Source organism: Thalassophryne amazonica, chromosome 9 (assembly GCF_902500255.1).
Source record: "Thalassophryne amazonica chromosome 9, fThaAma1.1, whole genome shotgun sequence".
Classification (NCBI taxonomy): Eukaryota; Metazoa; Chordata; class Actinopteri; order Batrachoidiformes; family Batrachoididae; genus Thalassophryne; species Thalassophryne amazonica.
In genome coordinates, this window is record NC_047111.1 from 20,758,787 (window position 1) to 20,880,682 (window position 121,896).

A 121,896-nucleotide genomic window follows, 5' to 3' on the forward strand; every position below is an offset into this window, starting at 1 on the left:
TGCTGCCTGCCACTGCCTGTATCTTTGGTTGTGTTCTACACTATTCCTGTATTTGCTATTTGGACTCTTTCAGTTTGTTGGACTAGACTGCAACACTGGTAAATAAACACCTTTGTTTTGCCTTTATTTCCTGTGTGGTTACTGCCTGCATCTGTTGGTTTCATTCCAAAACTGCTCTCACAATAGAATGTAACACATATCCATGGTCTTTGGTGGCTTCCCTCACTAGTTTTCTCCTTGCATGGGGAGGTGATTGGCTTAAGGTTAAATCAGAGGGGTTCAGCTCATTGTCAGACAGGAAAAAGGATTAAGGTCCCTTTTTAAGACCCCTTACAAGGACCTTAAACCCCAACTTACTGAACACTGTGCACATGCATGAATGGGTGAATCTTTGGCATCATTGTAAAACACTTTGACCATCTGCAACATGGAAAAATACTATAGTAAATGGAGTTCATTTACCACTTTAGAAGAAAAACAGAACTCTGCACAGGAGTACAGTTCATACTCAGACCACAGGGGGCAACAGTTAGAAGGCATGTGTACTCTCCAGCCACACAACCAGCTGGCAGCAGGCAAACAGAGCGTCTTTTGGTTCATTGGACAAATATATGTGTATAGGAAGGTTCTTAGGAGTTAAGTTTCTTGATGCGTCCTACCTGGGTGGCTAGGATATTGATGAGTTTAATTCTAGATATCTTCTACCATCCGTGCTGATGAGGTGACTTGTATAATATTTGAGAGTATTTTTACAGTGTTATACAGAAGCCACCCGCCATCACTAAACAGCTCTGGAAGCGCTCACTAACAGTGCAAACCAATGCAAAGCAGTCACTGGAAGACGAGGCACAACATAATTTTATTTGAGAGAAATCATGGAAATAGATTCATTAATATTACAAATGCATTTGTTAAAATAATTTGTTACTTTGAATTGAGAAATTAGCTTTGAGGCTGAGTCACTAATTGACACGATCTGAAGGACAAGTTGAACAGCATTCAGTGAGAAAATAAGAAAATCAGTTCATTTATATTGAGATCTATGGCAAAACTTTGCAAAAAAGGTTATCTAAACTATGAAATAATATTTTTACTACATTTCTTACATTCGTATTCCAACCCCACTCCAGCGTTTAGCAATAGTCACAGTTTGTCTTGATTTTCTTTTTTATTTATTCATCTATTTATTTATTTATTTTGTTAAATTTAAAACTCTCACTTGTGGAAATACATTGAGACAAAAAGCACCCGTAACACTCACAGCTATAAGGCGTTTCCATGTAACACAGCAGTTTGGTTGCTACATGACTTTAATTGACTTATTGATTGTCATGTCTATTTGAATAATTTCTTCCAGTGTTTGGTCTTTTTTGGGGGGGGGGGGGGGGGGATCACAAAGAGTAAAATAGTCAATCAGTTGTTTTTACATTTTTAAAAATGTGAAAATGTTGAAGCCCAAAAATTTAAATGTTTGACATTTGACATATTTTGATTTTCAGTATCTGAATGAGATGGGGATAAGAAGAAAACGTTATTTTTTCTATCTACTTATAAGTAGTGACTTTTTTAATTTATGCAAGTCACGTGGCTGCATGTAGGCGGAGCCAGATGCCAAAATAATGCCAAATATATGAGCAATAATATGTTTTGCATTATTTACTTTGTGAATTTTAAATAGACTGAACATGACAACTTTGGAGGATTATGTTGTATTTTAAAAGAAAAACAAACAGTTCTAGTTGTGGTTTATTAAATTCAGGACAGGTTTCGATTTAATAAAGTGGAATTTTGTGAGCCAGAGCGCCTTATGTGCTGTCTGTTACTTCTGCAGCACACGAGCAGCATATGTTTACACACATATTGAACAAAAAAACTGCAAATCATAAAAACACGTATAAGTTGTGCGGTAGATAATTGTTGCTGTGTTTTCTCGTTAATTCACACTGCCAGCTTGTTCCTTACCACGATTACACCGTCTTCAAAAACACCAATTAATTCTGCAGCACTGATCAAAAGCAAAACTCAATGACCAGTCTGCCTGCAGGAGTCCAGAGCACGACTGCCATCTAGTGTTCAACAAGTGCAAAGCAACCACATCATTTTGCCTGCTTCCAGAATCCAGACAAAACTCCTTATGGAAAGAAAACAGATTTCAAGCTGGAATGTTGCAGTTGTGACAATGTTTTGTTTTGTTGTTTGTTTGTTTTTTTTTTATCAAATATATGTTTAAACATACTACAGTCAGGATCATAATTAATTGGACAGTGACACAATCACACAAATTAAACAATCAGGATTGTTGGCTTTAATTCAAGTCCAGTAATGAATTGGTTTAACTGGTGGTACAAGAGACAAAAGTTACCCTGTAAACAGTTTCTCCAGTCACAGCCGCAGGAGGCTGTTAACCTCGTCAAGGTTGCCAAAGATGTCTTGGTGGCTTCCCTCACTTGTCCCCTTTTTTGCACAGATTTTGTGAACTGCCTACTTCAGGCAGATTTAGAATGAGAACAGTGTTCTGGAACGATTCAAAACAATCCATGATTTTCAGAAACATGGAACAAATTTGATGTTTTTGTGCTTCCACCACTTGTAATGTGCTTTGTTTTGTCACCGTGTTGAGTATTTCCTCATGTCTCACGTGATTACAGCAGACAGATGGTTCATTTGGAGAGGTGGGGATGGGCCAGTTGTATACCTGGGTGTTGCCATCCAGGACCCAGGCCAGTTACATAAAGTGGTGCTGTTACCGAACTTACTTGGTTTATGTTTATGACACAATATGTCAAACTAACCTGATAGCCATATGTATTTTGGTTACACTTTACTTCCATTTTATCAAAGGTTAGCAGGAGCGAGCGAGCGAGCGTTTCCACATTCTTTCAGGCGCGATAACTCCAGATCTAAGAATGACACCATCTTGTTATTGACTGTATCACATGTTAGTATATCAGAAATGATGTGGTTAACTTTTAATCAATATTGGTTTTGTGTAGGGGTCCACTGCATACTGGTATTCCCATCTCCATGTTTTCAAAATCAGTGCTGGATGTAGCAACCAGTTAGCTGGGAGGGAAAAAAAAACAGTGTGTGCCTTCTCCTTATATTTCATAGCATGGTGGCGATGGTGAGTTTTAACAAATATATTTATGATTTCTTTCAGATATGCACATATAACCCATGATAACCAATCAGTACTAGTCACACCAGATTAACTGCCAACTCCATATGCCCAGTTAAAAGGATAAAAAATCATGTGTGATCTGTTTGGCCGATAGGCCTGTGTATATGACTTGTATTTTTAAAATACATTATTTAATTTTATTTCTATTTATGATATATTATTTTCATGTTACTTTATTTCTGTAATATTGAAACATCATATGGTTGGTTGGTTTGTTTGTTTACTTCTTCAAATCTGACTTAATTCCTGTGAAAGTAAAGAATTTTCCTGAAGCTTCAACTTCAGTCTGAAAATCTTATTTTTGTCAAGACAGCGGCTCTGGCACCATGTTGTATTGAACAACCTTCTCCAGAATAATTTTCTCAACAAAATGGCTTAAAAAAAACATACATTGTAAATCATATTGCATCAGGGGGGAATCAATGAAAATATACTTTTTCCAGCCTTTATGTTTTGTAACTGGAAAAAGATACACAGAGATATAATAAAATAGATTTGATAGAAATTGCTGTTTTCCAAGCTACACTGAGCAGACCAGCACCTTTCATTTTCTTTCCATTTCCTCCTGCAAAGTTACGAATATAAAACTGAGAGACAGAGCTCCTCTTTTCCTCTTCTTCTGGAGTTTTAGCTCCAGTAATGATGACCTGCCTGGCACATCTAAATTGGCACCATGGTGCCTTCAGGAACAGGCAACAACGGTCAATGATCTGAGTGAAAATGTCCTGAAGCAGATTATAGAAGCTCTGCTGGAGCCCCCCCACACACACACAAAGCCATTATGAAGCTGTGGGGTTCTTCATTATCCAAAAATGCGCCCCACTCACATTACAACAGCCTGCTTTAACAGATTCAGCCGTGCAGGGAGCCGGACTGTGGACATTGATTATCCATGCTGCCTGATTGAAGCATTAATTAGAAATCATTTCAAAAGCGTCACTTTGCATTTATTTGCATTACATTTGCGAGCGAGCAGATTGAAAACCACTTAGTAGGAATGAAGGCCAAGTGCAGACGCTGATCGTAGGCGTCTCACAGTGGGAGGCTGTTGAATTTGGGGTTTGGAGAATGTGTTTCTGGTCTATTATGTCTGTCTGTCTGTCTGTCTGTCTGTCTTTAATTTCAATTCAGTTTCAATTTATTTAATTTATATAGCACCAAATCACAGCTAAACTGCCTCAAGGCGCTTCACACAGTTAAGGTCTAACCTTACCAACCCCCAAAGCAAGCACACAGGCGACAGTGGTAAGGAAAAACTCTCTCTGATGATTTGAGGAAGAAACCTCAAGCAGACCAGACTCAGAGGAGATGACCCTCTGCTTGGGCCACGTTACCGACACACTTGACAATACAAGTGTAGAGGAAATTTTGTAAGTCCATGCTGGTGTCCAAGACAGGAGGCTTCAGACTTTTTGTCTTTTCTTTCTATTTGCACCTGCGCGAATGACTTATCAGTCCAATACGCGAGTGACAATCTGCTGCATTTGCTGCATGTGTACTGTGACGCCTGCTGACACAGCCGCTGACGCTCCTCCCTCCTAGCTTGTTGTTCAGCAAGGCCTTGGTTCTATAGATAGATAGATAGATATTAAAACCCAAGTGGCCTCTGTGTGTGTGTGTGTGTGTGTGTGTGTGTGTGTGTGTGTGTGTGTGTGTGTGTGTGTGTGTGTGTGTGTGTGTGTGTGTGTGTGTGTGTGTGTGTGTGTGTGTGTGTGTACTTTTGAATATGGACAAACTGGGGAGAGCTGAAATTTGCCGTTTGGTATATTGATGTATCTTGGGTTAAGGATGAACGCTGTCAGAATGGAACTTTGATAGGACTAATACTTGTGGGGAAACTACAGATATTATGTAACAACAGTGAACAGTCGACGTTGATAATTACATTCTGGACTCACACGCCATTCCAATACATTATAGAAACTTTGCATAATTTATTACTACCCTTGAAAAATGTCAGCTACCTATATTATAAACAATACCTAATCTAGAGCCCATGGATCCCCACAGGCAACTTGCTGGTGTATATACGAGGTCTGTTAGAAAAGTATCCGACCTTTTTATTTTTTTCAAAAACCATATGGATTTGAATCACCTGTGATTGCATCAGCCAAGCTTGAACCTTCGTGCGCATGCGTGGGTTTTTTCACGCCTGTCAGTTGCGTCATTCCCTGTGAGCAGGCTTTGAGTGAGGTGTGGTCCACCCCTCTTGGCGGATTTTTTTTGTGAATAAAATGTCTGAATTATTTGGAGCTTTGCTGCATCAATTTTTTTCCAGAAACTGTGAGAGACCTCCAGGTGGACACCATTCGGAAAATTAATATGGCTTTCAGGGACGATTTTATGGGGATTACACAGATTAAGGAGTGATCCAGACGGTTTAAAGACCGCCCACAACTGCTGAGAGCGCGCCGCACTCCCAGCCCCCATCGACAGGCTGACACCCCGCTGGAACAACCAGATCATTTCCAACGTGAAGGCTTTGTTGATCCGGGACCTCGTCTGACTTTCACAAAAAGGCTGAAGATGTGGACATCAGCACTTTTTCGGTACATTCCACCGTTACAGGAGTTTTTTTCATGGAAAGAAAAGCGGAGGGACGCGCCACGGAGCCGTTCATTATGCGGGACAAAACCACCTCGGTGTTGGTCTCACAGGACGGCTTAAAGGTGGATTTCAGACGGCTGTCGGTTGCTTTTCAGTCGTGTGATTATCCGATTGTGATTGTGCATGAGCTGGACATGCCCCAACATGTCCTGGAAGGCTTCATCATGGCGTTGTTTTGCGTCATGCAGCTCCACCGCGACACGCGGTGGAGCCGCTCCTCTTTCCATGACAAAAACTCCTGTAACAGTGGAATGTGCCGTTCATTTCTAAACTGGACGCTGTCTTGATCCGGTATGTCGTCTGACTAGCACAGGAATTGTGAAAAGACGTGGACATTTCGGCACATTGAGACAGACGTGCGGAGGAATTCCGCGCGTCGCGGTGGAGCTGCATGGCGCAAAGCAACGCCGTGATGAAGCCTTCCAGGACATGTTGGGGCATGTCCAGCTCATGCACAATCACAATCGGATAATCACACGACTGAAAAGCAACCGACGGCCATCTGAAATCCACGTTTAAGCCGTCCTGTGAGACCAACACCGAGGTGGTTTTGTCCCGTGTAATGAACGGCTCCGTGGCGCGTTCCTCCGCTTTTCTTTCCATGAAAAAAACTCCTGTAATGGTGGAATGTACCGAAAAAGTGCTGATGTCCACATCTTCAGCCTTTTTGTGAAAGTCAGACGAGGTCCCGGATCAACAAAGCCTTCACGTTGGAAATGATCTGGTTGTTCCAGCGGGGTGTCAGCCTGTCGATGGGGGCTGGGAGAGCAGCGCGCTCTCAGCAGTTGTGGGCGGTCTTTAAACCGTCTGGATCACTCCTTAATCTGTGTAATCCCCATAAAATCGTCCCTGAAAGCCATATTAATTTTCCGAACAGTGTCCACCTGGAGGTCTCTCACAGTTTCTGGAAAAAAATTGATGCAGCAAAGCTCCAAATCGTTAAGACATTTTATTCGCAATAAAAATCCGCCGAGAGGGTGGACCACACCTCACTCAAAGCCTGCTCACAGGGAATGACGCAACTGACAGGCGTGAAAAAACTCACGCATGCGCACGAAGGTTCAAGCTTGGCTGATGCAATCACACGTGATTCAAATCCATATGGTTTTTGAAAAAAATAAAAGGTCGGATACTTTTCTAACAGACCTCGTGTATATATATATATATATATATATATATATATATATATATATATATATATATATATATATATATATATATATATACGAGGTCTATTAGAAAAGTATCCGACCTTTTTATTTTCGTGCTTTTACCGAAACCAGCTGAATTTATCGAATGGTGTCCACTCAGTTGTGCCTTACAGTTTTGAAAAAATTTTGATCAAACAAAGCAGCAGTCTCTGAGCCATTCCTAAACAATGAAAAAATCGACGAGAGGGTGGACGACACCTCACTCAAAGACTGCCCACAGGCGAATGACGTAACCGACAGGCGTGAATAAACTCTCGCATGCCCACGAGGGTTCAAGCATGTCTGATGTAATCACACGTGATTCAAATCCATATGGTTTTTGAAAAAAATAATAAGGTTGGATACTTTTCTAATAGACCTCGTACAACTCATGGAGTTTTTTTTTATCTGTGAATTAAAAGCAGAATCGAACTTTGAAAGATCAGATTCGCTTGACAAGTCAACAAAATCTTGCCAGTGTGATGTAAAGACGACAAAAATCCGCATCAGTGTACTTCAAGACAGGACAGAAATGCACATGAGCTCGAATTCATTCATTTAACATCCAGGTGGCGACTCCTCATGCTAACTAATTAGCAAAGCTTGACTAGTTAGCACGCAGCTAGGTAAAAAATGTGATCCAGTAATGTTTGATAATGTGCATGCATCATGACTGCGATCCAGTTGGTGGTATTTTGAAACTCAACGTCACCAGATTTCCAGCTCCGCCCATTACGCTGACACACACAGATAAAATTTGCATTGCAGATTCTTTGTGCGGCTGCAGCATAATCTTAAAACAAAAACTAAAAAATTCTTATGTTTTCCAGCATTTCCCTTACCAAAAAGTAGTACATGCAAGTATGTTTCAAGTATACTTCCAGTTTACTTTTTATATACTTATCAGTACTATTTTTTGGTAAGGGTTGCGAAATTCAGAGAACTGATTTTCACTCCCTGTCCAATCCAGACCCTTCTTCGGTCAGATGGTGTCATTTATCATTGAATCCACATAGGCTTGACTTTTTCCACAGCCTTTGCTTTTTTTCCTGACTTTTTATTAATGCTGGGAGTTTGCCTGCTGTGCTCCATCTCCCTGCGACAGGCCCAGATGTGGCCCTCTCCACCTGACCTCCATATTAATTAAATGTCTGTCGCTGCATGGGATGTGTGGGTAATGAGCGCGATCGCGCTGGCTCCGCCTGTGTTTGTCAATCTTACCCTGCTCCGTGCCATCCTAATAAACATTTACCCTACAATTCACATGCACAAGGCCCAGAACATGAAATACTTTTTAAAATGTCAGAATGCCTGTTTCCAACCTCAACCAAAGTACGAGCCACAAAAGTGCTCAGAATTTACAGGTGAAGACTTTGGTTAAAAACGTCACGGCTGTCGAGACCTTCATGTTCGTCCTCAGCGGGATTACCAAACTCATGAATATTAAACTTAAATAATTTAGCCCTATGCTTAACCCTAGAGGTCACTTGCCACACCATGCAAGTTGGGGGTCAGAGCTACTTGCCACATGGCAAGTAAACCAATTTAACCAAATAATCCAAATATTCACAGTGCATCCGGAAAGTATTAACAGCGCTTCACTTTTTCCATATTTTATTTATTTATTTATTTATTTATTTATTTATTTTGTTACAGCCTTATTCCAAAATTGATGAATTTTTTTATGCAACATTCTGCACACAATACCCCATAATGATAATGTGAAAAAGGTTTGTGAGATTTTTGCAAATATATTAAAAATTTTAAAACCTAAGAAATCACATGTACATAAGTATTCACAGCCTTTGCCATGAAGCTCAAAATTGAGCTCAGGTGCATCCTGTTTCCACTGATCATCCTTGAAATGTTTCTACAGCTTAATTGGAGTCCACCTGGGGTAAATTCAGTTGATTGGACATGATTTGGAAAGACACACGCCTGTTTACATATAAGATCCCACAGTTGACAGTCAGAGCACAAACCAAGCATGAAGTCAAAGGAATTTTCTGTAGACCTCTGAGACAGGATTGTCTGGAGGCACAAATCTGGGGAAGGGAACAGAAACATTTCAGCTGCTTTGAAGGTCCCACTGAGCACAGTGGCCCCCATCATCTGTAAATAGAACAAGTTGGATCCACCAGGACTCTTCCTAGAGCTGGCCGCCCGTCTAAACTGAGTGATTGGGGGAGAAGGGCCTTAGTCAGGGAAACAGATGGACCCGATGGTCACTCTGTCAGAGCTCCAGCATTCCTCTGTGGAGAGAGAACCTTCCAGAAGGACAATCACCTCTGCAGCAATCCACCAATCAGGTCTGTTTGGTAGAGTGCCCAACCAGAAGCCACTCCTTAGTAAAAGGCACATGGCAGCCCACCAAAAGGCACCTGAAGGACTCTCAGACCAGGAGAAACAAAATTCTCTGGTCTGATGAGACAAAGATTGAACTTTTTGGCGTGAATGCCAGGCATCATGTTTGGAGGAAACCAGACACCATCCCTACAGTGAAGCATGGTGGTGACAGCATCATGCTGAAGGGCTGTTTTTCAGCAACAGGAACTGGGAGACTAGTCAGGATTGAGGGGGAAATTAATGCAGCAATGTACAGAGACATCCTGGATGAAAACCTGCTCCAGAGCGCTCTTGAACTCAGACTGGGGTGACGGTTCATCTTTTAGCAGGACAATGACTCTAAACACACAGCAAAGATATCAAAGTAGTGGCATCAGGACAACTCTGTAAATGTCCTTGAGTGGCCCAGCCAGAGCCCAGACCTGAATCTGATTGAACATCTCTGGACAGATCTGAAAATGTCTCTGCACCGACGCTCCCCATCCAACCTGATGGAGCTTGAGAGGTGCTGCAAAGAGGAATGGACAAAACTGCCCAAAGATAGGTTCACCAAGCTTTTGGCAATTTCTGCTAAAGGTGCATCAACAAAGTACTTATTGTAAAAAAAAAAAAGTTTTTGATTGATTGATTTCTATTTAATATTAACACTTTCTGTAATTCTGTATTTAGCTAACCGTTGTTTACTGTTTCTGAACTCTGGCAAAATAATTTCCTTCGGGATAAATAAAGTTGATCTTTATCTTTATTTAACAAAGGCTGCAAATACTTTTGTACATGTGATTTCTTTGGGTTTTTTTTTTATTTTTAATAAATTTGCAAAACTTTCAAAAGCTTTTTCATGTTGTCATTATGGTGTATTGTGAGCAGATTTTAGAAGGAAAAAGATGAATTTACTCCATTTTGGAATAAGGCTAACAAAATGTGGAAAAAGTGAAGCGCTTTCATATACCTTCCAGATGCACCGTATATCATATTAAATATCTGCAGATACAGAGTCCCAATTGGACACCTGTATTTTCCTACATATTGCACAGAAACATTTTACAAGCACATTAAAAATCAAACCACTGTGCACAGTTGACAACCTGCTCTGCCATGCATTAAGGGGAAACATTTATTTATTTATTTATTTAAATCACCTTTAATAAAAGCTACTCCTTTCCATTTTTTTTTTCAAAATTAAGTAAACCTAATTTTTATATTTTTCCTCAATTCCACTTAGCACAGAACTGTAGGAGTAAAACTTGGACACACAGCGTAAAAGAGATGGAATGTTTTAGTTGTAAAAAATATATTCATTATTATTGTTATTATTAGGCCCTGCGACAGACTGGCGTCCTGTCCTGGGTGTACCCCGCCTCATGCCCTATGACTGCTGGGATAGGTTCCAGCCCCCCGCGACCCATAACTGGATTAAGCGGTAGAAGATGAATGAATGAATGAATGAATGTTATTATTAGTAGTATGGAGTAACCGGGTATCGAACATGGATGTATTGTTATTCTTAATTTTTAGTCGTAGTAGTAGTGGTAGTAGTAGTAGTAGTAGTAGTAGTAGTAGTAGTATGTGGGGAAAATGTCTTCAAAAGTGGTTCTTCACTCTCTAAGGGGGTTGGGGGGCTGTTCCCACCCCTTACCCTGCTGTATACACCCATGTCACAGACAGTCAGTCTGTGAGCAGGATGAAAATCCATACACAGATTAGCGTGTTTACTTGCGTGTAAAGTGCTACAGTAAGAAATTTCCAGTTTCCATCATGTGCCATCCAAGAGAAACACATGATGAGTATTTGGGGAAAAAAGGAGAGCAAAATGTTTTTTTTTAAGTTTTCACCCCACTCTGCCTGTTATTTCTACATCAGCACTGCGCTCTGAAACAGCAAATGCACTGCTGATGATGTGCACGATTAAAATAGAGATGTGCTGCATATTTAATGTGAAGCAGTGTGATAATGGGTTTTTAAGACATTTGTGCTCTGCACTGACAAGTTGAACGGGAAATGTGCACAGATTTAGAGAATCAGGTTTCAATTTCAATTTTTCAATTTATTTCATTTTATATAGTACCAAACCACAACAAAGCTGCCTCAAGGTGCTTCACATGAGTAAAGTCTAACCATACCAACCCCTAGAGCAAGAACACAGGCAACAGTGAGGAAAAACTCCATCTGATGATACTGAGGAAGAAACCTCAAGCAGACCAGACTCAAAGGGGTGACCCTCTGCTTGGGCCATTTTAACAGTTACATGGTTTTTACAAATTTTTTACAAAGCAGAAGAAACAGAAAACCAGAATAACGTTTAAAAAATTTCATTTAATTTCAGGTTTCATTTTTCCTAAATCAGTCAAACAGAATAAGGGTTGTGTGGCCTCGGGAACGTCACAGAAATAATTATTCTATATGCACCTGAAAATTAACTTGCCACATCGGGCTTCAGAGGGTGTGGAGAACTTGTCTGAGAGCATCGTTCACTCGCTGGTGTTGAGCAGACAAGAGTTACTGTCGAGCCCTGTGTTTGCCTTCTTTGACTGGATTCCTCATAAGTCAATTCAGTGATTTTCATCAGCCTTGCTGGATGATGTCAAATATCCCAATAGAGGAAATTCTAGACATTAAAAAATATATATACATTTTTAACTGTGACTTGCATTTGCTCAGATTTTTGCAAATCACAGCCGTTTTTCTGAGAGAAACAGCGAAACTTTGTTTTGTAAGCCATTTTATCTTATAATGTTTCCTTGCATCTATGTGGAATCAGAAATGAGTGCGTGGCCACGTGTCAGTGGTTTGCAGCACACTGTACGAGTCTGCTTCAGATGGCATGACGCACCAGGGCGCCTTCATGTGGCCGGACAGCTGCACGGTGAACGCGCCTTTGTTGCAAACACTTCACTGCAGACGCTGCGCTCTTCATATACACAAAGGCGGGTTCACCATATCCCGTCCCACAGAGGGCTTTGCACATTCACGTGGTGAATCTGGGGAAAGTCCGAGTGTAGTTCCATTTGAATAACTTCACTTTTTTAGAACTTTTGATTTGCTTTCAGGTTTGTTTCTTCTTATATTGTTGGTTTGTCCGTTTGAAAAAGGTTAATGTTGACATCCAGTGTTTCTTATCCAAGAAGCACTGCTGCAAAAATACAAAACTGCCTCTGCAAAAATAAATAAATAAATAAAAATGTCTGCAAGATAAAGGTCATTTAGATGGAATATTTTCAACCCAGGGATTATTATTGTTGTATGCAGTGAAGAAAATAGGCAGAATTGTGATCAATACACTCACTGCACTTTACACTGATGCTTCACATTCACCATCAGCAAGCAGCCGTGCACAGGGATTCAAATGCACACCAGGAGCAAAGACCTTGCCCAAGGGATCTTCCAGTCTTGTTCGGAATTGAACCGAGGATACTTAGGTCTCAAGCTCACCCCTTTAATCTCCAGACTATCACCTCCCCATCACTCGGAGCAGCTGACTTATAACTGCCGTTATCTGAATTTGAAGTTATTTCTTCATAGCAGTTTAGGTTCTCAATGTGCTACTTGTTTTCTTGGTCCATTTCAGACTAGGTTTGTAAAGGATCTGCAGATAAACTTGAACCCTCTTTGCTGAATATTGTAAAGTTATAGTTCACCAATGGAAGTGTTCCTGCTCCCTTTAAAATGGCTGTGATTAATCTTCTTAAGAAACCAAGTTTAGATTGTCGGCTGCTGGCTAATTATAGAAAGATTTCTAATTGATCTTTTTGCTCAAAGGTATGAGAAAAAATTGTTGCTGAAGAACTAATGTATTTGTCAGATAATGATCTTCTTGACTGAACTGGTGAATGATGTGCTGCTGGATATAGATGTAGAATCATGTCTATCTTGCTGTCATTGGGATCAAGTGCAAACTTTGATGTAGGTGTTCACTGTATTTTAATGGCGTGAATGGAAATTTGCTTTTTTTTTTGGTTGTGCTTTGATGGCTGAGTTCCTACTTGCCAGGTATATTTGAGTTGTCTCTAGTGAAGCATGAGATACCGCAAGGTTCTGTTTAGGGCCAACTATTTTGTCTTTGTGTGCCAGCTTCCACTGTTATGCTGATGACATTCAGATGTACAGTGATACACCAGTGTATTTATAATTCAAGGTTTCAACGGAATTATAAATATACATTGAAAATCTAATACGCTTTGGTGTAACAAATTACAGTGATCTTTTAACCCTCTGGGGTCTAGGGACACGCCAGTGTATGTCTTGTCATATTTATTTTAATAGATCAGCGATGGAATGTCAGAGATTTCCTTCAACCACTTCTTGAAACTACAAATTCACAGTCATAATATCGATCTCTCCTCAAGACTGTCTATGGCTCACAGCCAATCCTGGAGGCTGGAAAGGGTCATAAACTCTGAAAGCCTGAAATCTGAAAACACTATTGTTCTTTTGTCTTGCAGACAAAGAAAATGGAAACACACATGGGGAGGAATTATTATTTTTAGCATCAGTCCAGCAATTTCTTATTTTATCAAAGAAATAATGGACATTTTTGACACCAGTTTTCATCACTAAGGGCCTCTTCACAAATCAGGGCGACTCACGGCGGAACAGCTCATATGAGCGAACCACGAAAACATCAAGCCGACAGGCAAGTGTGCACGATGCTGCTGCAGCGGTTTGTGCACACGGGAACACAGTGAGAGCAGCTGCACGATGTGTTTACACATTGCGCAGCTGCTGTGAAAATTAAAAAAAAAAATACATGCCACCCATGGGATTTGAACCAGCACTTTCCAAAATCTCTGATTGCCAACAAGAAACTTTGCCACTGAGCTACCATCACTGTCTTGTAAAAGGTTCAGGAAAATGCCTGATATTAAGAAGGATATGGACATATTTAAAAAAGTATAAAACCACACCATATAAAAACACCAGATTTTATTGAATCCATCTTATCAAGCGGGAAATACAAGTATGATCTGTCTGTTCTTCTGTAGATGACCCATGGTCACAGATGTACAGTCATGAAATGACATGAATGAGAAGCAGATTGCTCTTACCATGTCCACATCTGCTGGCAGCGTGTCCAGTCGGCCCCGTGTGCGTGTCCTGGCTGACATGTCTTGTCGACAGCGCCCCGCAGGACAGACACTGCATCATGTGGAACAGAGCTCACATGGGTGGCGCGACATTCAGATCGCCCGCTGCGTTTTATGATCTGACGGTCCGGATCACCTGGGGTAGCCTGTTAATGTGCGTGGCATGCACGCATTCGCTGCAGCCCATTGCAACATATGTTTTTATGCATGTCCACATGAGGACAGTGAGCAGACACACACGTGTCACAGTGAACAGTTGTTAGTTCGTGTTTGTCCAATCACGGTATGTGTTCCCCAGCCATGACGTCCAGAACAAGAGATCTAAGCAGCTGCTCCTGTTGGCGGCCACACACCCTGTCAGTTCAGCGCACACACCAACTGTCAGGATGGGCGGCTGCCTGGCACCCATAGTGGCTGGATAGGCAATGCAAACTCCCAGACTAGGCTTTGGTGGAAGAGAAATCATGGTCTTTATTCGAGGCTTGGTTTCGGTACACGTGTGGTCAGTCAGCGCAGCAGAAGTACTAGCAGGATTAGGAAGAGATGCAGTCATGAACGAGCAGGAGTCAAAGGCACGAGCAAACACTGACATCTGGGATGAGGCAAGAGGCATGGTCGAAGAATACAGAGCAGGATTCGGAACACAGCAGAACAAAAACTCAGGACTGTGAAGGGCGCTGGAAAGTGTACTAAGACAACATTCTGGCAGGGAAGTGAAGGACTGTGAGGTTTAAATACAGGTGGACTAATCAGGATGTGAGATGAGGAACAGGTGGTGTTACCGAGGTGCACATGAGGAGAAGGATCTAGAAAGGGGCGTGGCTTCTGGACAAAGAGCATGGATGGGGCAAGATTGTGAGGAAGGGAGTGCGCAAAGTGGAGTGATGTAACAGACAAAGACACGTGAGCTGGTGCAAGAGCAGGAGTGAATGAAAACACAAAGCAGACAGAAACAAGGTGAGAGACAAAGACATTGGGCAGGTGCAGTGGAGAACCCGAAAGCAGAATACAATATTACTATGAATCAATCAATCAATCAATCAATTTTTTTTATATAGCGCCAAATCACAACAAACAGTTGCCCCAAGGCGCTTTATATTGTAAGGCAAGGCCATACAATAATTATGTAAAACCCCAACGGTCAAAACGACCCCCTGTGAGCAAGCACTTGGCTACAGTGGGAAGGAAAAACTCCCTTTTAACAGGAAGAAACCTCCAGCAGAACCAGGCTCAGGGAGGGGCAGTCTTCTGCTGGGACTGGTTGGGGCTGAGGGAGAGAACCAGGAAAAAGACATGCTGTGGAGGGGAGCAGAGATCGATCACTAATGATTAAATGCAGAGTGGTGCATACAGAGCAAAAAGAAAAAGAAACAGTGCATCATGGGAACCCCCCAGCAGTCTACGTCTATAGCAGCATAACTAAGGGATGGTTCAGGGTCACCTGATCCAGCCCTAACTATAAGCTTTAGCAAAAAGGAAAGTTTTAAGCCTAATCTTAAAAGTAGAGAGGGTGTCTGTCTCCCTGATCTGAATTGGGAGCTGGTTCCACAGGAGAGGAGCCTGAAAGCTGAAGGCTCTGCCTCCCATTCTACTCTTACAAACCCTAGGAACTACAAGTAAGCCTGCAGTCTGAGAGCGAAGCGCTCTATTGGGGTAATATGGTACTACGAGGTCCCTAAGATAAGATGGGACCTGATTATTCAAAACCTTATAAGTAAGAAGAAGAATTTTAAATTCTATTCTAGAATTAACAGGAAGCCAATGAAGAGAGGCCAATATGGGTGAGATATGCTCTCTCCTTCTAGTCCCCGTCAGTACTCTAGCTGCAGCATTTTGAATTAACTGAAGGCTTTTTAGGGAACTTTTAGGACAACCTGATAATAATGAATTACAATAGTCCAGCCTAGAGGAAATAAATGCATGAATTAGTTTTTCAGCATCACTCTGAGACAAGACCTTTCTGATTTTAGAGATATTGCGTAAATGCAAAAAAGCAGTCCTACATATTTGTTTAATATGCACTTTGAATGACATATCCTGATCAAAAATGACTCCAAGATTTCTCACAGTATTACTAGAGGTCAGGGTAATGCCATCCAGAGTAAGGATCTGGTTAGACACCATGTTTCTAAGATTTGTGGGGCCAAGTACAATAACTTCAGTTTTATCTGAGTTTAAAAGCAGGAAATTAGAGGTCATCCATGTCTTTATGTCTGTAAGACAATCCTGCAGTTTAGCTAATTGGTGTGTGTCCTCTGGCTTCATGGATAGATAAAGCTGGGTATCATCTGCGTAACAATGAAAATTTAAGCAATACCGTCTAATAATACTGCCTAAGGGAAGCATGTATAAAGTGAATAAAATTGGTCCTAGCACAGAACCTTGTGGAACTCCATAATTAACTTTAGTCTGTGAAGAAGATTCCCCATTTACATGAACAAATTGTAATCTATTAGACAAATATGATTCAAACCACCGCAGCGCAGTGCCTTTAATACCTATGGCATGCTCTAATCTCTGTAATAAAATTTTATGGTCAACAGTATCAAAAGCAGCACTGAGATCTAACAGAACAAGCACAGAGATGAGTCCACTGTCCGAGGCCATAAGAAGATCATTTGTAACCTTCACTAATGCTGTTTCTGTACTATGATGAATTCTAAAACCTGACTGAAACTCTTCAAATAGACCATTCCTCTGCAGATGATCAGTTAGCTGTTTTACAACTACCCTTTCAAGAATTTTTGAGAGAAAAGGAAGGTTGGAGATTGGCCTATAATTAGCTAAGATAGCTGGGTCAAGTGATGGCTTTTTAAGTAATGGTTTAATTACTGCCACCTTAAAAGCCTGTGGTACATAGCCAACTAACAAAGATAGATTGATCATATTTAAGATCGAAGCATTAAATAATGGTAGGGCTTCCTTGAGCAGCCTGGTAGGAATGGGGTCTAATAAACATGTTGATGGTTTGGATGAAGTAACTAATGAGAATAACTCAGACAGAACAATCGGAGAGAAAGAGTCTAACCAAATACCGGCATCACTGAAAGCAGCCAAAGATAACGATACGTCTTTGGGATGGTTATGAGTAATTTTTTCTCTAATAGTTAAAATTTTGTTAGCAAAGAAAGTCATGAAGTCATTACTAGTTAAAGTTAATGGAATACTCAGCTCAATAGAGCTCTGACTCTTTGTCAGCCTGGCTACAGTGCTGAAAAGAAACCTGGGGTTGTTCTTATTTTCTTCAATTAGTGATGAGTAGAAAGATGTCCTAGCTTTACGAAGGGCTTTTTTATAGAGCAACAGACTCTTTTTCCAGGCTAAGTGAAGATCTTCTAAATTAGTGAGACGCCATTTCCTCTCCAACTTACGGGTTATCTGCTTTAAGCTACGAGTTTGTGAGTTATACCACGGAGTCAGACACTTCTGATTTAAAGCTCTCTTTTTCAGAGGAGCTACAGCATCCAAAGTTGTCTTCAATGAGGATGTAAAACTATTGACGAGATACTCTATCTCCCTTACAGAGTTTAGGTAGCTACTCTGCACTGTGTTGGTATATGGCATTAGAGAACATAAAGAAGGAATCATATCCTTAAACCTAGTTACAGCGCTTTCTGAAAGACTTCTAGTGTAATGAAACTTATTCCCCACTGCTGGGTAGTCCATCAGAGTAAATGTAAATGTTATTAAGAAATGATCAGACAGAAGGGAGTTATCAGGGAATACTGTTAAGTCTTCTATTTCCATACCATAAGTCAGAACAAGATCTAAGATATGATTAAAGTGGTGGGTGGACTCATTTACTTTTTGAGCAAAGCCAATAGAGTCTAATAATAGATTAAATGCAGTGTTGAGGCTGTCATTCTCAGCATCTGTGTGGATGTTAAAATCGCCCACTATAATTATCTTATCTGAGCTAAGCACTAAGTCAGACAAAAGGTCTGAAAATTCACAGAGAAACTCACAGTAACGACCAGGTGGACGATAGATAATAACAAATAAAACTGGTTTTTGGGACTTCCAATTTGGATGGACAAGACTAAGAGACAAGCTTTCAAATGAATTAAAGCTCTGTCTGGGTTTTGGATTAATTAATAAGCTGGAATGGAAGATTGCTGCTAATCCTCCACCCCGGCCCGTGCTACGAGCATTCTGACAGTTAGTGTGACTCGGGGGTGTTGACTCATTTAAACTAACATATTCATCCTGCTGTAACCAGGTTTCTGTTAGGCAGAATAAATCAATATGTTGATCAATTATTATATCATTTACCAACAGGGACTTAGAAGAGAGAGACCTAATGTTTAATAGACCACATTTAACTGTTTTAGTCTGTGGTGCAGTTGAAGGTGCTATATTATTTTTTCTTTTTGAATTTTTATGCTTAAATAGATTTTTGCTGGTTATTGGTAGTCTGGGAGCAGGCACCGTCTCTACGGGGATGGGGTAATGAGGGGATGGCAGGGGGAGAGAAGCTGCAGAGAGGTGTGTAAGACTACAACTCTGCTTCCTGGTCCCAACCCTGGATAGTCACGGTTTGGAGGATTTAAGAAAATTGGCCAGATTTCTAGAAATGAGAGCTGCTCCATCCAAAGTGGGATGGCTGCCGTCTCTCCTAACAAGACCAGGTTTTCCCCAGAAGCTTTGCCAATTATCTATGAAGCCCACCTCATTTTTTGGACACCACTCAGACAGCCAGCAATTCAAGGAGAACATGCGGCTAAACATGTCACTCCCGGTCTGATTGGGGAGGGGCCCAGAGAAAACTACAGAGTCCGACATTGTTTTTGCAAAGTTACACACCGATTCAATGTTAATTTTAGTGACCTCCGATTGGCGTAACCGGGTGTCATTACTGCCGACGTGAATTACAATCTTACCAAATTTACGCTTAGCCTTAGCCAGCAGTTTCAAATTTCCTTCAATGTCGCCTGCTCTGGCCCCCGGAAGACAATTGACTATGGTTGCTGGTGTCGCTAACTTCACATGAATCAGAATGAACAGAGCATGAACATGAGGATAGAAAGAAAATAAACACTAGGACAAAACTAAGCTAGAGCAGACTAAGAAAACAGAGTGGCTAAACAAACTATAAATGAAACAGAGACTCGATTAACAAAACCCAGCACTGAAGCACAATAGATAATATAACGAATGAGAACAAAATAAACAAGTGATAAACAATGAAAACATGAATTGGCTGAACAAAAAAGAATGGAACTGGACAATGGCTAAAGTATGAAAGTACCAAGAAAATAAAGTAACAAAGTAAAACTAGAACAGAGAATAACCTCATCATAAAAATAACAATTAATAAAACAAAGCTGGGGCAGATGGAGATGAACCAAATAAAGAGGCGAAATATGGATTAAAGCCTGGAACAGGGCCGGGCATGACACCAATGTGTCACTGTTGGTGTTTGTTTGCAAAACCACACTCATGAGGGACTTAGACCAATTTCACATCCAGCTTGATAGTGATCATCTGCTGATTGTTGTCATGTTAATAGCGTGACTGGCCACACATTTTTGAAGTGCCATTGAGCGGTGTTAGATGTTCATGCGTGTCACCTGGAATTTGGCCAACACCTGCTGCGAGAGGGATTGAATGGGCTCTCACAGTGTACACTCTGTCTTTCAGCCACTGGTGTGCTCAAATAGTTGTACCAACAGGTGTACAAGGCGTTAGAGGCAGCTACGATTTTACACGTATTGCATACAATTCCTGCTTCGTGCGCACTTCATGCACAATTCGACCTGATTCGCACTATGTGTGAAGGGGCCCTTATGGACTTTATTCATTCAAAATGGAATTATTTCAAAAGAGAGGCCATCCACTAAACAGGTAAGTGATATTATTTTATAAATATGGTGTTCTTGAATGCTCCATGTCTCTACAATGTAGTTCCCAGTAGGTGGCGCTGCTGTACTGAACAGTGCCTTTTTAAAAAAATAATTCTGCATTATTTTTTCGTGCTCCCGACACAAAATGAGTCACATTTTCGTGATACAGATTTGTTATTTTATTATTTATAACCTTTCTCCTAACCCTAACCCTAATCCTAACCATAACCTAACCCTCTCCATTCCCCTAACCCTAACCATAACCTCCCCAGATGCTTTTCATGACAATATCACAAACTAATAGATTAATTTACAGTTCGTGATGCCATCACAAAATGGCGTGAGACTGGGTTGACTTTTGTGACCTGAAGATTTTGGAAACCCATTTCTTTTCTTTTCATTTTGTTGAAAATTTTAACATATTAAAAACAGAACCACACACCACAAAAAACAAAACTATAAAGGCAAACCCATTTCTAACACTAAAAAAGTTAGTCCACTTTTTAAAAAGTGTATATTCACTACAGATCTGAAGAATTTCTAAAAACACATTTCATATTTTCAGCTTGAAAGCAGAATTACGGTTTGTTGGGTTTTTTTTTTACACAGTGTTCCAGACAAACATATGTATTTTTCAGTGCTGTTGGTGTGATCTGAAATCAGAATTGGACATTTTCAGCAGGATAATGAAAGCTGAAATAATATCTCTCATTTTCCACCAGAATTCTGCAGAGTGCTGAGAATTAAAATGATATCAGAGATTCCACAGGGTTTCTGGCATTACTTTGTAAATAGAAACTGTTATCCAGCACCCAGCCAGATATTTGTGTGACATTTAAGAGCCATTTGGTTAGTTCATAATAACATTTCTGTTGTTTCCAAATGTGTCGAAGGACCCATGCCACTGTAATGAAAACGAGGGAGTTTCATGGTGAAGAAGCTTCTCCTCCCAAGAATCCAATTACTCCCAATTAGACTGGAGTACCTGTAATTCCTCCCTTGCGGCGATGAGGCAGCGATGCCTCGGAGAGAGTTGTTAACTGTGATATACTCTCATCGAGCTGATTGGGGCACCACGGGGACTGTTCATCTGGGGAGTGAAGGCAGCAGCGGGAAGAATAAATAGAAGGAGGTAATGTATAAAACAGGAAGAAGATGCCAACATGAGGGAGCGTGATAGCACTATAGATTTATGATGAATTTCAGCTTTGGAGGGATGCAGGTTTCCTCTAACTGGTCTAATCTCATCCATATTAATGTGTTTAGCAGTTTTTGCTACAGGCCGGCAGGAAGGCAGCCGCTTAGTGACATCTCATCTTTCCAAGAGAAACCAGCTGGGCGTTCCTCATCTGCTTATACAGGTGTGGGTGTGCATGGCCGTGCGTCACCGTGCATCGCCGTGCATATGCATGATTCATCCTCATTTCATATTCAGTTGCTGCAGCTCATGCAAAATCATGAACAATGGGATGAATTTAAATCTAAGTAATTAATTCAGAAACTTGAGGAGGAAAAATCAATTTTTGCTGTTTTTAAAACCTGAGAGAGAATTTAAGGTGTTCGTTACGGTGCAGCTTCTGTTCATCACCATTAATGTTCCAGTTTGCAAAAAGTAAAAGTGTTAAGTTTCAAATGAAGTGAGGCTGCTGCTGTGTTATGTCCCTTAAATGTCAAATGATTTGAAATTGTATGACCTCTCAATTATGTCGAAGGAGCAATCAAACAATTTGAGAAGAAAATGCTGCAGAAGTCAATATAAGTGTGCATCCTTTGGATATGTCAGGGGATGAATCAAGAACATCTCCAAGTCAATGACTTTATATTTGTTGTATGGCTGGGGGTGCCTGGCTGCCTTTTGTTTCTGTCTTCTGTTCTGTCTTTTGTTTTTCCTTCCAGGTGGCTTGCGTTCAGGACTGAGTGGCTGTGTGGCTGAGTTATTAGGACCTCACCCTGATCACCTGAGGCTGGTCATGTGCAGCTCGTCAGGACTCACAGCTGTGGTGCATCTCTATGGATTGGGGCATGGTTGCATTTAAGGCTGGAGTACACAGTGTGTATTTGCCAGAGACTCGACCTTGTGACCAGACGGGTGAGATCGTCGTCTCGAGAGCCATCTCATCATCATGGATGCAGAGACCGTACCAGGTTTTGATGCCATGGTCTGTGAAAGAGGAGGGGGTGAGGTCTCACGCTCGTCAGCACACTTCCTGAGGTACAGTAGGTTTTGTGACTAACATTAGTACAGTCAGTAAATGTGGTGTCCCTCACACCTTATTATATTGAGCTGTTATGTTAGTCGTTTAATCAGCTTCCACTGCAGTGGATAATGTGAACTGGGTGTTCCATGCCTGCAGGGTGGGAAGCTGATTAGTGATTAAGCCAGGAAGTGTTTGCTGTTTATGTACACCTTTGAGTGGTCTCTCAATGTGTGGAGTGTGGACTCACATGATGGTTTCTTCTTTCACAGACTCGGTTTGTCGCGGCCACCTGGGGGGTGTCGGCGAGGTCCTTGGGTCCAAACTGTTTCTGGCTCCGGACCGTTTGTGCTGCTGGGAGCGCACCGTAATTCCACCTCGCCAGACCGCGCACTCATTTGTTTGTAATTTAGCACATCACTGTTATGTTATTAAATTCTGTTATCCTTTGTACCGTGCTCTGCTTATTTTATACTGGGTCTTACTTCAAACGCTGGTCGGTTCTCCGCCTGCGTCCGACACATAACAATATTATCAATTGATAATCAATAGAAACAGCATGGTAGTGATCACGTAGGATAAAATAAAACCTCTGGTCCTGGTGCTGTTTCACTAAACAATGTTACAACATTATGTTTTGCAGACAAATGAGCTGAGCTTTTCAAAACATTCATCTTGTGCAATCCTTGAAAAGATTGCAGTTATTGCAGCTCAAGGTCATACCCCTGTTTTTTTATTACTACAGAAACTCAAGGAACTACTCCTAGTTCTTTCTCATTATACACAGTAAATTTTGCAGAGTAAAATTCCAAATAGAGTTAAATATACTCTATCACAGTGTAAAATCAACTTTTACTGGAGTAGAAACGCTTGATTTGACAAGACAGTAGAGCTGATTTCACTCTATAATAGAGTGTATTTTACTCTATTTAGACTGGGACCAAATGTTATCCCGGCAGAGAATATTTTACTCAATAAAATTTACTGTGTTGGAGCTCAAGGTCATACTACAGTTCTATTGTCATTATAGGAACTCAAGGACCTACTTCTATTTTTTTTCTCATTAAAGGAGCTCAAGGTCATACTCCTGTCTCTTACCCTTCATTATATGAGCTCAAGGTCATGCTCCTGTTTTTCTAGTTTTAGACACTCAAGGTGATACTCCTGACTTTTTCCTTATTATACGAGTTCAAGTTCTTACTCATTTTTCCTGTCATAGCAGCTCAGTCCTACTCCAGGTTTTCACTCATTATGAGAGCTCAAAGTCATACTCCTGCTTTTTTCTCAGAAGAATTATTAGTTAGAATGAATAATGTTAACTACATTAACTTTGAAAAGGAAAAAGCTGTCCTTCTCAAATCACAAATGATAAAAACTAAAAAGTTTAATTCTACTAAATCCAAACTAAGTCTACAAAACTGAAAAGTTACTTTTCTTAATATTTTAGCAGGTTGTTTCTTTTTTTTACCAAACACATCATAAATATTTACTGCAGGTTTCAAAACTTTCCCTCCAGAAATGCTGCTGTTCAACATCTTGGCACGATCGGTGCACGAACGGGGATGTTTCTGTCTGCATCATATCATCAACTTCACAGCAGCTTAAATCAAGAGCTGAAGGCGGCAAAGATGCTCTGCTGCAAATCAAACATATACAACCGACCGCAAGCAGCACGTGCGTGTGTATAACTTCAATCACAGACAAACTGGGGAAAGCTGACATTTGCTGTTTGGTATGTTTATGTATTTTGGGTCAAGGATGAATGATGAGAAAATGGAACACTGATAAGACTAATTTTTTTGGAGAAACTACGGATATTAGTTAACAACACTGAACAATGGGCATTGATCATTGCATTCTGTACTCACACTCCATTCCAACAGGGGGCATTAAATCATCTTTATATTAAAAGCGTGTGTGCATGCATGGTTTTATTCTGTATGTTCAGTGTAAGTACATAATATAATTGTACGAGGTCTATTAGAAAAGTATCCGACCTTATTATTTTTTTCAAAAACCATATGGATTTGAATCACGTGTGATTACGTCAGACATGCCTGTCACCTGTCAGTTACGTCATTCGCCTGTGGGCAGTCTTTGAGTGAGGAGTCGCCCACCCTCTCGTCGTTTTTTTCATTGTTTAGGAATGGCTCAGAGACTGCTGCTTTGTTTGATCAAAATTTTTTCAAAACTGTAAGGCACAACTGAGTGGACACCATTCGATAAATTCAGCTGGTTTCGGTAAAAATTTTAACGGCTGATGAGAGATTTTGGTCTGTAAGTGTTGCTTTAAGGACGGCCCACAGCGCCTGACGGCGATCTGCGCTCCGAGGCGGCGGCGTCTCGCTGTTTCAAGCTGAAAACTTCCACATTTCAGGCTCTGTTCACCCAGGTCGTCGTCAGAGAACAGAGAACTTTCAGAAGAAGTCGGCATGAGGAGTTTATGCAGACATTCCACTGTTAAAGGAGATTTTGTAATGAAAGAACGTGCGGGCAGATTCGCATGTCGGGCCGGACCCGACCGTGGGGGGTCGCAACAGGAAAAACACCTCCATTGGAAACCTTAACGGACAAATTGGAACATGCCCAGCTGTTAAACAATTTCTCAGATACTCACTTGTTGAAAGCCATCAAAAGCCGCCTGAATTTTACAAATGGTTTTCAACACGGAGGTGTTTTTCCTGTCAGGGCGCAGACAGATTTGCGGTGTCGTCACGGAACCGACTCGACGAATTTGCGCGCACGTTCTTTCATTACAAAATCTCCTTTAACAGTGGAATGTCCGCATAAACTCCTGATGCCGACGACTTCTGAAACTTCTCTGTTCTCTGACGACGACCTGGGTGAACAGAGCCTTAAATTAGGATATTTTCAGCTCGAAACAGCGAGACGGACACCACCTCCGACCGCGCCGCGCGATCCACTTTGTGAGCTGTCCTTAAACGAAAGAAACTCCACAATCTCTCATCAGCCATTAAACTTTTCACCGAGAACCAGCTGAATTTCTCGATAATGTCCACTCGGATATCCCTCACAGGTCCTGAAAAAATTTTGATAAAGCAACGCGCGCCGTCTCCAGCAGCGTCTCAGACAAAGGATTTCAGCCAAGAGGGCTGGACCAGTGCTCACTCAAAGCCTGCCCACAGGCGGATGACGTCACCGACGCGTGAAAAAACTCACGCATGCGCACGAGGGTTCAAGCATGTCTGGTGTAATCGCACGTGATTCAAATCCATATAGTTTTTTTTCTTTATAAAACTGCCGGTTAGTTTTCTAATAAACCTCGTAAATATGTTAAAAATACATGGATGACAAAAGAAAATGAAAACACTTATTTCCATTGTGGTCCATTTAAAAATCAAATAACAAAATAGAAGTAGTAATAAAATAATAATAATAATAATAATAATAATAATAATAATAATAATAATAATAATAAAGTATTATTAACCCTCTAGGGTCCGAGAGCATTTCTTGGACAGTTCACTCACCTGGCATAAATGTTTTATTATTGCTATTAACAGCTCTCCCTGCATCCCACAATCAAGTTTTATGTCTCTTTTTTTCAGGACAACCTGTACCTTCAAAATATATATGTTATAGTTGTGTTTTATAAGTGTAATACAGGTTTACAATCAGAAATAAGAAAGGAAAAAGTAAAGCGGAAATAATTTTCCACACACATTTATTCAAAACACACAGCAAACTATACTAAACAACTGTTTTGACACTTTATAAAGGTAATTTGGGCTCTTGTGTGAAAGACTGTACAACAAAAAGGTTCAAACAATAAACACAAATGCACATTTTGAACAATATATACAAAATGCGTGGTGTTTGTCTTCATCTCAAAGCAATTTTTGTCTGCTATTACACAAAGGCCATATCACAAACTTCTACTATGAAGCTGACTGTGTGTTTGTTCTCTCCTGCTCTGAAAGCAACATTCACACTTCGAGGCTCATTCAGTTTGAGGAGCGGCCCCTCTCCCCTCCCTCCATTGATATGGTAAACAGTGCTTTACGCCGGAGCAAGAGAGCTTGCCACAGGCTTATCCAGTAACATTCACAGGAAAACTAGTTGAGCAGTCCTGATACTCTCGCACTGTTTAAGCACGTGAGATTGTATGAGAAGCTCTCCATCTGCTCTGTCTGCTCACTTTCACTTTCGCTGTGCGTAATGGCGCAGGGCGCATTGGAGCAGCCAGGGGCCTATTCAAACGGGCCAACTAGTAAGACATCACTCCTAAAAAGAATCTTTGGTGTGTCACATGAGGTGAATCTGCCCTACGATTGGATTTTGGAACACCATGTGATGATGAACCAATTCCGATTGAACACTCACATTGCTCACATCATCACACAGCTTCTATGAGGAGTACAAAGATGGTGGACGGTGGCTCAAAAGTCCGCGGAGTTAACTTTTCAGCAAAAAAAAAAAGTAAGTTTCCATCTCATATCATTATAAAGTTATTTATAATTTAGCAAAGCTTGGTCTCAGCCATTGTATACGACGGCATCAGCCCCAGAGGGTTAACAGAACACGAGGTCTATACAGGAAAATTTCAGATTGAGGTGTAAGTACGGGCCAAATGTTAGCTAGGTTCATCTGATATTCCCGTACAGACTGAGCAAGCGAGGTTAATAATTCATTTATTATATGGCTACTCTCTATATATAAACACACAAACTTACGGTATCGCCCAAATATGAAAGCTGCAGACAGTTTTGGCCTCATAGTCAGACCTGTTTGCTTCACTTACATGAAGAACTTAACAGATGGTCCAATCGTCAGCTGGTAAGCTTTCAATCTGTGTTTTTTCTGATGCTGTTTAGATATTTATGAAGTATGTTTATAGTATCTGACTTGTTTTTTCTAATCATGTTTTTAGCTTTATGGTTTGTAACAAATGGGATATGCGTTTCGGACCAGTTGTCGTGGTAACTGGTAAGATATGGGAAAATATCGGACTGGAAATTAGAGTGCGTGTAGCATCTCAGCTATATAATGGTGTGTATATGATAACAAGAACCTAAATAATTTATAAATACATTAAGACAGTAAATTACCATTAACCCCTTAACGCCCATCGTCGCATATATGCTACAATCTCTGACTCAAATATGCAACTTACCAAATTGACCTGTATGCCTGTTGTCACAAATTTACAACATACCATCATTATTATTATAATATTATAACATAAAGTCATTACCAGAATACCCAATATTACTATCTAGTTTTTGTGCAAAAGTGAAATTAATAATCTCAACATTATTTACCATCTACTTAAAGGCAAACACACACACAAAACATTTTTTTATATACAACTATATAAATTCGGGTGTTAAGGGGTTAAAAAATTGCATAATTAACAGGAAATAAAAGGGTTGTTCTTCAAAAAACTGTTGAGGTCTAAGGTTCTAAAAACATTCTGGACTCACACGCCATTCCAACTCATTATAGAAAATTATAGAAAGAAAATGTATTACCACCCATGAAAAATGTGAGCTACCTATTTTATAAACACTACCCAATCTGGATCTCCAAGGGCAACACGTTAGTTTCTTTAATAATCACTAAAGAATCTCGTCGTCTGCACAATCAGATGTTCTCATTTAAAAAGTCAACTGATGATGTCATAATTATATATCATTAAACCAATCCAGAATGCATCACTTACTCGCACACCGCGCTACATCTTAGAGGACAAAAGAAAAGTAACTTCTTTTTACTGCATGACTATATTTATTGCAGCATTCAGACGAGCACCTGACCCCGAACACATGAGGGCAGCACACAGACATTACTCATGACCGATATGTAAAGCAGCGTTTGACAGGTGTCAAATCCACTTGTGATCACACGTCGTCCGTTGTCATCACACGGCGCACAGTCACATGTCAACATTTCCATGCTGACTGAAAGGTTTCAGAAATACACACGTCTTTATTTATAGAGCACACAGCCACACGACGTGTGTATATATGTATGTGTGTGTGTCCGTGTGTGTATATATATATATATATATATATATATATATATATATATATATATTCTATTTCTACCTCGTTTTCTTATTTTATTGTATTGTTACAAGTATTATTATTATTGCTTGTCCTTGCACATGCTGTTTGATGCACATTTTCCTCTACTCACACCCATCTTGCGTGTTTTTTTAAGAGCTGACGTAATATGTGAATTTCTCCACTGTGAGATCAATAAAGTCTTATCTTATCTTATGACAACGGACAGAATGGAAATAACAGTAAAGAGATCACGCGGGAAACAGGAGTAGCACTCAGAGTGCATAACCCTATCACCGCTCTTTTTTAAAAACCCAGGCTCCACCCCTTTACCTAAATCTGTCCAAATGTGTTAACATATCCATTTCAGAATTAATTTAACAATTTCACCAAGTTTGATCCAAAAATGGATGCATTTCACATGAAAGTCGACACTTTCAGCACAGAGATACATGTCTGATGGCTGATTCCAGGAAGTCAACAAAAGCCTGGACCTTCATCTTCGATCCAGGACAATCACAAACCAAAACACTCTGAGAGCATCAAACATCAGCTGGTTTCACTGGAAGTAGGGCTGGGTATTGATTAGAATTCATCTATCGATGCCATTATCAATTCTGCTTATCGATCCAATTCCTTATCGATTCCCTTATTGTTACCTCTTGTGAATTTTCTGTGTACTAAAAGTAGGCTTTACAGATTTTCTATGTCAACAACATTTTATTGAGTCTTAAAGTAAATAAATCTGAAATTGGTCCCTGGATCCTTGATCTCTGGACATAAATAAAAATAAAAACAAAAAATCTGTAGTTTTTGTCAAAAGCATTTCCTTTCAGACATTTTGGCATGAATGTTTCTCCGTACCTCTGAGCTGAGCTCAGCCAGCTGCTGCACGCCAGCGCAGGATGTCTCATTTTGGGAAGAAAAAAAAGCATTTTGATAGATTGCAGTTTGTTTGTATTACAACATTTGGAAAAAGGTGTAATTTGATTTAAACAGTGTTTCGCTTTGAAGTTATTAATTTCGACTGAACTCTATCATTCTAACTTGACTCGGCAGAGAGCCACGCAGTGTTTGGAGTTGTGTGAACAGAACGGAGGACTATTCTCGTTTCTTTCTCGCAACAAGACAGGAGTCCCAGTTAGTAACTTTAATCCGGACAAAAGTGACTCACAATTGACATATTCAGGGATGAAAGTGGTGAAAAACAAAAAAAGCTGTAACCCAAAATTACTCCACAACACCAGAAGCTGTGAAATGCAATCTGGGACTATTCCAGACAATAAACTGCAGTGAGTGCAGCATCCATTTAGGTGAGAAAAACCCAACTTTCCTTATTCTAATTCATTCCAGTAGTATTCTGCTCTTACTAGGATATAGTAAGTTTTCTAGCTTGGCAAATAGTTCTGGAAGAAATCACTGAAGAAATTAACAAATTGAAACTATGGTTTGACCGAAACAAATTGTCATTAAACTTAAATAAAACGGGGATGAAGTGGAGGTGTAAGAGTCACTAGGTGATTACAGGAAACACTTATTATACTATATGTATTTATTTATTTTCATTGTTAATTGGTTTGATCTTTTCTGTTGTGTTTTTAATCAGGTTCTTTTTGTCTCTTTCTCTAAAATTGTATTGTAGCATTATTAGTTATTATTACTATTATTGTTGTTGTTGTTGCTATTGTAATCGATGTGTGTGTGTGTGTGTGTGTGTGTGTGTGTGTGTGTGTGTGTGTGTGTGTGTGTGTGTGTGTGTGTGTGTGTGTGTGTGTGTGTGTGTGTGTGTGTGTGTGTGTGTGTGTGTGAAGGAGTAAAGCAGTAAACACAGGTTTCGGGTCTTTCTCATAACTTCTTTTAGTGAGCTCCCACACACAGCCTTAACCACCGCTTCTTCTCCCTCCTTTTTTCTCCCTCTCCTTTGCTGCCTCAATGGCGCCCACTAGGTGGAATACCCAATAACAATGTCAACTTAGCATTACTGAAAACTTTTATGCCCACACAACACAAAATATGTTTTATCATTAGCATATCCAGTTTTCACTCTTACACTATTATTATTATTAATATATAAACAAAAATAAATTTCATCAATGCATCATTGGATCAATGCTTCATTGCTTCAAGCTTCAAAGAAGGGCCGCGCTGCAGAAATGGTTGATTACAGACCCTGCAGAGGTTCTATAATCAATGTAGAGACATGATCATTTTCCTGACAAACACCCCCAAAAACAACAGCCGCTCTGAAGGACCGATAAGGTAATTGTTAAGCAAAAAGGCTATTGATGTCGGTGGATCGAATCATTTTTTTAAAGATACCTGAAAAGAACCGGTTCTCAATACCCAACCCTAACTGGAAGGTAGAGCAACATGTCATCTGCATAAAGGCATCACACACACGCACATGCTAATAACCTCTGATTATTTTGCATTTAATTGTTTAACGCTCATTGTAGTAATGAATGCTTGTATGTCAATTATATGTTTTCTATACAAAATTGCAGCATTTATTAGTCTTATCATTATTATGATTATTGTTGATTGTGATTATTTTCCGTTATCGTTATTATTAATAATATTATTATTATTATGACTGCTGTGATAGGCTCCAGCCCTCCGTAAGCAGGTGTAGAAAATGAATGAATTATTATTATTATTATTAATTTTATTTATTTAATTATTTATTATTATTATTATTATTATTATTTTGTTAGTTTGACTCAAGCTTTTTTGTCTCTTAAATTCAAGAATAAAATATAACACGCGGTACGCTGGGCAAAAATCACGAATGACACCTGTGTCACTTGCAGGAGTTTTGTGAAACCGTGACTGACTCAGGATGTGCAGAGTTTGATGGGGGAATAAATGGCAGACGTCAGAGAATTCAAACCGGTGTAAGAAAGCGTATCTCTTCTTGGATAAGTCCAAGAAATCTCTGGTTTGGTGGAGCTTTATGTTCGATTCATGTGGACGGTGGTGCTGTTCCATCATGAAGCAGCTCCCTCCTCCATGACAGATGTTGTTGATCGTTAATGAGGGGTCAGAGGTGCAGCGGTCAGTGAAGAGGTTGGCTCGCTGTCTGTGACTGTTAGAGCACAGACATACAGACCTCTGTGCCACAGCCTGGAAGCAACACAATTATATTTAACCCTGTTCTCACACTATGTAGTAGAATCTCACAGTCTATAACCGGGACAGTCCACCACGTGAAGATCACGGTTTGATGATGTAACAGATTTGTACCATGTGATGTGTGCAAAAGTAATCGTGATGCTTCTGGAAAACCTCCCACCATACCTGACATTACTCTACAGAAATGCAAGGAACTCTAATATCACAATAGGATGAAGGAATTTTCAAACTTCTTAGAAATCCCACCTTGGTTCAAACCAGACCAGGGCACAATAGCATCACATTGACACCTCCCAAACCCTGTAAGCCAGCCATTCCCAAACTTAGGAACGCACCACACTTTGAAATCTGAAAATTGTCTGGGGGCCACCCAAACCTTCAGTCATATATATACTGTTGCCACACAGCAAGAGGGTCCTTGGTTTGATTCCCACCAGTGGCCTTTCTGTATGGAGTTTGTGTGTTCTCCCCATGTTTGCGTGGGTTCCCTCCAGGTGCTCCGGCTTCCTCCCACATCCAAAGATATGCAGGTTAGGTGGATTGGAAACTTCAAATTGTCCGTTAGTGTGCGTGTGGGTGTGAATGTGTTTGTTTGTCTATACGAGGGCTGTCAATAAAGTAACGGTCCTTTTTATTTTTTTCAAAAACTATATGGATTTCATTCATATGTTTTTACGTCAGACATGCTTGAACCCTCGTGCGCATGCGTGAGTTTTTCCACGCCTGTCGGTGACGTCATTCACCTGTGAGCACTCCTTGTGGGAGGAGTCGTCCAGCCCCTCGTCGGAATTCCTTTGTCTGAGAAGTTGCTGAGAGACTGGCGCGTTGTTTGATCAAAATTTTTTCTAAACCTATGAGACACATCGAAGTGGACACGGTTCGAAAAATTAAGCTGGTTTTCAGTGAAAATTTTAACGTCTGATGAGAGATTTTGAGGTGATTCTGTCGCTTTAAGGACTTCCCACGGTGCGAGACGTCGCTCAGCGCTCTCAGCCGCCGTCGTCAGCCTGTTCAAGCTGTAAACCTCCACATGTCAGGCTCTATTGATCCAGGACGTCGTGAGAGAACAGAGAAGATTCAGAAGAAGTCGGTTTCAGCATTTTATCTGGATATTCCACTGTTAAAGGAGATTTTTTTAATGAAAGACGTGCGGACGGGACGCAGCCGACGCGGTGCGGCGGCACAGGAAAAACACCTCCGTGTTGATAACCATTTGTAAAATCCAGGCGGCTTTTGATGGCTTTCAGTGGAGTGAGTATATGAGAAATTGTTTAACAGGCAGGACATGTTCCAACTTGTCCTTAAGGCTTTCAACAGAGGTGTTTTTGCTGTGGCGGAGCGTCGCGACCCGTCCGCACGTCTTTCATTAAAAAAATCTCCTTTAACAGTGGAATATCCGGATAAAATGCTGAAACCGACTTCTTCTGAAATTTCTCTGTTCTCTCATGACGTCCTGGATCAATAGAGCCTGAAATGTAGAGGTTTTCAGCTTGAACAGGCTGACGACGGCGGCTGAGAGCGCTGAGCGACGTCTCGCACCGTGGGAAGTCCTTAAAGCGACAGAATCACCTCAAAATCTCTCATCAGCCGTTAAAATTTTCACTGAAAACCAGCTTCATTTTTCGAACCGTGTCCACTTCGATGTGTCTCACAGGTTTAGAAAAAATTTTGATCAAACAACGCGCCAGTCTCTCAGCAACTTCTCAGACAAAGGAATTTCGACGAGGGGCTGGACGACTCCTCCCACAAGGAGTGCTCACAGGCGAATGACGTCACCGACAGGCGTGGAAAAACTCACGCATGCGCACGAGGGTTCAAGCATGTCTGACGTAAAAACATATGAATGAAATCCATATAGTTTTTGAAAAAAATAAAAAGGACTGTTACTTTATTGACAGCCCTCGTATGTGGCCTTGCGACAGCCAGGCATCCTGTCCAGGGTGAATCCCGCTGCACCCTCTGACTGCTGGGATTGCCCAGCAGTCAGAGCAGTCAGCCCCCCATGACCCTCAATTGGGCTAGCGGTTGAAGATGAGAGAGTGTGTGTGTGTGTGTGTGTGTGTGTGTGTGTGTGTGTGTGTGTGTGTGTGTGTGTGTATATATATATATATATAGTGTTAAAGTGCATCAAATAAATTAAGCTTAACATAATTAAGCTCTTAAGGCTTTGCCTTTTTTAATAATCACAAAAAAATGTGTAATTTTAATCTTTATTTAAACATTTTTACATGCCCTCTCATGACCCATACGCAGTGCTTTCTCTCCTCACTAGAAAGCTGCAGCCCATACTTTGGGAGTCACTGCTTTAACGTTTTTGAAGGAGAGGTTTCAAACAATGAACTTCCAGGATGTACGTATATTTTATACATTTTTACCGTATGACCGTGTGGTTTTCATGTACTGGTGCTGTGTCAATGCTTTATTGTTTATTGTTTGTTTGGATACCCAGTAGCTGTTGCTACTCTTCCTGGAGTCCAACATATTTACAAATATAGTAAATCAAAAATACATTCAAAAAATATATAAAAATTAAAATAAAAATCATATATCAAAACCAAAAACATCAAATCAAATTAATCATCATCTATGCATGGTGAAAGGGTTGACTCAGATTGCTCCTTATACCAATAAATACTGTTTCAGAAGTTTTTTTAAAGAAACATTCATTTGCAATGAGTTTGATGTGATCCGGTTACCAACCCCCAGAGCAAGAACACAGGAGGACAAACTCCCTGTGATGTTTTGATGAAGAAACCTCAAGCAGACCAGACTCAAAGGGGTGACCCTCTGCTCGGGCCACGCTACCGACACAATAGATAATACAGGAAATTATACAGGAAACTCTGGGAGATTTGGGGAGTCCATGCTAGTGCACAAGACGGGAGGCCTGCAGACAACAAATACAGTGTAATTTGTCAGCATTAAGCAACAAGAAAAACAGAAGAAATACTAAGGTGATCGCCGGGCACGAGCCCTAAGCTTCACTAAAAGACCCAGACTTTAAATGAAGTTGAGGCTGCGACCCGTTCCGTTCCTAATAAAATGAATTTAAAAGGGTAAAAAGCAAAGTAACATACTATACCAGTATGTTAGCCATACGAAAGGGAAAATAAGTGTGTCTTAAGTCTGGACTTGAAAGTCTTTACAGAATCTGACTGTTTTATTGACGCAGGGAGATCATTCAACAGAACAGAGGCAACTTGAGATAAGTACTGGCCTGCAGGGGTGGATCCAGAAATTTTTATGGGGGCGGGGGGGCACTGATTCATGCAATTCAGCAGTCTGCTGTCAAGATTCTTCCCATTCATGGAATGGCAGTGTAATATTGTCACTGATAATAAAAACAAGAACACTAACATAATAAAGTCAAATTTGCAAAGTAAAATATTAATTTGTAAACCATATTTTTCCATCATCACCAGTGAATTTTTGACAGATTGTTCAGGAATCTCCAAAATCACTTTATAATAGTATCATGCAAGTCATAGAAGTCTGTCCTACTTCATCGATAGATGACACAGTGTAAAAATTATCCCATATTGTTGAACACAGTGAGATATGTTCAGCTTTTTTCAGTGGAAGATAATGTTAAAGAAATGAAATCATGGCAAACATTAGTTTATCAAGCTTAAAAATGTTGTCTTGTTTCATTTTCTTTCCTTATTTTTCTTTTGCACTTTTTCCTTTTCTTTTTTCGGATATTTTTTCTTCAGATCTTTTTTCTTCTTCTTCTTCTTCTTCTTCTTCTTTTGGGGGGCTGGATCCATCCCTGCCACCACTATTGGCCTATAAGGACTTGTATGTTGTGTAAAAAAAAAAAAATAAAAAAAAAAAAACAATAAAAAGTAAAACAAAGAGCCTAAAAGGGAACCTTGAGGTACTCCAGAGGGGATGGAGGAAGCAGAAGAAGAAGAAGAAATATGACTAATCAGTCGTGTTCTGTATCCATGACCCTGAGTCCTAAAACATGCCTGGAGCGTAGTCTGATCAACTGTGGCAACATCACATCTAACGTAATTAATTATACCTGTGGTGATTTTCAGAGTCGAAGAAGGCAAGAAAAAGACAGACAGAAAGTTTTTTTTTTCAAAATTCTCAGACAAAGGGTTTGTTTGTTTGTGTTTGCTTCGTATGAGGGCGTGTTGGTGCCTGATCGAAGTGAAACGGGACCACAATCATTGGCTGGGGAGCTATTAGAGATAAAATACGGGGCCCCGATGAGATACAGGCATGATGAGAGTTGGGATAATGTTACCATAAAACAAAATCTATGGACTAAAACGTGCTGAACAGTTCTGTGAGCTGCAGAACTGGTGGCTGCAGTTCACTGAAACGTGTGAGGCTTGCTTACGGGTTCATTAATTTTTCATGCTGTGTTTGTTTATTTTCAAACATTTGCAGAATTCTGCCTCATGGACGCTCATGTCAGAGGTCAGGTCAGTTTCACAAAATGAAATAACGCAGCTCCTCTTTTCCAGGGACATCTGGTCACCGTTGATGACCCAATGAAACGTTGTGTAGACATCCATCTTTTCCAGGGACGGTCCCCTTTATCTTGTCCCTGAATGAAACTGTCCCCAAAAAAAAACTCCCATTTCAAAGTATAAATTAAAACCAGAACAATAAAGAAAGAAAGAGAGAGAGAGAGAGTATAAAAGGTTGGGTATTCATAAGCTTTGCTTGTGTCTACACCCTTTCAGCCACACAGGTATGCTGTTAAGCTGTTCTTTTTATGAGTTTTTGTTATTGTTGATTTGTGTGCCGAATAAATTCATTCATTCATTCATCTTGCGTGCCAATGAGCAAACTTCTTGTTCTTGCACTCAGACTCACTTTTTGAGAACTGTCTCCTCCAGACAGATTTACCCTACAGTACCACACTGTTTGGAAGAGTTTCTTCTCCCGAGCTTTGGCTTCCATCGCCTCCACCCACCATGGTGCACATGCATACATGCACAATTTTGGTCCAAAGGTCCAAAGTATGCTGCTATAGTTTCTTTTTCTTTTCTATTTGTTTTTGCATTTAGTGGTTATTAATGCTATATTCTATTTCAGCTAATAAACTTCCTTAAACCCAGCACACTGTAGGTTTAATGACTGATGTAAATGAAGTCCAACACATATTCACTGACTTGGAAACAGTTGTGTGTTCATCCCTTGACTTGTCAAAAGAAAACTAGTTTTTAAAAGCAACGGTTTGTATTAAAAATAATCCTCACACTTACTTTGTCCAATTACTTATGAGCTCTGAAAATGGAGGGACTGTGTTTAAATACACACCAGGATGGACAAGTACAACAAACTGCAGTCACATCACCATCAACAGCAATCTCTGCGTTTGTGCCAACACTGAGGTCAAAACCGTCCACGTCCAGACTTTTTCTTGGCAGCAGAAAAAAAAACCCACACACAGTGAGACGTGTTATCCACCTGAATGTTTTAATGTCACGGCTGCAACATATGAAGGAGTGGAGCCAGGAGGAATTAAAAGCTAAAAAGAATGTATTCCGTTTCAATCTCAGACATGCATGACTGAAAACGTCGAAGTCTATGAATATTTATGACCATCAGGCTGGGATCTAAGGGCAAAAACTTGATGGGGATTCTGCTCCATTACCTTGCTTTAGACTCTTTCACTCGTCATCTCCGTCTGAGAATGTTCCTGGTAATGGTCCGCTGGTTTTCCCTTCCCCATCCTGCCGCATCACTGATCTCGTACAGCGGGTTTGGATGTGGGACAAATGTCTCTCAGAACTCTGAGCTTTTGCTGCACAGCTTCTTCACTTTGACAAGAGGCCCTGCACGCAGGAATCGAAACGTCAAACTCAAATTACCCAACAGGTTCTGGACAGGTTCATCTTCACGGGAGGGGTTTTTGAAGGATGAGAGGGTTAGACCGTGCGCTCTCAGACCTCCACCAGCACAGTAGGGTTTCATGTTAAATATATGTTTACAGAGCCAAAGCTGAAGGCATGTTAATGCAAATTTATGTCAGTGTGCATTTTTATTTAAAAAAAAAAAAAAAAAAAAGAATTTTAATCATGGACATGGGCAGCATGGTGGCTTAGCGGTTAGCACTGTTGTCTTACTGCAAGATGGTCATAGGATTGATTCCCACCTGTGGCCTTTCTTTGTGGAGTTTGCATGTTCTCCCTGTGTTTGTGTGGGTTTCCTCCGGGTGCTCTGGCTTCTTCCCACATCCAAAGATATGCAGGTTAGGTAGACTGGGAACTTATTTTTAGGTGTGTGTGAATGTATTTGTTTGTCTGTATGTGGCTCTGTGACAGACCGGCGTCCTCTTCAGGGTGAACCCCGCCTCACATCCCATGACCCTTAATTGGAGTCAGCGGGTATAGAAAATGGATGGATGGATGACGGACATTGACAGATGTAGCACAAAAGTAAGTTCTTTCAGCATCTCTCTTTTTTTCATTTGGGGGTCTCCACAGCAGATGTGAAATTTATCTGTACGTCAATTTGACACAATTTTTACACAACTCCACATTATGTGGAGAATGGGCCAGGACGGTCTTGAACCAAGAACCTTCTGCTCTGGAAACAAGCACCCTGAAGTCAACTACTTCATGGAAGGAACAATGACCTCTTACAGAGCAATCTGAAAGGATTTATACAAACAGGAAACCGATAACATCAAGGAGTACAAAAATATACATCAGAATAAATTCAATCCATCAATAAATCAGGATTTAATGTTTTACTATTTACAGCAACCAAAAGGAGACCAAAGTGCTGTGCAGTAAAATCAAGAAACAAAACTCTTAGAAATCAAAGCAAATCCAGCCATCCACTTTCAATACCCGCTTACTCAAGTTAAGGGTCATGGTGTTAAGGGGCTGGAGCCTATCATAGGGCATGAGACAGGGTTCACCCTGGACAGGACACCAGTCTGTCACAGGGCCACGTATAGACAAATAAACACATTCACACTTGCATGCACACCTACGGACAATTAAAGTTTCCAATCCACCTTACATGCACGTTTTTGGATGTGGGAGGAAGCCGAAGCACCCGTAGGGAACTCACACAAACAGGGAAAACATGCAAACTACACACAGAAAGGACACAGGTGGGAATCAAACCCACAGCCTTCTTGCTGTAAGGCAACAGTACTAACCACTAATCCACCGTGCTGCCAAAGCAAAGTAAATATATAATAAAATAAAATCATACAATGAAATAAAGAACTCACTGCATCGCTTCCATTAATCCTCCTAGGCATTTAGATTAGCAGATTATCTGTGTAACAATAAAAGCACAGATTGTGCTAGGCTGTAACTGACGCTAAAGGCAACTTGTGCAATGGAAATGGAATCGGACCAGGAACAGAACCCTGTGGCACTCCACAAGAAAGGAGTGCATTTGATAAGGAAAGGTTATGGTTGGTTCGCTGCACTTCGTGTGGTACAACTATTGCACGTGTGCATGCTTCTTGATGCCAAATCTGACACAATAAATTATTAGTTGTAGGATGTGCAGTGTGTAATGTATACCGGAGTGCAAACGAGGTGGATTACTGATGTCTGCATTCATTCCATTACTGTCAGCTTCAGTTCACTCTGGTACGACATTAAAATCAACTGACTTCAGCAAAATCAACCTTGTGATGTGATTAAATCCACATTTATTAGCCCTTATCTGGAGCAGACAGAATTCTATTTGGTGTGGAAACAAATATGATCATATTAGGTGTGCTGGTCTTCAAACGAGGACCAAAAATCCAGTCTTTCAGAGGACTTTGAACTGGACAGTCTGCTCAGTTATATTTTAGACCACCTTCATGAATTAAACAGTTTCAGCTTCTCAATGAGGAAATTTTAGTCAATGAAATATGACGTCACACAGTGTGGAGAAAAAAAACACCTCAGTCAGTTATTGGACTTCAACAGATGGTACATTATTAAGGGCACAGCGACACCTAGTGGTGGTAAGTTACAGTGCAGCAAGAACAGAAAATGGTGTTCCAGAATATCACCCCGATCTCACACGCACACACGTGCACGTAATTACTGTGACGACGAGTGAAGTGATGCTGGAAATGAAGTAAATCCAGTTTCTTGAGAATGTTGGAGTTTGCACTTTGACATGAAGCTCAGAACTTATTGAAAGCTAACAAACAGGTGAAACCATTAAAGCTACAGTGTGTCGGATTTACTGTCATCTAGTGGTGAGGTTGTTGCAGATTGCATTTATTGCTGGTCATTAATTTGATTCTTCATATATATAAAGGAAACAGCCCAGACATATCCTGCAGATGGCAGTGTTCAGCGGGTGGCAGACTGGTCTGTTATGCGTTGGTTTTGGGATTGTTCCAGTGCATCCATTTTAACCAGCCTCTCATCAGTTTATCTGCATTGTAGGTCCTTTTAATTTTGTGAGTTAGAAGATGATAGTGTTTATTATATGGAGTTATCCTGTTAACAGTTTTGAGCAGATGGACTGATTTACTCACTGAATTTTGCCAAAGCCCAGGAATATTGTGAATATAAAGTAAATAAATCAATTACATCATCACATAAATCCAAGGTATTTACAGCCCAATACAAACTCGCTGAAAAATAAACAAACAAACCAACAACAAAGAAAACCCCACATAAATAAATAAGTCCAACAAGTCCAATATGAACAATCAAAAGATTTTTTTATCTCGACATTACCCCTTGTCTCATTGTGAACCTGATCATCTGCACATGTACTTAAAGTTTTCCTTCTGTACGTTTTTTTAAAGTGCTCGATATTAGTGCTTCTCTGTAATTCTTCATCCAGCCTGTTCCACAAATCCAGCTCACAAACTGAAATACACACACATACTCTTCATAACTGTGTGAACACAGTGCTTTTTTAAAAGTTTAACGCTCTTCTTGAATTATAGCCCCCACCCTCTCACAGAACATTTATTGAATATTGCCAGAAATTTAATTATTTTTTGCTGTGTGCATAATCTGTGCTGTTTTAAATTTAATTCTATCCCCAAATTTTAATGCATGTAACCTCAAAAACGGTGTGTTGGTGCTCCCTGTATCCCACATTATGCACTATTCTAAACTGCCCTTTTAGGAAACAGGTTGTAGGTATAATGGTTGCAAATTGCTGTTATAGATGTTACGTCAGACCTCCATACAGTCATTCAGATAGTCAGTGTTGCCACAGTTACTTTGAAAAGTTACTTTATTAGTTACTTTTTAAGTTACTTCATACAGTTACTTTATGCAGTTACTTCATTAGCAGTTTTATGAAGTTACTTTGTTAGTAGCTGCCAACAACTTGTTACATTACTAATAAGTAATGTAACAAATAAGGTAACTAGTAATCTAACTTGGTTACTCTTACGATTGAGTGCTCAGCAAAGTAACTAACCAGCAAAGTAACTAATAGTTACTTTTCTGAGCACTCAATCTTGAAAATAACAAAGTTAGGTTACTAGTTACCAAAAAGTTGTCCACAGCTGCTAATGAAGTAACTGTATAAAGTAACTGTAAAATTTAACTGCAAAAAGTAAAGAATAAAGTAACTCTTCAAAGTAACTGTGGCAACACTGGATACGGTAAAATAAGTGAACGGTAGAACATGTAAAGTGACTTCTATTCCAGTACCTGTAGTTTCCCCAAAACTGACACACTCCTCACCATCTTTGATAACTTGTGCAGGATTTCCATCTTATTTTGTGGTCCAATATCACCCCAAGAAATTTATGTTCATACACTCACTTAATAAGAACAATCTCTATTTTGATTTCCAAATAACATGTTGTTTAATTTAAATTTAAAGACAATTTATTTTTATCAAACCACTTTTTTTAGATGATTCATTTCTGTTGTGATATCTCTCAAAAGCAGCTTTGAATTATCCCCAGAGCAAAAACTGTTTGTGTCATCAGCAAACAGAATAAATTTTAGTTTTGGACACTTAATATATGTCATTTATGGTACAGAAGTAACAGGTTTCTATATGTAAACTTGTGGCTTGAACTGTTTCTGCACGTCATAGAAATGTGTCACATGTTGCAGCAGGTAAACACACGCAAGCAACACAAGAAATTCAGAATAAACATGCAAACTGTCAAGATCTTAAAGTCAAATTAAACACAGTGATCTCAATTTATAACTGCGTGAAACACTTTACGTGTGCAAACCAAGTATCATCTTAAATTTTTAGATTTATTTTATGGAGCCTGCTGGGACTGGATTTGTTGTTAAAAAAAAATTTTAACTGTTAAAACTAAAAAAAAAAAAAAAAGGTCATTAATCAAAGTGTTGTTCAGATTAAACAATAATTATAATATTAATAATAATTTTTATTATTAATAATAATAATATTAACAAAAATTAACAAAAAAAAAACCTAAATAAACAAATTTAAAAATAATCTGTCAAATTCTGTATTGTAAATATTTCCTGTAAGAACAAAATCTTGAAAAGTTCAGGCTCAGATCATCAATGACTGTTTGGTTTGTTTACAACTGTAGTTCCCAACTCATCAAAAGATATTAATTTGGATTTAGGTAGGGGAAAATACATTTAACTGACATTAAGTTCTAAATTTCAATTTAATTTCAATTTATTTAGTTTTACATAGTCCCAAATCACAACGAAGCTGCCTCGAGGCGACATAAAAACATGATTTAACTGAAATGCATCAGGGAGATAAAACGGCATAATTACTCACTGACAGGGAAGCTGTTTCATAAAGAAAAATATAGTGTAGAAATGTCCAGCAACAGCGCTCCCTCCAGCTCAGGTATCAAATTACACTATGTTATAGCCAAGTTACACACAGTAATCTGTCATATTTTTTTTATTATTTTTATTATTATTATTATTATTATTATTATTATGTTTATGATGCATGTGTCAAGACTTTGCAGAGCAAATTATGCAAATTTGATGCCACAATCCTAAATGGTCGTACTGAGATGCCCTTTAAAGAGATAATATAAAAAGTACTTGTCTTTCATTGAAATGCTAAGTAACATCTGCAATGATGTATTTGTGCACAGTTTGCAAACTGGAGTCAATTCAGATTTTTTGGGACCCCCCAGAATATTCTGGTGTGCTTCTACTGGCTCTGACGTCTTAGTTGCCGAGCAGTCTTGTAAATTATTCTACGTTAAATTGTTAGGTATTAGAGTTCGAATAAGGGTCAGGCTTGTTTTTTTAAAATATATGAAATGTTATAAGATTTTAACAACAGTTCCACTGGAGCCTGACCAATATCAGATGGCCAAGCGTGTCAGCCAATATGAGCCTGTCACAAACATATTAAAATTATGTCATTATGTAATTTGTCCAGCAGAGGGCACTCTGATGGCATTGTTTGCAATGCTGAATTTGGTCACATTAGCTGCAAGAGACAGAGTGATCGCTATACCCAGGGGTGTAGCACCAAATTCTGGGCCCTAGGTACTAACCATATTGAAAACTCCCCACTGTTCTTTTTTATTAACGGAAACACCAAATTTCTAATGCTTAGTAAAACCAGATCTAAATCATGTCCTTAGGGAGTCAGAACCCTTTTTAAAGTTGGGGGAGCAATATTGAGTTGGGGGTCTGGGGGGACCAAATTGCACCATTTTCTAGAAAAATGCAATTTGGTGCATTCTCGTGCATTTTCACAGACATATACCACAATGTTAACTTGACTACAAATTAGGGTTAGGGATATAAGATCTACAGTCACAGCAAAATATCTATTTTAACACGATTTTCCAAAATAAGTAATTAAAGTAAGTGTAATTCATGGCTTAACAGTGTGTAATTCCCTTTTGAAGGAAAAAAAATACATAATACAATATTCTACCAATCAAAACATTAAAGAACAGATTACCCATCTTATAGTCAATGTCATTCAGTAACCTCAGTCCATATTAATAACAAACACACTTTCAGAATATTACTTCCTTAACCTACAACTTAATTATTGTACTGTCTTATGAGGTAATATAAAATAATGTCATAATAAAAATTACATATTTTATAACCCTGTTTTTGAAATTCCTGTTATTTCTTAACAACATTAGACTGACTAAAGCAATGCAATATATTTTTCTTTGTTAAAAAAATAAGGAAAAGGTTCATTCATATTATATACTCTCTACATACATAACAGAAGAGCCCTATTCTTATTCTGTATGCTTTTTAATTCTCTATAATATTGTATAATTTGTATTGTCATTTTCTATCTGTTCCTCAGTTCCTGTGACTACAAAGACACACCATTTATTAGGTAATCCTAATATTAGCTCAACAAAAAAAGCAAATATAAAAAACAGGAAAAAAATGTTGTAAAGGTTACTAAAATTCAATTACATTTTATTTAAAACATTTGCTTGTAAAGTGGCTCCATAAGCTCACCTTCACTAACATCCTTATTGTTGCTTGGACAAGATGAGGGACCAACACCTGCTGCTTCGTCTGAAACTAAAGGCCATGGGGTTCATAATGTTAATATTACATTCTGATAATAATTTTTTTTATTATTGTAAAAGGTTTAACCTATTTGTGTGTGCATGTGTTTTTGTAGGCAGGTGTGTGTGCACAACTGAACTGTAGTCATATCCCACATAAGATAGGCAGGCTAATGCATGTTTTTTCTGTCCTTGTAATAAATCAGACTTTTACAAATCTGTGCATATATAATGAAAAGGACAGCACTAAATGCAAGCAGCTGTTTTTAGCATTTGCGTAATTAATTTGCCATAAATGCACTAACAACCTGTAGCAAGTCAGGGTAGATTGGGTGATGTGTTCACAGCAGCAGCCGCGCGCTGCTCCGTGTCCCCTTCCCTCCCTTCCTCCCTCTTGTGTGGACTGTGTGTCCCAGAGAGCAGAGCTGCGGCTGCTTGTTGACATTCATTCAGATTATTCACCCTATTAAGGTTTCAAATCCCGCAAAACCTCGAAGAGTTCGTCGCGCTGCAAGATCTCGGTAACATTGAGAACTGCATTGAGATACTCTGATCATGCTGCACTTTAACCGCTGCACACGGACAACACCATTAACATCGCAACATAAAACTATTTTAATATTGTGCCTAAAACTCTCGTGAATATATTCTCTGGGTTTATAGACGTTGTTATTGTGTTTATTTTATGTAAACATGCGAGAATCACAGGATATCTCTCCGTTATTTTCAATGGGAGCTACTGTGAGCAACGCTCGCTTCCTGATCAGGTCATTCTGGGGGAAACTGAAGTTTGCTCTTTAACGTCTTGATTATTGTTCTTTGCAACACTGTTTGTCCTCTTTGTTCCAGACTAATATATATAATATGTCTGAAATTCGGTTTGCATTTATTAAATTCCACGTAGATTAAATGTAGCAGACACGGATTATTCGTTATAATTGTTATAGCAAGTTTTCAGGGTATCATGCAGCAGTCTCTTGTTAACGTGATGAAAAGCATAAAAAAAAATTACATTTTTGTAGTAAAATATTCATTTACAATTGTCATCATGTGAATGTTGTTTGACTGCAGCAACTCTCTGGCGCGCAAGAGATTATGGGATACATCAATAGGGCGAATGTTTTAGTTATTTCGCCACCAAAACCGGCGTGGGTTTATCGTGTCTTTCCCTTTTAAACTGTGAAGTTTATATGTCCTCAGTGTTGATATTAGAAAGGATCCTGTGTGCATGTTAAGCTAGTTTTCGAGCTCACCTCTCTTCTCAGAGAATTTGGTTAGCAGCTGTTTTCTTTCCCTGTGCCTTTTTTCTCTTCTTTTTTTGAAATCCAGACTTTGATTTTTTTTTTTTTTAGGAAAGACATGTCTTATTTAGGGCAGCACGGTGGATTAGTGGTTAGCACTGTTGCCTCACAGCGAGAAGATTGTGGGTTTAATTCCCGTGGCCTTTCTGTGTGGAGTTTGCATGTTCTCCCCGTGTTTGCGTGGGTTTCCTCCGGGTGCTCTGGTTTCCTCCCACATCCAAAGACATGCGGGTTAGGTGGATTGGAATCTTTAAAATTGTCCATAGGTGTATGTGTGGGTGTGTCTGTGTTTGTTTGTCTATTTGTGGCCCTGCGACAGACTGGCGTCCTGTCCTGGGTGTACCCCGCCTCGTGCTCTATGACTGCTGGGATAGGCTCCAGCCCCCCCGCGACCCTTAATTGGACTAAGCGGTAGAACATGGATGGATGGATGTCTTATTTAGGGCTGCAACTAACAATTATTTTAGTAATCGATTAATCGGTCGATTCTTTTTGCGATTATTTAATTATTTATTTATTTTACTTACATGTGAGTTTTGCCATTATTTCTTTAAGTGAGTTATTATTAAAAGGCCTTTATCATGCAACATCAACGTTTGAGCTTGTAACAAAGTTATGTAATATGTAATATTCTCATCAAAAACATACCTGGAGTAGTGTTTTGTTTTATTTTGCACATACATACATCACCGACACACCACAAAGAGATTTCTATCAGGTTTCACCTGATTATGAGCATTTTTAGATGCCTACAGCACCTTTCTCAACCCCTGACAACATATTACAGTGAGAGTTAGCAAAAGTATTGCAGCAATCGCCGGGCCGGTCGCTGAATCTGAGCACTGTAATGCCGCAGAGCATCATGGGAGTACGGGATTTGGGGGTTTTTAGCACTGTTTTTGTCTGTCATAGTTAGTTTAATAGTGTGGATGGAGTTATTGATTTAGTGTGTTCAATTGCGCAATTAGGTTAGCCAAGTTTAGTTAAGTGTTCTGTTGTCACCATAATCAAAAAGTGTATTACGTTTTATGTTTGACTCTATTTCCACTGTGGGAGCTAAACAAATAAAGCAGCACCTCCTGGTGGCAGAGTGCAGCAAAAGCTCCAAGAGTCTCATTCTTCCACACTGCTCGCCACATTGTTGTCAGAAGTGGGAATACAGCCTTTGGAAGAATAGAGAGAGAAACTGAGGAGCTCGAACAAGTCATCAACCAGAGCATGGCATTTCTGCAGAGCCTGGAGGCTGAGAGAGCTATACTGCCTACTGATGTTCCTGATGGCTCCAGCGCACCACGCTCTCGTCGCCCCCTATTGACGGGGAGGGGTATTGCTGCTGACGCAAGCAGTGCAGCAAACGTCATGCTGCATGCTGATGGCTCCAACATGCTGCAGAGGGCTACTGCTGACAACGCCGTGATAGCCATCGATTATAGCTCACCAGAGGGTGCTATTGTAGCTGCAGACGAGCCTCTCCCGCCAATGATGATGGCAAGCCTGTCACAGTCGGTGGAGGTGCCAAAATCATCAGTCAAGCTGCCCAAATACAATGGAACAACGCTTCTGGCGCCATACCTTTCTCAAGTCCAGCTAGCAGCACTGCACAATGGCTGGAGCAATGAGGAGACTGCCACTCATCTGGCCCTAGCATTGGAGGGGAAGGCAGTCCAGGTGCTCCTTGACCTCTCCCCGGCAGAGCAGCAAGATCTCCACAACCTGAAAATAGCTCTGCAGAGGTGGTTTGGGCAGCGACCGCTCCACAGATCATAGCTGAGAGCAGCTGGCCAGTCGACACAGGCAGGAAGGAGAAAATCAGGGCACCTTCTCCGCTGACATGCAGCTCTATGCCCAACAAGGTTACCCCCACTTCTTTGCAGCTGCCCAAGAGGAGATGGCTCTCCATGCATTCCTACAGGGGCTTGCACCTGAGAAGTTGCAGCAGCATGTCCGCCTGGGCATGTCTCAGTCCCTCACCGAGGCGCTGCATGAAGCTGAACAGGCTGAGGTGGTGCTCACCACCCGACCTACACAGACTGCAAGGGCACGTGCTCCACGACCACTCGTCAGAATGGCAGACTGCGATGAGGAAGAGGAGACTGGAGGGGCCCACCAGGTCATGCCACTGCCACTACAGTCCCAGGGGAGACCTCCACACTCCCCGTGGCAGGCCCACTCAGCGGATCGCTGCTACTGGTGTGACGAGCCTGGTCACACTGCACGAAACTGCCCAGCCCCTGCCCCAAAAGCCAAGGTGGTGGGAAACTATCGCGGAGTGGCCCAGTGAGGGGACCGCCACTCCAACCTCCATCCCCCCTCCAAGGCAGATGTATGCTGGTGGGCCGTTGTGGCCATGAAAAAGGACTGTACCTGAACTGCCAACTGTAGGACCAAACCTGCCAGGCCCTGATAGACACAGCGTCCACCATCTCCTTGGTGAGACCGGGCACCCTCCCTGACACCTTCAACCTGCCTTCCACATCTTGGGCCCCTACCAACACCCAGCTGATGACAGTAACTGGAAAAAAGTTAGCATGAGAGGAAAGAGGCTGCTGACAGTCAAAGCTGGAGATCAGGAGGTGGTGCACAAGTTCTGGCTCGCCAATATCCAGGACCCGTGTATCATCGGCCTGTACCTGCTGAACCACTGGGGAGCCCGAGTTGATGTGCGGGGGAGGACTGTCACCCTGGGCGGTGAGACTGTGGAGCTTTAGTTTGAGCAGAGGGTGGAAAACTGGCCAAAAAGACACTGTCAGTCAGCCACACCCAAGCAGGTGCCAAGATCACATGCCCCAACACTCGGCACTGGCAGCATGACACAGCCAACAGTCACTGCATCTGCTGAGACAACTGAGGCTGAAATGTCTCCTCGATGACTATGGGGATATTTTCACTGCCAGAGATGAGGACTGCAAGCAGACTGGACTGGTTCAGCACACCATTGACACTGGTAATGCCCAATCCATCCATCTGCACCCCCATCATCTGGCCCTTTCCAAGCAACAGGTGGTGGAGGAAAAGATCCACGACAGGCTCGCTGCTGGGGTGATTGAGCCTTCAGACAGCCCATGGGCAGCCCTAGTTGTACTGGTGACGAAAAACGGCACCTGGCGGTTTTGTGTGGACTACCGTTGCCTCAATGCAATCACCAAGAAGGACTCCTATCCACTCCTTCAGATCGATGATGCCCTTGACTACATCGCTGGGTCCAGCTGGTTCAGCTCCCTGGATCTCTGCAGTGGCTACTGGCAGGTAGAACTGGCCCCAGAGGCGAGGCCCAAGGCTGCCTTCACCCTCAGACAAGGGCTGTGGCAGTTCTGCGTCATGCCATTTGGGCTCTGCAATGCGCCGGCTACATTTGAGCGACTGATGGAGAGGGTGCTGGCCAACGTGCCCCGGAGTCATTGTGTGGTGTACCTCGATGACCTCCTGGTGCATGCCACTGACTTTGATAGAGCTCTGTTGAACCTGGGTGAGGTCTTTGCTGCCATTTGCCAGGCTGGGTTGTGGCTGAACCCAGCAAAGTGTTGCCTACTATCCAGGGAGACGGAGTTCCTGGGCCATGTTGTCAGCGCTCAAGGTGTTGCTGCAAACCCAGCAAAGGTAGTTGCGGTCTGAGAATGGCTGATACCTACAAATGTCAACGAGTTGCGGCGTTTCCTGGGACTGGCTTCGCACTACCGGCGGTTCGTTCGAGACTTTGCCAACATCGTCAGTCCACTACACCGCCTCACTGACAAGGGCCAGCCCTTCCACTGGAATGGCAACTGTGCAGCAGCCTACACCCGACTCAAAACAGCCCTCACTGAAGCTCCGGTCTTGGCATATCCCAATGCTCAGCAGCCGTTCATTGTGGACACGGATGCCAGCAACGTGGGCATTGGAGCTGTCCTCTCTCAGCAGGGGAAAGGTGGAGAACGTGTGGTGGCCTACTTCAGTCGAGCACTAAGTCGGGCCGAAAAGAACTACTGTGTCACCCACCGTGAGCTACTGGCACTAGTCCTGGCACTGCGGCAGTTTTGACCATATCTGCATGGGAGCCATTTCCTCCGCCGCACCGACCATGCCTCACTCACCTGGCTCCTGACTTTCAAGAACCCAAAGGCCAGGTGGCTCGCTGGCTGGAAGCCCTCCAGGGTTATGACTTTGAGATCCAGCATCGGGCCTGGCAGCTTCATGGTAACGCTGATGCTCTCTCACGCCATCCATGCGCAGTCATGGAGTGTCATACTGCAGCCGACAGGAAGAACGGAGCCAGCTGGCACAGAGGGTGGTGACCGCAAGTAGCAAAACAAGGACAACTCCACTCCACCCGCAAAGTGACGGGTTGGTGGAGCGGTTCAACCGCACCTTAGCCACCCAGCTCACCATTCTCACCAGTCAACATCAGAAGGACTGGGATTGCCACTTGCCCATGGTCTTATGGTCTTACCGGTCCGCTGTCCAGGAATCTAGCCAGTGGACGCCTGCTGCTCTCATGTTTGGGAGAGAGCTCCGAACACCGGTGAATTTGGTGTTTGGTGCCCCACCAGAACCTGAGGTTGCAGGGGGGAAGGAGATGGACTATTTTCACAGACTGAGGGAGTGTCTGCATGTGGTGCATGACTACACCTACCAGGTCCAGGCAAACTCCGGAATCCGGCAGAAGAGAGCCTACGACACCCATTGCAGAGGACGGGCCTTTGCCCCAGGGGACAAGGAGTGGGTGTACTGTCCTGTCAGCAAAAAGGGGATTTCCCCCAAGCTTTGCAGCAACTGGCAGGGGCTGGGTGAGGTGGTGGACTGCTTGTCTGAAGTGGTGTATTGGGTATGGATGCCTGGCAAGGGACGCCTAGTGGGGCTGCACCAGGACAGGCTCTCCCCATACCACCCCCTTGTGCTGCCCACCATGAATAAGGAGGGTGATGGCAGCACTCCATGCCCTGACCAATGTGACCCCTCACCAGTCGCAATTATGCATGGACCTGGCCGACCCATTCGCTGTCGGAGGTGGCCTGGAGGTGTATTGGGTGATGGGGTTGCAGAGGACGACTGACCCCTCAGGTGGGGGCAATGTAACGATCGCTGGGCCGGTCCCTGAATCTGAGCACTGTAATGCCACAGAGCATCGTGGGAGTATGGGGTTTGGGGGTTTTTAGCATTGTTTTTGTCTGTCATAGTTAGTTTAATAGTGCAGTTGGGGTTATTGATTTAGTGTGTTCAATTGCCCAATTAGATTAGTCAAGTTTAGTTAAGTGTTCTGTTGTCACCATAATCAAAAAGTGCATTACGTTTGATGTTTTCCTCTATTTCCATGTTGTGAGTTGAAAAAATAAAGCAGCACCTCCTCGTGGCAGAGTGCAGCAAAAGCTCCAAGAGTCTCATTCTTCCACACTGCTCACTACAGTATTTTAATGGCCTGACTAAATATGTGATGTAATATGTGATCTTTAATAAGATATTTTCATGAAAAAACACAAATGTGCAGTTTACTACATTTTATTTTATTTTTTTCTTGTGTAAAACCACAGCTTAGATGTGGTTTGACTGAAACAAATTGTCATTAAACTTAAATAAAACAGGGATGAAGTGGAGGTGTAAGAGTCACTAGGTGGTCACAGGAAACAGTTATTTATTTCTATATTTATTTATTTATGTTCATTGTTAGTTGGTTTTATCTTTTCTCTTGTGTTTTGTTTTATCGGGTTCTTTTTGTCTCTTTCTCTAAAATTATATTGTAGCATTATTAGTTATTATTACTATTATTGCTGTTGTTGCTATTATTATTAATATATAAATTAAAACAAAAAAAATTACAATTTGTAATACATTTCACTCTTTTATGACAACAAACGCTGAGCCAGCTTAATGCTAACTTTAACACTGAAAACGCCATACACATGCTAATGCTTTAGCATTAGTCCTGTTTTTAAGTTATAAAATACATCTTTCAACTGTTTCAGAAGACCATAACAGGTTGGTTTAACATAGAAAAAGTAAATATTACTCAAAGACATATGCTGTTTAAGGTTTCAGCGGGGAAAAATTAAGATATAGCAAAATAAAACAAAGAACCAACGAAGCAGCAGATTGAAGCACTGCTTCATTGGTTCAAGGTTCAAAGCAAAGCCGCGCTGCAGAATCGGTTGATTACATGGAAGAAACGAAACATTTGCGGTAAAACAATGTTATTTAGCAACTAATCGACTAAATTCATTGACAACTATCTTAATAATTGATTTTAATTGATTAAATCGATTAATTGTTTCAGCTCTAGTCTTATTTCAGCCCAAACACCTCTCCTCATGCTGTCAGATACCGTTTGGTGTGGGTGTGTGCGTGTGCTGCCTGTGCACCTGGGCTAAACCATTGTACAACTGTGCAGGGGTGGGAAGGGCCCTCAGAGATCTTTCAATATTATTGTTAGAGCAGAATTATGTTTTGCAACATTTATACATGCATTCTAATTATATTCTTTTACAACATGAATTGTATGGACATTAAATTACATGCAACACAAAAATGTATTTAATGCCAGCTTTTTGTCCCCCCCCATGCTCTGGACCCTTTAGCCTCCCCCAGTCCGACACCACCTGGCTATACTGCTAGTAAGGCCGTACTAAAATAGGTGAGAAGTCTATTTTATGCAAATGCTGAACGATGCTGTACGGTGACTGCCAATCAGAGTGAAGGCAGCATGATGTACAGTGGTAAGCTTGGGACTCTGGCAAGGACGGTCGCATTCCTCCCCTCTCCTCTGCTCCTTTCTGTTCTCTATTTCTGTTCCGACCTTTAAAGTCCCAGCTTGACCAGAGTCTGAATTCTTCAAATTAAGATTTGGATTAACCATGGAATTGATCAGCTGGTCCCTCAACGCTATTGACACCATTTTTTTTTTTCAACAAGAAAATTAGGGTTGAGGGACACTGCGTGCCCTGATGGAACCTACCCAGCGGGCTATGCTCTCGATGCCTAAGAGAATGGAGTGTGATATGTGGCTCCACTCTCCGTGGAAGATGTTGAGGATTTATTTCTATTCGCTTTTATGATGGGAGGTTTGGTGCTGATTGGTTTGTGCGCTGCCCTGACCCACAGGAATATTAGCAAGATGGCTGCTTCTAGAATCCCGTACCCTCATATGTCCGTCGTGATTAATGAGTTGGGCAATGCTGTGTAATCTCAGACTGTGTTAACTCTTGAACTCAAACACAAAATGGAGACCATCTCGGAACATATGGCTGCATTGCAAAGGACCGGAGAATATTCTTCATAAATTTGGACTCTAGATGGTCAGAGGTGCAGTAAATGGAATTCTGTATCTCTCCACCTAACATCAACATGGCAGCCTTATCGGCTCCTGAAGGCTAAATTCCCTGCTCTTCCCCCTGAAGGATCTACAGTCTTGGTGAAGGAATTCAGCTCCCCCTTCTTATCTATCTACCCCCCCCCCCCCCCCCGTTGTTGCCTAGCAATGTCACAATTTACACACACATGGTAGTGCAGCAGATAAGCAAAGGAACACTTCAGTTAATGATGCAAGCAAGAAATTTTGCACAATAGCTCAGTAGAACCTTCTCTTTCAAAAAGTTTGGGTACCCACAAAAAATTTCAAGATGGCTGCCATTTTTCAAGACGGCCGCCAGCTATACTAATTTATGATGATTTCTGCATACAATACATGAAACAAATGCACCATTTCTTAGCTAAAGTGTGTTTTTGGGCTTGTACAATAGTTAAAATCATAAGAAATATCATTTTGAAAAGCATATTCAAATTGCCGGGACAAAATCGTCTTTTTAGCAATTACGATTTCAAGCTATAAATCTGAAAATTTCTGATGTATCTGCATATCTCACATTATAAGGTTTTATCAGAATATAAAATATAAATTATATGGACACATCATATATACATGTACACTCAACAAAAATATAAACGCAACACTTTTGGTTTTGCTCCCATTTTGTATGAGATGAACTCAAAGATCTAAAACTTTTTCCACATACACAATATCACCATTTCCCTCAAATATTGTTCACAAACCAGTCTAAATCTGTGATAGTGAGCACTTCTCCTTTGCTGAGATAATCCATCCCACCTCACAGGTGTGCCATATCAAGATGCTGATTAGACACCATGATTAGTGCACAGGTGTGCCTTAGACTGTCCACAATAAAAGGCCACTCTGAAAGGTGCAGTTTTGTTTTATTGGGGGGGGGGATACCAGTCAGTATCTGGTGTGACCACCATTTGCCTCATGCAGTGCAACACATCTCCTTCGCATAGAGTTGATCAGGTTGTCAATTGTGACCTGTGGAATGTTGGTCCACTCCTCTTCAATGGCTGTGCGAAGTTGCTGGATATTGGCAGGAACTGGTACACGCTGTTGTATACGCCGGTCCAGAGCATCCCAAACACGCTCAATGGGTGACATGTCCGGTGAGTATGCCGGCCATGCAAGAACTGGGACATTTTCAGCTTCCAAGAATTGTGTACAGATCCTTGCAACATGGAGCCGTGCATTATCCTGCTGCAACATGAGGTGATGTTCTTGGATGTTGGCACAACAATGGGCCTCAGGATCTCATCACGGTATCTCTGTGCATTCAAAATGCCATCAATAAAATGCACCTGTATTCTTCGTCCATAACAGACGCCTGCCCATACCATAACCCCACCGCCACCATGGGCCACTTTATCCACAACATTGACATCAGAAAACCGCTCACCCACACGATGCCACACACGCTGTCTGCCATCTGCCCTGGACAGTGTGAACCGGGATTCATCCGTGAAGAGAACACCTCTCCAACGTGCCAAACGCCAGCGAATGTGAGCATTTGCCCACTCAAGTTGGTTACGACGACGAACTGGAGTCAGGTCGAGACCCCGATGAGGACGACGAGCATGCAGATGAGCTTCCCTGAGACGGTTTCTGACAGTTTGTGCAGAAATTCTTTGGTTATGCAAACCGATTGTTTCAGCAGCTGTCCAAGTGGCTGGTCTCAGACGATCTTGGAGGTGAACATGCTGGATGTGGAGGTCCTGGGCTGGTGTAGTTACGCGTGGTCTGCGGTTGTGAGGCTGGTTGGATGTACTGCCAAATTCTCTGAAACGCCTTTGGAGACGGCTTATGGTAGAGAAATGAACATTCAATACATGAGCAACAGCTTTGGTTGACATTCCTGCTGTCAGCATGCCAATTGCACGCTCCCTCAAATCTTGCGACATCTGTGGCATTGTGCTGTGTGATAAAACTGCACCTTTCAGAGTGGTCTTTTATTGTGGACAGTCTAAGGCACACCTGTGCACTAATCATGGTGTCTAATCAGCATCTTGGTATGGCACACCTGTGAGGTGTATGTGGAAAAAGTTTTAGATCTTTGAGTTCATCTCATACAAAATGGGAGCAAAACCAAAAGTGTTGCGTTTATATTTTTGTTGAGTGTATATATATATATATATATATATATATATGTGTGTGTGTGTGTGTGTGTGTGTGTGTGTGTGTGTGTGTGTGTGTGTGTGTGAGTGTTTGTGTAAGCAAATTCCTCTTTCATATGTGTTTCTAGATATATATATAGAAATAAAAACGTACCTACAAATATAGACTCAGACTCAGTATTGGAAGTGAACTGGAGGCAATTGCATTGCCATTCAGATGTATATTTGTTGATCTGTACTGTAGTGATAGACACAATTTTCTGACAAAAAATATATAAATAAATAAACTTTTGACCATCTGTTACAATGATACATTGCTTATATTGCAAAGAACTCGACAAGATAAAGAAAGCTTTGGCAGTTCCAAAGAAAAAAGAGGATCTCCAAACAAGTGACTCAGAATTAGAAGAGGATCAATACGAATTGTGAGAGCACATCATAAAAAAAGTAGATACATGGCTACCGAAACGAGATTGTGAGGCTACCTACACATCACACTTGCAACTACACAAACCTGTGCAGAGAAGCCCAAGTCTGTAGCACTACACCTGTCACTACAGCGAGACTTACAGCCACACTTTGTCAGCTGTTCACAGCTCTTTGCTACTGGGGAATTGGCAGTCCAGAAGACTTTCCATTGATCCCCATCCTTCTCCCAACCCCAGTCAGCTGGAGTTTCTTCTTCTGGCTGGCGCAGAATTGCTTGGGCCCAGACACAACCTGCCTGATATGCCGAGCATTTTGTGTGTTGAAGCAGAGCTGCTCTAGTTGGAGGGATGGCTTCATATGGCCTCTGCTTTCTGGCAAACAGGTCAAGTCTGGCCTCATCCACACTATGGAGGTTGCTGGACCTGTCATACATGAAAACCACAAACCTCTGCAGGATATTGAGATCATTCTCTTCGATCACTGGTGGGTACTGGCTCAGTTTGGAGAAGACTGTGGTGGCCACTGCCTTCATCAAGCCTTGCTGGGTCAAAGGTGATTGGCATTTATCCGATTTCCTGGAACAATGGCACATTTCTTGCAATCATCACATATCCATCCTGCTTTGGATCATGATGCACAGAGGCTAAGGGTGAAATAAGAGCTTCCTTTTTATTGTCTTGACAAAGACAGCATTTGCTCCAGTCAGTTTCCTTTCTGCTTGGGAAAGAACTTGCCATTTTGAGTGCTTGACGAAGGCCGAGGGGCTATCCTTTTACCACCTTTGTCAAGTATGCACATTGATGTATGGGATACAACTAGGTTCGGTTACCCTACACCTAGCCCGATCATTCATCCAATGTCATTTAAGTCCGGTGTGATCTGTACACCATCTGGGTAAGTACATGGGTAACCCATGTATAGTCCCCTCACCCTTGGCTCGGCTCTCCCGCGCTGGCACACCCTGTCAATTCAGGTGCGGCTGTCTAACTAAATCTACCAACTACTTTCTACTAGCTAATTGATTTGGGGCTGCTAGACCACATCTGGGACACTATTCTATGCTAAACTACACTACAACTAGCGCTAGCATATCATTTTGGTGTTAGTAATACTAAGTATGGCTTTAGTAAAGCAAGATTAGCTGACACTGAACCCCATGCTGAGTTGAACAGCAGTGAAGTCACCAGTGTGCCCTGGTTGTGCATTGACTTTCACTCTTTTAAATATATTATAATACAAAATCAGCAACTTCACACCAAACTGAATTGTAAACCAATTGTGTGTGACATATTTAATGAAATGAACACTTCTGCATGACATAAAAACATCGCCAAGAGCCTTGTAAATCATTCATGTGTTCTGATCGGAAATATGGCTGCCATATTTGTGTATACTTGTAAATCTATATACTATATTAATCAGTATACAAATATCCAGCATATATTTGCTTGGGGGTGTAGATTAAGCAAATAAAACCAATACAAATGCTTAGAAACATGACAAAAGTTACGAGAGTTGCGATATGGAAAGTCGACTGACGGCCATCTTGAAAAATAGTGGCCACCTTGAAATTTTGACTGGGTACCCAGTGAATTTTCACAAGTACTCTATGGGGAATATCTGTGCCAATTTTTTTGCTTGCATCATTAACTGAAGTGTTCTAGTGAAAAATTTAACTTATCCGCTGCACTATGGACAGAAACTGACAGAAACGTAACTCAACTGCACACGATGCATGTCTCCCTCCCTAAATCCCTATTACCTCCCCCTTGTGTCTCTCCACTCCCCTCACCCTGGCTTCCTCCCTGCCACCTCGAAGGCAGCACGATTTTTACTGCTGCGGCCTTCAACTCTCCAAGCTGAGCGGCGCGGGCCCCGCCTGCTGCAGCCTTCACCCACTTTACCTCAATTCGATTGACAGACTGCTTCAAGTTTAGTGCACATAAACAATGTCAAATGTATATGTGTTGTCTTTCATTCTGATGTGTGCCATTATTATGGTAAACAAGTAATAACTGTGGATAAATTGCTGTATCTTGTCTGAGGTAATTGGAGTGTAAACGTAATTTCATTGTTGTTGCACTTGAGTAATGACAATGACAATAAATCTCATCTCATCTCTCATCTCAACTGGAAAACAATAAGCCTCAATTACATTTCTTAGTCATAAGCGTTTGACAATGAAATGTTAGTAATCATTGCCATTTTTATGTATATAACAACAGATATGGGTATTGTGAAAAAAGATTTTCCCTAATATTGATATCATATCAGCCCCCCCCCCCAAAATCCTTATCAGTCGGGATCCGATTTCCTCTTTTGCACCACAGCTTTGTGCACTTCCAGTTGTCGCACCGGAACATAATTACAATTTGGCCCATACGAGGGGTGACTGAGAAGTTTAGAAACTGATCCAGAAAAAGTAGGACATGGTTCTCCATCTTTTGCATTCTGAGAAACCAACATTTCCTTGAGAATGTGTGAAATTTTGACTCACTGGGTGCAATCTTGTCTGAAGAAAGTGATAGTTTACATGTGTTCTACTAAAGGGTGCATTTATGCACAATAGCATTTTGGCTTTTACATTGGTATTTCTTATAATTTATGATTTAAAGATTACTTTTCACTATGAGTTTAAAGGGCATCATCTGAGAAATTTTAATATAAAAAGCCAGATTTTTTTTGTCATAAATTCAAAGTTCGGGGTACACAAATGTATGTGTATAACGTGTCTCATTGCAGCACAAGGTGCCCATCGCATAATTATCCATCCATCCATTTTCTGTACCTGCTTACTCCAATTAAGGGTCATGGGGGGCTGGAGCCTATCCCGGAAGTCATAGGACGTGAGGCGGGGTTCACCCTGGACAGGACGCCAGTCTATCGCAGGGACACATAGAGACAAACAAACACATTCACACTTGCATACACAAACACCCCTACCGACAATTTTTAAAGTTGCCAGTTCACCTATCTTGCATGTCTTTGGATGTGGGAGGAAGCCAGAGCACCTGGAAGGAACCCACACAAACACGGGGAGAACATGCAAAAATCACAGGAAATCCACAGGTGGAAAACAATCCCATGAACTTCTTGCTCTGAGGCAACAGTGCTAACCCTTAATCCACCCTGCTTGTTGTTGTTGTCCTTTTGGTTGCTTCCGTTTTGTTCGGGGTCGCCACAGCAGACACAACCAGATCTGCATTGATATTTGGCACAAGTTTTACTCCGGATGCCCTTCCTGATACCAGTTTTACGTGGAGAAACACACACACAGCCGCAGTACAAACCAGGTCCTGCACTGTTTACATTCTGAGATCTGACAGGATCAGGCTCACACAGAGTAGACCAGCTACACTAAGCCACCCTGCTGCCCTGGCATAATTATACCAAAACAAGTTTAAATAAATTACCATCCCCCACCCCCTTTCCAAACAGGGTTCCGTAATTTTGCGGACAGCCCGTTTATGCATCAGACTCCATCAGAAAATCTTACGCCCCTGAATTCTGTCAAACATTTACGTATTTTTTTAAACATTTAAAAGGGCTGTTTTGTTGGCTTTGTGAACGCCGAAGGAAAGAACGATCATTAATTTAAATGTAAAACTAAGCCCAAAGCCTTCTGAATCCTGTACCGCTGTCGGTAACTACGGTCGCGTTAAATTGTAGTAATTTTGAAGGGAATCCAGACAACGCGCTAGTCTTTCCCCCAGGAGGCTCCGCTCTGCAGCTTCTTTGTTCATTCAGTCTGCTCCGACCGGCTGAGTCACAGGGGGCTGAGCTAACCAGCAAACCCGCGCCGCAGCAGCAAGAAGCGGCTAGGAAAAGAGAAAAGAACAACAAAATACAAAAGTGGCTGCTGATGCTGAAGCGGCGGGGAAGCTGTGCGGGTTTTTTGTCTGATTCCAGCGGGCTAACAGCCGCTGAGAATGAGCCGGCAGGCTAACTGAGAGCTAGCGCCGGTGAGCCGCTGCCATCATCCGCGGAGCCGCGCTGACTCTCCCTTTCTGCTCAGCATCCAGATTAGCATCCCAGGGAGGGGCAGCCCGTTATCCCCGAGAGGAAATACAAAGTTCTCCGTCTGCGGGCCGCCGTGATTCCACACACGCAGGTGAGTGTTTTCTCCGATTTGTGGACTTTAATGTAAATTTGGCTTTTGCGTGAAGGCAGTCTGGAGCACGTTGCCGCAGAAGCTACAAACAATAGCTCCAAGTGTCATTTTGCTTTCGGCTCGTTTTTCAGCCACATTAGGTGCAGATAAATTGATCATTTCAGGCTTATATGATGTAAAGTAAACTACTGCAGGGATTTTTTATAGGCTTAAGATTAACCGATTAATCGAGCCAATATGTTAGATTATTTGGAAAAGAAATCCGGTTTGCCTAAACCTTAATGTTTTTTTGTCTACCGAGCATTACAAAATCCCAAATATTTTTGTTACATCTGTAAATTCGTTATTAGTATTGTGATGAATGATATTTGTTTTAAATTAGTTCAGCTTTTATGTCTTTGAAATGAAACAAGATGTGGAGGCAATCTCAGGCTGAGGAAGTGGTGGCAAACTGCCGGCCCGTGGGCCATAGAAGGGTTTCTTAATATTATCGCTTGTCCAGTAGGTATCATCGCAGTTAGGGTTGGAACACGTTGTGCGCACACGTCAACGTTGAGGTACGTGGATGTACGGCTCGCCGCGCGGCAGGTTCAATGTTAACAAAACAACAACCAGCAAGAAATACAAATTCATGTTGCCATGTTCAGAAATGACAGTCCACAGTTTGTAGGGTCATTTGCTGATGCACTTGTCCTTGATGTAAGAGGACAGTGTTGCAAAGTCCAGGGTCTTCTCATGGTGGCAGTTAGAATAAATCAGCAGTGGTCACATCTGAACAAGCTTTCAAGCAGCTATAAGTAACAATGAAGACGGAGTCTTGATAGCAAGATGAACGTCCAAATCAGAATGGAATTGTTGAGATAAAATGTACTAGATAAACATTTACTGAGCAATAATAAAAAGAAACATAACTTCTCATTACCGACTACAGAACCAGTAACTTTGCCATTATTGATACTACGGTCTAGAGACTTGTTTATTATCAGGTGATGATACTCATCCCTTTATGTAGCGGCTGTGCTGTTTGAACGTGGAAGGGCATGCTGGGAAACTGAGTTTCCCAATGTGTGAAGGTATCTTGCTTCTGCATTTGAGCCCACAAGGTTCAAAATGGTAATTGTTTACATAAAAGGCAAGGTTTTTTGTTTGTTTGTTTGTTTGTTTGTTTTATGCCTCACATCTTATGACTGCTAGGACAGGCTCCAGCACCCCGTGACCCTTAATTGGAGTAAGCGGGTATAGAAAATGGATGGATGGATCATATAAAATTGTGAATCTTTGATTTGATTACTGGGCCTGTGGTGCATTATTCATGACGAAGGCACGCTTCAGATTTTCCACATTTTTTTTTTTTATGTTACAGCCTTATTACAAGATGGAGTATGTTAATTTTTTTTACTCTCAAAATTCTACTTACAATACCCCATAATGACAACATGAAAAAAATGTTTTTGTTTTTTATTTTTGCAAATTTATTAAAAATAAAAAAACTAAGAAATCATATGTACATAAGCACTCTTTGTTCAGTGCTTTGTTGATGCACCTTTGGCAGCAATTACAGCCTCAAGTCTTCTTGAATATGATGCCACAAGCTTGGTGCACCTATCTTTGGGCAGTTTTGTCCATTCCTCTTTGCAGCATCAGGCTGGATGTGGAACGTCGGTGCACAGCCATTTTCAGATCTCTCCAGAGATGTTCAGTCGGATTCAGGTCTGGGCTCTGGCTGGGCCACTCAAGGACATTTCACGGAGTTGTCCTGAAGCCACTCCTTTGATATCTTGGCTGTGTGCTTAGGGTCATTGTTAGGATGTTGCTGACTCAAGGACAGCCTGATGTGATAACAGAATAAATGACTCCAAGTTATGGACAGTCTGGAATACTCTGGTGTGACTTATACGCCGGAAAATACAGTCATTGATTATCAAAATAGTTCTTGATTGATAGTCAATCAAAAATCGATTAATTGTTGCAGCTTTATTCTTATGTTATAGCTGCCAGAATAAAATTGTGGTCACCTTGTGGGGCGAGGTCGGGTCGATGAGTAGGTGGCTGTAGTTGGGTGTTGTTGCGCCCCCAAAGGGTGATGCTTGAGCACTGCAATGGTCTCAACCTAAACCAAAGTCCCGCCAACAGGTGTGTGCGATTGGTTTCTCCCAGTTGAGGATCTGGATTCACATTTATGAGTACATTCCACCCAAGATGGAGTAACTGGCTTTTGATGCCCTGACCTGTAAGAAGGTGGACAACTTGCTGTACCCACTGAAATACAGTATGCAGATATCATGAACTTTTCCCCTGTGAATCCTGAATCCTTTAGAATCTGACCCATTTGTTGTGGCAGACATTTCAAGCACGTGTCATTTAAGCTGTTCTTTCATTTTGTTTGTTTCTTTCCACGTTGATAGACTCTCTTTCTCTCAGCTGAAGATGAGGAGCAGCAGCCACTTCTCCTCCATCTAGTGCCTGATCCACAAGCCTTCATCACTCAGGGAGAACCCTTGGTCGTGGTCCTGGTCCTGGTCCTGGCCACCTTCCTGTGACTGTAGAATGAATATGCTCAAATCCAGCGGACTGAAAATCCCTGGCCGCGGGCCCAAGCATTCCAGCCCAGTGGCAAGAACCTCAGCAAGCGGAACATCCAGCTCTGCTGTCCCAAAAGAGAGTAAGTAACTTCCTGCTCCTGACCCTGCTGGGAAAAATGGGATATATTTTTTTCTCTCTCTCATCCCCGGAAATGTCTCAGAGCTTTAATTTGTGTTTATGACTCACTGCAGTACAGCTGTGTTCTTTTGCAGACATCTGTTTCTTTATAACCTAAAAAATAACGCAATGCTAATATACCCTCGGCCATATGAGCATTGTGTTCTGTATAATTTGCAGTTATTTAAGTAATTATTAGGTTGCAAAAACTGAGTTTACAGCTACCAACCAGACTGTGATGTCACGGTGCAGCTCTACTCAAAAACTAAACAACCCTAACATCTGTTAAATGTCTTTTAAATCACTTCAGAGGTATTATTAGGTTCTAAAACAGCATTTTCAGTTTTAGAAGTGTTTATTTTTCACTAGCTTTTACAGAATATATGAGAAAGGTGTTATTTCTAGCCAAAAAACAAAGAAAAGTTAGCACCTAGCGATAGCAGGAAGCGACATCACCACACCATTAAAATTAGGTACAGAATGTGACATTTTACCATCTTAAAATACCTCTTAAAATAGGTCAAGGTTAGCCATCTTTGAACTTCTCCAAGGTCTGTGTCCCAAGAATGTTCCCTGTGAATTTGAAGACTGTGGCAGTAATAGAACTGGACTTATGCTGCAGACAGATGGACGGACGCCAGGTCTTCGCAATACCTGATGGCCATATGTTGGCCTCGGGTAAAAAGGCATGAATATAATAATAATACAAATTAAAAACAAACAGTTAACATTACAGTGGTAATGATGGTTTAATTTGATGCACTGTGTTTTTAAGCAGAGGAACACTCAGTAGAGCGTCTGCAGCTCTGACAAAGTCCTTTACGTTTGGACTGATGTTTATGTCGAAACATCAAGTGGTAAACTTCAATACAGTCTGTAACATCAGTTACATTCGATTGTTTCAGTGACAAAGTCGTCAGCTGTTCTAAATATTCATTCTGTGTTAGGATTCTCTCCGTGCAGAGATTCTTTTTCAGAAGTCTGAGGATGTGTTTGGATTGACCTGGAGGCAAAAGTTGTATACAGTAGTGTTCAGAATAATAGTAGTGCTATGTGACTAAAAAGATTAATCCAGGTTTTGAGTATATTTCTTATTGTTACATGGGAAACAAGGTACCAGTAGATTCAGTAGATTCTCACAAATCCAACAAGACCAAGCATTCATGATATGCACACTCTTAAGGCTATGAAATTGGGCTGTTAGTTAAAAAAAAGTAGAAAAGGGGGTGTTCACAATAATAGTAGCATCTGCTGTTGATGCTACAAACTCAAAACTATTATGTTCAAACGGCTTTTTTAGTAATCCTGTGAATCACTAAACTAGTATTTAGTTGTATAACCACAGTTTTTCATGATTTCTTCACATCTGCGAGGCGTTCATTTTGTTGGTTTGGAACCAAGATTTTGCTCGTTTACTAGTGTGCTTGGGGTCATTGTCTTGTTGAAACACCCATTTCAAGGGCATGTCCTCTTCAGCATAAGGCAACATGACCTTTTCAAGTATTTTGACATATCCAAACTGATCCATGATACCTGGTATGCGATATATAGGCCCAGCACCATAGTAGGAGAAACATGCCCATATCATGATGCTTGCACCACCATGCTTCACTGTCTTCACTGTGAACTGTGGCTTGAATTCAGAGTTTGGGGGTCATCTCACAAACTGTCTGCGGCCCTTGGACCCAAAAAGAACAATTTTACTCTCATCAGTCCACAAAATATTCCTCCATTTCTCTTTAGGCCAGTTGATGTGTTCTTTGGCAAATTGTAACTTCTTCTGCACGTCTTTTATTTAACAGAGGGACTTTGCAGGGGATTCTTGCAAATAAATTAGCTTCAGACAGGCATCTTCTAACTGTCACAGCACTTACAGGTAACTCCAGACTGTCTTTGATCATCCTGGAGCTGATCAATGGGTGAGCCTTTGCCATTCTGGTTATTCTTCTATCCATTTTGATGGTTGTTTTCCGTTTTCTTCCACGTGTCTGTTTTTTTTTTTTTTTTTTGTCCATTTTACAGCATTGGAGATCATTGTAGATGAACAGCCTATAATTTTTTGCACCTGCGTATAGGTTTTCCTCTCTCCAATCAACTTTTTAATCAAACTACGCTGTTCTTCTGAACAATGTCTCGAACGTTCCATTTTCCTCAGGCTTTCAAAGAGAAAAGCATGTTCAACAGGTGCTGGCTTCATCCTTAAATAGGAGACACCTGATTCACACCTGTTTGTTCCACAAAATTGACGAACTCACTGACTGAATGCCACACTACTATTATTGTGAACACCCCCTTTTCTACTTTTTTTTTTTACTAATAGCCCAATTTCATCGCCTTAAGAGTGTGCATATCATAAATGCTTGGTCTTGTTGGATTTGTGAGAATCTACTGAATCTACTGGTACCTTGTTTCCCATGTAACAATAAGAAATATACTCAAAACCTGGATTAATCTTTTTAGTCACATAGCTACTATTATTACTACTATTATTCTGAACACTACTGTATGATGATGCAAAAAAAAAAAAAAAACCCCTCTCAACCGAAATTACAGCCCCGGCTCCTGAAAGTAATGGCAGCTGTTCTCGCTGTTTATCCTCCCTGGTTTTAGCTCTCATTATTATCGTACTGTAGCTTCAGCTTTATAGCTCCAGTGTAGTCTGAATGAAATGTGTTGTTGTCATGAGCACCAGTGTGTATTTTATCAAAGGCAGAGAATTAATGAAGAGGAGGAAAAAATGTTTAGTTTTTATTGAGTGACTGCAATACAGTGTTTTATTATTTTGCATTTACGTCACAATGTTTTGTTTTTATTTTTTTTTACCCTGACTGGTGGTATATATTTGGATCAGAATTTGTAGAGTCCAACCGATATAACAGTTGAGTGATAATATCAGCCAATATAAGACTTTCACACACATATCAGTGTCAGCATTATTTTTACCGATGTGGAACATTTTATTTCACTGAACAAACAACAGTGCAGAAATCACCTTTGGAAATGGTGTCATTATGTTTGTAACGCAAATGCCAATCCAGCAACAGTGTTTACAATGCTATCAATAACAGCTGGGACCCCCATCACCCCTTGTTCACATTAGCTACAAGAGTGCAATGTTCTTGCAAGAGTGCAACTGGTTTCTTTCAATTTAGTACTTTGTTTCCCATAATCCCCCTGGCGGCCCCGTGCGCTACCCAGAATGCACAGTGGCACCAGCAGAGTTCCAGCGTCTGACAGCGAGTGTAAACAATGGCTAGCGAGGATGTGGATGGCATTGATCCAGCAAGTTCACGGGTGATGATGATGATGACACGTTCTCCCAAGTTAAGGGTTATCTTAGAGGAGGTGTAACACCTGTGATGAACTTCTGCTGTGCCCAGATGTTGTCTTGTTGTCCATACCTCACAAGGTGTGTTTACATTGTGCCCTAAACTGGAACTCTGCTGAAACCGACCTCTCGCGTGAGTCACGGGCCATGAGACGGTGCAAGATTCACAACTCCGAAACAGCGAATGTAAAATACGAAGAACCAGAACTTTTTTTCGTCCTGGTTTTCAATCGCCCCTCATAAATGCAGGTTGACCTAAGTTGGTTGTTGGTTATATTTGTAGTTATTTATAAAAAAGTTAATGTTCAAACTGTGAAACATCAAGCTTCTATTACATTTATTTGTTATTCGGGTGTGACAAATGTTGCAAATTACATTTTTATGTATATATTGGTATTGTAAATTTATTTTTTTAATTTTATTTATATAGTTGGGTTCTAACGATTTGTATTTGTCCCGTTAATCCATTTTATAGTAAGAAATTCTGTTTGAAGGAATATACGAAGTACTCAGTTTTGCTGTTGCATTGCTTCTGGCAAGAGAAGGATTATGGGAAGAGATTTTTTTTTTTTCCCCTTGGATGCACTGACAGTTGGGTCCATAAATATTTGGACAGCATCACTAATTGCAATCTATGCCTCTATAAATTATAGTGCAGATGAAAATGTGCTTGTTGTGTAGACTTTCACTTTTGTTTTTAATCACATTAATCAGGATTTGCACTGCATATTCTCTTTTTATAAATACCTGTTCATGTTTGGGCGTACACGTGATCATATTGATGCCACGAACACACAGTGATAGCCGCAATGTCTGTTAATGAGCACAGATTTAAAAACCTCAGTAAGTCGGGTTTTGTCTTTTAAATGTAGGTGTGACAGGACTATTATTACTTTCCATCTCCAAACTTCAGAAGGCCACAGCCCAGTTGAAAATCTTCTCCAGCCCACACAAACCTTCAATCACAATTTTGATTGACACCTGAGATGAAGTATCTACATAACCAATATTATGTTAAACTACCGGTAGGTTGGATAAATGAAGAATAACATGTCATTTTAATTGCACAACTTTTTAAAATTATTATTATTACTTCTGATTACATTTAAAAACAACCATATATGTTTTGGGATAATTTTAAGCTTTATTCCAAAATTTAAATTATGAATTTATTTTTAAAGCCACTCTCACCGCCTGCCTGCAGTACCTTCATGCCCACATTTTGGGAATCAATAAAGAAGAGGGACACCAATTTATTATTATTTATGTTATTTTATTTTTTAAGGTGGATGTGTGTTTTTTTTGCAGTTTTTCATGAAAATGTTGGTTACCATTAAAAAAAAAAATAGATTGGATTATTTGGCTCTCAAAATTGACCAGTTGTATTAAATAATTAAAAAATACAAATGGGGGCTGGCTGATTGTTGGTGTCATGGAGTCAGATAAAGTTCTGGTGGTTCTGTACAGTATCCAAATACAAATAACAGTTTGAAGGTTCCACCATTACGTGGTGCAGATGATCCTGATTCAAAGCATTCAACAGTTTCCTTTCACAGCTTTCCTGCATCAGATTGTTTGCACTTGGCAAAGCTTGTCACGCTAATGAGCTGCTCCACTTTGCCTGCTTTGTTTGTAGGATTGAAAATAGTAATAAATTAGGAAAGGGTTTTTATCAGCCTTTGCCATAAAATGGTTCCAAGAGTTCTGTGTATCCTGTTCAAGGCAAGTTGCCTTCCCTCCTTTAAATGTGAAGCTGTTGCATGATGACCTTATGCAGTCAGAACATCCAACTTTCAAAACGTGGAATAAATCCGCAAACAGATGACCTTGTTTGCATTTCATGACCTACTCCAAGGAAATGAGGATGCATCTTCTTTATTCCTGAATTTTTAAAACATTTCACACTGATACTGGTTTTAAAATGTCAACGGCTCCAAGCAGTGTTTCCACTTGGAGAAAGTGTTACAGTGCTCATTGTTTGCATTGTTTGATCCAGAACTTGTGGGTTTTTAACACTTTATTAGCAGGTGTTCTCTTATGTGATATTTTCGGTGATGTGAGTTCAGGCTGGTTGCACATGGGACATGCGACACTCGTCTTGGTCCTCTGAAGCCCAACCCCATGTTTGTTATACTTTGGAACATTGTGTAATTTGTGGGAACTGGAGCTAAATTTAAGGATTGCAGGAAGCTGTAGTGGAGGAGCGCGTGGGAGCGGGCGCTCGCCCTCCCTGTCATGCCTTTGATGTGAAAATAACAGAACGCGTTTCCACATCTGTTCTCTGCTGCTCAGTCACCGGGAAGATATTTAGTCCAGTCAAGTGTTTCAGGAAATGCTGCTTTCCTGACGCCTCATCTCACTTTTCATACTGCATAAACCACTTATTACATCTCACATTCATTCAAATTTCTAATCATGTTCTTGATGGTGATATATAAAGTGTGAAATATTGAAAGTTTGGACAGAGAACTGGAAGAAAAAGAACTTTTAATTCATTGTGTATTCTGCATGGGTTGTGTCAGATTTGCACCAAGGGGTTAATTTCTTGTTTACAAATCTAAAGTGGAACCATTTTGGAGGATAATTTCCAAATTGTTTAGTCGAGTCAAAACTTTGGGTTGTATTCAGAAGCAGAAAATATTGGCACGCGTGCCAATCGGTCAGCACCAAACAGTCACATCTGTAAGTGTTTGGATGGGGAGACAATTTTAGAAATTGTTTCATCTTTCTTTCAAGAGGTTCAGAAGAATATCACATTAACCATTTAGTAGGTATTTCAGGATTTTTTTTTATACACATATTCCCTACATTTTCAGAAGCCATCAAACTTCATCTAAAGATTATTGTTGATATCATCATACAGCCAGTATCATATCAATATCATTTTACTGCCACATTTCTTTGGACAAGTCAGGAGATGGATACATGGACGTAGAAGTCACTGAACGTTCACAGTCCTGGTACATCGGTTGGCCGATAGTATCGGTCCATAGGAGCATTTCATGAACATAGTTGTATCTGTGTTATTTTTGCAGCTATGAAAACTTATTGAATAAAGAATGCAGAAAAACACATTGCCCATTGGAAACTGTCATTAAGTACTTAAGTAGAGCAGGGGGAAGTCAAACAGCAAACATGGCTGGGACCACCACCAGCCCTTGGTCACATTAGCTGCAAGAGACAGAGGCAAAGTGACCAGCTGTCAGTCATTTTCACTCAGTGGGTGTTTTAAAGCCACAAGAGATTAGTGATTTGCTATGCTGCCAGCTAGGCAGGGAGGGAAAAGATAGAGGAGAGGTCTGTTTTATGCACATGCTGAGAGACGGGACAGATCAGAGTGATGGCAGTGTGATGTACATCAGTTGGTTATACACCCCGGGCAAAAATTATGGAATCACCGGCCTCGGAGGATGTTCATTCAGTTGTTTAATTTTGTAGAAAAAAAGCAGATCACAGACATGACACAAAACTAAAGTCATTTCAAATGGCAACTTTCTGGCTTTAAGAAACACTGTAAGAAATCAGGAAAAAAATTGTGGCAGTCATTAACGGTTACTTTTTTAGACCAAGCAGAGGGAAAAAAATATGGACTCATTCAATTCTGAGGAATAAATTATGGAATCATGAAAAACAAAAGAACGCTCCAACACATCACTAGTATTTTGTTGCACCACCTCTGGCTTTTATAACAGCTTGCAGTCTCTGAGGCATGGACTTAATGAGTGACAAACAGTACTCTTCATTAATCTGGCTCCAACTTTCTCTGATTGATCAGCTTTGCAGGTTGGAGCCTTGTTATGGACCATTTTTTTCAACTTCCACCAAAGATTTTCAATTGGATTAAGATCCGGACTATTTGCAGGCCATGACATTGACCCTATGTGTCTTTTTGCAAGGAATGTTTTCACAGTTTTTGCTCTATGGCAAGATGCATTATCATCTTGAAAAATGATTTCATCATCCCCAAACATCCTTTCAGTTGATGGGATAAGAAAAGTGTCCAAAATATCAACGTAAACTTGTGCATTTATTGATGATGTAATGACAGCCATCTCCCCAGTGCCTTTACCTGACATGCAGCCCCATATCATCAATGACTGTGGAAATTTACATGTTCTCTTCAGGCAGTCATCTTTATAAATCTCATTGGAACGGCACCAAACAAAAGTTCCAGCATCATCACCTTGCCCAATGCAGATTTGAGATTCATCACTGAATATGACTTTCATCCAGTCATCCACAGTCCACGATTGCTTTTCCTTAACCCATTGTAACCTTGTTTTTTCTGTTTAGGTGTTAATGATGGCTTTCGTTTAGCTTTTCTGTATGTAAATCCCATATCCTTTAGGCTGTTTCTTACAGTTCGGTCACAGACGTTGACTCCAGTTTCCTCCAGTTTCCTCCCATTCGTTCCTCATTTGTTTTGTTGTGCATTTTCGATTTTTGAGACATATTGCTTTAAGTTTTCTGTCTTGACGCTTTGATGTCTTCCTTGGTCTACCAGTATGTTTGCCTTTAACAACCTTCCCATGTTGTTTGTATTTGGTCCAGAGTTTAGACACAGCTGACTGTGAACAACCAACATCTTTTGCAACATTGCGTGATGATTTACCCTCTTTTAAGAGTTTGATAATCCTCTCCTTTGTTTCAGTTGACATCTCTCGTGTTGGAGCCATGATTCATGTCAGTCCACTTGGTGCAACAGCTCTCCAAGGTGTGATCACTCGTTGTTAGATGCAGACTAACGAGCAGATCTGGTGTTAGTTTTGGGGATGAAAATTTACAGGGTGATTCCATAATTTATTCCTCAGAATTGAGTGAGTCCATATTTTTTTCCCTCTGCTTGGTCTAAAAAAGTAACCGTTACTGACTGCCACAATTTTTTTTCCTGATTTCTTATAGTGTTTCTTAAAGCCAGAAAGTTGCCATTTGAAATGACTTTAGTTTTGTGTCATGTCTGTGATCTGCTTTTTTTTTCTACAAAATTAAACAACTGAATGAACATCCTCTGAGGCCGGTGATTCCATAATTATTGCCAGGGGTTGTATTTATAACAAAGTTCATGTTTAAACTGTAAAACATTAAGACTCAATTACAGTTCTTCCTCATAAGACTTTGATAACAAAATGTTTGGAATTGTTGCCATATATATATATATATATATATATATATATATATATAATATACACACACACGAGGGCTGTCAATAAAGTATAGGTCCTTTTTATTTTTTCAAAAACTATATGGATTTCATTCATATGTTTTTACGTCAGACATGCTTGAACCCTCGTGCGCATGCGTGAGTTTTTCCACACCTGTCGGTGACGTCATTCGCCTGTGAGCACTCCTTGTGGGAGGAGTCGTCCAGCCCCTCGTCGGAATTCCTTTGTCTGAGAACTTGCTGAGAGACTGGCGCTTTGTTTGATCAAAATTTTTTCTAAACCTGTGAGACACATCGAAGTGGACACGGTTCGAAAAATTAAGATGGTTTTCGGTGAAAATTTTAACGGCTGATGAGAGATTTTGAGGTGATACTGTCGCTTTAAGGACTTCCCACGGAGCGAGACGTCGTGCAGCACTCCCAGGCGCCGTCGTCAGCCTGTTTCAAGCTGAAAACCTCCACATTTCAGGCTCTATTGATCCAGGACGTCGTGAGAGAACAGAGAAGTTTCGTCGGTTTCAGAATTTTATCCGGATATTCCACTGTTAAAGGAGATTTTTTTAATGAAAGATGTGTGGACAGGTCCGCGCGTCGGGACACAGCCGGCGCGGTGCGGCGGCACAGGAAAAACACCTCCGTGTTGATAACCATTTGTAAAATCCAGGCGGCTTTTGATGGCTTTCAGTGGAGTGAGTATATGAGAAATTAACAGCTGGACATGTTCCAACTTGTCCTTAAGCCTTCCAACGGAGGTGTTTTTCCTGTGGCGGAGCGTTGCGGCGGCTGCGAGCCGACGCTGTAATCCGCCCGCACGTCTTTCATTAAAAAAATCTCCTTTAACAGTGGAATATCCGGATAAAATGCTGAAACCGACTTCTTCTGAAACTTCTGTTCTCTCACGACGTCCTGGATCAATAGAGCCTGAAATGTGGAGGTTTTCAGCTTGAAACAGGCTGACAACGGCGCCTGGGAGTGCTGCACGACGTCTCGCTCCGTGCGAAGTCCTTAAAGCGACAGTATCACCTCAAAATCTCTCATCAGCTGTTAAAATTTTCACCGAAAACCAGCTTAATTTTTCGAACCGTGTCCACTTCGATGTGTCTCACAGGTTTAGAAAAAATTTTGATCAAACAAAGCGCCAGTCTCTCAGCAACGTCTCAGACAAAGGAATTCCGATGAGGGGCTGGACGACTCCTCCCACAAGGAGTGCTCACAGGCAAATGACGTCACCGACAGGCATGGAAAAACTTGCGCATGCGCACGAGGGTTCAAGCATGTCTGACATAAAAACATATGAATGAAATCCATATAGTTTTTGAAAAAAATAAAAAGGACCTATACTTTATTGACAGACCTCGTGTGTGTGTGTGTGTGTGTATATATATATATATATATATATATATATATATATATATATATATATATATATATATATATATATTTATTTATTTATTTTTTTTACTCCCTAATATCATTATCGGCCCCCCAAAAAACAGTATCGGTGGGGCTTGAATGAATGTGTTGAGCTCGAGTTACAGCAGTCACTGTGGTACTGATGGAGGGTTGCACGTCAAATACTTTAAAACACCTTTGTATTGTTAGATTGCCTGTAATTTTTTTCTCTGATTCAAACACGAAATTGCAGGCTGTTATTTGATTGATCTTGGCCCCGTTAAAAATGGGCGCCCATGCAAAAAAGGTTCTGATATTAGTTACTAACGTGTTCGCCCCATTACGGGCAAATTAACGCTACCGATCTGCAAAGTGCGGCAGTGTTCCTTAATGCTTTCAGCTCTAACTCTAAAATAACACTGCACAAATGTTAGTCACAAAGACCGTTTGTTCTGGATCTGGTCACACATGTGGCGTCACTATATGTTTTCTCACTTCTGCTGAAGACAATAATGTAGTGTTCGCACAGTTTACGACAAAACCAAGAAGTCAGAAGATGATAGTAGTTGTTGTGGTAAATGATCATAAGTAAGTACGTTTCAAGAGGCTGGAGAAAGCTGTATGTATATGAGAGAGAGAGAGGGAGAGAGAGAGAGAGAATTTGGGGAAGCTGGAAGCGGTGTGGAGCTGTGGAGGTTTTATTGTGCAGCGCTGATGAATAGTGGGATTCAGATGGTGGTGGATCGAGCACAATAGTGAAAGTGAGGGCTGTTTCTGCTCCGGAGGGGGATCCTGTACCCTCACGCTGCTGTTACCACCGCAACACCAATGACAGCTTAGGTTTAGTGTTTTTTACACAGAGTGCGATGGTCAGGATCATCACGGTTTCAAGGTCACGATACGGTTCAAGTCATGGTTTCCTCATACGAGCGTAAAACAAAAAACTTCCACAAATTAAAAAAAAAAGATGGAATAATATCACTTGAAATGACTGGCTTAGTCGTGACTGCAGAACTCACACTTCTGGTGGCCAAGTGGTTAGTGTGCTTGTTTCCAGTGCAGAAGGTTCCCAGTTCAAGGCCAACACTGCCCATTCTCCATGTAATATGTAGTTGAATCAGGAAGGGCATCCAGTGTAAAACTTGTGGCAAATCAACATGCAGACCGACGTCTGATCTGTGGTGACCCCAAGTGAAACCAGGGAGAAGCCGAAGTTCAACATGTAAAATTTGTGGGTTTTTGGATTCACAGTTGTGTCCACTCTGTCATAGTAAAACCCGTGGATTTTTCCCAGTGAAAACTGGTGTTCCTCATGCACTGGTTGTGGAAATCGGTGCCTTTGTTGGCGAGAAAAGATTTACTGATCTTGACTTCATGGACAGTGTTGTGATCTTTGTTGAATTACTGGATAAACTGATTGCAGCACTTGAGAAGCTGAGCGGGATTAAATCCAGGCTTTTGACTCGACTATCATAAGTGTACGAGTATTTTTCCATTTCATTTCTTTTATTTGAGCAAGTTAAAAACATTTATACATCAGGCACATTCGTCTTTTAGAGTCCGTACATTGCTCAAAGGGAGTAGGATGAAGTAAGACTTATATTTTGTACCCCCTTTCACATGTACTGTTTTCGGCTGTGCAGACAAGAATAAATAAAAAAATTTGTGATCATACATACCTATATAAACACACACCTATCTATATACATATCAACATATATTTGCATAAATACATTACCTCTATACACATATACACAAATACCTTTACATACACCAATACACACACTAGATTCAATATGGCTTGATAATATAACAGTTTTAACCCACATACATGCATCCATGGGCACCCGTGTCCATGCATGCATGCATGTTTCCCTGTATTCAATATGACTTGACAATATAACAGTTTTGATTCACATACATGCACCCATGGGCAACCCATGTCCACATGTGCATGCACATTCCCTGTATCTTATGACTTGATAATATAACAGTTTTAATCCACATACATGCACACATGGGCAACCCTTGTCCATGCGTGCATGCACTTTTCCCTGTATTCATTTAGACTTGATAATATAATTTTTATCCACATACATGCACCCATGGGCAACCCGTGTCCACGCGTGCATGCACGTTTCCCTGTATTCGATATAACTTGATAATATAACAATTTTATCCACCTACATGCACACATGGGCAGCCCGTGTCCATGCGTGCATGCACGTTTCTCTGTATTTGATATGACTTAATAACAGATTTTATCCACATACATGCACCCATGGGCAACCTGTGCCCACGTGTGCATGCACGTTTCCCATACATTCGATATGACCTGATAATATAACAGTTTAGATCCACCAACATGCACACCTGTGTATATACAGAAAAATTACGTTATTCAATTTCATATTTTTTTTTTATATTTTAAGTTTTAAATTTCTTTTGAATTGATGTAATTTAGTACATACTTTGATGTCCTCGGTTAGGTTATTCCATAAATCCACCCCATATCTCGTAAGGCACATTTGTTTCATTGTTGTACGGGCACACTGTTTTCTTAAATTATATTTCCTTCTTAAATTGTAACCTTCCTCTCTTTCACGAAACAATTTTTGGAGGTTATCTGGTAGTAGATTTTGTAACTCAGCCACATGGGGTGTGCAGCCAGTACATTCTGAGTGCCGGTCCCAAGCCCGGATAAATGAGGAGGGTTGCGTCAGGAAGGGCATCCGCCGTAAAACAAGCCAACCCAACTATGCAGACTCAGAATCGAATTCCCATACCGGATCAGTCGCGGCCCGGGTTAACAACGTCCGCCACCGGTGCTTTTGCCCAACAGGGTGCCGGTGGAAATTGGGCTACTGCTGGGCGAAGACGACGAAGAAGAGGAGGAAAACGTTGCCATGAACAGCGGGAGAAGAGGAAAACTAGAAGGGTGGAAATGAGAGTGGGGACTTTGAATGTTGGTAGTATGACTGGTAAAGGGAGAGAGCTGGCTGATATGATGGAGAGGAGAAAGGTAGACATATTGTGTGTGCAAGAGACCACGTGGAAGGGAAGTAAGAGCAGGAGCATCGGCGGTGGGTACAAGTTGTTGTACCATGGTGAGGACAGGAAGAGAAATGGTGTTGGGGTTATTTTAAAGGAAGAGTATGTTAAAAGTGTGTTGGAGGTTAAGCGAGTGTCTGACAGGGTGATGAGTGTGAAGTTGGAAATTGAAGAGGTGATGATGAATATCATCAGTGCATATGCCCCACAGGTAGGTTGTGAGATGAAGGAGAAAGAAGATTTCTGGAGTGTATTAGATGAGGTGGTGGAGAGTGTGCCCAAGCATGAAAGAGTGGTGATAGGAGCAGACTTCAATGGGCATGTTGGTGAAGGGAACAGAGGTGATGAGGAAGTAATGGGTAGATATGGTATCAAGGATAGGAATGGGGAAGGACAGATGGTAGTTGATTTTGCAAAAAGGATGGAAATGGCTGTGGTGAATACCTACTTTAAGAAAAGGGAGGAGCACAGGGTAACATATAAGAGTGGAGGAAGGTGCACACAGGTGGACTACAGTCTTTATAGGAGATGCAAGCTAAAAGAAATCACAGACTGTAAGGTGGTAGCAGGAGAGTGTCACTAGACAGCATAGGATGGTTGTTTGTAGGATGACTTTAAAGGTAAAGAAGAAGAAGAGAGTGAGAGCTCAACAAAGGATCAGATGGTGGAAGCTGAAGGAGGAAGACTGTTGTGTGAAATTTAGCGAGCAGGTGAGAGAAGCACTAGTTGGAGGGGAAGCAATTTTGGACAACTGAAAAAGTACTGCAGATGTGGTGAGGGAGACAGCTAGGGCAGTACTGGGTATGACATCTGGACAGTGGAAGGAAGACAAGGAGACTTGGTGGTGGGATGAAGAGGTCCAGGAAAGCATAAGGAGAAAGAGGTTGGCGAAAAAGTTTTGGGATAGTCGGAGAGATGAAGAAAGTAGACAGGAGTACAAGGAGATGCGACGTAAGGCGAGAAGAGAAGTGGCAAAAGCAAAGGAAAAGGCATATTGCGAGCTGTACAAGAAGTTGAATAGGAAGGAAGGAGAAAAGGACTTGTACCGATTGGCCAGACAAAGGGACAGAGCTGGAAAGGATGTGCAGCAGGTTAGGGTGGTAAAAGATGCACATGGTAATGTGCTGACAAGTGAGGAGTGTGTGCTGAGAGGGTGGAGGGAATATTTTGAAGAGTTGATGAATAAAGAAAATGAGCGAGAGAAAAGGCTGGATGATGTGGCGAGAGTAAATCAGGAAGTAAAAGAGATTAACAAGGAAGAAGTGAGGGCTGCTATGAAGAGGATGAAGAGTGGAAAGGCAGTTGGTCCAGATGACATTCCAATGGAGGCATGGAAATGTCTAGGAGAGATGGCAGTAGAGTTTCTAACCAGATTGTTTAATAAAATCTTGGAAGGTGAGAGGATGCCTGAGGAGTGGAGACGAAGTGTGCTGGTTCCTATTTTCAAGAACAAGGGTGATGTGCAGAGCTGCAGTAACTACAGAGGCATAAAGCTGATCAGCCACAGCATGAAGTTATGGGAAAGAGTAGTAGAAGCTAGGCTTAGAAAACAGGTGAAGATATGTGAGCAGCAATATGGTTTCATGCCGAGAAAGAGCACTACAGATGCAATGTTTGCTCTGAGAATACTGTTGGAAAAGTACAGAGGAGGACAGAAAGAGTTACATTGTGTTTTTGTGGACTTAGAAAAAGCTTATGATAGGGTGCCAAGGGAAGAGTTGTGGCATTGTATGAGGAAGTCTGGAGTGGCAGAGAAGTATGTTAGGGTAGTGCAGGACATGTACACGAATAGTGTGACAGCGGTGAGATGCGCAGTCGGAATGACAGACTCATTCAAGGTGGAGGTTGGATTACACCAAGGATCAGCTCTAAGTCCTTTCTTGTTTGCAGTGGTGATGGACAGCTTGACAGATGAGATCAGACAGGAGTCCCCATGGACTATGATGTTTGCAGATGACATTGTGATCTGTAGTGAGAGTAGAGAGCAAGTTGAGTCTAGTCTGGAGAAGTGGAGATATGCTTTGGAGAGAAGGGGAATGAAAGTCAGTAGAAGCAAGACTGAGTACATGTGTGTGAACGAGAGGGAGCCCAGTGGAATAGTGCAGTTACAAGGAGTAGAAGTGGTGAAAGTAGATGAGTTTAAATATTTGGGGTCAACTGTTCAAAGTAATGGAGAGTGTGGTAGAGAGGTGAAGAAGAGAGTGCAGGCAGGGTGGAGTGGGTGGAGAAAGGTGGCAAGAGTGATTTGTGACCGAAGAATATCAGCAAGAGTGAAGGGGAAAGTTTACAAAACAGTAGTGAGACCAGCTATGTTGTATGGTTTAGAGACAGTGGCACTAACAAAAAGACAGGAGGCAGAGCTGGAGGTGGCAGAACTGAAGATGTTGAGATTCTCTTTGGGAGTGACAAGAATGGACAAGATTAGGAATGAACATATCAGAGGGACAGCTCAGGTGGGACGGTTTGGAGACAAAGTCAGAGAGGCGAGATTGAGATGGTTTGGACATGTGCAGAGGAGGGACCCAGGTTATATAGGGAGAAGGATGCTGAGGATGGAGCCACCAGGCAGGAGGAGAAGAGGGAGACCAAAGAGGAGGTTCATGGATGTGCTGAGAGAGGACATGCAGGTGGTTGGTGTGACAGAGGAAGATACAGAGGACAGGGTGAGATGGAAACGATTGATCTGCTGTGGCGACCCCTAACGGGAACAGCCAAAAGACAAAGATGATCTGGTAGTAGATTTTGTTTCACTTTGTAAATTATTTGTAAAGTTTTAAATTCAGCAAGATCTCTAAATTTTAGGTTTTTGGATTGTAAAAACAGTGTACTCATGTGATCTCTGAAGCCTGCATTATGGATGATTCTTATTGCCCTTTTCTGCATCTTAAAAAGTGTGTCTACATTACTTTTGTATGTATTACCTCATACCTCAATGCCATAACTAATATATGGTAGTATTAATGTGCAGTAAATAATATGTAAGGAATCCTGATCTAAAAAATGTTTGGCTTTCCCCATTATGGAAATACTTCTGGCCATTTTGGATTGTATGCTAGCAATGTGGGGTTTCCAGCACACCCTATGATCGATTATTATTCCTAAAAATCTGTATTGGTTAACCCTTTCAATAGGAACCATGTCAATTTTAAGATTTAATTTTGTTTTGATTTCTCGGTTTCCAAAGAGCATTAGTTTTGTCTTTGAAATATTAAGTGACAATTTATTACCATCAAACCATTGTTTTAATTTAATAATTTCTATTTCTATTTCGATCATAAGTTGTTCCAGGTTTCCCCTGAGCATACTATCGTTGTGTCATCAGCAAAGAGGATAAATTTCAGTTTTTCAGAGATGAGTTGCAAGTCATTAATGTAAATTAGAAAAAGTTTAGGTCCTAAAACTGACCCTTGTGGAACTCCACAATGTATCTGTTTGAATGAAGATTTATGCTCTCCTATTTGTACATATTGTTGCCTGTTGTTTAAATAAGATTGGAGCCAATTTAGTGCAGTACCTCTTATGCCAATTTTTTCCAATTTACGTAATAATATGTTGTGGTTAACAGTATCGAACAGTTTTTTAAGTCAATGAAGATCGCCATTGTATGTTTCTTTTTATCAATATTATTTGTTACTTCTTCCACTAAATCAATTAAAGCTAAAGTTGTTGATCTATTATTTCTGAAACCATACTAGTTGTTGTTTAATATCTTTAACTTTTCAATGTATTGATCTAACCATACTCTATATAGTTTTTGTAGAATTTTTGAGAATTGAGATAACACAGATATAGGTCTATAATTTGAGAATAGATGCTTATCTCCACTTTTATATATGGGTGTAATTTTGGCGATCTTCATTTGACTTGGAAACTCTCCATTAATAAATAAGTTGTAGATATGACTTAGAGGTTTTGCAATTTCACTAATGACTTGCTTAATTATTGTAGTGTCCAGCTTATTACAATCTAATGATTTTTTTTTTTTGCCTTCAATTCATTAACAGTGTTTATTATTTCCGTTTCATCTGTTGCTGATAGAAAGAATGAATTTGAGTTTGCTTGTTCAGCACCTGTTTCTGGGGTTGAATATGACATTTTTATTTCTGCTGCCAATTCTGGCCCTATGTTGACAAAATAATGATTAAATGCATTTACTAGCTCTTCGTTGTTGTTCATTTTTTTTTTATCACTGTTAATGAAATAGTCCGGCAGAATACTGTGGTTTTCCTTTTTTCTGATGACACTATTTATTACACTCCAAAGGCCTTTAATATTTCCCTTGTTTTGTTCTAGTTGAGTTTTATAATACATTTTTTTTACAATTTCTTAATACACTTGTCAATTTATTTTTATATATGTTTTATATTTATTTTCTGTTTCAGTTGTTCTTTCTTTAATAAATACTTTGTATAGCCAGTTTTTCTTTTTACAGGCATTAATTAAACTACTTGTCATCCTTGGTTTGGTTTTAACTTGTTTGATTTTGATTGATTTCACAGGGCAACATTGGTCATAGAGAGTTAAGAATTTATTCAAAAAAGTGGTTATAAGCTGAGTTAACCTCAGTTTCATCTAGTATTACTTTCCAGTCTTGTTTTAGTAGACTTTGTTTGAATATCATTATTGATTTGTTTGTTTTTACTCTTATAAAATTAGTAGTATTAATATTTTCTTAGCTTTCCTATAGTTATAACTTATTTTCATAGTTGCAAATACTGGTAAGTGGTCACTTATGTCATTTATTAATATGCCACTGGAAATGTCATTATTTAATATGTTGTTGAAAATATTATCAATTAGTGATGAACTCTGTGCTGTGATTCTGGTTGGTTTAGTTATTTTTGGATGGAATGACAAGCTGTACATAGTATTTATAAAATTTTCCGTAGGCTTATGTGTACGCATTTTTAATAGATCTATGTTAAAATCCCCGCATATAAAGACATCTTTATGTTCCATTTTAGTATACAAATTATGCAGTAGTTCTGTAAACATTTCAATACTTGATCCAGGAGATCTATAAACACGCGTAATCAATATGTTTTTTCTGTTTTCCATTGTCAATTCAATTGTTATACACTCCATAATATCATCAATTGCAGTGGTGTCAAAAGTACACACATTTGTTACTTAAGTAGAAGTATAGATACTGCAGTTTAAAAACACTCTGGTAAAAGTTGAAGTATCAACTTGACCTCTTTACTCAAGTAAAAGTGAAAAAGTATGTGCTCCAAAACCTACTTAAAGTATAAAAGTATAAAGTAACCTTTAAAAAAAAAGGTAGATGCCACTATATGAATTGAAAGCTTAATTTAAAAACTGATGTGGCCCAAGACCCAAAACCCAAAATTACCCCCAACACCACCTGCACAAAAATGTTTCAATTCTAGAAGCTCTGAAATGCAATCTGGGACTATTCCAGACAATAAACTGCAGTGAGTGCAGCATCCATTTAGTGAAGGAAAAAAAAACAAAAAAACACAACTTTCCTTATTCAAATTCATTCCAGTAGTATTCTGCTCTTACTAGGATGTAGCAGTTTTCTAGTTTGGCAGATAGTTCTGGAGGAAATCACTGAAGAAATTAACACAATGAAAATATGGTTTGACCGAAACAAACTCATTAAATAAGACAGGGATGAAGTGGAGGTATAAGAATCACTAGGCGTTCACAGGAAACACATTTATTTATGTATGTATTTATTTACGTATGTTCATTGTTAGTTGCTTTTATATTTTCTGTTGTGTTTCTATTCAGGTTCTTTTTGCCTCTTTCTCTAGAATTGTATATAATAATCATTAGATTATTAATATATAAACAAAAATAAATTTACAAATTTACAATTTGAAAACAAATGCACTCGAACGTGATGACAGCTGCAACTGCATAATGCTAAGTTTTAACATTGAAAATGCCATAGACATGCTAACGCGTTAACATCGCTCCCGTTTTTAAGTTATAAAATACATCCATCAACTGTTTCAGAAGACCATAACAGGTCAGTTTAACATAGAAAAGGTAAATAATACTCACATAAGTATGCTCTTTAGGGTTTTAGCGGGGGAAAATTAAGCGAAAGAAAGAAAGAATAAACGAAGCATTGCTTCAATCTGCGAACTACTGCTTCGATTGGTTCACGGTTCACAGCAAAGCCGTGCTGCAGAAAAGTTGATTACAGGCGCACATGACGTGAAATACATATATATAAACATTAAACTGAAGCCAAAAGTAACGAGGCTGTTTTAAAAATGTAAGGAATAGAAAGTACAGATACTTGTGTGAAAATGTAATGAGTAGAAGTCAGAAGTAGGCAGAAAAATAAGTAATGTAGTAAAGTATAGATACCTAAAAAAGTGTACTTAAGTACAGTAACGAAGACACCTCTGATCAATTGCTAATGTCATGTTGTCAATCTGTTTTGCATGTAAGTTTTTATCCACATATAATGCCACACCTCCTCCATTTTTTTTGTTTCTGTTCTGTACAAACATCTCATAATCTTCTAACATAAAGTTGTTTGTTTCATCATTTTTTATCCAGGTTTCTGAAATTGCAAATACATTAAACAAAGTGCCCAATTGGTTCAAGTAATCTTTTATCTTCTCAAAATTTGCATGAAGGCTGTGACTATTAAAGTGGATAATTGACAACATCTCATTAGGTTTATTTTGTGTTGGTATTTGTTGATCTTGACAATATATGCAGTCATCACTTATGTCATTATAAAAGTTTATATCTGGGTCCACTTCATCTATAACATTTTGCATTTTAGATTCGTTACATTCAAAGGTTTTAAATTGTATTTCTTGGTTTTGTACTTTCATTGTCATCTGTAGGCAAGGAATTATTAATATTTAATTTGTCATTTTGAGTTGAAGGTATAATTGTCTAGATTTTTGTATTTCATTTGTTTCATTTTTCAGTTGTATTTGTTCAGTTCATGTTCTTCTTTGATGCATAGTACCTTGGCTTCTGGTGTACCTAATAGTTTTATGTAAACTCTGCAGTTAGAGGTCCATGTTCCTTGGATTTTGTTTTGTTTCTTTAGTAGTCGGGCTTTTCTAGCTACATCTGCATTTTTTTTGGTCAGATGATCGTTTATGTATACCTTGGTCCCTTTGAGTTTCTTTCCCTGCTTCACTATGGTTAACTTATGTTTCCTATTAACAAACCTTACTATTATCGCTGGTTTTTGTTGCTTATCTTTTCGGGGCAGCAGGTGACATGCCTCTATATCCTGCGTGTTCATAGTAATTCCTTTGGTAGCAAAGAAGGTGGCCACCTGCTGCTCCATTGATTCCAAATCTTTGTCAGTGGGCTCCTCTTCATTGGTTACTGCTCTTGCATAGGTTCTTGGTTTGATGTCAAGGCCTGTAACTATGAGATCGTTTATCCTGGAATATTGTTCAAGGTCTGATACTCTATTTTCAAGAGTTTTACTCTTCACATCTTTCTCCATATTTTGTTGTTTCAGTTCATTCACTTGGGCCATTAAGTCTATAATTGTTTTTTGTTGATTCGATATGTTTTGCATGTCCAGCGTTATAAAGTTCAGTGACTTTTTAATATCCTCTAGCACCTTCTCAATGTTTGGGCTTGTGCTTAAAGGGACTGATCTTACATTTGGCTCTGATGTCTCTGTGCCACTCTTTTTTGGCCCCATAGTGGTATACTCCTTAATAAGCTCAGTCCTGTTACTTTTGCTAATAGGCTGCTTGCTGCTAGCACGCCGCCAACTACTTTTAGTTGCCTCACCGGTCAGCCGCAGTGTTTCCCCGCCGGACAGCTTTCTCCAGACCGGCCACTCAGGCAGTTTCCCCCACCAACCACTCTCTCTGCACCCCAGCCTCTCTCCTCCGCCGTCCACCGCTACCTCGATTAGCTCACGGGCCAACCTCGCTCCTCCGCCGCTGCCTCGGTTAGCTCACGGGCCAACTTCGCTCCTCCGCCGCGGCCTCGGTTAACTTACGGGCCAACTTCGCTCCTCTGCCGCTGCCTCGGTTAACTCACGGGCCAACCTCGCTCCTCCGTTGCTGCCTCGGTTAGCTCTCTCCGCACCCCAGCCTCTCTCCTCCGCCGTCCACCACTACCTCGGTTAGCTCACAGGCCAACCTCGCTCCTCCACCATTCTTTTTTTTTTTGGACATACTGGTAAAAATAACCTTATGTTGTAATGTTAAAGAAAAATCATTGCTGTATCTGTCCCAAAGCTTTCTTTCTTGGCTTGTGCACTTCCCTTGCTGTATTAAAATTGTATTCCCTTCCTCGAGACAGTCTCAGAGGTCTACAGACAATTCCTTTGACTTCATGCTTGGTTTGTGCTCTGTATGTGGTGAGTGTTGAACTTGTAGAGACACTTACTTAGACATTCATGTCTGTGGGTCCTCTGCCTTTGAGATCAAGAGACACCTGGCAAAATCTTATGGACTCATGAAGTCACTGGACAGAGGTGTTTGGTGATGCCAATATCTATGCAGGAGAACAAAGGTCTCTTTTGGGTCCTGGTGCTTCCTGTCTTGCTGGATTGTTGTGAGATTTGGATGTTAACCAGTAACCTAGTATGGTCACTGGGTACTGCTGGAATGCCTTTGTGTCAAACAAGCAGTTATTTGGAGAGATGAAGATTAGGAGAACATACATCTGTTATGAAATTTTGCTAATGTCACACGCGCCTGTGTATGATCCAGCGTGTAGTTGTCATAGTGTTGAGGACCCCAGTAGGTGGAGAAGAACAAGGACATGCCCATGTTTACCTGGCTGCAGGAGAGCTGGTTACTTCTGGGATGTGGGGATGAACCGGTTGTCTGCCTGGGTGGTTACCATCCAAGAAACCAAAGGGGTTCTATGGTGTGGTCCATACAGCGATGTAGTGCGTTTTCCCAGACTTGGCCTGACCTGAATTGTTGATCAGCCGATGATGATGTGTAATGTGGCTGGTGAGGGCTCTGGTCCCTAAACCAGTCTTTTTCCTGGCAGTGCATCAGACCGCAAGCTAATGCTGCAGTTTACAGGCTGCGGCTGCTATGTGTGGGCGGGTGTTGGGGATGGTCCAGCTCATCTGTGTATCAAACAGGCGATATCACCACGCTGCATGTCACGGTTAATCACCAGGACACCACAGATACCATCTCTGTGACCCACTTTTCAGAAGGAATTAGAGTAACGCCTGATCTTGCACAAACTGCACCGCTGTGCCGGATGCTGCCACACATGCATCCCCCCCCCCAATTTTGCTGGATTGACACAGTAAAAAGGGATGATCTGTGTGATGGTGGTTCTGCTGGACTGTGAATGTTGATGATCACAGACTGAGAACACAAATGTTTGAGTAAATCAGAGTGCTGCATTAACAGAAACAATGTTGTTGTGTCTTGATGTTGAGTTAAGGCTGAAATGCACCAATCATAATTGATAATTATTCATTTCAAAGTGTGCTTTAACCAAGGCACTTAACCCCAAATTGCTCCTGGCATGCAGGTTGCACGGAAGCACCGGCTGTAAATGTAAATGACTGTAATGAAATTGTTGAGGAATTAATTGTTTTGGTTTGGAGGATCTGCGACTGCACCCCCTCCTCCACCTGTAGGTGCTGTCTTCTGTGGCCATTACCAACACGATCATGTTTGTCTCAGTCTGCACCCGTGAGTGCTTGAATGAAATCCTAAGACATAGCCTTAGCCCACAGTGAGCTAAGGCTATGTTTTGGGATTTCATATGCTATGACTCTGGCCATTCAGGATTCAAGGCGGTCCTGTGGATATCGCAATGTGTGGGACACATGTGTTTAGTGGCAGATTCAGTCTGCAAACTTGACAGGAGTCTTGCATGGACACTTGTGCCACTTTATAAATAACACAAATAATGTTTGTCCTCTTTCTGTCCAGGTATTCCACTCAAGCCCACCACGCCAACGCCCACAAAGCCCTCTGAAGAAGGCGACGATGTTCTGGGTGACTACACAGTGGGCGAACAGGTCTGGGTCAACGGTGTCAAACCAGGTGTTATTGCCTACCTGGGGGAGACCCAGTTTGCACCAGGGCAGTGGGCCGGTGTGATACTGAATGACCTCGTTGGCAAAAATGACGGTTCGGTTGGCAGCGTGCGCTACTTCGAGTGCCAACCCCTCCAAGGGATCTTCACACGGCCCTCAAAGCTCAGTCGACAGCTGGTTGGAGAAGGAAGCGACAGCCACTCCACCGACTCAATCACCGCTCAGAATCAGCAAGGCGGTGGCGGTGCGCCCCCAGGCCAGCGGGTGGTCGTCCCACTCAGAGAAGGCCTGCTGACCAGTGCCGTGAAAACTGGCAACGAGTCGGGATCCAACATGTCTGACAGTGGTTCAGTTAAGAAAGGTGGGGATAAGGATCTTCGAGTTGGGGATCGTGTTTTGGTGAGTTTTACTTGTGTTTACAGTTGATGTGATTGATATTGACCTTGAATGGGAGGGGCCTATGTTTACGCCCCAGAGGAGCTGAAGGCGCACCGCTCCCGTAACTCACAGAACCACACGTTCACAGCAAAAACTATGCAGAGAAAAACCCATTATATTACAGTGATGTCACCGTGCTGCCCCATCAGTGTGCTTGTCCACACTGTTGTCATGAGATCACTAATGCTGTTTTCAAAGAAGATCGAACCTCAGTGGAGAATGACGAAGATTTTATTTCTTGGCTGCTCTAAAAGATTTCCCTCCAGCCGGTTTAACTTTACACGGCTTCATAGTTCAGTGCAGTTTGGGGAATTTTTCACCTTGTTTTGGGATTTGGTGGAGGCATGCGCACTCATGAATTCTCCATCCCAGCGTTCTGCTCTCCTCAGTAAACATGGATTCATGTTTTGGTAATGTGACACTCCCCTCAGTCCCAACGGGAAGTTCTGCTTTTCAACCTTCATCCAACCTTTACGCTTTAGTCAGCCTGTGTGATGCCGCGCACGTTTTCTGTCGCCTGCTGTAATCCAGCGCGTTCCCGTTGCTATTTTTAATCTGGATTTTGATCCTTTTCTCATTGAGGTGTTCACGGCACTGATGGGCAGAGACGATCATTCCTTCACGTCCTGTGGAGCACCAGAAGCCGTATTACTGGTCAATATTGTAAATCACTCCGGATTACTTTCCGCACTTGAGAAGAGACGACTGACACATTGATCAGTCAATCCGTCTGTTTGCTAAACCTCTTGTGTAATCTACCTCGCTGCCTCACGCTCTGCCTCTGGTGGCAGAAACACAACACCGCCTCCAAAAATGACTGAAATGAGCACAAGGCTGACACTCGGATTACACACTCCAGACACCAAAAAAAAAAAAAAAAAATCATGAAGCTTATGAGATCTGATACATACACTCATCTTCAACTGCTTAGTCCAATCAAGGGTGGCGGGGGACTGGAGCCTATCCCAGCAGTCATAGAGCGCAAGGCAGGGTACACCCAGGACAGGACGCCAGTCTGTCACAGGGCCACAAACAGACAAACAAACACATTCACACCCACTCGCACACCTATGGTCAATTAAAAGATTCCAAACCACCTAACCCGCATGTCGGTGGATGTGGGAGGAAACTGGAGCACCCAGGGGAAACCCACGCAAACATGGGGAGAACATGCAAACTCCACACAGAAAGGCCACAGGCTGGAATTGAACCCATGACCTTCTCGCTGTGAGGCAACAGTGCTAACCACTAAGCCAGTGATTTTTCAACCTTTTTTGAGCCGCGGCACCCTTTTTATATTTACAAAATCCTGCGGCACACCACTGTCATGTGTCACGTGTCACGCACCACTAACTCGACTGTCTCTACACGGTGCGTTAGCAACACGTGCGGTACAGATATGACGTAACATAGTATACTATAGCCATGGAGCTGTATATGAGAACTAGAGAGCGCAGTCCCATTGCTGCACACTAAACGAAAATGTCCCTTCATGGACAGCGACATGACGTCTCCTAACCGGGCAAAATATTGATGAAATACCCGGATGTTAATGCATTTTCAATGGAGATTCGCGACTGAACACACTCAGAAAAATGCTCACAAAATACGTGTTAAAATGCCATTTTGTCCTGGATATCGAGCCAGTAAAATTAAATTACATTAAATTATGTCAGGAAAGTGTTAAACTTACTCTGACACACACACATTCTCAAATATTAGTGTTGAAAGTGACACGGATCTACGCTGTTAAGCTACGCTGCTCGGCTGAGCTGCTGCTGTGTTCAACTCAGCGCGGCTCCTGAAAACCATTACAATACATTTATATATATTATATTTTTACACAATTATCATTTATTGACCGAGTTTCATTCATGAAGTCAGCAGTGTGTGTGTGCACATCTCTGTGTGTGTGGCAGCACAGCGCGGGTCATTAATCTCATTATTTTAAGGTGCAAAAAAAAACAAAACTCCCCAGTCTTGTCGAACAATTTTTAGTCACTAACGACAAGAATTTTAACTAGACATTGGTCTAGCAGTGGAAAATATCAACTAGACATAAGTGAAATTAATGATCCCTGTCATCAGGCGACACAGGTACGGCAGGAGACATACAGCTGTTTATCATCCAACTATCACGGTCAAAGTGACAACAATAACCAAAACCACTTACTTATGGAAGGAAATATTGTCTACCTTGTTCCTCCGTTTGTGACTTTGCTAACATGCGCAGCTTTCCGGCACATTCCACCTGTTTCTTGACGAGACTAAGTGAACTTCTATGCACACAAATCACTAACTTGCCCGGAATTAAAATGGCGATCACGCCTCCTTGTCGGCACACGGCTCAGCGCTACTGCGCGCTTTGCTGCCATCTACTGGAATAAAAGAGCATTACACCATCTGCCACACTATTACAGCACATACACCCGATAATGGTGATATTTGATAATTGCCCACGGCACCCCTAACGATCAGTCACGGCACCCCAGTTGAGAATCACTGCACTAAGCCACCGTGCTACCAGATCTGATACACATCATTATTTTTAGAATGCCGTATTTTTACACTGAGGTATAAATCGTAGTTATTGTTGAAACATGGTGCTACCACTTGCTGCAACAAGAAGCAGAATGAATTTAACTGAGGTATAGTTTAGTTATAAAACAAGCACCGTGTTAGCCGGCAAAAGCTAACAAAAAAAAATGCTTCTTTTTGTCACTGAACAGTCATATGTGAGGTAAACATACACTGTAAATAAACCTTTGAAAACAGGGCACATTATTTATTTATAATGCAAATACTGCGTTGGCCAGCAGAAGCTAACGAGCTAAATAATGTTATTGTATAGGTAAAGTGTGAGTCCCATCCACATACATACACACACACATATTATATATACTCAACAAAAATATAAATGCAACACTTTTGGTTTTGCTCCCATTTTGTATGAGATGAACTCAAAGATCTAAAACTTTTTCCACATACACAATATCACCATTTTCCTCAAATATTGTTCACAAACCAGTCTAAATCTGTGATAGTGAGCACTTCTCCTTTGCTGAGATAATCCATCCCACCTCACAGGTGTGCCATATCAAGATGCTGATTAGACACCATGATTAGTGCACAGGTGTGCCTTAGACTGCCCACAATAAAAGGCCACTCTGAAAGGTGCAGTTTTGTTTTATTGGGGGGGGATACCAGTCAGTATCTGGTGTGACCACCATTTGCCTCATGCAGTGCAACACATCTCCTTCGCATCATCCGTGAAGAGAACACCTCTCCAACGTGCCAAACGCCAGCGAATGTGAGCATTTGCCCACTCAAGTCGGTTACGACGAGGAACTGGAGTCAGGTCGAGACCCCCATGAGGACGACAAGCATGCAGATGAGCTTCCCAGAGACGGTTTCTGACAGTTTGTGCAGAAATTCTTTGGTTATGCAAACCGATTGTTTCAGCAGCTGTCCGAGTGGCTGGTCTCAGACGATCTTGGAGGTGAACATGCTGGATGTGGAGATCCTGGGCTGGTGTGGTTACACGTGGTCTGTGGTTGTGAGGCTGGTTGGATGTACTGCCAAATTCTCTGAAACGACTTTGGAGACAGCTTATGGTAGAGAAATGAACATTCAATACACGAGCAACAGCTCTGGTTGACATTCCTGCTGTCAGCATGCCAATTGCACGCTCCCTCAAATCTTGCGACATCTGTGGCATTGTGCTGTGTGATAAAACTGCACCTTTCAGAGTGGCCTTTTATTGTGGGCAGTCTAAGGCACACCTGTGCACTAATCATGGTGTCTAATCAGCATCTTGGTATGGCACACCTGTGAGGTGGGATGGATTATCTCAGCAAAGGAGAAGTGCTCACTATCACAGATTTAGACTGGTTTGTGATCAATATTTGAGGGAAATGGTGATATTGTGTATGTGGAAAACGTTTTAGATCTTTGAGTTCATCTCATACAAAATGGGAGCAAAACCAAAAGTGTTGCGTTTATATTTTTGTTGAGTGTATATATATATATATATATATATTATAAGCACTGTTTGCCAGCAAAAGCCGACAAGCTAATTAATGTTCTTGTACCAGGCACAAAACAGAGTAAACTGCTTCTTTTTTTTGCCACTGAACAGACAATCATATATGAGGTAAAAATTCCATGCATTTAAATTTTTGAAAACTCAGCACTTTATATTTAATTGTACCCTGTGTTTGCCAGCAGAAACTAATGAGCTACTTCATGTTATTGTACCAGATGCAAAATGTGAGTAAACTGCTGCTTTTGGCCACTCAACGATGATCGTACATGAGATAAATGTTTGAAAATGCTTTTGTAAAAACCTTCATTGTTTTGTTTTTTAATCAGCTCCTTAATTTGGAGTTTTTGTAAATTGTTGTGTACTTTTATTTATCATTTGTTTAGTGTGTTGGTTCCCGATGAAGTCCTATAAACTGCTGTTATTTTGGTGAACACACTGTAAGTCACACCGGAGTATAAGTAGCAAGATCTCCCAAAACTAGTTTTAAAAAAACACAAACAAAACTGAGTTATACAACAGAAAATACACTCGTGGGCGTGTTTGTGCATCTTCTTCATGTGTTCACCATATGTGAACACTGTGATGTCACTTTTCTGTCTTCCTGACCAAAGAAAGCAGAGACGGTGTTTCCAAGAGATGTTGTTATCGGGGGTTGGCAGCGTCAAAAGGTACGATGTGGCGTTTTAAACACTCGCCGCCAGCGACTCACGACTCACCCTTTTAATTAGCAGGATAACGACTGAACATCCCGCCGTCTGGGTTAGATTCTGTCTCACCCTCCTCATCAATGAAACGGCGGATTCAGGCTGAATCTGTCAAACAGAAAAATAACATAGCCACACGGCAACATACTAAACGATTGTGTTTTTACATCTGACTCTCTCTGTTTTTAGCGTGTCTTTTTTTTTTTTTTTTTTAACATCAGTGTGTTTTCTTTTCTGCTGTCAGGTTGGTGGATCGAAGATGGGAGTCATTCGCTACATGGGTGAGACGGACTTTGCAAAGGGTGAGTGGTGTGGGGTCGAGCTGGATGAGCCTCTGGGGAAGAACGACGGCGCTGTAGCGGGTACAAGGTAGGCAGATATTATAGCGCTCATCAAAAGTTAAAAACTAGAGCCATGCACAGAGAGCGCAAGTACCTCCGCCAACAGAGTCGTTACTTTTGATGTCACACTATGAAATAAACGTTGACTGAAGTGGAACTTCAAAATAGTAAAAATTCAAGTCTGATCAAACATTTCTGAAAAAGTTCTGCATGAAACCAACAGTCTCCTGCAAGTGGTTCCACTTACAGATTCCAACTAACAACCAAAATGACACTTAAGAGTGGTGAAATTCAAATGGGATCGAAATTGGTGATGCATTTTCATGTTTTGTGTGACCTTGAAATTTGAACTGTCACCTTGAAAAGTGAACTGACTGTATTGTAGGAATACACCACTTCCACGCATCAGATTTAAATACAGAAAATTAATATTTCAGGTAAACCTTGACCTTGACTGAACTTTTGAAGGTCAAGGTCAATCAGAAAGCGTCTCCCTAAGATGAACAATATGAGCCAAATTGGAAGTTTCTATGGTGAGTAGTTCTGGAGTTATGGCTAATTATGCGATTTACACTTTTTTCATGAACTTGACCTTGAAACTTGAGCTATGACCTTGAAAAATTAACTCACTCCATTCTAGCTTTATCTGAACCTTATGTCCAAATTTTTCACGGTGGATGCAGAACTGTGCCCATGAGACTGTTAACCAACAAACAAATAAACTTCATTGGCAGATGTAAATATATAACTTTTTGATTCGACATTCTAAAAATTAGGCTCAAAAAAAGAAAAAACATCTTCAAACATGATGTCGCTGTGAATCAGTTGAAAAATAAACAAATAAGAGATTCCTCTTTGTGTTTCATGGTGCATTCCATTTGTACTCACTGAGAATTTCCAAGTTACGGAACACCGCCTGAAATCTAAATTAACTTGTCAACTCATTTGAACCCTACACACCCAGAGTTCACAATCCAAGATGGCTACTCCAAGCATCAACAGTTGTGACAACTGTAGTTTGTTTCCCCGCAGTCACGTTAGCTACAAGTGACAGAGGCAACACGATGAGCGGGTAGGTGGGGCCAAATAGACCAGGGCCCAGTTTCATAAAGTGGTCTACTCTTGTTTAGTTGACTAAACTCACTTTGTCGACTAATCTTTCGACATTAGTTGTTGCACAAAGTGCTTAGTCAGCTAGTTTCACGTTAGCCAACTAAAGTTCTTAGCCTGCTACAGCGGAGGCTAATCTTATTTTAAACTTCAGTGTCTTACTTGAAAAATGACAACTATCGTGTACCACCACTTGATGGAGCAGGAAGGAAGGAAGGAGAGCCTTGTGGCGGGACCGGGTGTTTCGGGACCGGAATTATCTATTGGACATGTTTACGGATGCAGAGGTTCAACAGCGATACCACTTCCGTCCGCTTACAATCCTCTTCATCGTGGACATGGTAGCTCCAGCTATTGACTACCAAACAACACCCTGCCAGCCCTTCTTCAGGTTTTGATTGCGCTGAGGTTTTAGGCCTGTGGGACCTCTCAGCAGGTTATTGGTGACTCCATCTATGTCTACAAGTTGACTGTGTGTCGAATCATGAGGGATGTTAGTTCAGCACTTATCCTGCACATCGGGCGATTTGTCCAGCTTCCTATTGAGGGATGCTGCGATTTCCTCCCAAGTCCATCTTTTGGCAGCTAGGGCTGATGTTGTTCCTTTGGAACACTGAAGAGCACCCCTATGTCGCTTGCATTCCTCCAAAAGGAGAGCTTCATCCTCTTTGGAGAATGTAGGGGCCTTTCTCCGGGACCACTTCTCCTCTGCTGCGGCAGAGCCGGCCATGGTTGTAGCAGACAACCAACCCATAAGTAAACAATACTGGAGTATTAGAGGTGTTTCTTGGCAACGGCACTCACTCTGGCTGCTTATGCCCGTGAAAATCGTTGACTAACTTTAGACAGCTAATCTACAAGTTTAGCCATCTATGTGAAACAGAGATTAGACGGCTAATGTTGGGTGATTAACCTTGGTTGACTCAATTTAGTAGACTAAAAGATTAGACTGCTTTATGAAACCAGGCCCAGAAGTTTGTTTTATGTAAATGCAGAGCGACGTGATGCAGCGACTGCCAATCCAAGTGAATAAGTAGCGTGATGTAAGATGGCTGTTCGCACAAACAAATTAATCCAAGATGGTGGAATATGTTCTGAAGCAGCTGTATTTCTGTATAATATGTTCCTCATATATTTTGTGGGGGGAAGGGAAATCACACTTCCAAAACTAAAAACGCTGTTTTTGTAACCAGATGAGATGAGATATACTTTATTGATCTCACAATGGAGAAATTATGATTACACTATTAGATAACACCTCTGAAGTGACTTGCAAGTCATCTTACCAAGATGCTGAAGTGCACACCCAGGAACACCCATCAAAGTGACAAAGTCACCATGGGCTTACAGTTTGTTTTGTTTTTTTGTTTTTTTTTTGTTTTTTTTGCATCCGGCTTATTTTCCAACTTGCAAAGCTATGAGGAAAGTGGATCGGGTGTGACATAATTCTGCTGTAGTGACTGGTATGCGAATGCAACATGAGTGAATTGGACAAGTGAGGAAAGCCACCAAGACACCTACATCAGAAGCTTCAGTGTCTGTGATTGGAAAAATCATGCATCCAACAACTGCTGTTAACTTCCTTCACCAGTCACAGCTTCCTGTTTGAATGGAACAGAAACAGAGATTGTTAAAAATAAAACATGAAATCTCAGAAGGCACATCGTTCATTCGTTTCTCAGACCTCAGATGGTACTGACTGACTCTTCAATCCAGAATAGAAGCTTGTTTGCTGAGAGAATCTTATTGTTTGTTTCAAACAGCATTAAGGAGCAGTATTCAGGTCTCTTTAAGGTCTGCTGTCCGTGGTGCTGAATAATGTCATAAAGATGATGAATATGTTTTAAAGTAACTTGGTTATGGTTGCAATGAATGAATGAATGATTGCTTCCATTATCAGTTTAGACGACCATCACTAAAGAATGAATAATGCCTTCTCTGAGCTCTGGGTGGCGCAGTTACTTCTTTTTTTTTTCTGATGCCAAGGGAAAAGCAACAAATTCTTCATGTTTGAAAGGCAAGAACCAGCGATAAAATCACATTCCTGATGCTTAATAAAATGCAGAAAGTATCAACAGTAAATGTTCCAGCCTATAAAAGTGATTTAAAACCACATTTTGTGAGAGGCATCATTTAAAAGCAGTTCTGTTACTTCCTCTTCCTCTTAGATACTTTCAGTGTCTTCCCAAGTTCGGTCTGTTTGCGCCCATCCACAAGGTGATCCGCATCGGCTTCCCCTCCACCAGCCCCGCCAAGGTGAAGAAGAGCAAGCGGGTGGCCATGGGCGTTTCCTCGCTGGCCCACAGCCCCAGCAGCTCGTCCATCAGCTCGGTCAGCTCGGTGGCGTCCTCGGTGGGCGGACGCCCCAGTCGAGCTGGGTTGGTAAGTTGAAGCCCGGCGTCGCGTCTCTGAGCAGGGTGTAATCTGTTAAAAGCTGGTGTTACAGTAATGGCTGAGGGAGCCGCCTACGCAGAGAAACAAAGGCCAGTGGAAATTGTTGGGAGAGCAGACGTCGCTGTGCATTAACACCAGAGGGAAGGTCTGACAGCGTGTGTTTATGGCGTCAACCACCGCAGCAAGCGTGGGCTAACTGCTACTTTACAGGGTCATATTGTGCGTCTACCATTAGGAGTAAATATGACTGGTACTTAATAACATGTGTCCACAAAGTCCCAGATTTGTATATCTTTAATCCACATCTGAGCAACTCCTTGTTCTGTGAGCCACACCCACTGAGCCAGTCTGCCATCTGTGGGACACGCCCACCGTCTGTGAGATAGTGTCTCACCTTCTCTGACCGTGCAAGAAAGCCATTTAAAGCAACAGGATCCTGTTCCTCATTTTGAAAGACATATGTAGCTGAACAATAACAGAATTGCAATAATGTATCACGATAAAATCTGCATCGATAACTGTGATAAGACAGAGCAAAAGAAGACAGCGAGAGTGTGTAATGCTGTGTTCACGTCAACGTCAGAAAAACCGCCACAGCGGTCATTATTACATCACTTCTGTCATCTACAGCGGCAAATTGCTGGTGATGACGTAGGGCGTGGTCATTTTTCAGTGCTAACGATACAGACAATCATTTACTTAATTGTCAGATACAACAATGTATCTGTATTTAGCACTTGCTCATTAAACAGGAAACTCTAGCTCTGATGGCAGGTTAAAAAAGTAAACTTTTTTGTGAAGTTATGAATTAATTACTTTCTGAAATATCAGAAGAATTATTCATGTTTGCTTGTTTAAAACCAGGGGAATCTCTGCACTTAAATAACCAGCTCTCGCTGTCTGCTTTTCCTCCTCATTACTGACTTATCACAATAAAAGCTCTTGTCATACGCTGCTGCTGCAACAATAATAATAATTATTTGTGGGGCATTTTTTAATCTTGTCAATAAAATCAATAAAGCACTTTCCAAAATAAAATGCAATAAAAGACCAGTTTTAGTTTCTGCAGAATTTACCTATTAATCAGGACACTCTTCAAATGGGCAGCGTTATTAAATGATATATTCTGCTACATATCTGTTGATCAATATGGAAAAAACATGATGATATTTCAGCTTACTGCAAATGTGTGTATTTTTTTTAAAGTACTAGTTGTAGCTAAAGGGGTGATTGACGAATGTCGGAATGACGTGAGCGATCGCCCAACGAAAACTCAACAAAGAAGCAGGGAAGGACTGCATTTGGGTTTTTGTTATTTGTTGTAGGACAGATTTCTTTTGATTATGATATTACACTGTTCCTTCAGAACTGAGACCGTCCAGGGCTTGTCCTCACTCTCAGCAGGTCCAGTTTCACAGGCCGCCTCAGGACCTTGAAGCGTCGCCTTTGATTGACTCAATCGTTGATCTGATTTGAGTGAAATAGTGAATGAAGACTATCTGTTAACGATGCACAGAAACCAGATTTGACAGGAAACATTGTGTTGCAGTCATCGTGTTGCGTTTTCGATCATACAGTGTGTTGTGCACAGTGTTTCTCACATTTATTGATTTTAAGCTGCAGCACAATATCCCGATCAATGTGTTTGCGTTTAACTGCGTCTGTAAAAAGAGGAGCTGAGACCAGCAGACGGACCTGATAATGGAAGGTGTTTTAGTGCACGGATAAAGTCTGTGTTGCAGGAGCGTATCTGCCCTCTTTAGCTTGGTGAACCGTTCAGGTGCTGGTCGACATTGATCCAGACTTCAGCATTACTGGAATGCCACGCTGGATTTTCTCAGGCTGTGATGGGCAGACGGCGCAGGTAGACGAACCTCAAATCAGCTCTTTTCAACACGCCGCGTCTTTAAGACTGACGTCCTGGAGGACGGCTGGCGGCACGGTCCAGTGAAGGAGCACCACAGGATCTCATCAATATTAAGTGTTGGTCGGCAGCCAGATGGTAGATGGAATCTCATCTCCTTAACTGTTGGCAGCAACATCTTTGATGGGAGATATTTGAATGGCCAAGATGTTCACAAAAATTCGCTGAGTCAATGCCACACTTTCACCATTTCAGTTCTAGAATCCAGATGTGGATTAAGCTAACAAACATGTGTGTGCCCTTAAGTCCAGAGGGCCCATGGAAGCTGTAAAAACAAAGACCTTTTAAATTATAGTTCACGCTCAAAATGTGGCCTTAATTGCTTTTGAAATGCATTAAATGTATTGTTGAAAAGTTTTTACACAGGAAACTGAAAAAGAATTTGCCTAAACCTGTTACTACTGTAAAAATCCATCCAGCCATTGGGTATTGCGAAGGCTTTTTATCCGTCCATCTGTGCTCAGCATAAGTCCAGTTCTGTTACTGCCAGTCTTCAAATTCACAAGGAACATCCTTGGGACACAGACCTTGGACAAGTTCAAAGACGGCTAACCTTGACATATTTCAAGAGTTTAGAAAGTCACATTTTGTTCTTATTTTTATGGTATGTTCTCACAGATGTTAGCATGGTAATGTCACTTCCTGTTGTCGCTAGCTGCTAACTTCGCCTTGTTTTTGGGTAAATAACACTTTTGTTGTATATTAAGTAAAAGCTAGTGAGAAATGAACACTTCTAAAACGGAAAATGCTGTTTTTGTAACCTGATAACACCTCTGGAAGGATTCACAAGACATTTTGCAGACGTCAGCGTGCACGCTAACTCAAAGCTAACTAGGTTTTGTCAAAACCTCATGTACACATACGTACACACCCTCCTGCAGATGCCGTTACAACGTAAATGTTATAACTGATTGATTGAGGGGCTTTACTGAACATGTACAAATTGTACGTAAGACAGTAGCATCTTAATAATTAATTAAACAACTGCATATTATAAAGAAGGCGATGCTCATACAGCCGAGGGTATTTTAGCATTGCGTTATTTTTAAACTCCCAGAGATGGTGCTAAATGACCAAATCCAGCAAAAATCATCTCAATCATCTCTGGAGCTGCCACAAACGACTATTTTGATAGTCGACTAGTCAGCGATTATTTTTGAGATTAGTCAAGTAGTCGGATCATATGTAAATTGCAGCTTATTGCAATTTATCAATATCGATTCCGCTTATCAATCTGATTCCTTATCGATAACTCCTGTGAATTTTCTGTGTGCTACAAGTAGCCTTTACAGGTTTTCTATGTCAACAACATTTTATTGAGTTTTAAAGTAAATAAATATGAAATTGGTCACTGGATCCTTGATCTCTGGACATAGATGGAAAAAATCTGTAGTTTTTGTCAAAAGCATTTCCTTTCAGACATTAACGGCATGGATGTCACTCCATACGTCTGAGCAGAGCTCAGCTGGTTGCTGGAGTCTGCAGGTCTGCAGCCATACAGTCTTGGGCTGCTGCACGTCAGCCAGGATGTCTCATTTTGGAAGGAAGGAAAAAAAAAACATTTTGATCGATTGCAGTTTATTGTTTGTATTACAACATTTGGAAAGAGGTGTCATTTGATTTAAACGGCGATTCGCTTTGAAGTTATTAATTCCGAGCAGACTCTTATCTTTCTAACTTGACTTGGCGGTGCAGAGTTTGGAGCAACGGAACGGAGGGCAATTCTCGTTTTTTTCTGGCAACAAGACAGGAGTCCCAGTTAGTCACTTTAATCCGCACAAAAGTGACTCACGATTGACATATTTTAATGGCTCTGAGAGGGGAAAAGAAGTAGAGTTGCCGCTTCTGAAGAGGAGCAAAGCAAAGATCCAGCGAAGCAGTGGCTCGAAGCACTACTTCATTGGTTCAAGGTTCAAAACAAATGACTTGTTGACTACTAAATTAGTTGTCGACGGTTTCAATAGTCGACATAGTCGTGACTCATCGACGAGTCGTGGCAGCCCTAATCATCTCTGAGCTAGGGAGCAGACAATTAGATGACATCCATATTTTTCACTGTAGCCAGACAAGTGTGACAAACATGCAAGGACTGGATTAGAAACCACTTTTGATTTCAAGTCAATACATTTGAAACATTTGCCAGTGTTCCCAGGTCCAAACCTGGTTTCTTAAAACACGGATTTACCACTGCAATTTTGCAACTTTAGTGGTGAGAGATACTGTAGAAAACAAGTAGTACACTTAACACAGCGAATCATCTTTAGTGTAACAATGTCGAAGTCAGACGATAAAGTGAAGCAAGGCTGCGACATCTCATTCTGTATGTTCACCAGCTGCTATGAAGTGCAAAATATGAGTCAGGAGGATACAAAGCACAAATCCGTGACCTCCAGAAATCACATTTTATGTAATGTTGAATAGAGAGTTCAAGCGGTGCTTTCAGAGGAATCAACCAAACGTTTTCCCTGTGTGAGGAGTAATCAGGGTTATTCTATTTTATTTTTGTTCAAAAAGCCTGAATAAAGATACACTCATTGTGAGGATGTTTTTTTCCCCTCCTCCTAAAGAGTTCTGATTCTCACAGGTGGAGCACGAATGCTTTCACAGAGCTTTCAATTGATCAGAAAACAGCATTACGTCCTTTTAGCTCAGACTTCTTGATGTGCAAAAGTTTCTTTCAAGGATAAAACCAACAAACTCACCTGAAGCTGGAACCAAAGTAAGTTTTTAAGAAGCAAAAATATCAGTTTTAGCTTCAGGTAATATTTCAAAATTATCTTCAACATTTGAGCATTTCCATTTCCAAATAATTTAAAGTGACCAGGGTTCATGTCAGATGTTTCTAATAATGTGTTCTGTGTGATCCTCCTTCTAGGATCTTAGACACCTTCAGTACCAGGGTTCTGGGGGCTGATTCTCCGGTCTGCTGCAAACCGCTAAATGTTGGCGAGATCTCAAAGGCAGCTGAAGGCAGGGACAGCTCCCAGGAACATTTGGAATTCTCCCTCCTGTATATAGGAAAAATCAACCCAGGATGCATGCATCATCAAGAACCATTTTTTTTAACTGGCAAAGACAGTTCCTGTAGCATTAGAATAATGGTTTTCACGTAGCTGCACCTGGCTAATGTGCTTTATTTTAAAATTATTTTTAGTGTTTGTTTACGGTTACTTTCACATGCGTTGGCTCAAAGTCTGTCGTCATGGAGGAGTGCAACAATTTTAGGAGTATGACGGTCACACAGCTGAGAAAAGTTCTTGCAATAAGTCGAATCATGTAGCAAATAAAATTCATTTATAATTTAAAATGACTCAAAATGATCTTGTTTATTTCTGACATACAAACACAAACAAGCAAATAATCTCTGTTCGTAAAATGAAAAACCTACGACCAACAACTGGCTCCTCGATTCTGGCGGGGGGCCCGGCTCTGTTTGTGCCTGCACGTGTGTCTCTGACGTGGGCTCCGAACCAACAAAGTGCACCGGGGAGTCCCCCGGGCGATCAAGAGTCGTGCTTTTTCCCGTCTTCTGGCAGCAATTCAACTGTTCTGCGTCAAAGTATTTTGAACACAACGCTCATTCTTGGTCAACACAATTTCGTCCTTATGGTGCAGCAGCTTTTTCCAAGTCTTTTTTTTTTTTTTTTTTTTAAAGAACTATCCTTTTTCCTCTTCACATCATGTGACCAGCACAGGGAAGCCTCACAGAAGTAAACCACGATGCTAACTCGTGAAAAAAATAACTGCAGTCTGTCGTCTTCAGCATAAAAATAAACAAACACAGCATGTTTCAATACGTTGGTGCTAGCTTTGTTGTTTTATCTATACAAAGGAGGTGGAGACGGAAATGTCTTTGTTGGACAACCTTGTAAAATTCAGGAAAAAACAAGTAGTGCGCCCCCCGATGGCAGCACGTAAGTACCTATATGAGGTGGGTGGAGATGCTGTTCTCCTGTCACTGGAATGGACTTCAAGAAAGAACTTGTTGTGCCACTCTGAAAAGGAAATGGTGATCTGCTCTGCTCTGTGTGCCAGGGAAGGTGCTTGCATGGATTCTGAACAGGATTAGCTCAAATTACCTGCTGCTCAGCGACTGCAGCAGTCTGGCTCATCAACCAAAAAGTCAGCCATAAGTTGCTCTGCGAGTGCACAATGAATGCAAGCACAGATATCAACCTACATTGATTTTTTTTTTTTTTTTTTCCCCGCCACTTAATAATCTTTTCCTTTGCAGCTGACTGAGACGTCGTCGCGCTACGCCCGGAAGATCTCCGGCACCACCGCCCTCCAGGAAGCCCTGAAGGAGAAGCAGCAGCACATCGAGCAGCTGCTTGCAGAGAGGGACCTGGAGCGAGCCGAGGTGGCCAAGGCCACCAGCCGTATCTGCGAGGTGGAGAAGGAGCTGAGCATGCTGAAGACCCAGCACGTGCAGGTACGGGAGCTCTCCATACTGACTTGCACCGCAAACCGGGTTCAGCAGCAAAAGCACCACAGTGAACCTTTTCCTCCCGCAGTACGTGACGGAGAACGAGAGCGCGCTTCAGCAGCTCCGAGCCGTGCTGGCCAGCGCACAGAAAGACAAAATGGAACTAGCCAATCAGCTGGAGGAAGAGAAAAGGTGACATCATGCGTCGTGTTTCTTCTCTTGTCTTCCAAGGAGGACTATTCTGTCCACAAGAACCGTTTAATAACAAACAGAACATCCTTTTCGATAATTCAAAAAGGCCCTGAAAAAAAAAAAATTCTTATCCAATCATTTAGAAGAACCTTTTTAGAAACAACAATAGTTTGAATTACATAAGTAGTGATTAGAAACATCCAGAAGACAGCAGCCTCTACGGGTTTGAGTTTTTGATCTTCTGGCCTCAAGTTGTCAGATTTTGTTTTCTCGTATTTGCAGTTTAATTATCTTTCCATCATTTGAAAAACAAAACAAGATAATTAAGATGTGATATTTGTCTTTTCTTTATTTGTCAATGGCTTAAAGAGGAAATGGACAGTTATTCTTTAATTAAACTCTTCAGTTCTGTCTTGACCTGAGACTAGATTCTCGAGCTTGTGACCCTGTGACATGTTATATTTTTATTCAGCTCATTATTTTAGACTTTTCTTTTTCCTTTAATACCATTTAATTGTCTGACTTCAAGACTTTTATGCCGTTTAGCAGGGTTGTGCTTCCACCCCCCACCCTGCACACATACACACTGTAAAATTGAAGGTTTCTAATTACCTGAAATTCTTCTGTGTTGTAACTTGTTTACAGGAAGGTTGAAGATCTGCAGTTCAGAGTGGAAGAGGAGTCCATCACGAAAGGCGATCTGGAGGTATTGATCAGCACTTTTCCATAAGATATTAGACCGGTGCGTATGTCCACAAATTGGGCTCCCCAGGGTTAAGAAACTGTGGTCACGATGCAGGTTTCATCACTGTGAATAAAAAAATAAAAAATCACTTTTAGGGATCCAAGAGTGTTCCCACCCAAATGAGTTATGTTTTGTTCACACGTAACACCAACAGGTGGCACTATAGCCATTGCTATATGGTTACATGAAACCAGACATTTGATTACCCCAATATAATTCTAATACACAGAAATAATTTGGCGACCCAAAGTCCTGAGGTTTCCATGCAGTACATATTTGTTATTACACATCAAACACATGCTGCAGTGCCCCTGATTCCACATTGGTGAAAAAATCTCTCCAGTAGAGGTCCAGAGGTCAAACGGCAGGCAGTTGTTTGCTGCCCAGATCCTGCATTTGTCTTTGCTAGCTGCCATCCGTACAGTTACCGTTACGTTTTAAACAAGGTCAAAATGTTCTTGCATAAATATTTGGGGTGTACAAATATGAAATGAAGATATTGCAATCTTTTGGGGGAGGGCTGTTATCTCTAAATCCAATGCTTGAGCAAGATATTGTCAAGAAAGCACTTTAGTGGATAATAAATAAAGCAAAGTGTTGGACTTTGTAACAAACATTAAAATCAGTGTTCAAAGAAATGACGAAAGTGGTAAAGAAATGGTGAAAGGACTTTGCAAATTCGGTATACCTCTGTCTTGAGAATCTTGGCGAACTCGTTTTGTGCTTCTTAACGTGAGGCCTGCTGTTGGTGATTGTCATGCTAGCTTAAATTAAGTGAAAACCACAAACAGGCTGGATAACAGGCTCATGCACGCACACAATACATGATTACTGCCGTATTTTCCTGAGTATACGTTGCACCGGAGTATAAGTCACACTGGTCCAAAAATGTCTCTTTGAGAAAGGGTTTTTGTGCCCGTTAACTAGTTAAGATAGCTGAGTTATGACAGATAGATAGATAATGGAGAAACAATACACAGTTAAAAACAAAAAATGTGAGCTAAATGAATAAGGCACAAAAAAGATACAATTCAGGTAAATTCCAAAACTTTGTGGTGATGATAGTAATACTGATGTTAATGGTAGTAATCGTAGTATATAAATATCATGTAGTAGCTGGTTACCTGCCCCAGAGTGGGTTTGATTCAGACTGAAATGAAAACGTCATCTTCACCAACAAAACTATCACTTCCCACCTACCCCGGATTCCAGAGAACTGTTAGGGTACAACTGCAGCTGCCTCAAGACGAGACTGTTGCTATTACTACTATGAATACTAAAGTACTCAATTCACCCTATTGAGATATCCCATAATCCCTTGCGCAGCAGAGTGTCGCTGTAGTCAAAACAACATAGAGAATCCACATGACAACAATTGCAAATGAACATTATCCTACTAAAATGTAATTTTTTATGCTTTTCATCATGTTAATAAGAGACTGCTGCACGAGACCCTGAAAACTTGCTAAAACAAATATTCTAAATATTCGGTATCTGCTACGTTTAACCTGCGTGGAATTTAATAAACGCAAACTGAATTTCAGACATTTTATATATTACTCTGGAACAAACTGGACAAACAGTGCTGTAAAGGACAATAATCAGGACGTTAAAGTGCAAACTTCAGTCCCCCCCCCCCAAAAAAAGATATGAACAGGGAGCGATCACGTTTTACGGCGATTCCCATTGAAATTAATGGAGAAGCAACTTGAGCTTCTGGCATGTTTACATAAAACAAACACTAACATCGTCTATAAACCCATAGAATATATTCACCAGAGTTTTAGGCACAATATACAAAGTTTTATGTTGCGATGTTAATGCTGTTGTCTGTGTGCAGTGATTAAAGTGCAGCCTGATCAAAGTGTCTCATTGAATTTCTCAATGTTAGTGACATCTCGCAATGCGGCGAACTCTTCGAAGCTTTGCAAGATTTTGCGGGATTTGAAACCTCAATAGGGCGAATAGCCAATGTCACTTCCCGTATGTCAAAGTATACGTGTGACATGTTTGACTCAATTCCGAGGTGTCGTCTGGACAGTAGAGGGACACACGCACACAAAACATTTGTCTCTTATTGTATAGCTGTGAAATAATCTTTAGTCAACTGATCCCAGGAGTTTGGATGGATGAAGATCAACAGTTTGTGGTTCGGTATCTTTCAAAAGAAACAGCGTCTCGTCATTTTTCCAGGCAACAACAAATGCTACTGAAATGCAGATTAACATGGCTTCCATTAAGTTGTTCTTTGCCAACAGGGAGGAAGCAAACGCCATGCCGGCTCCACGTTGGAGCAGAGAACCAAGGTGACAAAAGGCTTAATCTTTGTTCTGGCTTTGATCCTGTGTGACTTCAGATGGACTTGAGGCGCTGTGAAGAACATTATTAACCTTGCACCGACTCCTTTCACACTTCTCACTCTCACACGACATGGTCTGAGTGTTGCCGTGAACGGACCTCTGCAGCCGGTCCAAATTAACAAGTCCTCTCTCAGAGCCTCCTCCAAACCTCACGATGTTTGGCTTTATTTCATCTGCTCGCCTGCTTCTCCACGGTCACAGTGACTCTTCTCTCCTTCTGCTGAGGCCTGCATGAATATTTGGACAGCGACACATTGATGGTTTGGATATGAAATGATAAAAATGAACTGAAGAGACCACAGCAGACATTTTTAAGTTTAATTAAAGTCAATTAATGTGCAAGTGCAGACTTTTATTTATTTAGAATTTCATCTGCATTTAAAAATATTTATCATCTTCTTAAACTTTTTTGTTTGTTTTTTTTTTTTACTGGATTCCTACTTATTTTATTATTTATTTATTACTGAACAAAGAAGGAAACAGTTTTCTACAGTGGAGCTGATTTTTCTAACAATCTGAGGACGTCATGTAAGGATTACCAAAATAAAAGACAACAATTAGCATAAATATTTAAAATGCATATGTTAGATGTAAAACACACAAGTCGTATTTTCGGCTATTGCCCATCTGAGCTGGTTCAACTGATGTTACAACCACATTTTGTGAAGTGTTTTGGGGCGGCTTTGTATTCATTTGGCACTGTATAAATATAGTAAAATGTAACTGAATTGTCACTTACTGTGGGCTCGTTTTTCAGAGTGCCTGAAGGTCCTACACCTCTGTGGACATCGCACTCCACGAAGAACTCAGAAATGTCTCCTTGTGCAGTAAAAACAAAGTTATAATGTCATTAATCATAAAAGAAGAAAAATAAAAGTTGTATTTCTTTGATCATTTTATATTACAAAAATTGCAAAAAAAAAAAAATTAGCTGCCATCTCATTCTTCCAACCCAGTTGTCTCACCTCCAGTCTGCAGTTCACAGAGATTTGGTGAATTTTTCTCACATGACTCACATGACTTTGCAGCTGTGCTGAGGAGCACAGATGCATTTGTTTTTTCCCCAGGATTTGCATTTGCAAATGGTTTATTCTTGCAACATTTTAAGAGGCATTTAGAATAAAGTGAGACTGAATAAATATTATTTTTATTTTAAATGTAGTGTGTGCCATCTTTCCTGGGAGGGGCATACAAAAATCCAATAATTAGGTTTGTTTGTTTTCTTTCAGGATCTGGATAGTGCTAATGGTTTATTTTTTTTGAAAAAAATTAACTGAGCCATTTAAAATAAAGTGAAATTGAATAAATATTTTAAATATAGTTATTGTCATTTTATCTGGCAGAGGCATGCAATTTATTTATTTGTTTGTTTATTACAGATTTTCATTAATTTCCCCACCTACAGTTTGTGGTATTTAAAGGATTAAAACAGGAATAATGCGCGTTGCATGAGCTCTGAATCATCTGTGTCCTTCTCAGTAAAAAATTATTAAATTATTATTCCTAAACACAGGCAGAGCTTGACTCACTCTGATTTCAAACTACAATAATTAACTATATTTTGCTTGAAAAATAATAATAATTAAAAAACAACCAGGATAGAAGTGAAAAGAAAATATTGGGTCTTGTTTTGTTTGATGTAAGAAAGTTCAAAAAGAAGCAAAACTTTGAGCAATCTGTCGTTGTCCATGTTTTTAATTTTTTTTTTATTCCTCTACTTTGCATTCTGTTGGATTGTGCTCCATTTTCTTCGATCCTAAACTTGGAAAACATCTTCATTGATTCTTCTTTTCTTTGATTTTCCTGACTCCTGATCTCATCGTACGTCAGTCTTTAAATCCATTTTTTTTTTTTGGAAGCTTGATGTCTTCCTACTTCAGAACTCACCAGAATAACTTTTGGGGTTTCTTTTCCATCAGCAAACAACAGTCGAGGAGAAGAGTCGCATCGTGCAGCTGGAGGAGGAGCTCAGCCTCAGGAGAGCTGAGATCCAGAACCTCCAGGATCAACTCAGAGGCCCCGAGGATGACAACGCAGTGACGCCGCAGCAAAGTGATTCCGGGTCCAGCGCCCAGCCGGGCCAGGAACACCACAGTGGGATGAAAGGAAAGCATGAAGCAGCGTTACGAGCGAGCCAGCAGGAGGTGGACTCACTGAAGACTGTGGTGGACAAGCAGAACCAGGAGATTTATTACATGAAACGGAAACTCCAGCAGGCCACGAAGGAAAACATGGAGATGATGGACACCTGGAAGGTATCAAAATGTCAAAAAGTACCGTATTTGAGTCTGAGTGCAGATGATTCTTCTTAACTTGTGACTCTCTGCAGGCTAAATTTGACACTCTGGTGAGTGACCATCAGCACTCATTGGAGGAACTGAAAGTCACATTGAGTAGAGACCGCGGTGCCCCAGCAGGCCAGGAGGAGGACGCACAGGAGCTGAGAGCCGCTCTGGAGAGCCTAAAGATGGAGCACCAACTGGAGGTGGAGAACCTCAAGGCCAAACACAAGATTGAAGCCGCTATTCTGACCAAGGAGCGCGAGGACCTCTGCGGCCGTCTGCAGGAGGCCACAGATCAGCTGGCAGAGGGCAGCCAGACATGGAGGACTGACGCCGAGGCCAAAAGCAGCAAACAGGCCCTGGAGGAGGTTGCTGAGAAGCTACAGAAGGCGGAACAGAGGCTGGCGGAGGTGGAGAAGCTTCACGTGGAGCGTGACCATAGTGCCAAGGAGCTGAGAGAGCAGCTGGAGCTGTCGGAGAAGAAGATGATGGACTACCAGGCTCTGCAGAAGGCCCAGGCAAAGAGTCAGGAGGAGATCCAAAAACTGGAGGAGGAGCTGAGGGTGACGACAAACCAGCTCCAGGCCATCCAGGCAGACCGCTACACCTCACACGATGCAAACGTGAGTGTCTGAACGGAAGCTGCTCTTGTAGTCAATTAGTTCTTCAATAGAAATCGATTTTAAACTAAAAACAACTATTACCAGTAAACTGGCCTGCAGGGGGCAATGTAGCTGCACAAGCATGTCACGGCCTCTGTGTGAAGAAGCTGCAAAGCTTCTGTTCTGTATAGTTTTGCATCTTTTGCACACATGCAAAGTTGTTGCACTGCACAACCCAGTTGGCAGGTTGTTTTGTTTTGGGTTTTTTTCTTCCCTTCGAAGCTGCACATTTGTCCTCTCGAACACTTATTTTCCCCACAATGACATTTAAGGTCAGACCGGTGAACGCTTTCACCGTCTGCCATCTGTCGTGCTCGTGGCAGGAGAGAAATCACTCCTGTGACTGAGCAGGCCTCTGTGCGTGCACGTGGGTGTGCATGCATGCGAGTGTGAGAAAAGATGTTGAATAATCAGTCACTTCAGTGCGGAATTTAAAAAAAAAAAGAGTAACTATACACACACTGAATGTTAAAACAGCATTAAATTGCATATGTGTACATGTCTACTTCAAAGTAACTCAGAATTGATAAGTAAAAGTTTAGTGAACGTCTAGTCTTAGTATTGATGTAGTTTCAGTTTAAGCCCGACTGATAATATCAGATGATATGAGCATTTCAGGAACACATCAATAACCGACATTACTTTTGCCAATATGAACATTTATTTTACCAATTAACAATGTAGAAAAACATTTTAACTGTTGGAAATTGTCATTACATAGTTTTTCCAGCAGAGGGCACTCCGGAGGCATTGTTTACCATGCTGTCAAGCATGGCTGGGGCCCCCATCACCCTGTAGTCATATTAGTTAAAAGAGACGGCAGCAACGCAACCAGCTGCCATTCATTCTCTATCAGAGCGAGGTTTTTACAATGACACACTATGCCACACTCGTAATGTCTGCATAAAGCACTAACTGTTTATTTGATCCAATACCAACAAAACCATTTAAGGACCTAGGGTCCACTTTTGGGCCGACTGTGCTGGAAATTCTTAATCTCTCGTTAGCCTCTGGATCTGTTCCGAAATATTTCAAATATGTAGTGATTAAACCATTACTTAAGAAATCTAATCTTGACCCTTGTGTTGAAAAACTACAGGCTGATATCAAATCTATCATTTTGATCTAAAATTCTGGAAAAGATGGTTTCACAGCAGCTCGTGGACTATCTTACTGAGAATAATCTCTTTGAGCCACTGCAGTCTGCGTTTAGAAAATATCATTCCACAGAGGCGACTCTCACTAAAGTGGTGAATGATCTTCTGCTTGCAATGGATTTGGACACCGCTACGGTTCTGGTGCTGTTACAATCTTAGTCCTGCATTTGATACCATGGATCATCATATTCTACTCGATAGGCTGGAGAATCATTTTGGGGTTACTGGGAATGTCCTTGCATGGTTGACGTCATACCTGACCAGTCATTCTCACTGTGTTTTGTACAATAACGCTACCTCTAACCTTAGTGATGTGAAATTTGGGGTTCCACAGGGGTCTGTCTTAGGCCCCTTGCTTTTCTCTATTTTCTCAATCAGTGAGAAGGTGGATGTCTAGAAACATCCTACTTTTAAACTCTGATAAGACTGACATGATGGTTCTTGGTCCAGTGCGACATCGGCCTCAATTTTGAACTTATTTGAACTTATTTATTTGGCATACAACTCGTCAATAACAAAAACTGATACACAAGACAATTCCACAGTGACATGGGTGACCAAAAAGGGGCTGAGCAGAAACAAAGCTTATAAACACCCACCCCATGTATACATACAGTATATACACATTACCAACTCCCAGAGCAAGCACACAGGTGACAGTGGTAAGGAAAATCTCCCTCTGATGTATTGAGGAAGAAACCTCAAGCAGACCAGACCTTAAGGGGTGGCCCTCTGCTTGGGCCATGCTACAAACACATTTAACAACACAAACTCAAATCCCATCATCATAAACATATCAAGTGAACACTGTGTCTTCATCTACATACATATTTAGTATACATGTATACACACACCAACATACACATACATACAAAAATACACACACACACACACATATATATACACATATATACATATATACACACACATTCATACATATACTCAACAAAACTATAAACGCAACACTTTTGATTTTGCTCCCATTTTGTATGAGATGAACTCAAAGATCTAAAACTTTTTCCACATACACAATATCACCATTTCCCTCAAATATTGTTCACAAACCAGTCTAAATCTTTGATAGTGAGCACTTCTCCTTTGCTGAGATAATCCATCCCACCTCACAGGTGTGCCATATCAAAATGCTGATTAGACACCATGATTAGTGCACAGGTGTGCCTTAGACTGTCCAAAATAAAAGGCCACTCTGAAAGATGCAGTTTTATCACACAGCACAATGCCACAGATGTCGCAGGATTTGAGGGAGCGTGCAATTGGCATGCTGACAGCAGGAATGTCAACCAGAGCTGTTGCTCGTGTATTGAATGTTCATTTCTCTACCATAAGCCGTCTCCAAAGGCGTTTCAGAGAATTTGGCAGTACATCCAACCAGCCTCACAACCGCAGACCACGTGTAACCACACCAGCCCAGGACCTCCACATCCAGCATGTTCACCTCCAAGATCGTCTGAGACCAGCCACTCGGACAGCTGCTGAAACAATCGGTTTGCATAACCAAAGAATTTCTGCACAAACTGTCAGAAACCGTCTCAGAGAAGCTCATCCTCATGCTCGTCGTCCTCATCAGGGTCTCGACCTGACTCCAGTTCGTCGTCGTAACCGACTTGAGTGGGCAAATGCTCACATTCGCTGGCGTTTGGCACGTTGGAGAGGTGTTCTCTTCACGGATGAATCCCGGTTCACACTGTTCAGGGCAGATGGCAGACAGCTCATGTGGCGTTGTGTGGGTGAGCGGTTTTCTGATGTCAATGTTGTGGATCAAGTGGCCCATGGTGGTGGTGGGGTTATGGTATGGGCAGGCGTCTGTTATCAAATCAAATCAATTTCATTTATATAGCGTCAAATCACAACAAACAGTTGCCACAAGGCGCTTCATATTGCAAGGCAAAGCCATACAATAATTACAGAAAAACCCCAACTGTCAAAATGACCCCCTGTGAGCAAGCACTTGGCGACAGTGGGAAGGAAAAACTCCCTTTTAACAGGAAGAAACCTCCAGCAGAACCAGGCTCAGGGAGGGGCAGTCTTCTGCTGGGACTGGTTGGGGCTGAGGGAGAGAACCAGGAAAAAGACATGCTGTGGAGGGGAGCAGAGATCAATCACTAATGATTAAATGCAGAGTGGTGCATACAGAGCAAAAAGAGAAAGAAACACTTTATAGTCTATGTCTATAGCAGCATAACTAAGGGATGGTTCAGGGTCACCTGATCCAGCCCTAACTATAAGCTTTAGCAAAAAGGAAAGTTTTAAGCCTAATCTTAAAAGTAGAGAGGGTGTCTGTCTCCCTGATCCGAATTGGGAGCTGGTTCCAGAGGAGAGGAGCCTGAAAGCTGAAGGCTCTGCCTCCCATTCTACTCTTACAAACCCTAGGAACTACAAGTAAGCCTGCAGTCTGAGAGCGAAGCGCTCTATTGGGGTGATATGGTACTATGAGGTCCCTAAGATAAGATGGGACCTGATTATTCAAAACCTTATAAGTAAGAAGAAGAATTTTAAATTCTATTCTAGAATTAACAGGAAGCCAATGAAGAGAGGCCAATATGGGTGAGATATACTCTCTCCTTCTAGTCCCTGTCAGTACTCTAGCTGTAGCATTTTGAATTAACTGAAGGCTTTTCAGGGAACTTTTAGGACAACCTGATAATAATGAATTACAATAGTCCAGCCTAGAGGAAATAAATGCATGAATTAGTTTTTCAGCGTCACTCTGAGACAAGACCTTTCTAATTTTAGAGATATTGCACAAATGCATAAAAGCAGTCCTACATATTTGTTTAATATGCGCATTGAATGACATATCCTGATCAAAAATGACTGTTATGGACGAAGAACACAGGTGCATTTTATTGATGGCATTTTGAATGCACAGAGATACTGTGACGAGATCCTGAGGCTTATTGTTGTGTCATACATCCAAGAACATCACCTCATGTTGCAGCAGGATAATGCACGGTCCCATGTTGCAAGGATCTGTACACAATTCTTGGAAGCTGAAAATGTCCCAGTTCTTGCATGGCCGGCATACTCACCGGACATGTCACCCATTGAGCATGTTTGGGATGCTCTGGACCGGCGTATACCAGTGTGTACCAGTTCCTGCCAATATCCAGCAACTTCGCACAGCCATTGAAGAGGAGTGGACCAACATTCCACAGGCCACAATTGACAACCTGATCAACTCTATGCGAAGGAGATGTGTTGCACTGCGTGAGGCAAATGGTGGTCACACCAGATACTGACTGGTATCCCCCCCCAATAAAACAAAACTGCACCTTTCAGAGTGGCCTTTTATTGTGGGCAGTCTGAGGCACACCTGTGCACTACTCATGGTGTCTAATCAGCATCTTGATATGGCACACCTGTAAGGTGGGATGGATTATCTCAGCAAAGGAGAAGTGCTCACTATCACAGATTTAGACTGGTTTGTGAACAATATTTGAGGGAAATGGTGATATTGTGTATGTGGAAAAAGTTTTAGATCTTTGAGTTCATCTCATACAAAATGGGAGCAAAACCAAAAGTGTTGCATTTATATTTTTGTTGAGTGTACATATATATACATATACATAGATATACATACACACAAATGAATGTTACTGAAGTTCACAATTACAACTGACAACACAAAACTCATCGTACTTCATTAGATACATATCTTGAAAACATTTTTTTATATTGATTTTTAAACTGATTGATATTTGGACATCATTTGAGTTCATCCGTCAGGTTATTCCATAATCTAGGGCCACACATGGAGACATAGAAACCTTTCCTGGTCGTCCGAGCGCCAGCAATTTTAAAATGATACAAGCCCCGTAAATTATATTTTCCTTCTCTCTCAGTAAAATATTCTTGAATTCTAAATGGCACTTCTTTATTTTTCACTTTGTGAATTAATTGAACATTCTTGAATGAAATCATATCATTAAGTTTTAATATTTGAGATTTAATGAACAGTGGGTTGGTGTGGTCTCGATAACCTGCATTATGAATTGTCCTTAATGCTCTTTTTTGAAGAATGAAGAATGGTTTCAATGTAGTTTTGTAATTGTTGCCCCAAACTTCAGCGCAATAAGTCAAGTAGGGTACAACCAATGAACAATAGAGAGTATGTAGTGCTCTGCAATCAAGAACATGCTTTGCTTTATTTAATACTGCAATACTTTTTGATACCTTCATTTGAATATGCTGAATATGACCTTTCCAATTAATTAGTTCATCAATAATGACACCTAAAAACTTATTCTCTTTGACACACTCTATGTTTACCCCATGTATATTTAACTGAATTTGGATGTCTTTTTTATAATTTCCAAATAACATCAATTTAGTTTTAGACAAATTTAATGATAATTTGTTAATGATATCAATATAATATCAAACCATCTCTTTAACTTTATCATTTGTTCCTAAATCAAATAATAATTGTTGCAGATTTTCCCCTGAGCAAAACAGGTTTGTGTCATCTGCAAAGAGCACAGTTTAACCAGATCTGAGACTTTACATAAATCATTAATGTATAAAATAAATAATTTTGGGCCCAACTCTGAACCCTGTGCACTGTAAAAAAAAAAAAAATAAATAAATAAATAGTTGAGAATACTTCAAATTTGCAGGCAACAGTCTGCACTAAGACTTTTAAGTTGTGCCGATGATGAACTATACGAGTATAACATATATTTCATCATCGGCACAACATAAAAGTCTTAGTGTAGACTGTTGCCTGCAAATTTAAAGTATTCTCAACTATTTTTTTTACAGTGTGGTAGCCCACAGCTAATACAGCTAATTTGACCAGCTAACACTTAGCCTAGGCTCGTGTGTCATACATCACACTGACAACGTGAGGAACCTTGGGGTAATTTTTGATCCTACGTTGTCCTTTGAGCTCCACATTAGAAATAGTACAAGGACTGCTTTTTTCCACCTGCGAAATATAGCAAAGATTCATCCCATCCTGTCTATGGTTGATGCTGAGACCCTGATTCATGCGACTCTTCTAGATTGGATTACTACAACGTTCTATTTTCTCGTTTACCACTTTATCCAATTGGTTCAAAATGCTGCTGCCAGACTTTTGACAGGAAGCAGAAAGTCTGACCACATTACACCCATTTTGGCATCTCTTCACTGGCTTCCTGTTCCAGTGAGATCAGACTTCAAGGTTCTGCTACTAACCTATAAAGTTGTTCACGGACTGGCACCTCCCTACCTAGCTGACCTAATTAAACCCGACATACTGGCCTGGGCTTTGCATTCTCAGGGTGCAGGACTACTTTGTGTCCCTACGGTGAATAAAAAGTCTGCAGGTCACAGAGCTTTCTCTTATCATGGCCCTGTTCTGTGGAATGATCTCCCTGCATCAATAAAACAGTCAGATTCTGTAGAGACTTAAGTCCAGACTTAAGATGCACTTATTTTCCCTTTTGTATGGCTAGCATACTGGCATATTATGTTACTATGCTTTTTACTCTTTTAAATTAATTTTCTTAGGAAACGGAGCGTGCCGCGGTCTCAACTGTATCTAAATTCTGGGTCTTTTAGTGAAGCTTAGGGCTAGCGGCCCTGCCAATCCAAGTGATGGCATCTTGACATATGTTGGTTGGTTGCTTGAACAATATAACGTTTGGCTTTTTCTTTTTTTTTTTTTGTCGTCCTATATTTTGTAAAAAATTGGGAGAAACAGACACTTTACTCTCTAGACTCTATTCTTTGTTATATACAGACTAGAACTAAACAGTTATACTGTAAATGGGCACGTGCAGCGCTCATGCTAAAATTTTACAAGTTTTCAGCTTTCTTAAAATATGGAAAGATATTATTTTAAAATGGGGCAGTGTTACCCTCAGACATGTAGACTCTAAGGGTTAACAGATATTTGGGGTGAAGGTAAACAGTAAAATTCATTGGCTGGTGGAAGTCTGACTTGTGACCCCTGTGACCATGACCTAAACCCGACCTTTTGGCTGACCTAACTGTGGTAATTTCAGAATCCATCCTCATGTGTGGCAAGTTTGGTCCAAATCCAAAAAACAACAACAAAAAAAAAAAATCCTAATTCTTGGCCAAAACTCCAGTTCCAGGGTCAACCTTCATCCACATACCAGGTTTGGTAGGAATGGGACAAAGGACACAGAGGAGCAGGAGGACTAAAAGAAAAAGCAAACTTTGCTTAAATTACAGTATGATTTGGTCTGAAAGCAGGCGAACCAATGCCCTCCTGGTTGATTTCAGAGTTACAGTTACAGGATTTCAGAGTTATGTCATCAGTTGCCTGATTGAAGTGCTGAACTTCTTTTTTGTTTTGTTTTAAATTTAATCTCTTTTTAGGTTATAGAAGACAATGAAATTTCAGATGAAAAGATGAAGCTCAAACAGAACATTGAAGGTATCACATTTCTGTTATCTAACTATTAACCCCATTTTTGTCTGAACAAACCGTTTAGTTAGATTTTATTTTGCTGGAAAAAGATTTATGTCTGATTTGATTGCACATTATGTTTCTAAAGTCCAACTGAAATGGCAAAAAGAATCTCTTTTTGCGCCCACGTGAACTCCTGTGCAATCCTGCAGCAGAATCTAAAAGTGGTTGAAGCTAAGCGGCCGTCATGCTAAAATCCGCTAATGGCTATTGTACTTTTTTCCTGGCAAAAAGTTCCCCGCTAATGTCACTCTGTTAGCTGCTCATTGCGTATACTGAAACATAAATATAGTTTATGTTCCAGTTACGTATGTAAATCATGGCGACGGTCAAAGAAGTCGTAATAATGTAAAAATTATGAAGCGTAGCCAACTGTGCTGACAAACTTGGACTGTGTTGTGATTAAATACTTTGCGACAATTAAAATTGCTAACAACCTTCTTTTGAGTCCTTTTCTTTTGGGATGTGTCTTGCTTGAACTTTGGTGACACTGCCCAGTTGCAATTTCCAGCAGTATTGCTCCATTTTGCCCGTGCCCATAAAGTTTCCGCGTGCAGACAATAGTTAACGTTAAGCCTCATTAATTTATTTAAGATATCTTTTGATACTGAGACATTAGCGAGAAAGCTTACATAGCTATTTAACAGCTATGTATCTAACTCTCGTGCTGCTATGTAGCTAAGCCTTCGTGTCTCAGAAAGATGTGGTAAGACGAGCTTGTATTCAGAGTGTAAAACCTCTTCTGCTACTGTGGCGTTTGAAGGCGCGGTGTGGGTGTGTTTTTGACCTTCAGTGGTGAGCAGCGTTCTCTTTGTTTGCTGCAGAAACAATGGAGAGGTTGCTGAAAAGAGAAAAAGAGGTTTCTACTCTGACTTCCCAGGTTGAAGCACATAGATCGCAGACCAGCGGTAAGTTATTTCCACGCGCTGCTTTCTGCGTGTTGGGGTTGTTCATTATAATTGCGCTGTTCCAGAGGTTGAGACGAAACCACACTTAAAGCTACAGTGTGTCAGATTTAGAGTGAGTGCTTGATATGTACATGGGAGCGGGGCCCTCTAGTGGCAGGCGCTATGTTGCACCGCCACAGTTACACAGAATAGCTGTTCTTACCCCAGCTTTTGCATTTTCTTGTGCAGCCAGAAGACTGAAGAAAAAAGAAGAGGAATTGACACTGTCTGCAGTGCAGTTTGCAACCTCACCACTAGATGACACTAAATTCTACACACTGTAGCTTTAAAGTCTTAGAACACCAAGTATTGTTTTTTTTCAGGCTTTGTTTTCTGTATTAATTGGGTTTTCTGTGTGTGTGTGTGTGTGTGTGTGTGTGTGTGTGTGTGTGTGTGTGTGTGTGTGTGTGTGTGTGTGTGTGTGTGTGTGTGTGTGTGTGTGTGTGTGTGTGTGTGTGTGTCTCTCAAATCAAGCTGTTCTGTGTGGGTGACCTGCAGTGTTTGAGGGTTCAAAATATCTGATTCCTCTCATTTAAAATTGTTAGAATTCACAGTCTGGTAATTTTGCTTTCTTCCGTTTTGCCCACCAGCACTGGAGGCTAAAATTCGTTTGTGGGAGAAGAAAGCGGAAGCATTGAGTCGGGAGAACATGCGTCTGGAGACGGAGCTGGAGTCTCTGACCAAGAAGTCCCATGATGCCTCTGGGCAGCTGGTCAGCATCAGCCAGGAGCTGCTGAAGAAAGAGAGGTGATGACACACAGTGATGTGCCACAAAGGATTTATCACCCCCCGCCCCCATACACGACTTAATAAGAGCGAGGAATTAAATTATAGAAAATTAAATTAATGGATAATAAATGGGTGTCTTGGTGGCTTCCCTCACCTAATCAACTTGCACAGTCACATAGTTTTGAGACTTCCCGCCTCCAGCTAGATATACCATACTGCACCAAAGTGGTTTTATTTCTTAATGATTGGTAAATGGACTGCATTTATATAGCGCTTTTCCATCTGCATCAGATGCTCAAAGCGCTTTACAATGATGCCTCACATTCACACAAATGCACTCACACACCAGTGTCAGGGTGCTGCCATGCAAGGCAGTCACTGCACACCAGGAGCAACTGGGGATTAAGGACCTTCCCAAGGCTCTTCGTGATTTTCCGGTCAGGCTGAGATTTGAACCAAGGATCCTCTGGTCTCGAGCCCAATGCTTGAAGGTGAAAATCAGCACTAACAAGAACATCTTGACTGTTTTTTCACTACGTTGTGGTTGTCCAAATACTTATGGACCTGGCTATGGGTGGGCGGTCCCTTCAGGTGTCTCTGCTGTCTTTTTGATGCGGCAGGAGTCTGAACGAGCTCAGGGTGCTGCTGCTGGAGTCCCATCGGCATTCGCGTGACCTGGAGAAAGACCTGAGCCGAGACGTGCACAAGGCCGAGTGGAAGGTCAAAGAGCAGAAACTCCAGGAGGACATCAAGACGCTGAGAGAAAAGCTGCTGCTTCTGGTGAGACCCAGAATCCACCCCCCCACCCCCCCCCCAAAAAATACTGACCTCACAAATCTGGAAGACACTGTTAAATTTACATTCAAATAGAAATCCTCATATTTTTGGAGCAGATCTAAAAAAAAAAAAAAACAAATGACAAACGTTTAATCTACAGTTTACAGTTGGGTCTGGATTTGCATTTTTGAGGCATATCCAGAGACAAAACACAGGAAATAGACTCTAAGGACTCCCCACTTTACTCGACAGAATATTGATTCTTGTGCCCAAGATAATTTGAACAACATTAATCGGATTTTCACTAAATTTTCACTGGACATCCCAAATTAGACCACTGCAAATTTGAGCATGAACCAGTTTGCCAAAACTCTTCAAGGATCATCACCTTTATTGAACAGGGTATTTTGATTATGGAGAATTTATCATTCCGCGCCTATCATTGAGCGCCTTGGGGCAACTGTTTGTTGTGATTTGGCGCTATATAAGAAACAAGTTGATTGATTGATTGATTGATTCCCTGGAAACTGTAGGATGTTTTGGATAATCCAGAAAAAAGGTGCAATTTATACTCTGGAAAATACAGTATAATATTCAGGCTTTGAGATCTTCATGGTATACAGTAGTGCTATGTGACTAAAAAGATGAATCCAGGTTTTGAGTATATTTCTTATTGTTACTTGGGAAACAAGATACCAGTAGATTCAGTAGATTCTCACAAATCCAACAAGACCAAGCATTCATGATATGCACACTCTTAAGGCGATGAAATTGGGCTATTAGTAAAAAAAAAAGTAGTATTCACAATAATAGTAGTGTGGCATTCAGTCAGTGAGTTCATCAATTTTGTGGAACAAACAGGTGTGAATCAGATGTCCCCTATGTAAGGATGAAGCCAGCACCTGTTGAACATGCTTTTCTCTTTGAAAGCCTGAGGAACATGGGACGTTCAAGACATTGTTCAGAAGAACAGCGTAGTTTGATTAAAAGGTTGATTGGAGAGGGGAAAACTTATACGCAGGTGCAAAAAAAATTATAGGCTGTTCATCTACAATCATCTCCAATGTTTTAAAATGGACAAAAAAAAACAGACGTGTGGAACAAAATGGAAAACAACCATCAAAAATGGATAGAAGAATAACCAGAATGGCAAAGGCTCACCCATTGATCAGCTCCAGGATGATCAAAGACAGTCTGGAGTTACCTGTAAGTGCTGTGACAGTTAGAAGACGCCTGTGTGAAGCTAATTTATTTGCAAGAATCCCCCGCAAAGTCCCTCTGTTAAATAAAAGACGTGCAGAAGAGGTTACAATTTGCCAAAGAACACATCAACTGGCCTAAAAAGAAATGGAGGAATATTTGTGGACTGATGAGAGTAAAATTGTTCTTTTTGGGTCCAAGTGCCGCAGACAGTTTGTGAGATGACCCCCAAAATCTGAATTCAAGCCACAGTTCACAGTGAAGACAGTGAAGCATGGTGGTGCAAGCATCATGATATGGGCATGTTTCTCCTACTATGGTGTTGGGCCTATATATCGCATACCAGGTATCATGGATCAGTTTGGATATGTCAAAATACTTGAAGAGGTCATGTTGCCTTATGCTGAAGAGGACATGCCCTTGAAATGGGTGTTTCAACAAGACAATGACCCCAAGCACACTAGTAATCAAGCAAAATCTTGGTTCCAAACCAACAAAATGAATGCCTCGCAGACGTGAAGAAATCATGAAAAACTGTGGTTATACAACTAAATACTAGTTTAGTGATTCACAGGATTGCTAAAAAAGCAGTTTGAACATAATAGTTTTGAATTTGTAGCGTCAACAGCAGATGCTACTATTATTGTGAGCACCCCCTTTTCTACTTTTTTTACTAATAGCCCAATTTCATAGCCTTAAGATTGTGCATATTATGAATGCTTGGTCTTGTTGGATTTGTGAGAATCTACTGGTACCTTGTTTCCCATGTAACAATAAGAAATGTACTCAAAACCTGGATTAATCTTTTTAGTCACATAGCACTACTATTATTCTGAACACTACTGTAAGTGTGTGTTTTGGTTTCTGACTTCCTGTCTTTGTCTTCCAGGGCCGGGAGCGCGCTTCTCCGGACCATCGAAGGTACTCCATGCTGGATCCATCGGCCCTTGACTCGGAGGTGAACCGGCTGCGTCAACGGCTTCTCAGCACTGAGGACACCCTGAGGAACGCCTTAGAACACAACCAGCAAGTCGACCAGCTGGTCCAGGCCATGCGCTGGCATCCCGAGAAGAGTCCGGTAAAACAGAAAGACCGAAAACCAGTCTGGCCTCCAAAGAATGTGTTAACGTATTTAGTCAGAATAGCGATCAGGGAAATCTTTTAATGTGACAGAATTCACATCCGAGGTACGGCTTACCAACTGTTTGAAACTGTTTTTCAGGTGCACGGTGCAAATTCAGCCAATGGGATTCACCACCAGGAGTCAGACAGAACCCAAGACGTTCGTATCTTTTGACTGTTTCTCTCATGTCATAATTGTTACACAAACGCTTCATCCCTGATGCATAAATGTGCTTTTCTGTTTTGTTTTGTTTTTTTTGGGGGGGGGGGGGGGGTGGTTGGCCTTTCAGGAACAACACTGATACAAGGTGGAGACAAACAGGAAGAGCAGACTCTCAACAGGGAAAAGGGAAAATAAACCGATCTAACAATGGACTCCTGGAAGAAAATTTGACTTTATTAGTTCAAACCAAAACTGTGAATCTCAAGTGAATTCATGTGTTGATGCAGAAGACACCTGTTAGCCATGTGCAAAGATGTACTTGAAAACACAGAGACGACTGGAACATCTTCCAAGGCTTTACCCTAGTTAGCAAGTTTGGATCCACAGGTTTTTGGGAACTGTTTGAGAATTCCAACTTCAGAAAAATGGCAGATGGACAATGTGGATGATGAAAGATCGGGATCTCACTCGCCTATATTTGTTTTATTTATTATTTTGTTGTGGCTTCTCAGCTTTGTAACTTTTTTCCTGCAGTGGAAATGCTATGCCACTCAGAGGAACAGCGAAAGCTTTTAGGGGCCGCGACCGAAATTCTGAGGAGACGTCTCAGTGGATCATACGAGTTTGTCCCACGTTCCCGCGGATATTCTGTAGAGATAAGTAACGATTAACGAGTAGCGTTTATCGCAGTCATTTCAAACTTGCGTTACCCAAAGGCGATGCTTTCAAAGACTAAAAGCCTTTTTATGCTTCTGCTACTCGGTTACTCTGTGGCCACGCAATCGCTTCGATGCAGTCGTGAACCTTTTGAAGCTGTCCGTCGGGATTGGTGTGTGTCACAATGCAATTACCGCCAGAACAGCAGGGGGCGTGATGTTTTCGTGAAGGCTGGCCTGCTCTCCTTGTGAAACTGGAAAAGTGAGATTCCGGAAATAATGTACTTAGCAGACCAATCACAGCCCGCGTGGTCCCCATGTGATCTCACTCGTCTCGACAAGTAGCTACAATTTTTGGGAGGTGCATGTCAGGCTACAGAGAGGGGCTCGGAGGAGGTTTGCATTGACGTAGAGGGCTCTGCAAGGCTATGGAGTTGCAGATACGGAGTAAGCTAAATTGGCCTTAATAATTTGGCGCTTCTTGAGCTCATCCAAAGTATCGCATCTGGATGCTAATCAGGACGCTTGACGATGGAGCACATCAGTCTTACAAACTTGGACACTTTTATAAAGTCAATGTTCATACTAAAGTTTGGCATCAAGCCACGATTTATCGTTGCTAAGTGGGTCCTGTCTTTAGCTGGGTTTTTAATTTGACAAATCCAAAAGATGTGATTAGCGCTGACAGGAAAGGAAAACCATCCAAACGTGTATAGCTGTTAGCTTGCCGCTGCGCAGTAACAAGAATCACCGTATTTTACAGTGAATAATATCAGCTAGACAACTGAATTCTGTGCTGACCCTCGCCTTGAATATCGGACCAAAATTCTGTAGAGTTTAACTTTCTGCTGCAAAAATGCAAAATCTTACCAACTATAATTTGTCAAATTTCTACTCCAACTATCTAATTACACTTATGCAATCACCCAAAACACATAATTTCAGGAAGATATAGCGACTTATTTTAGCTAATACATCTTTAAAAAGTGAGAGAGAGGTTTGGAAACATCACATTTTGCCACACATGAGAGGAAGCTATTTTGTTTTTGTTGTTTTTTTTTGTTTGTTTTTTTTTTACTCCCCTTAAGACTTCTAAGCTGATTTTATTTGTAAAAGCTGCAACACTTACTACTCCTAACACAAAGCTTAAAATGAGTTTTGTACGATGATTTCAAAAAAACTGAAGAACAAGTGAATTTTCACCTATTTCAACATGAGGTGTTTTCAACTTGTAACAAATAAAAAAGTAAGACAACAAATTAAGACATGCGACTGTTTTTGCATATTGTTAGTTATTTGCAGTGTGATGAACAGTAGAAGTCCGTTAAAGTCTTCTGGGCAGAAACCTCTTTATACAGTAGTGTTTAGAATAATAGTAGTGCTATGTGACTAAAAAGATTAATCCAGGTTTTCAGTATATTTCTTATTGTTACATGGGAAACAAGGTACCAGTAGATTCTCACAAATCCAACAAGACCAAGCATTCATGATATGCACAGTCTTAAGGCTATGAAATTGGGCTATTAGTAAAAAAAAAAAAAAAAAAAGTAGAAAAGGGGGTGTTCACAATAATAGTAGCATCTGCTGTTGACGCTACAAACTCAAAACAGTTATGTTCAAACTGCTTTTTTAGCAATCCTGTGAATCACTAAACTAGTATTTAGTTGTATAACCACAGTTTTTCATGATTTCTTCACATCTACAAGGCATTCATTTTGTTGGTTTGGAACCAAGATTTTGCTCATTTACTAGTGTGCTTCGGGTCATTGTCTTGTTGAAACACCCATTTCAAGGGCATGTCCTCTTCAGCATAAGGCAACATGACCTCTCACAAACTGTCTGCAGCCCTTGGACCCAAAAAGAACAATTTTACTCTCATCAGTCCACAAAATATTCCTCCATTTCTCTTTAAGCCAGTTGATGTGTTCTTTGGCAAATTGTAACCTCTTCTGCACGTCTTTTATTTAACAGAGGGACTTTGCGGGGGATTCTTGCAAATAAATTAGCTTCACACAGGCGTCTTCTAACTGTCACAGCACTTACAGGTAACTCCAGACTGTCTTTGATCATCCTGGAGCTGATCAGTGGGTGAGCCTTTGCCATTCTGGTTATTCTTCTATCCATTTTGATGGTTGTTTTCCGTTTTCTTCCACACGTCTCTGGTTTTAAAGCATTGG

At 41.0% G+C, this 121,896-nt stretch overlaps 1 protein-coding gene across 2 annotated transcripts; it reads left to right on the plus strand.

Moving 5' to 3' along the window:
* The first annotated feature begins 58,796 nt into the window (after positions 1–58,796).
* Positions 58,797–120,411, plus strand: clip2 (CAP-GLY domain containing linker protein 2). Of its 2 annotated transcripts, XM_034177744.1 has the most exons (18): positions 58,797–59,280; positions 61,702–61,942; positions 84,797–85,302; positions 90,335–90,459; positions 93,710–93,923; positions 100,094–100,291; positions 100,374–100,477; positions 101,123–101,183; positions 103,481–103,528; positions 105,502–105,837; positions 105,912–106,487; positions 114,035–114,092; positions 114,950–115,033; positions 115,663–115,819; positions 116,422–116,581; positions 118,668–118,856; positions 119,001–119,060; positions 119,191–120,411. In XM_034177744.1, exons 2-18 carry the CDS (start codon positions 61,828–61,830, stop codon positions 119,200–119,202), a joined length of 3,003 nt encoding a protein of 1,000 aa, XP_034033635.1. In that variant the 5' UTR covers positions 58,797–59,280; positions 61,702–61,827; the 3' UTR covers positions 119,203–120,411. The 2 variants fall into 2 exon arrangements, with proteins under 2 accessions (XP_034033635.1, XP_034033636.1); XM_034177745.1 differs by lacking the exon at positions 103,481–103,528 and having other exon boundaries at positions 58,801–59,280.
* Positions 120,412–121,896: the final 1,485 nt, after the last annotated feature.

Bases quoted from the DNA above. Each gene is read 5' to 3' on its own strand.
- clip2 (XM_034177744.1), top strand. From the start codon at position 61,828: ATGAATATGCTCAAATCCAGCGGACTGAAAATCCCTGGCCGCGGGCCC. The intron at 100,292-100,373 runs GTACGGGAGCTC...TTCCTCCCGCAG, and splicing joins TGAAGACCCAGCACGTGCAG to TACGTGACGGAGAACGAGAG. The intron at 116,582-118,667 runs GTGAGACCCAGA...TTTGTCTTCCAG, and splicing joins GAGAAAAGCTGCTGCTTCTG to GGCCGGGAGCGCGCTTCTCC.